Source organism: Mastacembelus armatus, chromosome 9 (genome assembly GCF_900324485.2).
Source record: "Mastacembelus armatus chromosome 9, fMasArm1.2, whole genome shotgun sequence".
NCBI lineage: Eukaryota > Metazoa > Chordata > Actinopteri > Synbranchiformes > Mastacembelidae > Mastacembelus > Mastacembelus armatus.
The window spans coordinates 6,439,186-6,579,374 of NC_046641.1; the positions used below are offsets into that span (position 1 = coordinate 6,439,186).

General features: G+C 41.4%; 11 protein-coding genes across 24 annotated transcripts; 7 read left to right on the plus strand and 4 right to left on the minus strand.

The window, feature by feature from the left end:
- Positions 1–520: 520 nt before the first annotated feature.
- cabin1 (calcineurin binding protein 1) lies at positions 521–36,031 on the plus strand. 7 transcript variants are annotated; one of them, XM_026320869.1, is made up of 40 exons: positions 521–686; positions 1,146–1,204; positions 1,343–1,435; positions 1,532–1,645; positions 2,169–2,303; positions 2,452–2,632; positions 2,736–2,865; positions 2,971–3,120; positions 3,434–3,741; positions 3,840–4,017; positions 4,102–4,235; positions 4,325–4,542; positions 4,830–4,902; positions 5,218–5,405; positions 5,503–5,640; positions 5,893–6,081; positions 6,166–6,408; positions 6,524–6,677; positions 6,775–6,890; positions 7,042–7,203; positions 8,134–8,343; positions 8,489–8,634; positions 8,842–9,103; positions 9,333–9,503; positions 10,534–10,623; positions 10,778–10,938; positions 11,026–11,234; positions 13,285–13,350; positions 14,053–14,232; positions 14,317–14,708; positions 15,959–16,072; positions 20,042–20,134; positions 23,192–23,355; positions 23,444–23,540; positions 23,655–24,332; positions 27,306–27,383; positions 31,592–31,853; positions 33,734–33,892; positions 34,041–34,243; positions 34,341–36,031. In XM_026320869.1, the coding sequence occupies exons 2-40, from the start codon at positions 1,202–1,204 to the stop codon at positions 34,482–34,484; spliced, it is 6,786 nt and encodes a 2,261-aa protein (XP_026176654.1). In that variant the 5' UTR covers positions 521–686; positions 1,146–1,201; the 3' UTR covers positions 34,485–36,031. The 7 variants fall into 7 exon arrangements, with proteins under 7 accessions (XP_026176654.1, XP_026176660.1, XP_026176656.1 ...); XM_026320875.1 differs by having other exon boundaries at positions 11,026–11,123; XM_026320871.1 differs by having other exon boundaries at positions 8,137–8,343.
- A 4,328-nt stretch (positions 36,032–40,359) lies between these two features.
- On the plus strand, positions 40,360–43,007 carry tbx16 (T-box transcription factor 16). Its single transcript, XM_026322039.1, has 9 exons — positions 40,360–40,493; positions 40,617–40,773; positions 40,887–40,989; positions 41,307–41,471; positions 41,673–41,819; positions 41,911–41,981; positions 42,093–42,181; positions 42,271–42,484; positions 42,566–43,007. The coding sequence occupies exons 1-9, from the start codon at positions 40,478–40,480 to the stop codon at positions 43,005–43,007; spliced, it is 1,404 nt and encodes a 467-aa protein (XP_026177824.1). The 5' UTR covers positions 40,360–40,477.
- A 3,705-nt stretch (positions 43,008–46,712) lies between these two features.
- klhl22 (kelch-like family member 22) lies at positions 46,713–52,741 on the minus strand. Of its 2 annotated transcripts, none has more exons than XM_026322205.2 (7): positions 52,025–52,741; positions 50,582–50,747; positions 50,202–50,501; positions 49,616–50,025; positions 48,983–49,175; positions 48,627–48,860; positions 46,713–48,447 (listed from the first exon to the last, which is right to left on the minus strand). In XM_026322205.2, exons 1-7 carry the CDS (start codon positions 52,243–52,245, stop codon positions 48,109–48,111), a joined length of 1,863 nt encoding a protein of 620 aa, XP_026177990.1. In that variant the 5' UTR covers positions 52,246–52,741; the 3' UTR covers positions 46,713–48,108. The 2 variants fall into 2 exon arrangements, with proteins under 2 accessions (XP_026177990.1, XP_026177989.1); XM_026322204.2 differs by having other exon boundaries at positions 50,190–50,501; positions 52,025–52,740.
- An 8,089-nt stretch (positions 52,742–60,830) lies between these two features.
- Positions 60,831–64,860, plus strand: npy8br (neuropeptide Y receptor Y8b). The gene is made up of 3 exons (XM_026321909.1): positions 60,831–60,951; positions 61,400–61,541; positions 63,023–64,860. The coding sequence occupies exon 3, from the start codon at positions 63,185–63,187 to the stop codon at positions 64,286–64,288; it is 1,104 nt and encodes a 367-aa protein (XP_026177694.1). The 5' UTR covers positions 60,831–60,951; positions 61,400–61,541; positions 63,023–63,184; the 3' UTR covers positions 64,289–64,860.
- Positions 64,861–70,561: 5,701 nt separating this feature from the next.
- On the minus strand, positions 70,562–71,115 carry LOC113138968 (progonadoliberin-1). The gene is made up of 3 exons (XM_026321880.1): positions 70,978–71,115; positions 70,723–70,821; positions 70,562–70,609 (listed from the first exon to the last, which is right to left on the minus strand). The coding sequence occupies exons 1-3, from the start codon at positions 71,113–71,115 to the stop codon at positions 70,562–70,564; spliced, it is 285 nt and encodes a 94-aa protein (XP_026177665.1).
- Positions 71,116–71,515: 400 nt separating this feature from the next.
- kctd9a (potassium channel tetramerization domain containing 9a) lies at positions 71,516–76,590 on the minus strand. Its single transcript, XM_026322249.1, has 12 exons — positions 76,429–76,590; positions 76,010–76,131; positions 75,888–75,931; positions 75,704–75,800; positions 75,514–75,572; positions 75,280–75,408; positions 75,079–75,146; positions 74,882–74,977; positions 74,644–74,793; positions 74,190–74,295; positions 73,762–73,895; positions 71,516–73,069 (listed from the first exon to the last, which is right to left on the minus strand). The coding sequence occupies exons 1-12, from the start codon at positions 76,474–76,476 to the stop codon at positions 72,953–72,955; spliced, it is 1,170 nt and encodes a 389-aa protein (XP_026178034.1). The 5' UTR covers positions 76,477–76,590; the 3' UTR covers positions 71,516–72,952.
- Positions 76,591–77,044: 454 nt separating this feature from the next.
- Positions 77,045–78,455, plus strand: ankrd39 (ankyrin repeat domain 39). The gene is made up of 4 exons (XM_026322250.1): positions 77,045–77,415; positions 77,625–77,728; positions 77,824–78,027; positions 78,115–78,455. Exons 1-4 carry the CDS (start codon positions 77,322–77,324, stop codon positions 78,259–78,261), a joined length of 549 nt encoding a protein of 182 aa, XP_026178035.1. The 5' UTR covers positions 77,045–77,321; the 3' UTR covers positions 78,262–78,455.
- An 8,078-nt stretch (positions 78,456–86,533) lies between these two features.
- fgfr1a (fibroblast growth factor receptor 1a) lies at positions 86,534–108,573 on the plus strand. Of its 5 annotated transcripts, none has more exons than XM_026321320.1 (18): positions 86,534–87,189; positions 90,913–91,087; positions 95,581–95,823; positions 96,033–96,122; positions 96,608–96,780; positions 98,720–98,843; positions 99,621–99,811; positions 100,114–100,264; positions 103,234–103,430; positions 103,799–103,944; positions 104,214–104,335; positions 104,852–104,962; positions 105,558–105,748; positions 105,923–106,045; positions 106,132–106,202; positions 106,307–106,444; positions 107,092–107,197; positions 107,290–108,573. In XM_026321320.1, exons 2-18 carry the CDS (start codon positions 90,940–90,942, stop codon positions 107,464–107,466), a joined length of 2,502 nt encoding a protein of 833 aa, XP_026177105.1. In that variant the 5' UTR covers positions 86,534–87,189; positions 90,913–90,939; the 3' UTR covers positions 107,467–108,573. The 5 variants fall into 5 exon arrangements, with proteins under 5 accessions (XP_026177105.1, XP_026177108.1, XP_026177107.1 ...); XM_026321323.1 differs by having other exon boundaries at positions 103,234–103,424; XM_026321322.1 differs by lacking the exon at positions 100,114–100,264 and adding an exon at positions 101,065–101,209.
- Positions 108,574–117,203: 8,630 nt separating this feature from the next.
- Positions 117,204–122,682, plus strand: lgi3 (leucine-rich repeat LGI family, member 3). The gene is made up of 9 exons (XM_026321813.1): positions 117,204–117,497; positions 118,353–118,424; positions 118,991–119,062; positions 120,140–120,211; positions 120,315–120,386; positions 120,671–120,840; positions 120,926–121,090; positions 121,178–121,268; positions 121,382–122,682. The coding sequence occupies exons 1-9, from the start codon at positions 117,274–117,276 to the stop codon at positions 122,109–122,111; spliced, it is 1,668 nt and encodes a 555-aa protein (XP_026177598.1). The 5' UTR covers positions 117,204–117,273; the 3' UTR covers positions 122,112–122,682.
- A 939-nt stretch (positions 122,683–123,621) lies between these two features.
- On the plus strand, positions 123,622–127,225 carry chmp7 (charged multivesicular body protein 7). Its single transcript, XM_026322633.2, has 10 exons — positions 123,622–124,215; positions 124,305–124,476; positions 124,788–124,973; positions 125,070–125,203; positions 125,467–125,515; positions 125,656–125,775; positions 125,880–125,978; positions 126,070–126,127; positions 126,227–126,454; positions 126,548–127,225. Exons 1-10 carry the CDS (start codon positions 123,953–123,955, stop codon positions 126,601–126,603), a joined length of 1,365 nt encoding a protein of 454 aa, XP_026178418.1. The 5' UTR covers positions 123,622–123,952; the 3' UTR covers positions 126,604–127,225.
- A 962-nt stretch (positions 127,226–128,187) lies between these two features.
- ccdc92 (coiled-coil domain containing 92) lies at positions 128,188–135,506 on the minus strand. 3 transcript variants are annotated; one of them, XM_026320718.1, is made up of 5 exons: positions 135,187–135,506; positions 134,852–135,014; positions 131,952–132,123; positions 131,337–131,378; positions 128,188–129,985 (listed from the first exon to the last, which is right to left on the minus strand). In XM_026320718.1, the coding sequence occupies exons 3-5, from the start codon at positions 132,097–132,099 to the stop codon at positions 129,177–129,179; spliced, it is 999 nt and encodes a 332-aa protein (XP_026176503.1). In that variant the 5' UTR covers positions 132,100–132,123; positions 134,852–135,014; positions 135,187–135,506; the 3' UTR covers positions 128,188–129,176. The 3 variants fall into 3 exon arrangements, with proteins under 3 accessions (XP_026176503.1, XP_026176501.1, XP_026176502.1); XM_026320716.1 differs by having other exon boundaries at positions 131,952–132,126; XM_026320717.1 differs by lacking the exons at positions 134,852–135,014; positions 135,187–135,506 and having other exon boundaries at positions 131,952–134,458.
- Positions 135,507–140,189: the final 4,683 nt, after the last annotated feature.

Genomic DNA, 140,189 nt, shown 5'->3' on the forward strand with positions numbered 1-140,189 from the left:
GAATGCACTGATGTACAAGAAATCATCTCTGAATACCCTATCTGGGTCCTGGATTTAAATATACAGACTGCATAATGGTTAGAGTAACTCATTAGGGCAGCACCACTGAACAGTGAATAGTGTCCTTTTTACTATAATAGCAATACTGATTGCCTTATATCTGACTTTACTTTTATACTACTTTTACTGTAACATAAAGTAATAAGGTGACTTTGCATGATTCAAACGTATATCCACGTTTAAAAACGCGTTTGAAATTTGGTATGATGACTCGTTTGCATAATTCCCTAATTATGTTAAAAAAAATACATTTAAAGTGTTAATTTACCAACCACTAATTCCAATAAGTAGCTACTTTTTATAAACACAACTGACAGCAGTTATGGTCCATGATATTTCAGTGCAGTGTGTGCTGATGCTGTGGGTTCATCCAGTATCCTCATGTTTGATTGGTCAAATGAATACTCCCCACAGCGTATCGACCAATGAGTTACGACTTTACTGCATGGCGGGAGGAAAATGTCATGCAGTGACGCAAACGCTCCTGCGGTTACCAACAACAACAAAAGGTGTTGAATAAATGAAGTTTACACCTGCTCTGAGCCTCAGGTGCATTCATGGCTGCTGTGCTGTGAGAGTTTGCTTTCTTGATATCAAAACACGGGCGGTTTCACCGGCAATGAGCGGTAAGTCACGGAGCTTTGCGAGGGATGAAACACTAGCTTACATTAGCTGTCTGCTAACACTAACTAGCCGGGCTGTATCCCGAGCTCGTTTGCTTTGGTAGCCCGTCTGGTAAATGTGAGTAAATATAGTCTGTGTGCTGGTTGTGTTGTGCACCAGAGGAGCCTTCAGGGAAAATGCAGAGATGCTGCCCCGCAGAGCTAATTTTTAAGGCACCAGAGTCCAGTAACAGTTTAGGTCCTGTCGATGGCAGAGATGAAACCATCGCCACTGTGGTCCTGCTGTTTTCTTTATCACCTTATGGGTTATTTAATCCGAGAACAGAAGCCCTCAAATACACTACACATTTAAGAAACTGAGTCAATAGATTGTTAAAGACGAGTGGCAGTGGTGTCTCTACATATAGCTGCTGAATTGTTGCCTTTTCTGCTTTCTCTGCATGTTTCCATCCGTTTCTCTAGGTGGAAATAAAAGCTACAGGCTGTGAGGGTGGAAGGACGGCTTTCCAAATATAAATATGGTAAAAAAAAAAAACCTTTTGTCATTGGCTGCAACCTCCGTAGCTGTTTCATACCTGTTCTTGTTCTGATGGTGCAGACTATTCTGCTCTTACAAGCTCTGCTGGTTGTTGAAGGGTTTTCAATGCTGCCTTCTACAGATTCGCATAGCAGCATTAAATGCTGCTGCGACAGCTGCAGATGAGTCTCAGGACGCACTGAGAAGTAACAAGAGTCAGACGAAAGAGGCCCAGGTACAGAGCATATAATGAGTCAGCAGTGTGCCGCATCTTCAGTGATGCTGTCATTTTCACCTGTGAAATTAAATGAGTCTTTAATTTTCGTTACAGGAAGCAGAGGCTTTTGCTTTATATCACAAAGCTTTAGATCTTCAAAAACATGACAGGTTTGAGGAGTCTGCCAAGGCTTATCATGAGCTTCTCAAAACTCCTCTGCTCAAAGAGGTAAAACATCATGCAATGTATAATTATGTCAAAGTTGTCAAAACAAATGTTTTGTGTTAATCGGGTTGCATAGAAAACCAACAATACTGCTCATCTGAGGCCTCACCTAATCGCAGCAATACACACCACTGCAGCAGTGCTTTGACTGGAAACTGGTGCTAAAGCGTTCATCACTTGTAAAGACACTTGTTAGTCTGACTGGCTGATTTGTTTATTCATCATCAGTTTAGAAGTCTTTCTAACTGTCTTTTGTAAAGTTTGTAATAGGTTACCTGTGCCAAATATGTGTTTCTCTTCACCAACAATGTTAGTCTAAAAATTCAGATTTGTTGCCAAAATCTAGCTTAGCTGATTAAATAAAATGTACAACACACTGCATACAAAATGGATTTCATTTTGCACAAAATCACCCCACTCACAGAAGCACTATGTATTTGTTCTCATTCATAATACTTGACAGCTGTAAATTGAATCTGCATTATACTGCAGATTCCAAATTTGATGTATCTACTTAATATTTTAGGCCATGCCCTCAGATGATCAGAGAGTGGGTCTCAAGCACCCTGGACTCATGCTGAAATATTCTACTTTTAAAAACCTGGCTAGTATGGCTGCATTGCGGGACGACCTGGAGACTGCTATGGGGTTTTATTTGGAGGTAAAATCAATAAAACCAGTCTGCACTAATCGTCTGTTATCATTCTTGGCATTGCACCACTGTGTGCAGCTGAATGTGTCTCTTAAATGCACATGAATAATTGCAGTGAATGCTCATACCATATTTTCTGCACTGTGTTTTTCCTTAGGCAGTTATGTTGGATTCCACTGATGTGAACATGTGGTACAAAATTGGTCAGGTGGCTGTGCGGCTGGTGCGCATTCCTCTGGCTCGACATGCCTTTGAGGAGGGATTGCACTGTAACCCGGACCACTGGCCCTGTCTGGACAACCTCATAACAATTCTCTACACACTCAGTGACTACACCTGTATGTAATACATCATCATAAGCTCTTTATCCTCACTGATTACCCTTTGTGTGAACTCAAGTACAGAATGAGAAGTAACTGTTATCTGCTTACACCGTTCCAGGCTGCTTGTACTTCATCGCCAAAGCCCTAGAGAAGGACCACTGTTACACTAAAGGCCTGGTGTTGAAGGAGAAAATCTTTGAGGAGCAGCCCTGTCTGAAGAAGGACACAATGCAGATGTTCATGAAATGGTGAAGCATCTTAATTTCTGTACCACTTTCTTTTTAGAACATGCTGCAGCTCTACACTTTCACATCACTAACAAACCTCTGTGCTTGGGCGTGGGTCATTTGCAGCGATATGTCTATTCACTATGTGGAAGTGGAGGAAGAGGAGCGCAAAGTCATTGTTGAAGAGGCACTGGAGATACGGAAGCGCAGACAGGCTCTTTCCCACTGTGAGCCAAAACCTGACCTTGTCCTGATTCAGCCCATCTGCTGCCTCTCGTGAGTGCTGTGCTGTCTCTGTGAAGTGTTTTGTTTTATTCCTTTTTGAGTGGTTTAGTTTAAAGTGGGTTGTCTCCTTTGGAAATAATTTGAATAAGAATAGCAACCAGGATTTGAGCATACGTTGTTGGGCTTTCTGAGGGTCGACTAATCTAAGTAAATTTTCTTGCAGGCCTAGAAAATGCAGAAATGTAATATAGTGTACTGAAATTCTTAGTTGTGCCTTAGTGACATTGTTTTCTTTTGTGTGTCTAATTTTAAGAAACTTTGAGCTACTATTAATGAATAGTGTTTTTTTTTCTTTTAAACTTAGATGGAAGCATGTGGGTGAAAGCCTTCTTGCAATGTACAAACATCAGACCACAGGTGAGCCACCACGCCCGAGTCTTGGCCACAGAATTGATTTGTCAGAGTACCGTGACCCAAATTTCCTCCAGAATCTCCCCCAGCCCAGCAGCCCCGTCAGTATGGCCCAGTCCACGGTGCTGAGCAGCAGCTCCAGCTCAACCCTGCTGCCGGTGGCCCTTCTCGAGCCAGCAGCGCTGGCCCAACCCAGCACTCAACCTCAAATTACCCCCAGCCAGACCATTGTGGAGATCACCACCTCTGCTCCCCCTGTTGGTTAGTTGATAGAGAGAAATTAATCTGCATTATCTGTTTAGGTAACTGTAAATGCAACTGTATAACCAATGTTTTGTAATGTCTGTTAATGCTCACAGCTACAGCAATGGAAGTTTCTCTGACAGATAAAGTGAAGAAAGCTCCAAAAAGGAAACGTGGAATTGAAGAGAGTGGAGAGACAGCCAAGCGGCGCTCAGCACGTGTTCGGAACACAAAATGCAAGAAAGAAGAGAAGATTGATTTTCAGGAGCTGCTTTTTAAATATCTACCTTCCAGGTAGTGTTCATCACACCTCAGATAGGGTACATAATACTGTAGCTCGTTCTATTTATTAAAAACTATTGTACTGGTTTGCCTTAGGCTGAAGAAATTTGATCCTGATAATGACGATGAGAGTCTGAGCAATATTGAGACTCGATGTGACGAGAAGGAGGACATACAGCCTCTACATGGCAGTGTCCTGCCTGTGGAGTCAGTTGAATACATGGAATCAGGTATGTAGTACTTGGAAAGGTATTTGCAATGCACTGCTCTCTGTCTCACAGTTCTGTCATATTAAGAAACTGTGGATTCTCTTCTGTAGAACAGCAGGATGTCCACAGCTTCCTCCTTAATAATATGGCCAATGGTGGCATCCTGGACCTGATGATGCGCTACCTGAAAGCATTGGGTCAGAAGTTCATGGAAGAATGGCCTCGAGGGCTAACCCCTGTGGTACTGGAGGTCTATCAGAACTGGAGAAAACACAGCAGTGGTCTTCCTAATCCTCTGCTTCGGGACTGCAGCAACCAACACATCCGGGTAAATACCAACAAATCTGATTTCTCATCTGGAGGACTTAAATTAGATGCAGATGTTCATGGTTTCAGCTGTAAGCCAGAGACAGAAAATATTAGTTACTGCAACTTGTAATTATGTAAAAATTCTTTAACTGTAATTATTTTAGCAAGGTTAAGTTTAGTGGTCTGTAGGTTTCTGTGTCAGAGGTTTAAATGTTCCTATATTGGAACAAAGAATGTAACTATCATTTTTTTTATTTTGCACCATCAACAACCTCTACTAAATGTTTATATCTATTACATGTACAGGAAATGCTGACAATGAGCTTAGCATGTATGGAATTGAAGTTGGAGCAATGGTTACACAACAAAGGAAAGACTGGTAAGTACCAGAGAGCTGGCCCTCAGCATTTCTATTTGGACTTGGATAAAATGTGGTTGATTTATGTATTATACTATATGCTGCAGTGCTTTATGTTATGTGGCCTGGGTGGGGGGTACTACATTGTCTGTCATTTTGTTCAGGTATCATATGATATATCTCAAGTGCAACTGACAAGATTTTAACTATCACATGTTTCATTTTGTCATTGTTGTGTTTTCAGCACTGAAGTTAAACATGGAAGACATATTGGTTAAATTTGTGGGGAATAAAGTATTTTTACCTACTAAATTATATATATATATTTTTTTTTAGTGTCTCCAAGACGAAGCTGCACTGGTTCCAGCAGTGATACAGCTGACTCAGAATTCCCTGGGCAGCACTTCCAGGGTGATCTGTTACTTCTGGCCTTGGGTTCATCCCAGAGAGACCTGTTTGAGGATGACTGGCTGGATGTCATGGTTCGTGTCTACTGGCTCAAGGCACGATTCTTGGCTTTGCAGGTAAAATCTATTATGTGATTTCTCAGTTTTGGTTATATGAATCCTTTCCAATCTGTTGTCATTTCTAAGTCTGTCTGTCTGTCTTATTTTTTATCAGGGAGACATGGAGTTGGCCCTGGAAAGTTATGATGTCTGCATAGGCCTGTTGCCAAGCAAACCAAAGAGCCCTGAAGGGAAACATTACACTATCAACCTGCCTAATCTACGTGTAGATGCAGCAATCTCTGTAGAGGAGGTCAGTGGGCTTGTTAAAAAAAAAAAAAAGTCCTTTATGAGGCCTTATTTCATGTATTTAACTCAGTTTCTAAAAATTAACCTTATTTTTTCATATCTTACAAAAAGAAGTTTTGGAGAAAATTTTGGAAAATTGTGTTCTTTTTGAACATTTTTAATAATAGAAAAACATTAGCAAATCCCTTTAAATAGCTTCTGGTCTAGGTGATTTGGCTGTGGAGTTCATTTTGGTTTTGTCTGTCCCCACACACAGATTGACAAGAGGCTGAAGTCTCTGGAGCGTTGTCAGACTTTGGAGGAGATCCAGCGTCTCTTCGAGGCTGCAGATTTTGAGTCTGTTGTGCGCCTGCTGCAGCCTACTCTCAATTACGGCAACAGGAGTAAATCTCTGGAGTTTGTGAGCTCAGCACCAGAGCGGCCTGCTCAGCTGATGCTACTGCAGGTCCGATATACCATGATAATATCAACTGAATTCGTATGGCTTTTGAAATGTGTGGTATTTGACATTCTTAACTGTGTTGTCCAGAACTCCCTATTGCAGCTGCAGGACTACCAGCAGTGTTTGGAGTACAGTGAGCTTACTCTGAATGAAGCCCTGCAGCAGCTCAACTCTGCTTCAAACAGTTCTCCACCTACTAAGGAAGAGTGGGTCAGCATCATTGGAAAGTTACTGGATGGCATTGAGGTCTGCTTCAACAAGGATCCAGAACTTTTAAGCAGTGTCCCCCATTTCCCCAGCATGGCTCGACTGGCTAACAACCTCATTCAGGTAATAAAAGTGATAGAAATATAATACTGGTTTTCCTAAAGAAACAGTTAAACTGATGTTCTAATACGTTAAGGCTTTGTGAACTTGTCATTTATTGTGTGGCTACTTTTTTCAGCTGATTGATCTCAGCATGAGCATTTCTGACGATCCCAAGGAGCCTTATTTCTTCTCAGTTCTGCCTTGGATTATTCTGTATCGCATTATCAAACACGAGGAGGCTGCCTTTGACTGTATGCTTCGACAGCATATGTCTGTAGGGGATGATGAAGGTTTGCTGGCTTCTTGTTTTCATGCCTTTAATTTCCCTTTGGTGGTCCTGCCATGGTAGTTGTTATGCTGACTAACCCTATCACATCTCATTTCTAGATGACTCAGACACTCCCATGCTGCCCTCCTCCCTGATGCTTCTGAACACAGCCCATGAGTATCTTGGCCGGCGCTCCTTATGCTGCAGCTCAGATGGTGCACTTCTCAAGTTCTTTGTACGTTTGCCTGTAGACCTTTCTGTTCAAACACTGTATCCCAACCATTTTGATATATTTTTTGTGCATTTTTGTTCTTAATTATTTATATGAAGAAGATGTAGACCTGACATGTTCCTTGATGCGTGTTTGTTCTTCTGTTTTGTTATAGGTTCAGGTTTTGGAAAAGGAGTTTGCTGCCTCTTCCAACAATGAGTCTCATCCCTACAAAGAGGAGTTGGAGACGGCCCTGGAACAGTGCTTTTTCTGCCTGTTTGCTTACCCCAGTAAGAAGAGCAAGGCTCGCTACCTGGAGGATCACTCATCTCCACAGGTCAGACTCAGTTCTAAGTCATAAATTTGAAGTGATGCCATCAGTCAGAAGTTATTTTAGTTACATACTTTAAAAATCACTCTCAGCTAAGCTTGCATCCCCTGTTTTTAGCCATAAGATTTGTTTGGAAATGTAAACCAAGTAACTGTGAATGTGGCCAAGCTGGAATTTAGATGATAGCCAAATGGCAGTGAGGAGGCAGTGAAAATGGCTCAGTTGCTTGACTAATTGGTATGATATCGCACGTATTGACAAACCTACATAAACAGCATGCCTGAATAGAACCAGACTGCTGATGATGCAAACATGTACCCTTGATGATCCTCACAACCCAGAGAAAGTCTGCTTTGTTCATTAATGTTGTTTTGGTGGCTTGCATATACATACATCTGGTTCCACTGAAATAAATAGACTGTGAAATAGAATTAGTGGCATAATAGCATTAATTTACTGTGTGAGAAACAGCATTCCTGCAAAATTCTGTGTTCCTCTCTCACTTCTATTTAATATTTTAATATTTTAATATGTTCTGTGGTTTCTGCCTTTTGGAGCCTTGCTGAAAACTCCTAAAATACAACAAAGCATGTGTAATCTATCTTGTTTACTTTAGTAGCTAACCTGACTCCTAACAAATAGCTACATCTGATCTAAATGTAATATCAGAGATGGTGTTTCAACTCATAGTGAGAATATAACCATTAGTGACACCTCAAACCTGGAGTCTTCCTGGCTACAGCCATTTGGTCACTTGTATTTTTGTAATGCATGTATCCAGCCACCAGGTGGGTGTCATTCCCATAGGAATGTGTGTGTTTAGATGATTGGCATTCTGACCTCATTAGCACTAATATGCTGTGGTGCTGTGTCTTACACTCTTAACACAATGTACACTATACTTTCATGTTTCCGCTGGAATAAATTTGTACTTAGCAGGTGGAGCTGCTATGGAGTGATGCCCTCTTCATGTTCCAGTATTTCAAACCAAAATCACTGCCTGAGTTCGACAGCTATAAGACAAGCACAGTATCTGCAGAGTTGGCCAATCTGCTGAGGAGGTTTGCTGGCATTGTCCCCCCAAGTGACGGTCCCATCCTCACCATGGATGAAGTGGCAGCCTATATTGAAGGCATGACAGAGAAGGTCAGTCAGCGGGCTAAACAGTACTTTCATTTCCATGGTATATTTGAAGTATTGGTCTACCTTGATGTCAGTCTTTGTTTTTTTTTGTCATTTGCATGTATGAATAGAGAATGATGACTAAAGAAGAAATTTTTATTTCTTTAAGGCCCCCTGCCATCCTGAGGGTAGTGCTCCTGCACCTCCAATCGTTAAGGAGCTGTACTACCTGCTGGCTGATTACCATTTCAAAAACAAGGAGCAGTCCAAAGCCATAAAGTTCTATATGCATGACATCTGTGTGTGTCCTAACAGGTAGCTCATTTCTCTACAGTTGTCTCAGTGCTTGTACACATTTCAAAGCATAATCCAACCTTTTTTTAAAGGTAATATATTACTCTGTGTACTCTCTACACTCTCTTTTGTTCTGAATGTTTTCAAATAATTGTGCATGCATAGGATGTATTTTACAATAATACTTTTAGTGCAGTAACTTTACTAGAAATATGTATCTTTATTCAGGTTTGACTCCTGGGCTGGTATGGCTTTAGCTAGGGCCAGCCGTATCCAGGAAAAGCTCAACTCCAATGAGCTAAAAAGTGATGTTCCTATATGGAAACACTCCCAGGCGGTGCTTAACTGCTTTAAGAGAGCTCTGGAGATAGACAGCTCCAACCTGTCTCTGTGGATTGAATATGGTACCATATCATATGCGCTGCATTCATTTGCTTCACGGCAGCTCAAGCAGTGGCGCAACGAGCTCCCTCCAGAGGTGGTTAAACAGGTGAGGCACGTGTTAACAGGAATGGATATCTGCTGCTCATCTGTATTTCCTGTCAGTTTATGTTAAGTCTGCATTTGTGTCAGACTTTTCATGTGTGAGCTGAACGGATGTCACATCCTGTCACTTTTTCTTGTTACGCATGTGAATTTGTTATAAATTGATCTGTCGCTTTTGAGCTGAATTACTCATGAAGGCTCCACTGTGTGTGGGGGCGTGTGTGTGGCCTCAGATGGAGGAAAGGAGAGACTCCATGTTGGAGACAGCGCTCCAGTGTTTTCAGGGTGCATCCCGTTGTGAAGGTGACAGTGATGAAGAGGAGTGGCTCATTCATTACATGCTGGGGAAGATAGCAGAGAAACGCAGGCTGCCTCCAGTGGAATATCTCCAGCTTTACAAAAAGGTAAACAACTGTGGAGACTTCAGACTGTGCTTTTTTTTTTTGCTTAATATTATCTAAGGAATCCAGTCAGTGAGATGTAATGCAGGTGTAATTCAGTGTGACCTGTCGCTTAATCTTAAGTAAAAAAAAAAAAAAATCCCTAATAGAAACAAATAATTTCATAGAACTACATTGTAATGGATTTTTTTAGAGGTCAATGAAGTAGAAATACTAAATATGCTGTAGTTTTTATGATGAAAACAAGCAAAATAACAACCTTAGTTGAAAATAATTGGTATAATCCTTCAATACTGATTTGATTGCAGACATTTTCTTGCTCTCCCAGAAGTTGTTTCGTAATCCACCCACAGAAAGAAAGAAGAAAGATCACTGCCCTTCCACCTTCACAAGATGTTTTGTTTCTTTCTGAGAACAATGTATGAAGTTAGTCATAACACCGTTGTTGGTAGATGAACCTGTATGAATCTTGATGTCAAGGAGGTCAGCAAACGACGAGGGGGGGGGGGTGGTGTGCATTCATTGAACCCTGATGTCAGCATACATAACTCTCTTCTCCTTATTGCACTCCTTTCCCCTTTTTACTAGTTTAAGAGTCAGTATTCAGTGGCTCCAGAAAATATTTAGGCACCTTTGTTTTTTGCACATTTTGTCTTGTACATTCAACTTTAAAAAATTAATAACATTTTAATTTTTGCCAAGTGTACACAATAACCTATAATAACAAGGTGAGAACATGCTTTTAAAAATCCAAAACTCAAACCTCTAATTGATAAAAGTATTCAGACATTCATATCAATTAAGTTTACCCATTTAAAATAAAATCTGCAAGACAGGAGTGTGTAAAACGTGAAGGGGTCCAAATACTTTTTAGGAACTGTATATTGCCATGTAAAACGTGAAGGGGTCCAAATACTTTTTAGGAACTGTATATTGCCATGTAAAACGTGAAGGGGTCCAAATACTTTTTAGGAACTGTATATTGCCAGACTCTTGTGTTGGGTTGTTGATTCACTTGTATTTGTGTTTATAGGCTGCACACTATCTGCACGAAGAAGCTGCCATGTACCCCCGGAAAATTCATTACCATAATCCTCCTGACCTGGCTATGGAGGCCCTGGAGGTAACCACCTGTGGCTGGTAGCTCAAATAATATCTAGTTGCTAGATGTCACATCAGTACCGTGTTCCTCAAGATAACTGTCTGTAACCATTTGTATTTAAAGACACTGGCCACATACCTATGGACCATTACACTTCTTTTTCTATTTCTTGTAGTTGCATTTTCGTTTAAGTGCCACCATCCTAAAGCTACTAGAGGCTGCTGACCTTGATCTGGACCATGAGCTCTTGTTTAATTTGCTGGTTGAAGCAGCTACTGGGCCATTTGCGAAGGGGGAAGAGAAGAGCATGCCAAGCATGCCGAGGTCCCATGAAAAGTATGCTTTATAGTTGTAAAGAGTTATGAAAAAGCATTTGATCGTAATGGCTGCATGCTGATTCTCAACATTTTTAATTCACTGCAGAGAGAAACCTCCCTCCATGATGGATGAGGACTTCAACTGCTCTTCAGTTTGCATGGGGAATGTTCTCAGCTCCGCCCTCCCATCAGTTACCACCCCAGGTCTGACATCCCCTCCTTACGTGGCCACGCCGTTTGACCACGATTACGCCAAACGCAAAACACTCCGACGGCAGCAGTGGCAGCAGCGGCATGAGGAGCAGCAGGCTGATGGTACAGTCCCAGTCCTAGACACTGTCTCTGGGGTTGGGCTCTTTCTGCACTGGGACAGGAAGCCCACTGGGGAGTGCTCAGATTGCTAATCACCATGCTTAATGGCTTCGGTTTCAGTTACAATGATCCCCATGATTGGGATGTGGTGAAATGGGCAATATGGCTACTGATTATTTGACTAATTTGCTCTGCCTGACAAAACAGCAATGTTGAAACAAGTAGATCTGAAGATTGAGTTTTGCAGAGTGCATTAAACCTTGTATGTGTGTGTATGTGTGCTGGAATAATATCCCTTGCAGGTTGCTGCTTTACGTCCGATCTTATTTTCTTTTCTTACCAATCATCTTGCCTCCCCCAGTATATTTTAAATATTTTTTTTCTTTTAACTTCCTTAAGCATACAACAGAAACTTTACTGCAGGGTTGTGTGCTTTTGTGAGTCTCAGTCAGCTGCATCAAAAAAAAAACCCTGCAAATTCTCAATGTTCAGAGTGGTTTGTGTTGTTTTTACTTTCACTAGTTTGAATCTATCAGCAAGCACTTTTCTTATTATTATAACATTTATTTAATCATCTAATTAATTTAGATTTAGGTCTCTTGCAAGACACCCCCTGAGTGCAACAGAAGGAAACACAAACAGAGATAAGGCACAGAAAAGACCAATAAGCTAGCAACGCAAAACTACATATATTTATATAGGTTTAATACTAAAGGGATAAATTCATCAAAAGGTGAAGTGTCTGAAATTAGCTACATTTTCTTATACAGATAAGGGTCCCACTTTATGTGGTCAGAGCAGCTGGGGTGTACTCTACATGGCAGTTCAGATAAACAGGAAGAATTACGGGGCTATATGTCCAACAGCAGTGTGTATTTTTCTCTTGATGCTGGATGTAAAAGCAGAAAGTCTGTATTTGAAAGACTTGATAGTTGTGTGACATAATGCACATGTACCATTTTGATTCATGCATGTTAATCATCTTTTATGTAAGCTCTTCTCTTTGCAGTGTGGCAGTTGTTAGTGCAGTTTCAAAGAAGGCACTATGTATTAGCCTGGGTTTAAATTTTGAGAATTGAAGTAAATGCTTTCATTAGTTGTATCTCTCTGCAGGGTATTTCGAAGCAGAAGCTGAAGTGCTGTTTAGAGAAAATGCTCCTGGCATCAGTGACATCTGTTCACCCACCCCATGTGTCATGTTTAGCTTGATTGTGCAAATAACGCAGCCATATTGCCCATGTTGCCAGTTTTGTCACCCTTTCCAGATTCCTTCCTACCTACCTACCTACCTACCTACCTGCCTGCTACCTCTTTGCCTGCTTGCTTTTACCACCTGCTTTGCCATTTATATGCATGTAGTTCTAATGGGGTGAATGTCTTCACGACTGGACGAAGTTTGTTCTTTTATCACAATCCACTAATTGTCTGGTGTATCGTGTGGTCTCATTTGAGTTTCCTCTGTGGGTTTAAATTGACAAGTCAACTTCCCAGGAGATATTTTCAAATCTCGCCAGATTTATGTGTTTGCTGGTTTCCACTAATTGGATATAAATTCCACTTATGGCCAATTAGTGTGAAAATGCCACGTCAGGAAGAATGTGGCTGCCCTGTTATTGGCAGACAACTCTGAGACTGAAGTCAGAAAGTACCCCACCATGCACATGTTTGCTTGTAGGTGTCCAGTCTCTTTGGCTTGAGTCCTGCTTAAAGCACATAAAGGTGAGAAGACTGCAAGGCCTGATTCAGACATGCATTTATCAAATTACTATCAGAAAAATGCTCTTTTTATGATCTCCTGTTCCTCATTTAAGAAAAAAAAATTCTTCTTTGGATTTTCACCATGTATGTTTTTTTTATGTTGCTGCTTTATTCACAGTAGGTATTAAATGAGTGTCTGAAACAAGGTTCTACATTTTCAAGGGGACTGGCATTAAATCTGTACTCATTTGTCAAGAAAAGTTTTAAGGCAATTGCAGATTATAATTTTTATATAAATTTAGAGGTGCAGTGTGCTTGATAATATTTTAAAACCACCTCCGCATATCTTCAACAGCCTCACCAGAGTTTGACCATGATTACTGCCTGCCCAGGTCTCCAATGTGGCTGGCTTCCGTGAATGGTACTGCTCTTCAAACCTACCAAGCTCTTTAAGAGGCTATGTTTGCAATCCAAAATAAAGTGCATTCTTGTAGGAAGCACTGAATACACAATTTTCAGATTACACAAATATTACAGTACCATAGGAACTTTGCTCAACACTGAATGTTTTGAAATGTCCCATGTGTGCATATTTCTCTGAAATAGCAAGAGCTTGTTGCCCTCTTGATTCTGTTATTTACAGTTCCCTGCCAAGGACTGTTTATTTTTGCTGAGGCTGCACAACACAGCAATTAAGAGGAATGCTGGCATTTTGGTTTTGGACCACTTACAAAAACAAACTATTTCTCCTTTTGTAACAGTGAGTCATTAGTGCTGCACTAATAAGGATTTGACCTATTTTTGTTTCATAATTGTATTTTATTAATCTTCATCCCTACATTATAACAAGGAATGTTTGCCAATTTAAAACTAGTCACCAAGCCTACACGGCATGCTTTTAAAGTGTGCAATTACACATCCTTTATAACGATAATGGCAGTATAGATTCCAGTTTACTGACCACTGAAAGATTGTCCTACCTGATATTCCACTATAACCAAATTTTAATAGCAGATTAGTGTATTTATCCATGATATTACAGAGGCTAAAGTTATTTGTCTCTGTCTGCAGCCAGGCAACTGGCAGCATGACCTGTGATGTGTGTGTTTGTTTGTTTTGGCAGAACGCAGTCAGGACAGTGAGGTGGTGATGCTATCTGATTCCAACTCCACCCAGGATGCCTTCACAGATCCCACTAGCTCACAGGACAGCAGCCACAAACCTGCCTCCGGAAAAGTCAGTTCATCGTCATCAGAAAGTACAACCCCTGTGAAGGATGGCCAACCTGCATCTGAGGACACAGGTACATAGTGATTCAAATAATGTATCTTATTCCTGCACATGCAAAGCACACATCCCAAAGTGTTTGATGTAAATCCTACTTTAGCTTCACATGGAGAGCATACAGGCATCCAGCACGAAGAGAAGGTTATCCAGGAAGTGATGGATGCTGTGGTAGTGGCACTCCCTGAGGTTTCTGCCCCCAAAGTCTCTGCAGACCCTTGTCCTCATCTGCCTGTCCCAGCCACCCCACCAAAGCCAGCCTCCTCTCAACAGGCCGCTCCTCAGACCCCTGCAAGTGAAGGGAAGAGGAAACCAGAGCCTCCCACTGAGGTGATCGAGGTGCCCAAAGCCCTGCCGGCAGAGCGTGCTGACCAGAGACGAATGCTCGTAGAAATGTGCGTTCATGCTCTCTTCCTCTGCCTCAGCCGCTTCCCCCAGCATTACAAGAGTCTCTATCGCCTGGCCTTCTTCTACACCAACAGCAAGACACATCAGGTCAGTTCACCCCTGCTCACTGATGGCCATTTTCTTTGCATTTTAAGAGTCAAGTTATCCAGTTAACCTAGGTCATACACATACAGTCGATGTCCCCTGCCACTAATGATGAATTTTACAGAAGATGATTCTTACTATTCCTGCAATTTCCCCAAAACTCACATAAACCTTTTGCTTTTTTTTCTGAGTACATCAGAACTGTGATGACCATTTCCAATTGGTTTCTTGGATTTTCTTGTGAGCCTGTGAGCTCTGCAGTGATGCACAACTTGCAAAAACAGCTTGCGTTGGCTATAAGGCACTGTGGGCAGAGAGATGCGGGGGTGGGAGCGCAGTATTCTCTCAGCCAGTTTGGCACAGGGACATTGCATTGAGCTTTACTGTGGTGGCAGCCTTCTCTCAGCTCTCTGGTGAATCATATTAATAAAGCCTTTGTCTTAATAAAAGTCAATTGTGCATGGAATGGTCCTAGCTTTAGATTTTATGTTTTGTAATATGTTCATTTGAATTCACAGTACTGTTATGTGCAGTATCATGGTTTTATGACAGATTTGCAGAAAGTCTAAAGGAATATTTATTCAGTATTATACTCTATTAGTTCAATAAAGATCCTTCCTTTGAAGCTTAATTAAATGCAGACTAATTTTTAACCTTATAGAACTGGTAGGATTTCCCTCAGTTTTTGCCTCAGTTAAGCCTTTTCAGCAGCCCACATGATAGCAAATGCAGCCTGGTAGTCACTTGATGTGATGCCTTTGAGACAGGCCCTCTACCTGCCCTCAGAACCTGATGCATCCAGTGTTAAAAGCATCTGTGCCCCTTTTATATTCGGGTAAACTGCTCCACTTGTACTGACTTTTCATCTTTTTCCTTACTCTGTAGCCACAGGGAGAAGGAGCCTGTAATTTAATGCTATAGGCTACTAGAATTGTGCAAGATAACATGAAGTGGCATAAGCTTGCCATCTTTTTAGACGGGGCACTGATCATGTAGACACTGATTTATGAGTCATCACACTGTGAAAAGAGACCTGGTTTTTAGTGATTGCAAATCAGCATATATTTTTTTTTACTTTATAGCAGACACTAGATGTTAGGATACATCTGTTTGTATCACTTCCATCAATCTATTCTGATGTATGAGGGTTTTCCCCTTGACTTTCTCATTAGGTGTTTTTTAAGTACGTTAAAATGTACATTTGAATGTATGTGGGCTTTTCCGTTTATTTATTTATTTATTTCCTGAAACAGAACCTACAGTGGGCCCGAGATGTGTTGCTAGGAAGCAGTGTCCCATGGCAACAGCTGAAGCACATGCCAGCACAAGGACTTTTCTGTGAGAGAAACAAGACAAACCTGTTCAATGTAAGTCAGAGCTGACTACATCTGCATGTTTTCATTGCTTCCCTCCAAATGTCACTATGTCACCACATGTTGCTTATAGTGGAGTTATTGATATTCCATTGTAGTCAGACCTAAATTTTATTGACCTGTTCTAGAAAAAACAGAAAACATTTCACCTGACTGACTCCTCACATGAATGCAGTTGGTGGTGTTTAGTGTCTAGTGTTGAGTGAAAAAAAAACATGTCTGAGTGAATTTAGTGAAAAGTGCCACAGGTAATCTAATAAATGAACGCTTGCATTGCAGCACAGTGTGCTGTAGGCGTATTAACAGATAGAACCCGGTAGCTGACTTCGGAAAATGAAAAGATACACTGTTCTAGCACCTCTGCACTGTTTTACTTCCTGTGTGTCTGGAATACATTGGTGTTCTTTGTTTCCTCTCACAAAAATATTTGAATTTTTACTTGCCGCTGCACCAGATCAGTTGTATGGTTTCCTCAGGAACTATCCAGTAGCTATTACAAAGCTGTTCCCAACATAGGTCTTACCATACATATTTTTGTTTATTTGTGAGCTGGCTGCATTTGTCCTTTTCTTTCTTCTGATCTTTTGCTGAGAATCACTCTCATAGCATGATGGTGCCACTACAATGCTCCATCATAAGGGTGGTATCAGCCAGATGGTTCGCAGTCCCTGGTATTCACCACACACAACTGTGGAGTTCTGACTAGAAGGTTAAATTGTTGTCTTATTAGACCACAGAGTATCTCGTTAGAATCTAGTTTTGATTTTTTTTCTTTTTATAAGTTTGCAGACATTTCTAAAAATATATTTCACTGCTACTGGTTGTTTGCATGTCTCTGTCTGCACAATGTGCCAGTTGCTGCTGGCCAGTAGGCTCAGGTGGCTTCTGTTTACTTGTTGTTGGACCTTTCTTGTCCTCTTGCCGCCATGCCTGAAAAACAATCTAGGGAAAATGGTAACAAAAATGGTACTTTTAGCCAATTAAAATCAAATTTATAATGCAAGAAGTGTAGAAGTGAAGGGGTTTGAAAACCTCCTATCATGGCAGTGGACTGTGCTGGGGAAGGCTGTTTCTTTCACCACTGAGCTATGCTAGCTTCCATATGTAGAAAAAAAAGTGTTGATTTCAGCAGATTTAAAATAATTAACTTTTTTAAATTCCATCACTGAGAATGTTTGCAATATGTGGCAGGAAAACCCTGAAAAAAGTTACACAACAATAAATTATTTTAGGCTATTTTGTGTGAAGTTAATGCTTTTGCAAGAAGGATAATCAAACTGGTATTACCTTGAGATCAATGCACTATTGAAAATGTCTTAACTATAAGTTGTCCAGTCCTGCAGAATATGTGATTTTATGATCACAAAATTTGTTTATATATCATACATAACTTCATGGTAGCAGCTAATGTTGACTCCCATAAGAACTTTTGAGGCACTGAAATGTGTCCTCATGTTTGTTACAAATGATCTGTGTTTGCTGTGGGACAAAGAGGTTTACCCTTTTTCACAGATGCACACACTTTACCCGTCATATTATTCACATAATTCAATTGGAATCACAAAAATAGTCATTATTACAAGTCATTAGATCCAAGCACTGCTATACATGTAATCACACAATGGAAGATTGACTTATCTGCCTCTGACAAGTATAGGCCTCTGTTGGTTCCAGTAGAACAGATTCTGTCTGAATCTGTCATCTGTTCCGCATGTCAGCATGTTTATATCTTTTCATTTCAAAAAGAATATTATGTCTTTTTACTGCTCAGAATGTTTTCATTTGTTTCTGCATGATTCCTCAAAGCCTAAATGCTCTGACTTTTGTTATGGAGCAGATAATAGAAGCAAAATGTCACATCAAGTCAGCACCTCACGTCAGTCTGAGCATATTTCAATACTGCATGTTATTTTGGACGTGTAGCCTGTAAAGTCAAATGATAACTCCAAAAGGCTTCTACTAACAGACTGCAGAACCATGTGGCTGGGACTGTGCTGGAGGAGAGCTCTACAGCACTCTGGCTCCCACTGGGTTCTTACAGAGCCCCTTCTGTAGGCAAACCTGCCACCCTGGCACACCAACTGTTTCAGCTTTACTGTTCTCTGCAAACCAGGCGCTTTCTCTGTACCATAGGACAATGCAAACATGACTATTTTAAAACTGAAAGTTCAGGGCTTTTACTACGTTTACAAAAACTTCACTTTTTTGGCCTTCAGGCATGAGGAGAGCAACAGCAGATAAGAGCCTTCCTTCAGGGTTTTTTTGCCAGGTAGCTTTGATATGGACTGGAGTCCCTCAAGTCAGTTAGTTGACAGCTGTGTTTGAGCCTGACTAATCACTCACTGTCAGTTTGATAAATATATTGTTTGGATTTGAATCATCTCGTCAGTGTCAGAATGGCAAGATAAAGGCACAAGAGCTGCGCAAACTGACAGAGAGTGATGGTCTCGTCAATGATCACGATGATCATGGCAGTATGCATGGCACCTTGATGTCAAGGAGATGGTCAGCTGAGTGCACACCTCACTGAGCCTGGTGGTGAATACTGAGTCCCCAATGTAGGTCATGATGCCCCACTTTTCCTCATTGCTCTGGCGGGGTTATATTAGCTGGGGCTTGCACAAAGTAACCTATATTCTGCTGTTTACTGGTCCAAAAGAGTTTATGTTGCATAATTTATTGGTGTGTTTTTTTTTTTTTTTCCTAGGAAGGCCAGCTCACTTGTGTTACCTTTTACAACAAATACTTACGTAGTTGTAATGAAATGAAAAGCACAATGATACAGAATAAGTTTTTGTTGTCATATCCAGAGTCACAGACGTGGGATATACAATTCTTAATTAATATTATGTCACGGTATCATCTGTGGTGATACATTATTGATACTCTGACATCTGGATTGTGACAGAGGCTGAAGTGCTTCCTCCTTTCCCTGAAGACCTTTGGATTTTGACCTGTTCCACTTTGCCCCTTTATGGCTGTTTTAAATGATGTCACGTGTTTGTGATCCAGTGTGCACGTTAAGATGGCTCATACTCTCATTGCTCCTCTACTGCTTCAATTCCAGCTGCTTGTCTTCATTCTTTCTGTAATACAGCAAAGATATTCCACGACTCCTCCTTCTTGAATAAATATTATTTTGGGACTATATCTGACTCTTCAGTTAGACAGATAATATAAACAGACATTACAAACTATTGCAAATTGCCGAATCACCTTCTGTTCTAATGAAGTTATTGTAACAGTAATTCTCAGCTCTTCTAACACAAAATCCTGGCAGACTCTAATGACATTGATTCTAAAGTGCCCGTAACACCAGGCTCTCTATCTGCTCAGGACTACTGCTGAGTGATTGTGAGGAGTGCCTGTGTGATCACCCAGGCACGGCGTTACCTCCCTCCTCCCTCTGGCCAACACACGACAGAGTCTTGCTTACATATTCTTCCACCCATGCACCCACACACACTCTGCCCAGCTCCAGAAAGAATGGGTGTTCTTGTTGCTACATTTATGACAAACATTAATCCATCCCAGTCTTGAACTGATATTGTCTTTTCAGAACAAGCTTTCATGTTTGACTTTGACTGCTTGAATGTAAATTGCTTGAGGGGCCTTAGTGTCTTGTTGTATCAGGTTAGGAGAGTCTTCTGGGAAACTGTTACACTTGCATTACTTGTCTTGGTTTGATGTATGACTCAAACATTTGTGTGTTCAGCTGTCCAATGTGCTGTAGGTGGAGCTACACTCAGGAGGACCTATTTTGTGGGGGAGGAGTATTGGCCCAATGAATACATTTTGCTGAAGCTGATATTTTGATTTCCATGTTGCAGGGTTAAAATCTGGCTGCTCCTATGTTTTACTTTGCCACCTTTTCCTCTGTATTCGGTTGAGCTTGAGAGTGTTTTCTGTTTTTTTTTGTTTTGTTTTGTTTTATTTTTTTCTTCCCCCTGACTTACGCAACAGGAAGTGGGGAAAAACAAGGTGTGTTTGCTTGGTATGTTTATGTTGGCCAGCAAGAGAGACACGTCCAGAGTTGAAAGACAGGAAAAAAGGAAGGTGAGAGTTACTGGCTGAGGAAATACTGTGTGTGTGTGTCTGTGTGTGTGTCTGCGTGTGTGTGTGTGTGTGTGTGTGTGTGTGTGTGTGTGTGTGTGTGGGTGTGTGTGTGGGTGTGTGTGTGGACAGGGGCTTTTTTAAACACCTGCCCCCCCCCCCCCCGTTTAATGGTTCTATCTCACTATTGATGTGTCATCTTCAGTACCTTGACGCTGTAGCTCTGAGTTCATTTTTCAGCCAGTTTTTCTTTTCTCTTGCTCTTTTTCTGTTGCTGTCTTCAGGGTGATCACACTCTACCCCATCTACCTGGCTTTTATTCGCTCTACTCATCTCCTCTCTGTCGCACTCGTTCTGTTTCCTCATTGCTCTCACTCACTCACTCACTCCTCTGTTTGTGTGCGTGTTGTGTGGGTGTGCACAAATGGGCGGGAGATTCTCCACTTACCTCTGATTGGCTGGCAGAGAGGCCTACGAGGATTGGCTGTGCACTGTGTATAGTGTGAGAGAAGGCGGGGGAGTGGGGGGAGAACTCCAGCAGGCTGGGGTCAGGGGAGAGCGGAGATAGAGTGCGTGGGTGTTTTTGTTTTGAGATGGCTGGGTTTGAAAGAAGGAGAGGAACGAGTCAGCTTCTCTGTTAGTGGCACAGTGAGCTTATATAGGCCCTGACTCCAGTGCTTTTTCACCTCTTACCAAGGCAGCTGCCATTCCCCTCTTCTTCTATTCCTGCTTGGCTGTGTGCAGCTGTGCTTCCCTCTTCTCCGTTCCTGCAGCTCTCGCTGCCCTCGCACCCAAATGCAGCCCACCCTTTGCTCTCTGAGCGTGAGCCTCTTTCAGGGTGGAGGCACTGCCAGCGCTGCTGGTGCTGCTACTGCCATCAGGAAACTGTCCAAAAGAATAACACAGGCACCGTGGAGTAGCTTTCTTTGGTGATGGTGAGTCGCTTTCTCTCTGTTTCCTTCTGACTTTTGGAAAATCAAGCATGAGTTTGTGTTCATTTTTGTGTGATCAGAGTTCCGGTGTTGATTTGTGAGAGTTGCTGTTGTACATAGAGTGGGCTCTTTTTCATCTTTAGTGAGTGTACAGACCTGTAAAAGAAAAAAATCTTTGAACAGTCTTTATCAAACTTCTGATTACAGTATATCATCTGCACTGATGTGTAAAAACGCAGAAAGATATGTCATTGCACCACCCACCTGCCAGAATGCTGGTAGCACTAGCAGGTAACCAGCCATCTTGAATTTTTGAAAATCTCACAATCTGAAGTTGTAGTTTTATTGGCCAGTAAGCTGCACTAGTGACCACTGGTTGTTACATGATGCATTAACACTTTAATAAGTTTTAACACAGGTATAAAGTTGGGCCTGTGCTTTTCCTGTTACTAATGACGTGTTAGAACATGTGTAGATGAAGCAGATAACAGGTCTGTTTTTTTGTTGTGTGGGAGACAGTCAGCATTTAGTTTTTCTGCTCAATCAAAGAAGTAGGACAATGCTTCAACAGTTTGCCTTTTATGTTTCTGTTTGTAATACTTGAGTAAATAGCTAATTAGGATTACTTTCTGATGTGACATCTCCACTGCCTAACTTTTCTCCTCTTCCTCTACCAAAAAACTCTTCGGAGCCTAAAAGTGGATTGAGGAAACATCAGATTTTATTTGTCCCATATTTTTAAGTTTGCTTTGTTAGCTCTGTGTCTTAATCTCTGGTTCTTGACTTTTATATCAACCACATCTGTGTGAAAGCTGTCGCTCTAGATATTAAACACTGGTCATATTTTCTAACAAAAAGGGGAAAAAAGATGCTTCAAATCATTTGAGTTAAAGTCTTACAAATCTGCTTTAGCTCTTGTGCTACAGCATAATCTGCATAAAGCCATGGCGCTGTGTTCCCTAAACAGATTTGCTATGATGGGTGCTTCTCTGATGAAGAAAATTCTCCTCTATTAGAGATGGAGAGATGATTTTCTAAGTGAGCCCACTCACTCATCATACGTTTCCTGATCCAGTTGGAGGCTTTTGGTAATCTGTGCATTGAAAGGTTAAAACCTTTCCAAGCCCTTCCTGATTGTGTCATATAATAACAAACCTCATTTTCACATAGGTTTTGAAGGCTTCTTTGGAGTCACGGGGTTGTTCTGCCATCCTGTAACATCATAATTGAAATAATTAGTGACCAATATGAGCAGAACATATTTATGCCCAAATTAGTCTTAGAAAATTATCAGTCCCCAGGATGTAAAAATAAAATTTGCATCTTTGATTCAGGATGTAGGGGAATTACAGGCGAGCCATGGGTTTTTTTAGGATACATTTCTATATTACATTTTAGATTTTTGACATTTTGACTTTTTTTTTCTCTCTCTCTGAGCAGTTCATTGCCTGGAAAGTGTTTTGTTTTGGTTTATTTAGTCTTTTTTATTCTTTTGTTTCTTTCTGGTGTCTTTGAAAATGTCATCTGACAATCTGGAGGTGTCTGTTAATGAGGAGCACCAGCCTCCCCTGTGCCTTCAGCAGCTTATAGTGCTGTCTCCTTTGTTTTGTTCCTTTCTGACATGGTCATCTTTGTTTTGTCTCACACACACATTTACTGAAGGTCTAGCTGTACTCAGAGCCATGACTGTACACAGCCTAGGCCGCCATCTGCACTCCCATCAGTAGCTTCAGAGTGCAGAACCTCACCTCGTTTCACCCGCTGAGAGGACATGTGCTCACTGAAAAGGTAGACGCCATCAAAAAAAACAAAAAAAAAACACCTCATCTAGTAGGACTGTGCTTTCTGGCAGCCTTTCTGCTGGCTTGTTGCTTTGTTTGGACAGAGCTGAACACTAATGAGGCTGCCTATCATGTGTGCCCAGAGTGAAAGCCCATCCATCCTTCCCAACCCACCTCCCAGGCCAGTCCATAAGATCTTTCCTGCATCCTTTCCATCCCCTCATTAGGGCTTTCTTTTTGAATGCCATGTTTTTAAGTTGCCTTAATTCCTCTTGCCTTCTCCTCTACTTTTTTCCCCTTTAAGTTTTTCCATGTCTCTGATTCTGCTTCTCTCCCCCCATGTCCAGGGCATCTGGCGTATTCCAGTAGATGAGATTGATCGCCCAGGAAGTTTTGCATCTCATATGAACCGTTCTGTTGTTCTCTTGCTGGAGGTGCTGTCTCAGCTTAAGGATCACGACACTCTGCTGAAAGTCTCTTTCATGCTGCAGAGGACTCCTGACCAGGGAAAGTAAGGACCATCTTTGTAGGATACCACTCTTTCTGTTATGTGTTATGCATTTTTCCTGACCTCTCTCCTCTCTTTCTTTTACATGAAGGAAGTATTTACGGGATGTTGATCGCCAGGTTTTGGCCAAGAGAGCATTTTTTCTAACTGTAAAAGTCCTGGAGGATAATCTGAACAGTCTCACAGGGGTAAGGAAGCACAAGTGACTGTATATACACACACTAAGAGCTGAGAGCCGCTCAGTGTTTTAGACATCTGGCATGCACCCACTTCATGTTTTGACAGGTTCTGTTTTTTTTCAGGTGTCTGAGCAGCTTCCCAAAGTGCCTGCACCCTCCATGGGGGAGATGACCACAACGGACGTGTCCAGCAGGCCCAGTTCAGAGGACAGCAAACATGCACTGCCCAAGAAGCCTGGGCTCACAGAAGGAGCCTGTGTTACAGACTCAGAGCCTAGGGAAGCCCCCCAGGTGCAACTCACCCTGCCACCATCCACAGATAAAGACAGTAAAGTTCAAGAGAGCTACCCTGGGAAAGTGGAGACTGCTAGAAATGAAGGTCATGAAGCAGGGCCAGAGGAGCCCATGGAGCTGGACACTGGCCACTGGAGGAAGCCCTCCACCATTACAGATTCTCAGGGCAACCGAGCAGCAGCTGAGACCCCTCTGAGTGCAGTAGAGCCCCAACAGAAAGTGACTGACAGCAGCCGGACACCGGAGCTCTCTCTAGAGGAACTCAGTATCAGCTCCAGGCAGCAGCAACTCCAAGCCTCAGCACCCAAAGTGACTGTGACTGAGACCAAAGGGACTCCGTTACTACGGAGGCCAAGCAGGAAAAGGAAGCTTTTAGAGGATGTGGAGTCTGGAAAAACCCTACTGCTTGATGCCTACAGAGTGTGGCAGCAAGGCCAGAAAGTCATGACCTATGACCTGGCGCGCATTGAGAAGATCATGTCGGAGACTTATATGCTCATAAAGCAGGTATACCTCTTCACACCAGATACACATATACACAGACACATATATATATGGTAACTTTAACACACGTCATATATATGTGTGTGTGTGTGTGTGTGTGCGTGTTCTGTATCTTTTTTCTCATTACTTTGCAAAGTCACAGATACTTGGTAACCTCAAATGAGCTGTGCTTGGGAAACCCCTCTTCTGACTAAATTAGTAAACAACTCACTATAGAATAGGGACTTTCCCTCTTTTTTTTTTTCTTTTTTTTTCACTTTCAGCAAATCTTTGTTCTTTGTGCTGTTACTACTGAAATGGTATAGTGACTCTGAATGTAGCCTGTACTGGGTATTTTCAGGGTTTCCCTAACATGAAAAAGTAGCTGGGGAGCTGCATTGGATTAGTCATTGTTTTATTTATTTCACTGAAATATGTCAAATTGCTGCATTCCATCGCTGCAGTCTCACAGTTTATAAATTGCAGTGTCTGGCCCTGAGGCTGTATTCAACACAAGTACTGAATTGTTTTCTAGTATCCACACGAGCCTGTGTTAGAGAAGTAAGAGTTTTATTTGTATCTCTGCAGGGCAAATAGTCCTCAGCTGTTTAAAGTTAGTCTCACTTCAGTGCTTTGTATGGCCTAGATGATCTAGCTGCAAAACAGCAACATCAGACTCTACAGTCAGTTCTGGCCTTACACGAGTTGCCATTTCATTGGCTTTGGAATGTCAGGGAGCTGCAGCTGGAGTGAAAGGGCAGTAGGAGAGGGACAGTAGAGAAGGAGAAAGAAAAATCAGAGGAGATACATCAGCTTTAATAGCGTTTGTAGTGGTTGTTTCTTTTTCCTTGCTTGGTTTATAGCTAATCTGTTTTGTTTTTTTTCCCTGAGCTCTTTCAATGGCAGAAAACAAGTGTTTTCTCAGGAACAACCATAAGAGGAAAGTAGCCAGAAGCAGCCACGACATGTCACCAAAAGAGTTGCAATTAATATGACTGGATAGTATCCAGAAGCACATTCTGATTGTGCACCTACTTGCACAAACTGCAGATGCTTTGTGGTTTTATGGTCTGTTGCATTGCACAGCTGCACGCAGTCATACTTTAAGTCTGTAACGTGCATTATGTTCATTCTTGTTTGTTTTTTAATACTTGTTACTTAATACTTAATTTTTCGTTTTTCTCAGGTCATTATTAATGTGATAATATTCAGAGACATATTTAAATATGTGTTCTAGATGAACTCAGCATTTCCTGCCGTCAAAGTATTTTTACCTTGACAATGGACACATCAAAGCTGCTCATTTTGCCCATTAAGAGGCTCAGCTATACATCATGCCAGAAAGTCACATCCTAGATCATTGCTTCAAATGACTGCACTTCCTCATCTCTGAAAAGCCATGTTGGTCCTTATTAAAGCCATGTTGGTCCTCTGTTAAATTTGCAAATCATTTTACATTTGACTATTTGAACTTGCAATTTGAAAATGCATTGTGCCACTCAATATGCAAAGTGGCAATTGAATACTCACTTTCAATTTTAAATGACAGCTAAATCAATTGTATGTCATGTTGCCCTGGGTTTTTGGTCTCTTCATTCAATTTGCAATTCCTTTAGCAACTGGCTATTCAATGTGCAATTTCAATATGCAATTTGAAAATAGCTAAGCTGTCTGCAGGATAGTGCGCACACACCAACAGCTTGGTAAGATTCAGATATAAAGTTATTTGCAGATATAATGTTAGCAGTGCTGTTAATTTACAGAGGAGAACTGTAGGCTTTCAGGGTAGCTAATCTTAGCTAATAACCAGATATCTACCTAGTTAACGAGCTACCATTACTAAGATAACTTTAACACACGCCAGGCTAATTGACAGAGAAGTTGGGGCACTTGTCACTGCTCAAAGAATTACTCATCTTCTTACAGCCTGGGACTTGTTGCCTTGATTGGTCAAGCTTGTGGTTAGAGTTAGCAAATCGGAGACAGGGGTTGGTCATAGGAGATGCAGCATTGACCCGTCTTGATGAGAGGAGTGACAGTTTGCATTTCAATTTGAATTCTGACACCCAAAGAGTGTGGTGACAATGTAATGAAAAGTGCAACAGACTGGGGGTGCTGTGTCACTGGCACATTTGAATAAAGAGACCCATGGCGATATGACGTGTTTAAAACTTGATCCAAAATAAGTCAAAGGTAATTGAGTATTGAATTGCCACTTTGCACAATGAATTGCAATAGCAAAATGCATTTTCAATTTGAATCAAGAGATCAAGCAGTGTTAAAAGGTGATTAATGTGAATCATTTTATTTTTGAAAAATGTGAGAGATGTCAGATTGAAATTTGCCTCATTCTAACCGTTGTGGTATTGAGCAGGCATCAGTGTGTGTGGTTTGACAGGGAAGGTTTGCTGTGAACAAGACTTGAATTAAAAGCAGAGTGTGCTGTCTTCTCTGATGCACTGAAGCTTCACTCAGTCCATTTAACAACTGGCATAATTTGAGAATTGGAATGAGGTTGCTGTAAAATCCCTCCCTTTGGGGGTCTCTAAACTCCTGCATACAGCAGGCTGATATGCAGCTGGGTGAATGAGATGCCTGCTAAATGTACAATGTTGTGATGTAGCTGAACTCGCTAACTCCCACACATCCACTAGCTGAACTGGGCCTTAATGTGAGCCTTTCTTCGCTGGTGTTGTGATCAGAGGCAGAAGCCCAGAACAAATCCTAATGTCTGGGATGTAGAATGAGATTAATTTGTTGGTTGGTTTGGCATTAGTGTGGGGACTTAATGAGTAATTAACGTGGTATGTACACAGGCCATGCCACTTTAAAACATATGTTGAATTTGCAGTAGTACATTCTCTGCTTCAGTGCTGCATGAAGAATGTGTTTCACATGACGTGTGAAAAGATTTGACACTGTGGAATATAACCACGAGCATATGAAGATGTGTTGGTCTGCCCTAATGTCCTTGTTCTGCCTGTTTTCCTGTTTCAGGTTGATGAGAATGCAACTTTGGACCAGGCTGTGAAGTTCTGCCAATTACAGTTACAGGCCACTGCTCCCCAAAGACAGGTAAAACCATGTAACTCGGCACTCTGCCAACTTTCTGCTACTTTTACAGTTCCTCTCCCCAGCAATTAGACTTCTACATGTACATCTACATGTCTGTCCATTTAATCCAACTTGGTTCCGAATACATGCTTATTTTCCTACATAGAGTTGGGTCACCCTTAAGTGAAGCTTCCATAATGTAAGACTATATTTTTAAGACTTTACATGATAAAGCTGTAGGCTGTATTTTACTCACTTAATAGTTGCAGTGAGTTATATAATCAGTATGTTTTTAATTGCACAATGAACCGCTTTAACCAAGCAGATCATTTCTTAAAACCTGTCTCCATCTTGTTACTCAATTGACACACTCTAGAAAAATTAAAGTCTAGTCTTGAGCATGCTAAATTTACTTTAGAAGCCAAGCTAAACGTATCTGATGTATCCCGACCCACCCATCTGCCAGTCCAAGTGGGTTAGATGTTAATATTACTTGGCTCATAATAGCTATCTTAAGGGCAGATTTTCTGGCATTAGTTATACTCAAGTAACATGCAGCATCTGTAGTAAAATGTGCCAAACTGATGAGTAACCTGGTAATTCCCAGCCTTATTCAAGTCTCTCCTGCTCCAGTCTAATAGTACTGATAGTACCCTGAGTGTGATGTAGTACTCCCTTTTCCTTTAGCCATCATTTAGTTGCTAAAATTATCATCAGCTTCAACTGAGTATTGGTATGCATGTTGCATATTTGCATAGAAATGACAAAAATGTCTAAATACATTATTGTAGTTATTGTAGTACAACTAATGGGTTCAGCTAGAGCTTTGTCTTCAGCACTCGTGTTCCTCGTCGAATCATTAGTTGCTCTGCCTCATCCTGTGCTGGCGACTCCCCCTTCCTCACATCCCTCCTCCTGCCCACACAGTCATCAAGGATCTCTCTGCCCACATCCTGTTGTCACGGTGATGTTCTTCGAAACCTCAGGCTCATGAGATGTAGCTGTGGGCAAAACATACCTATGTGTTGTTTGTTCACCGATTGTGTCATCATATTTTATGCATGATTCTTTTTGTGTTTGTTCGTTTTTCTTTTCATTCGATGACAGTGCAGATGAGGCACAGAGCTCCAAGCTGCAATTTGGCATCTTATTAGAATCTGATTTCACTGCATAGATAGATAGATAGATAGATTGACTGAAGTACTTTATTCATCCCAAACTGGGAAATTCCACTGTTGCAGCAGCAAAATACAGGCACTCAACATAAACATAAATCTCACAAGGAAAAGAAAACAGTATAAGAAATTATTTTTAAAACGATAGAGGAATGTTGAAATTATATGCCAAAAACAATATACAATAAGTGAGCAGACAATATACAAGAGGTGTGCAGACAATTTCAAAGAGGGAACCTGTGTGCAAATATTGCCAGTTCAGACAGTCAGTCCAGGGTGTTATCTGACACACAGAGATGATGTGTTGTACAGAGTTATGGCATGAGGCAGGAAGGATTTCCTGTAGCGATCCTTAAGACAACGAAGCTGTCTGAGCATTTTGGAGAAGGTGCTCCGTTGTCTGTCCAGCACAGGATGGAGAGGGTGGTCAGGGTTGTCCATGATTGATAACAGTTTGTTTAGTGTCCTCCTCTCCATCACAGCCTCAGAAGTCTCCTGTCTGCAGCCAATGACAGAGCCAGCCTTCCTTATCAGCTTATTCAGTCTGTTAGAGTCACTGGCTGCAATGCTGCCCCCCCAGCAGACCACGGAGAACAAAGTACTGGCCACAACAGACTGGTAAAAGATTTCCAGCATCTTGCTGCACATGTTGAAGGACCTCAGCTTCCTCAAGAAGTAGAGTCAACAGCTGTGTGGTCACTTTAGAAATCACCTTACTGTTTTTCTTTTTCTTTTTTTTTTTTTTTTGTATAAATCTCCATAATATCTTGAATGTTTAATTTGCAACACCGGTTTTATTTTAAGTTATGTTTCAACTAACCTGAAAATAAATTCTAATGTGCTCACGTTCCAGTCACCTGGAAATAGAAAAATGGAAAAAAAAAAACTTAACTTACAAAAAGAGCCAATGAATTAAATTGAACTAGAAAAAAATCCTCCTCAGCTGAATAAAAAAAAATATCAGTGTAGTTTCCATAGTGACACACCAACTTCAGACTCATCCAAATCAAAACTTAAAGTTTAAATTGAAATATTTGTTTTTATTTCATTATGATCCTGATTGATGACTTGTAGTTAAAGTCATGTGTACTCAACCACATACATTCCTGTTACCTGACATCAGGTAAACAGATTGTTGTTACTAACAGGCATACATGCCATGATTATTGACTTCTTTTACATTGTGATAATTAGGCTGCATGTGGTGGTTTGTGTTCTCCTGTGCTGGTGATAGCAATAAGACAGGCTGTTTCTGGCTTTGACTGTAATTTGAATGCAGTCTAATATAACTGCTGTTTATGTGTAATTATTGTGCCACCAGCTCCTGTCATGGTTTGCATTTGCTTGCTTTTTTATATAAGATGGGAAATGTGAGTAGGCACCGTGGAGTTCACAGCTCCAGGACATGAAGAATTCTTGCCTGCATCTTCCAGTTTCACACATTCCTTGAAGCCCCATGAGCACAGAGCAAGTGTTGTGCTTTGTGCAGAATGCTCCCTCGGCTTGGTGCCGTATCAGGAGAAGAGCCCATCAAGACTAAATGACCTGTGCTCTCTACTACTGATATGTAGTAACTGTGTGATGTTTTCATAATCCTTTTCTGTTCTTTGGTGTCCTCTGCTTGCGGAGATGCTGCATTTTTGTGAGAGGCTTGTTGGCGGTATTTGATTAGAACACTCCACTCTCACTCTCCATATATCAGCAATCTTGGAAGAATATTAAGGGTTTTCTCATCAATAAATATGGACTTTAGCTTTATTAAGGAGCTCCAGCGTTGGTTCGATTTGGGCACACAATTAATTAAAATTGTCGGCTGGCCGGTCTTTTAATTGTGTTTGAAAGATGACCAAACCTGTACACGACATCTCTAGCTGCTGTAATCTGATTTAAAGCCCAATCCTGATAATTGGAAAGAACCATCTTTCATTTCTCATTTGGCTGGCAGCACTGGTGCCACACAGCAAACACTGAGGGAACCTACAGACTGGCTGCAGGCTATGTGCTGCAATTTTCTCAGGTACAGTGTTTTTCGAATGCACACAGTCCAGCTGACTTATTGGCGTCTTTGTTGGTGATGTTTAATTCATGAGATATGAATCATCAAAGCTGGCTTTGGAGCTGGTGCATGCTTGAAGCTGCTGTGCTGCTCTGTGTTGGGCTGAATGATTTGTTGCTCCCTGAGGTTTTGGAAGACTCTTCTGTTTGTTGATTTGCCTGTGCTCCTACAGGGAGCTTCATCATACACGATTCACAGCAAAATTTGACTTCAAGTCCCAGCTGAGAGTGTGAGAAAATGCTATGAGAGCTCTGTTACTATCATCTTATGCTAACATACGGAATCTGTCAGAAGCTGCATGTCATGATAGCAGTGTAATATGGCCTTAAAGGGTGCCTCTAGACTTTAGAAAACTAGTAGAGGCATTAATTAATTATTTTTCTTTATATAATTTGTGTAGTGCTATTATTATGGACCTTTTTGCTGCATACAAAATTCATTATTTCTTGAGCTTGCTGTATTTTATTCATATGTAACACTGATGAGCTGGCTTTAAAGCTAGTTTTCACTCAAGTTTTCATCCATTTTCAATAAATGGAAGAGGAGGTTTATTCATTTCTTCTAACTGTGCTCCTCTGTGTTGCCATGACAGTGGCTGTGGGAGCAGGGCCGCTGTTGTCACAGGTTGTTTGTGCAGCTCTTCTGTTTATAAGTGGTCCTCAAAAGGACACCCAGGAAAGTGGCTCAGAGAGATGTATTGAGGTGTAGAGCTGTGCTCCTCGCCAGCACCCAGCAACAAGCCCCTGAACCGGGGGACAGCATTATAACTCTGTAAAGGATATCATTACTTCTTATGTGAAAGGGCTGAGACTACTATTGCTGATGCGTGTTGTTTGAAAAGTTCATTCGGTATCGACTCTCTCTGCTTCTCTGGCACTGACGCTCACACCGGATTGTGTCTCCAGGGAAGAGGATCTGCACATCTCCTGAGCAGAGGAACGGTAACACTGCAGGTCAGTCGCCCCTTCTCACCGCCACTGCTCTGCTCTCTCCAACAGGCTCTAGGTGATGCCCCAACCACACCTAAGTACACGAAGGAGCAACGAGACATTGTCTTCCCTGCAACCTTGCCGACACAGGTGCTGCTCAACCACTCCGCGTGTCACCCGTTGTCCACCCAGGACAGCCAAGCCAAAGCGGTGTACGAGCCCCTGAGCAAGCTGTCCAGACCTCAAGCGCAGAGCTTCCACGATCAGCCGCAGCACAGGAGAGCAGCTAGCCACCCTGCTGCTGCAGCCATGGCCTTCCTGCCGCACACAGGTACAGTGGCCTCAACTCACACCCTCCCACCACCATATGGCTGTTTTACACATGCACCCTTGATGCTGGATAAGATGCTCTGTGTTAAAGTTGTACTGCTGCTGAGGTGAAGCTTTGCAGTTACCAGTTCTGTTTCTAAACATAAAGTGCTATAGTCTGAGTGACCAGCAGGGGACACCTGTGGACCTCCCCAGATCTGTTACATAACAGCACATTCTGGCCTGGTTGTATTTGGCCTTTTGGGTTTTATCAGTGCTCCAATAAGCATTTTAGAAATCATTGTCCTCCAGATTGTAAATCTCTTTCTGCCAGCTTGAGCTTCTCGAGGGCTTTGGTATAATCACTGCTAATCCTCATAATGAATTTTCTGGTGGATAAATACGCTGTTCATATCATGGTGTCTAAAGATGGCAAGTCCTATATCCTGTATGTTCAGCCTAAGTTCCCTTGATACTAATCCATAGCATTTGGTTGTGTATTCTTAACATTTGAACTGCTTCCTTGAAGTTATTAGATTTATAGCTCATCTGAGCAGTTCTGTCTCATGAGTTTAGGTTTACCACTTTGATATCTGAAGATATCTTACAGGAAACAAACCTGACACAGATGTTGCTTCTGAGATGTAAACACACTGACTTTATGCAGACTGTACCTTAAATTGAGCAACCACCACAAAGAAAAAGGCTCAGGTGCTGTACTAAAATATCAGCCCCCCAAATAAGGGAACAGATATGTTTACAATATATATTTAATTCAAATATAGACAAACATTACTGGTAAAAACAAAAAAATATCTTCCTTTTTTCCAACTGTGTATTGTATTTTTTTTTTTCTTTTATTTATTTATTTTATTTTATATTTTTTAATTTTATGTTTATATATCTTATAAAATGCGCATTTGAGAACAGAACCTGAAATACAGATGTTATTAAAATCTTAGAATATCCAGTGTTATGTAAGTCTTTAGTTTGACATTTTCCATTGTGACATTTTGCGGAAAATCTCAGAGAAAGATCATTTAATTAATTAGCTGTCAGGCAGGAGTCTTTGCATGTCGGCAGCATGCATCTTGTTTTTGTCCTTAATTGGAAACCCACATTGCTCCTTCACAGCACACTTGGCAGAGCTCAGTTTCATTGTTGAGAAAAACCCATTTTATCACCTATTACATCTACCCAGTGCTGAATTCACATGGACTCGCTAAAGATCTTATGACAAGCAGAAGCCTCTCACTGCTATGTCATCAGAAACAGAAAGCCACATTGCGCTGAAAATGTACGTTTTTTCCATCCGTAGACACTGATTACATCTATAACCTGAGTGTAATAAAAATAGAAAACACTGCCTGTACTTTATCAGTTTAGGTGGCTCTCTTGCATACACATATGTTTGCATGCACACACACACACAGGTTAGCATCCTGTAACACTGCAGCACTGTGTATTATGTAATAGTTTCCTAGGCAACATTAGTGGAGCAGCCTGACAGAGTATTAGATCACTTCTGTTTTCATTTGTGTCTGAACTGCAGAGGGAATTTTTACAGTTAGTTCACAGGCCGTCATTACAAACTGTTGTCTAATGAAGGGAGCTGTAAAGTCCCCATCAAATGGAAGTTGTCAGTGAACTTGACTTCTGCAGGTAATAAAGGCTGCTATGTGCACAATGTATTATGTTGCAGTATTTCCTTTAAAATACTGTAAAAGTTATGTCACAGAAACAGTCCATCTTCAGTGTTTATTTCTTATGTCATTGGGCACATAGTGATGGGGGGAAAAACAATAGGAATCACAAAAGCCAAGTAAGATAAAAGTGTTGTGTTATGATTCTTGCCAAATACTTGATGTTCCGTTTTACTATGCATTTTGTTGTTGCCCACAGAAGAGCGAGATGAGCCTTTAGAGGGACTTTCGTACCGACAGCAGGAGTCACACCTTTGTCAGCAGATGAAACTCGCCACTGTATCCCAAGGGCAAGAATCAGCAGCAGCCTGGTTCCAGGAGGAAACTGCCACATGTAGCACCACACAACCTTGCTCAGGTCAGAACCTTTGAACCAAAACTGAAACAGAAAAATGTTGCAGCAGGATGCATGATTTGAATTAATGATATTCGTCTACGGAACTTTTAGTGACTTCACATGCCCTGAAAATGTTATGATATTTAGAGGTGGTTTATTTTTCTCTCAGACCAGCAGCAGTATGCCAGCAATGAACAGTCAAAGCTTCCAGACCCAAGCCGGATCCGCTCCCGTGTCCCACCCAACATGCCAAAGCTTTTCATCCCTTCCACAGTTACCAAGTTCCCACCAGAAATCACAGTAACACCTCCGACACCAACTCTGCTCTCTCCCAAAGGCAGCATCTCAGAGGAAACCAAACAAAGACTAAAGGTATGCAGGCTTGTGGCTAAATCTAAATGTGTACACAACCATACTCAAAACTGTCTCAACTGTGGTCTAGTGACGCCTGCTGTCTGCTTCTGTACAGAACGTCATCCTGTCGTCTCAGTCTGCAGCCACAGTCAAAAAGGACACACTGAGCCAGCCTGCGCTGGAGGTGCAGGAGACGTCCAGCCAGGAGTCCTCTCTGGAGAGCGAGTCTGACGAGGAAGACGATTACATGGACATCTGAGCCCCTGAAAGCCTCGCATGCATGCTGAAACTGACCTCTTCTCATAACCTGGACTGACTCACAAACCCTTTACCCTAGTGTAAATGTCAGCTGTGTTTGCTGATATTATTGTTCCCCCATATGCATTACACAAAAAGCACTCCCAAAATGAAAAAATGCCGTATTGTCATGTGTCATGTTGCTGTGTTGCTCTGCTTGTCAGCAGCGGTGTGTTGTACGGCACATGGTGGCGGCTTTAGTCTCACAGCATGTCTGTAATGTGCCAGTTATGCATATCACACAACAGCTTATTGAGCTCCTCTGCACCCAACTGTACACTGGATCTGGCATTGAAGACTTTCAGCCTTTAAAGCCAACCAGTCCCTGTGTTTATGCATCTTTTTTATGTTGTGTGCTAAGTATCTTCAAGCTGCAGCTATATGCTTGAGAAATCACCAATCTGAGGTGCCTCAGTGTGGACTGACGCTCAGCAACATGTACCTACTGTCCTCCACTTTGATCATTTACTTTGGCATGAGATCTTTTGCAAAACACATTGCATCGGTACATGATATATTTCGCTGGACACAAAGGTGAAATAAAGACAATCAGCTGCATCCGAGGTTCATCTGTGGTGCCAACGGGCCACACAGCCTCACACCCTGTAGCAGATTGGAAATGTTTACACTTAACAATTGGGATGCTTTTCAGTTAGCATTTAACTTTGTGCTATTTTTGTACTCACTGTATTTCTTGTAATATTTTGTCGTATATATTTTTCTTTACTTTTGTTGTGCATTTGTAGCTATGAGGAACAGTTCTTACAAGGAAGGAGTCTGTCACCAGCACTGATCTGATTGATATTTAAAAAAAAGGTGTTCACTTGTTAGAAATTAGATTTTGTACATATCAGAATCCAAACATCTTTCCAATATGTTTGGCTTTAATAGGGTGAGGGTTAAGCTGGAGAGGTGTGTGTTGAAGGTGTAAACATTAAGGTGAGGGTCACTTCAGTTCCAGTCAGCCCAGGAAACGACTCACCTTATGTGGTCTTTTCCTGACATCAGTGGAATTGAAATGAAGGCTAAGGGAGACTTTGTAATACAGATGCCTTTCCACAGAAACCATTTTGGTAGATTTGTCACAATTCTAGCTTAACTCAGAGGAAGACAACAGAATGTTTTTTACAGATTGTTTTCTATAAAAAGAAAGATATTTAGTGATTATGTTTCTTGACAGCTGACTAAAATCATTTTTAAAAAGGACAAAAGTGATTAATTGTAAACTTTACCCTTGATTTTAAAAAAATCAAATTTATTTCATTATTTTTGTTCATTTTTTCTGGTGTATGATAGATTTTTGTTGTTCCGCTGAACTTCTGGGACCAGCACGGCCAAAGAGGAGACCAGGCTTTAGCTCAGCCTGGCCCCTCTGGCTCAGGCTGCTGGAGGGAAACTGTTCTCTGCATTATAGATGTCAAACCAAAAATATATTTGAGAAACACATATTTGCTCTGTGTGCTACTTAAAATGCCTCTCAAATGTGCATAAAGTCTTATCTGCATGGGTCTTTGTATTAGGTGGTTTTATTGTAATCTGACAGTTTAGGCCTCCAGGGCTTTAAACCAGTGAAAAGTACCTGAGGGGGCACTTTAACTATGTTTTATTATAAGACTAATGGAAGCAATTCATTCTGGTGTTGGAAATAAGTGTTTTCAAGTTATCTGTCAACGTAAAACACACAATACTTATAGAGAGACTGGGCTGACTGACAGGAACTGATACTGATTTATATTTTCTTTTTCTCCCCATGTCACTCAACATATCACTTCCCTAGTGGAGTACAATAATAATTCATTATTTTCCATTTATATTTCATATACTGTAAGTATTCATAATAATGATTAGTTGTATGCTGGCAATATATGGTGCCTCATTGGATTAGTTTACTCTCATTTACAACTTATCTCAGACAGTCTGATTGGTACACACACTAGTCACCTCTACAGTGGTTCAGGAATGTGAATGTGATACATGAGCAGACACTACATAGCGTTATAAGTACTTAATATGTTAAAAACTTATTCCATCTATTAATAATTTATACATGGTTGATATTTTACCAGCCATTTGCCTGCAGTTTGTTTGGTGTTACAATACGAGCATCAAAATGGCGGCTTTATACACAGCTTGAGCAGACTGTAGGCATAAAATATCATGGAAACCTTTTTCAACTATGATTTATGGTTTCCCAGAATCTGACAGCATTTCCCCAACAGTTCAGCAGTGTTATACTCTGGTAACAGCAAAACCAATGTGTATTCTGGATTCAATTCATTGTCCTTCTTTTGCTCCCACTGAGATGAAAATTGACTTAAAAATAGGCTTGGCCCGAGAGGGATGCATAAAAACATTACCGCGGTAAATACAATGCAAGAAACACAAATCGGCCAGGACAGTGTAAACGATGTTCAGTTAGAATGCACAGTCATTACTTATAAAAAGAAAAACTTCGATTATAAATCCCACTACAAAAAAAAAGGGGCGGGCTAATAATGTCTGGTGCATTTGTGTATTTGTGATGCGGGAGACAACAGCCATAGGAGGCTTCAGTAGTCTGATTAAAATCAAGTGGATGTCAGACTGAAGGCAAAATATGCAGGCGTTATTTTTGTCACCACAGACATTGCTGAACAACACATTCATATTTAATCCTTACAGTGAATATGGGTCAACTCCAAACTCCTTATTCTCACTCTGAGAGTTTGTATATTCTATCTGCCTTTTAAATTATTTTGAAATTTAAACAAAATGTCAGGAGTTTAAAAACAGCCTCTGGTTCCAGCAGCTGTGCTTCAGCTGAAGCTGTGGAGCCTCTGTCTCCTGTAACTGGCAGACCACCCAGCTGACCACGTTGACTTTGTGGTCAAAGGGCTTGTACAGGCTGGTGTGAAGTCACTGACACGAGGGAAGTCATTAGTCTTCATTAGCAACTTCCAGGAGTGTCTTATGAAGTGCTGTGAAGTTGTCATTTGCCCCCTTTGCCAGGCAAGCTAGATTTGGGTTTTGTTTTCTTATGTGGTGGGCCAAATGTGAGCTCACCCGGCCCCTACCTGCTGCACGTCAGATCACGCTCGCTCTGGATTTAGGAAAGAAAGACCACAGGCGATACTGATGCATCTCAAAGATTATAGAGTAACATTGTAATGGACCTGTTGTCAGGTAAAAGCCTTTCTCCTGCCATGACATCGTGTTGTTTCCAGCCATGGTGCTGCTATCTCAACAAACCCCTCAAAGTGGCCAATTAAGCATCAAAAGGGCATGCTGCATGGCTAATGTGAGCGAAAGGTGTGAGATTTCTCGTCAGTCCGCTCCAGGGGCTCTTTATTGGGCTGCTAGAGAGCCGTCTGATCCCCGGGCCCTGGCTGTATATTGGCAGCTGTTAACTGATGAGCACAAGGGGATCTGTGCAGTTAAAGCAAATGGCCACAGACCGACACCTGGAACATTGCTGCAGAAGGTGACCTAGGAGTAGATGCAGGGAGGAAATCCACAGTAGAATTGGGCTCAGTGTTTAACAGGGAGTATCATCTTGTCTCGGATCTGTCATTTTTTATTCAAAGAATTCTGCTGTTATCCTTGAACATTCATGTATGTTCAGTAGCTACATTCACACAACATATTTTGACCTGAATAAATCCAACCTGCTTTGCAGTCAGTCCAGCAGATGACCATCCTGATGTGTCATCCAGTCCAACCCCAGACTGGCTGTTACACAAGACAGCACTCTGTCATACCTCTCTGTCCGTGGCTTTTGTCCCCAGGCCATGCACTGAGGCCTTTACCAGTCACACCTGTCACCTCCAGACACAGTATGTAATGGGATTGACACTGATGCTGCTGAAATGTACACCTTGGCTCTTGTCACTGACACACACCCTGCCACTAGAGCTGGAGAGAATCTTTGGACAATTTATCTTGAAAATCTTTTCATTTCTCGAGGCATCTGGCTCCATAACACTGCCTGACCTCTCTGGCCCCCCTGTGAAAACGTTTAAAGGGGTCCCCCTTGCAGAGCCCGGAGGAGCACCAGGTGAGGAGAGCCACACTGAACCTGTGATTAATAACTCCTTGAAATCATGTAAGAACAATAAAAACGCATCGCACTACCAAATACCCTGATGCAGAGTATTTAATGTACTAAACTGAGACTACAGAGCTCTTTGCATCTTTAAGTGCATCCTTACAGCCCCAGTGTTATTACCCTTTTTATTCTACATCGACCCAGGACAAGAGCCTTAAAGAAGCTGGTCAATATTTTCACAGGGAAGGCTTTTTATCGCTAAACATCACTTTATGCACACTTAACTCATGATGCTACAGAGTGTTGTTGCTACGTTTAAAGTAAGTGAGACCATTTCAATGCTGCAAATGCTGCTTTACAATTTCCACCATGCGGGTTTGGTAACTGATCTGTTATCCATACAGTTGCACCAAACCAAAAAGATTCCTTTGCCCAAGGGTGTTAGAGAGCTGAGCTTAGAGAAGGACACTGTATGCGGCTCGAGAATACAATGAGAAATGGAAGTGGAAGTAGAAGTGGTGTGTCTGTGCTAGGAAAGAGGATGAATGAGATGTGAGAGTCACTTCAATTCAAATTTTGATGTCAGTGGAAAAGAGGGGGAACCTGTGGTTTGATTATTTTCCTCTATGCTAATGGCTGAAATATTTAGCATGTGTTTTGGCTGTGGTTACATGATACATGTGGAGACAGGCCTATGAATAGTGACACCCGTGGATTTTGCCTGGATGCGGATGGTGGGAGGACGACCGGATTGTGGTAGCAAGTCTTTATTCTCCGACCCCTCCTGTCCCATTCAAGGCTGACTTGGGCTTGTGGTGCTAACTGGCTGTTAATTGCCTGCCTATACACAGGGCCTATGCTGCATGCAGAAACTAGCTCCTTCAAGGGAAACTAGCCTAATGAGATTAACTATGAGAGCATGGGTCTGTCTAGACACCCCAATACACAACCCCTCACCCCCACCACACCACCTCTGCCTGAGTCCTGCATGCTTCAGAGAATAGCCCCAGGTAAAAGTTACCTGCATGTTATCATCACACCATTATAGGTTTACACACCTACTGCATGGTTTCTCTGATGGAGAAAGCTGAGAATGTAGAAAAGCATAAATTTCAAATTTATAATGTTTTATGTGCTATACATACATATATATATATGTGTGTGTGTATATGTATACAAACACACACACACACACACACACACATATATATAGTAATATACAGTATACAGTAATATATATATATATAGCTCAGCTCTTGTATAAATACTGTAAATACTGCTACTACCCAGATCCACACACACAAACCACAGTGGATTATTTCATTTAATGTACCGTCTACTGCATTTCTCTGTTGTGTCATACTTTTATACTGGGAATTTATCCCATTACACAAACACACTAAATAGTATTTTCTTGTGTGATTATGTCTGTGTGAACGATATTTACACAGATTCTGGTGCCGCTGTGAGGCCTGATTGGCAACGGGGAAGTCCGTCCATATTTGTTTTAAAGTCTCTTAGCAGTTAATAAAGATGCATTTCCTCCATCCCCCTTCCTGTGGGGACGGTATCAAGGCTCTGTTAAGTCTCTTTGATTTCCAGAAGCCTCCAATCACAGTGGGACACTGTCTCATCACTGTCACTTCAAAGCTTGGGAATGGCTCTCCTGACCCCACCCACTCCAGGGCTCCTCTTAAAAGTCATGGTCGCAGCACCCTCCAGGACCCAAGATCTCAGAAGGCTCTACTGCTGGAAGACTGACCACACTTCTGACTCCACTGCAGGATTTCTTTTGATTTGTTACACATGAGGCAGAAGACCAAGGAGGGAGCACTGGACTGAAGAAACACTTGGATATCACTGAACATTGGATTGCTTATTGGCATTCGGTGCATGAACTGTTTCAAGCTTGCTAGCCCTGAACCTGAACAATGCAGTCCATCAGAGGTGAGTGCTGACTCACTTTTTGGGATTTACACTGGGCTTTTAAAACAAAAACTCCAAATTTCTCAACTACTTACCAGATCAACCCAATCAGGCATTTCTCTAATGAATTTTAATATCTTCTAGACCTGAAGCCCAACTTCAGCGGACCTCCTCCTGCTTCCATGGCTGCTGGGCCAGATGCCTATCTCCAGGGCAACATCAGGATGACTTTAGAGGACACTGAACTCTGGAAGACCTTCCATGAAATAGGAACAGAGATGATCATCACCAAACCAGGACGGTAAGATGATAGAAAAGGAACATCTTATGCCAAATGTTTGAAAAGAAAGGAGTTCCCTTTTGTTGCTGTGTGTGCAGTTTTTTCTCACATATGTTTCCTTCTGTGATTTCCAGGCGGATGTTTCCTCACTGTAAAGTTAGACTGTTCGGCCTCCATCACTGCGCCAAGTACATCTTACTGGTTGACATGGTCCCTGAGGATGGTTTCAGGTATAAGGTAAGACAGCTTTTTTTTGTTCTTCACTTCTCAGACAGTTTCAGCTGAGAAAGTGTAGTCTTGGTTTAGACTAGTATCCCCAGACAACTCATCCCTCGTTTATCAGCCCCCTCTGCTGACATTGTACATCAAAGGGTGTTATCTCTTCCTGTTTTTCTATCCCCTGCTGGGAGTCCACTGTGTTACCCCCTATCTCTGTGGGAGGTATCAGGCAGCCATCACTCTCCTCTCTATCGTCGTCTTGCACTGTGGGAAAGGAACAATCTGTAAATCACCTTTCTCTATGAGACCGAGACTTACTATCCGTCTCCTTACAGTGGAATAAAGACAAATGGGAAGTGGCAGGAAAAGCGGAGCCTCAGCCTCCCTGCAGGACCTACCTCCACCCTGACTCTCCAGCCCCGGGGAGCCACTGGATAAAGCAGCCCGTCTCCTTCCTCAAGCTCAAGCTTACCAACAATACACTGGACCAGCACGGCCATGTGAGTCACAGCATTCAAAACTGGCTGCTTAAGAACAACTTCCCATTTCCAAATGAGGTGCACAGCTGGAAGTTCTTGGGTGACAAACCAGTAGCACTTACAGACAGGATGCTTTGGTAGCAACTGCACATTGAAGTGCTTAAAAACATTTTTAAAAAAGTGGGGGTTGCTTAGTATTAATCAGTTTCTTTCTACCTGCAGATCATTTTGCACTCCATGCATCGCTACCACCCACGCTTCCACATCGTACAGGCAGACGACCTGTTCAGTGTCCGCTGGAGTGTTTTCCAGACCTTCACCTTCCCTGAGACTTCCTTCACAGCAGTCACTGCGTACCAGAACACCAAGGTCAGTCTCTAGCACTGTTAGTTGAGATAACAACAAACCTCTGGTGACCATAACACACACTGACGGACCTGATGTTCCCCCTATTCTACAGATAACAAAGCTGAAGATCAACCACAACCCCTTTGCAAAAGGTTTTCGTGATGAAGGCACTAATAAAAAAAGGTGGGTGTTAGCCAATTTGTTTTATTTGAAAGATGACTATACCCACGCACTAAACTTCAATCAAATAAATGTATGTAATATTATTTTAATGAACATGATGTTTCACCATAGGCGTGCAAATAAAAACCCAGGCAGTCTGGAGAAGCGACCAAAGATGTCTGACATTTTGAAAAGGGACTCAGAGGAGGACAGTCCACCAGGTACAGATTGAAAACTCTCCAGCCTCCAGATGCTATTTTCACCGTTTTGCCCCGTGCTCCGTAAAACTATCTAATTTATGTCTTCTCAGATTTTTGCCAGTCATCATACGAGGGGTACGCCAGAGAGGACGGAGACCTGGCCAAAAGCAAAGAGGTGGATGCTGTCAAAGTGGAGCGTTACTCCCCCTGGGTTGCTGAGAGGGAGCACAGTGTGAGGACTGACTCTCCTGCTGGGGCAGACACAAGGGACATGTATAACGCAGAGCAACTTGTTCCGGCTCCAGCTTCCTACCAGCCCTACAGGTGAATACTGTTTGGCAACAAATATGTACACAATGTTGTTGTGATAAACAGAGAACTGACCAACTTCCTTTTACTCTTCAGGGTCCATGAGTATGGAAAGTCTCCCTCTCCCTCCTCCAGCATCGGCAGCAGCAGCAACGGTGGATCGGGCCGTAGCAGCTTTGAGTCCAGAGTCCCTGATGTCGCCACCGTCCCTGATCATGACTCTTCAAAGCCTCGTGCACATGAGATTGGCCCTACTCCTTGCGGCCCCCAGCATCTCCCTGGCCCTCAGGACTACACCGGGGTCCTCAACATGACCATGGCCCAGGCCAGCAAACCGGGGGTGATCGGTCACCACATCTACAACCCCTACAGTGCCGAGCAGCCCCTGGGCCAGTGGAGCAGCCCCACTCCCACCCAGTATCCCCCTCCCCACCATCTGACCACCGACTACACCACGCAAGCTGTGCACCACGGCTATCACCATGGCAACATGGCCGAGTGGAGCCAGTACCCACTGTTCTCTTACTCCTGCTGGTGAAGGGAGCTTCGGTTTTAACTGACTGAGTGACGTTTGCTCATGCTGATGCGCCATCTTGCCAGACTGCTGATCCCGGGGCTCACAGCCATGAGAATGCATGACGAGGCTCAGGGCCAGAGGCCTGTGGCCAGAGCAGGAAAACTGAAAGATAAAAAGAAGTGTCGCTATGTGCCGTTAAGACTGGCAGGATTCAGACTCCTGTTATGCTGACTGAAACTTAAATGTGCTACACCACGCTGGTTGGTTGTTTTATTAATTGTCTATTTATTTTGTATTGTAACTCATCTGCAAGTGTAAATATTATTTTTGTAAAAAAAAATGGAAAAAGAAATAATACAACATATGTGTGCAATTTATGTCTATCCAAATTGTGATGTGATCTGGAAATAAAGCCTAAAAGTGTAAAAGTAAAACTATGTGTTATCTTGTGTTTATATTTATATTTGATCATATATATATTTCTATCTTTTTGAATTTTGAATTAAGATTCAAGTTCAATGAAAGCTGCATGATATGGAGTACAAAGTATAAAACACACAGCACAAGTTAAAAACAGCACAAATTACTTAAACATCAGCAGAACCGCCCACTAGAAGACATCTGATACACAACTAATAATCCTACTGTCATAATAAAATGTATTGGCATATAGATTGGTAGTGTAAAAAAGTATTTTTTCTATGACTCATTATGCTTATATTAAAATAAAATGTCAACAGTTATCATGAAAAAACGTCTGACTGGAAATTCTGCCTTTACTGGCCATGGAGTCACAGATACTGTGGCCTGCCTGTGGTGTTGGTTTTCCTACAGTCCGTGTTCTGCATCCAGCAATTTTACTGAATGACTGTGACTGAGTGTATTGTAAAGGTGCCTTTGTCTCCAGGTGCACGCCTGTGTGGTCTGTACCTGACGACCTCAGATAAGCAGCACGTCCTTTACTGGGATTTGTTTGTATTTCCTCTTTGTTGATCTAATGAGGACCATGCTGTAGTTTCAACAGGCCCAGCATGCATTAAAGACATTGTATTACTGTGACTTCAGCTCACCTGCTGAGGTTTACTCACCAGTATCATAAAGCATTGCACGGCTCTCGTTCTCCATCTCAATGAGCCTTAAAAAGCATGAAAATGGGGGGCTGTTGGCTCCTTTTCACAACTGAAAAACACAGGCTGGGCCCATCTCCTCCACCCTGGATGGATATGAGCTGCTAATGGCTGTTGTAAAGGCCAGGGGGGAGGGGTGGTTGGTTGATGGTGGTGGGGGGGCATCCTACAGGAACAGTCCTGTAGTGGTGTGGATTTAGTTTAGGACAATTCATTATCTCAGCCGCTTCTTGAACCAATATGCCCAACCTCTGACTTCCCCAGTGTTATGATGCACACAGTTCATTTACTCATTTTAATGAGGATAAGAATAGAGACGGATGTACGTGCTGCTGGGCGAGGAGGTCAGACGGATGAAGTTAGAGTTTAGAGAGGAAAGAAATCAGCTTTTTGGTTTATTCCAATTTAAGAAAATAAATCATAGTGTGATTTACGTGTTGTAAGACATTAAGACTGTCATGTCACGGGAATATTTAGGTGCTATGGTTTTATATATCAACAGGATATTGTTACTGCAGCTAGTTCATGTCCTAATGGGTTGGTGTATCTGAAAACCCAAGTGGGAAAAACGTCTGGCCTTGTTCTTGGGCTTCTCCTTAAATACTACCCAACTAAAGCCTTTATTCTGAAATGTAAAATGAATACCAGTGCTGACGGATCAGATGTGTTTCTTCTGACACTGGAACATTTTTGCCTGATGGTGTGGACTTTAGTTTTTGTTGTCCCTTTAAAATGTTTTTTGGATATTTTTTATTGTAGCTTTGAGCAAATATTTTCACATTATTTTGAGTTTCTAATCATGAAATGTAACATAAGTATATTTATTGTGTTTTTTTGATCTGTATTGTGTTTGTAATATTTCATGATAATATTGTTTTGATCCCCTGAAGCTGCAGAGAAGTACAATACAATGTGAAATGTTTTATTAAAAAGGACTGCTGGTAGAAACTGCAGAGATTTCTGATATAAAACTGTGATTTAATGAGGATTTATAAACTTTATTCTTTTTGATGGGAATTTATTATAGCTTGGGTCCAGAGCTCTGATTTGTTGACTACATCTCAGATTCATTCAGCAATTCAAGTGTCCATGAATAAATGAAACCAAATGGCAGATTTACCTCAGTTAGAGGTTACGTTTGAGTAAACCATGACATTTCCTACAGGTACCAGCCAGCAGCTGCACTAAATGGAAATTAATATGATTGAAGTGCAGTCAGCCTCCTCCATTGATGACCAAGGTGAGTCCAGCTCTGCATCCAAAAGTGACTCTTGTTCTCTGTTTACTTACTGCCTGCCTCTGCCTGACTTTGGAGCCACTCCTCTCCTACACAGAAGGCCAAACAAGAAAGTGAGCACTTAGTAAAAGTCCCTTGACAGACACACACAGCTCCACTGGGTTTAATCTGCATATCTCTACATAAGTGGGTAATTTGGGTCTTTTAATTGCTCTGATAATGGTCCAGCAAAGAGCATCATATCGACCTGCACTCAGATGCCTGTAAAGGCTGCTGATGAGGTTAAGTGCATGACATATGTCTTAAGTATCCCCCTGGTGGTCCTAAGGCTTTAAAATGAAAAGACTGATGCATAAACGCAGCAGATTGTTGATCCTGGATGTCCAGTGATGGTGTCAGCAGATCCCACCAGACAACTTGGTGGGGGTTGGCACAATAGTGTGAAACAGAGAGGGGGTGGGGGCATTCACTTAGGGCTGGTGGGGGGTAACAGATGCAGATGAAACAGCCTCAGAGGGGAAAGCGGCAGTCAGCCTTCATAAAGGTGATGGAGTGGAGGGCCAAATGGAGAGGAACTAGAAGAGACTGGTGGAATAAAGGACGCCAGCCAACAGGCTAGACAAGGACATCATCTGTGGAGATTTTACACTACGTATTTGAAAAATACATTAAAAGACAGTGATATGAGCTTTCATATAGAGTGAAGACACAAATTCTTTCCTTTCTTTACTAAAGAGTAGCCACATTTCAAATTTTAATCCCCATAGTTTCTGAAAACCCAATTTCTCCCCAAATGCTGCACATGACCTTCCACAGCTGTGGTCCACAACAAACATGCAGGTATGACAGTAGCCATGTGTGATTCATTTTTATTAAAAATCAATACTTATTTCAACAATAGGATTCTGGCCTTGCATATCATGTGTCACAATGTGTTCCAATACACTGTATTATTTCCTATGACATACACTACTACCCATCCATCCATCCATCATCTATACCCGCTTATTCCCTAACCAGAGTCACAGGGATCTGCTGGAGCCTATCCCAGCTCTCTTTGGGTGAAAGGCAGGGGTCCACCCTGGACAGGTCCCCAGTCCATCACAGGGCCACATAGAGACAAACAACCTCACACACTCACACTCACTCCTATGGGCAATTTAGAGTCACCAATCAACCTGACATACATGTTTTTGGACTGTGGGAGGAAACCAGAGTACCTGGGGAAAACCCACACAAGCACAGGGAGAACATGAAGACTCCACACAGAAAGGCTGGGTTACACTACTACCCATTACTTGAAAAAGAAAAGTGAAATAAACTTGTTCCTTGAGCTTTTCAATGACAGAAATAAAAGATGGATATTGATAGAGGTGTCATTTAATGCTTCATCTGCCTGTACCAGCAAGTGTAATCATTGGAGCGTGGAGCAAAGCTCGACTTGGCAAAGAGAAATATTCTAACAGGATATTCTAGTTGCTCTTTAGCTCATAAAGGGCATACAGCTATGCAGCAATTTCCACCCTATGAAAAATTAATGAAAGCATAAAGTACCACAATTGGTTGGTTTTCATTGCACATATATCAAGACTCAGAATTCTTTGACAAACATTGCAACACATTGTGAGTTAAGGATTAACCTATAGCACTAGTGCCTCATCATTCAGGTACAAATTATTTCAACAAAAACACAAAAGTTTTGATATCAGAGGCACAACGACTCCAAAGGCTCCCCTCCATCAATATACACGGAAAAACAGAAAAACTCAGGTTCAGGATGTAGCCACAAAAATAAGGCACAGTGTCAGAGTTCATATTGTATTTTCAGGACTATAAGTCGCTTTTAGCAAAAACAGCCTTGTTGAACAGAAAAAAAACATATATAAGTCGCTTTGGTGTATAAGTCGCATTTCTAATTATACTAATTATAGTCTAAATTAGCCTATGAAGAAAGTAGACTAGGTATAACAACAAGCAGAAGTGCATTATGAAATTCAGTCACTTGTGTCAAGTAACGTCAAACAACTGCACCAACTTCAGGGTTGAGGGGAGAGGAAGCAGCGTGTCCTCCTTCTCTCCTGGGTGCCACTTATAGTCCGGAAAATACTTATGAATTATTCAGTAGTTTGGGCATGATGACAACTCCATTGTAGTAACTACAATCCTTGGGTGGGCACCATGGCTAAATTATAAAAATAAAGTCAACAAAGGGTCTCTTCATACTTGAACCTGGTCATGCCCAGTCAGGACTGCGTTGGGGGGCATCCAGTGTCAGGGCTGTTTAGTACTTGGACGGGGGACCAGTTGTTGTAAGGGTTGGGTGGCAGGCTAGCAACCAGTCTATGCAAAAATCCTGTGCTGCAGGACATCAGAGACAGGTTGCTTTAACAGCCTTGGTCTCATCAGAAAATGTGTTCAATAAAGACATGACAGATTAGAACTGCTTCTGTGTTATCAGCTTAAGATCAGATCACATTTTATGGCAAATCAATGCAGAAAACCAATTCATTCCAAGGGGTTCACATATTTTACTTGCCACTGTATCTTCATGATTGATGATCAGAGTGCTCATTGTTCATTGTTTCTAAGATTTTATCCAAGAAGTAACAAAAAGTGTGTGAAGGTTCAGAGTGACACTTTGGCCTAGAGACACTGGAAGTGGTCAACATGCTGCCCTAACGACTGCCACAAAGAATAGTCAACGAGATGAAAATGATCTGTATATCTGTGATCACAGATACAGTTGAACACAGGTGCTTCAGTCCTCACTAAAGTCCTCTGAGTTGTCCATGTCCTCGTCTTCCCATGCCTTGGTGCGCTGCTCCCAGCTCTTGGCTTGGGCGAGCACAGTGGGTGGCATGAGTGCTACACATGCAGCCAGGCCAGAGGTGCGCTCCTTTAACTCTTCCTCACTCTCCCACTCATCGGTGTCTGTGTCGTAAACGTGAACATACTTCATTCTGTTGCCTTTGTCATGAGAGCGTCCTCCCAGGATGTAGATGCGACTGTGAATCACAGCTACACCAGGTTCTCCATGTCCACTGGGGAGAGGGCTTATTAAAGACCAAGAGTTGGCTGTGGGGTTGAAACATGCCACCTGAAGGAAAAAAGCACAACAAAATTAAATACAAATATGTCATAATGCATGAACATCTAAACATAAAAAAGAGGGGTACGTAAGTCAACATTGCCAACAGCATGAAACTACTGTTTAGTAGTGTCAACACAGCCTTTATTGTGCAGCATAAACACCACTGATGACTTGGGATATTAAACCTTCAGGACATCACGCCGATATCCACGCTCATCATTGCTTCCCCCGATAACATAGATGTGTCTGTTAACAGCAGCCATGCAGTGCCATGCCCGCTCCACTGGTCCTTCTGCACATGCTGTCCACTGGTTGGCTGCAGGGTCAAAACAGTAGGTCTCTCTGAGATACGCTGCTCCTCGACGCCCACATGTTATATAAATTTTACCATCCTCCACCGCTCCAGCATGGGCGTAAACCTGTGTAGAAAAGGTGTAAAGCAGGAAAAGTCCAATTAATGACATACAGATGAGTATGTAGCACCCCCGTGTGCCTGACAGCAGCATTACATGCATTTGTTTCCGGCTTTTGATTTTCATACCTCCCGCTTTAGGGGTGATACAAACTCCCACATGTTGGAGTGTGGGTCATAGCGCTCCACTGAGTCCAGCTCATTGCTGTAGTCTCGCCCTCCGATGGCATAAATATATCCGCCCACCACACATACACAGTGGTCAGCATGCTGCTGCTGCAGAGGCTGGATGGCACACCAGCTGTTGTGGCGAGGATCGTATCTGCGTAAATGAAAAGTATCAAATCAGTTAGGAAGAAATACGACTCTGGAAATTCAGTTTTTATTATGACATGTTTCACTGCAAGGTCTATTTAGTAACTGGTCTTGACTTATGGCTGTATCACGAGCTTCATCAGTAGATTAAGCTGATTATGTTCAAACTGACTTTTGTTTTCAGAGCACTTTTTAATCTGCTAGTAAAGGTAACGTCACATGATCAAAAGCTCATGAACAGCTATGAAATGGACTGTTTCCTCAACTGCTGTCTCCAGAGTCAGAGGTGAACTTTGAACCTCAGCCTTATGCCAAAATGTGTTAAGAAAAAATGGAAACTTGAAGATCTATATTTCCATAAAAACTACATCTGCTGTTGAATATCATGTAATGCAATCAAAACATCTACTAAATGCACTTTGTTTTCATTTAAACTTTGATTCTCACCTCCAGCAACGGTTCTCTGCTCGAAATTCACTGGTGTTTTTGTCTCCCCCAATTAGATAGACAAAGTTGTTGAGCACAGCAATGCCCTGGTTGGACATTTTGGGGGTGTGAACTGAATTGATAGTCCTCCACTCTCCCCAGGTTGGATGAAATACATGAAACAAGTGCTCGGTGTCTCTGAAGGAGCTGGGGGTGAACATTCCCCCAAAGCCCAAGATACAATTAAAGATGGACCGTGGCTGGGTGAGAGGATCCTGCAGCACGGGCTGCCAGACCTCCATCTCGTGGTATCTCAAGGCGGCTGACACAGTGTCCTTCAGCGGACACTGATCCAGTCGGCCATGCAGCCTCTGCAACACTTCTTTGTCAATCAGGCAGAATCGCACAGCAGCAAGCATCTTGAGATTGTCCTGCAGGTGAAACAGAGTAAAAAAAAAAGTAAATGAAGCAGATAAAGTTTAGACAAAGTGTGAGTAAAAGCACAGTCAAATTAAGCAGTTATTATGTCTTACTCAGCAGAGAGTGTACATATGACAGAGCTGAAGAGAAAATGCAGACACAGCTTGGGACTGACCTGCAAGTTCACCTGGTCATTTTCCACCTGCTCAGGACTATAGTGGTAATGCAGCGCAGCCTCGTAAACCTCGTTCTCACTTTTCACCTGAAGCTCGTCACTGCCCAGTGCCCTGAAGACTTCATCTTGGGGTAGCTGTCGGTACACGTCGGTTCGAGACAAAGTCTGAATGTTCCTGATGATATAGGAGTGGATCTTGGCATTTAGTTGCTCCAGCCCGTACAGGTCAGCTAGATGACAAACCTCCAAAATGTTGCTCTCGTCCAGCCAGCAGAAGAGAAAATCACAGCAGAAGCTAATGACATTCTCGATCTTCAAACACAAAAGGACAAAGGTTAGTGAAAAACAAATTAAAATAATTCACCTGATGTAGTTAAAAGGTACAAGCCTACCTGTACCAGTGTGGCAGCTATGAGAACTTCCTGAACACACTCCAGGTCTAACTCAATCTCTGAAGTGTAGATATAGTCCAGTATTTTTTTCATAGCCATATAGGATATTCCATGTATTGGAATTTCCTTTTGCTGCGTCTCTCGAAGGCCTCCAGCAAACATTCCCCTGGAGGAGGATGGTGGCATACTGTTATACTAGATTAACCTGATGGCCCGATGATAAGATGCATAACATATTTCCACACTGAGCTCAGTCTGAATTCTCACCTCTCACTATTCTTGAACACCTGACTATAATCTTATTGCTACTGTATGGAAAACCAAAATTCCCAAGACCGGTCCAAAAATTATAACAATAAATTGGACAAATATAGTGTAGATGTTAAAATGCTAACTGGTTAAAAATATGTGAAACAAGATGCAGAAGAAGCATTGGATGTTAATGGGATTCAATGATTGTCATGCACCATTAAAGACATTTACTGGCAGCGATGGCAAAGCCCCATCGTTGGTTGCAGACAACATATAATGGAAAAGGATCATGCAAAATTAAAAGCAATTTCATCTGGACTACAATCTGCCTGGCAAATAAATAGAAAATCAATGCTAAATAACACAAAAAGAAAAACAGAAAAAGAACATATGGAACAAAATATGATACTAAACAGCTGGGGGATACTTTTATTCAGTTATTGAGAAGATAAAGTTTATTCCATGTCATTTAGAACCTGGTGGAGTATTTCAGACCCAAAGAGCTTCAAGAGAAAATGTGTATTTTAATGGTTTTTACTCAGAAATTCAATGTTAAAACTGAAGTGCGTCAAGGAAGCTGTCTTGGGCTGCTCCTGTATAGTTTTCACTCATGTTTAGGGCGTGTGTTGATGTACACTGATGATCCCATAATATATTTGGTGGCCACCACCACTACAATGCCCAATTAAAGAGGGAACTGAAATTAGATCAGCTGGATCTGTAGTAAATAATAATAATAATAATAATAAAAATTACACACTAACTAGGTTAAATGTGGAACATGTGGAACAAATTGAGTTGAAATTCAAAGTTTGATCTGGACCTTACTTCTATATTATATTTGAACAATAAAAATACAATGCTTTAAAATGTGCCAAAGGAAAACTAGTTAGAAAGAAACTTGACCAAAGAAAGTATGTGGTAGGACTGCTATGATATTTATGGCTATGTCTAACTCTAATCTAACTCAGGAGAGACTGAGTTAGTGCTTGTTTGTATTGTTCTTGTTAGTTCTGTATCATGATGCCTTTATGCCACTGTACTGAATGTGTATTTTGTATTGTATATTTGTTTTAGTTTGGGTAGATGGACGGATCATACAAGTATTATAGTATTAGTGTTAGAAGTGTTAGTAAAGTGAAAGTGAAAGAGTAAAGACAATAAGTGCAAAGAGACTTGATGGGTTTTTACCTAAAATAATCACAAGAGGCTGCTAGAAGTAATCGGTGGGCTTGAAGGGGTCGACCCTCCACCAGCAGCACCACATCAAACAAGATGCCCCTGTGTCTGAGGGACAGCAGGCCGTCCAGCAGGCTGCAGAAATGGGTCGCACTCTTGTAGCTCTGTCGGCTCGGGCGGCCCAACGAGCCGGCGGGTCCTCTCGGTGGACTCAGCTCTTTGTGCTCCGCCATAGCGAGGTCCTGGTGTTCCGGCTTTTGTGGTTTTATTGGTCTATGCTAAGGTTTTCATCGTGAGGAGCAGCCTGGGCAGCTAGCGGAGACAGGTGGCTAACGTTACCCCTCCAACGCTTTATGTCTCAGATCTGTCGCCGACACGTCGTGTAGCTACACGTCAGCAGTTAAATCCGCAGAGCCGATGAGGTTTAATTAAACTACATAGTCACATGTGGTCGACCAAGCTGCTGGCTAAGCCCTGAGCTGGCTAATGTCGACTATAAACACTGAAGCTAGCTTTAACAAGGCATCAGCTAATTGGCGTTAAGCGGCGTGTTTCTGACATGAAACACTACATGAACAGCAAACTACACGACTGCAGGACGGTATAGCCGTGCTCCTCAAGAACAAAGCGATCAGTGTCAGCTGTCAGATCACACTGACAAACACAGTTTCCTCATAGTTTGACAGCTCGAAAACAAGTCTGTTTACAAGTCTGTGTTTGTCTGTGAGCTCGAACACCATTGGTCGATGCCGCCGTGTTGTCCCGCCCATCGTCTAAAGACGGACCAATCAGAGGCGTTTGTCACGTTGCTAAGTAATAACAATTTTAGTTGGTTTTTAAAAATAAAAGTCGTGTTTATATACAGATCAGTTTTATCCACGACTTATTTTCAGGCTATTTACTTTGATAAAGGAAACTTTTAGTTAAACACATTTTAGACACTATAATTCTTCTGTCAAACACAAGAGGATGCTGTTTACTGCTCAAATGTCTTCAGGCTCTTTGTATGTCAAGTGTGTACTGGCAGTACGGGTTCTAAGTAGTCCAAGTCATTTACAGTACTTTGAACTTATATACAGCTTTGAGGTACTAGATCTTTACAGGTGTATTTAAACCTAATTTCCACTGCATTTTAAAGGTAAATAATGCAGTACTTCATTACATTTGTGGCCTCCGTTACTAATTAGTACACAGCCTGACTAACTTCACATTAAAATACATCAATAATAATGCATATATAACTGAATATTTTAAAAGGGTCCTTTCTTTGCCATTATTGCCTTTGCTTCAGAAACTCTAATATATTTAACTATAGCACTTTAATATAATAAAATTTAAGCTTCCATATTGCTTTTACAATCTAATTCATCTTCTGCAGAGATTTAAATTTGCATATATCATTTCCCAACACGAAGAGGAGAGATTTTCTCCACTTGCAAAAACACTGTTGGAATAATCCATCACTTGATTTATAATCCAATCTGATATACACTGCAGGGAAGGGCACAGGGAGAATTGAAGGGGGAGGAATCTCCTCTGGCCTTTCATCTTGGGTGCAAAAATGCCCTTTTCAAATAGCAAATTATGAATAATTTGGCCCTGACACCTGTGTGTGTCATCTGTCAAAAATGCCACCTTCGGCTTTAGGATATCATGATGAGTATTATTTTATTATTGTCTTAAAAAATCTTAAAAATCTTAAAATCTTAAAAAATATATATATATCACTCAGACAATAAAGGTAATGCTGAGAGTGATATTAATTTGTATTTGTCCTTCTTTTTACCATAAAACACATTTTATTTGTGTATGAAAGTGTCTAAGCAGTGATTATCTACATAATTCACATGTTTGAGCATTAATTTAAAGTAATTGTTGCATTTTACTTGCTAATTGGCCTGGTATAGTCCACCTACACCCACTTTGCATGTTTGTCCATTATAAATTGTCATCATAACCTGAGGTGTGGGTAAGTAGGGCCCTGCTCTGCCTACTCTGCTCGGTAGGATGTTTATCACATACTGGACCTTTGTCATCATAATTACAGTAACAATCATGGAGTATAGCTGGTTTGGGCAGAAAAACCACTTGGTTTTGGGTTAAAGAAAAACTTTCCTGATGTAATAACAGTGATGATCAGATTGAAATGCAAAACAAGGCACAACAGGTTCTAAAGTCCACCTTTATTCTACTCCTGCCACAATTAGTTTATTATGGCCAGAGGTGACCTAATTATAACACATATTTGTCAGAACTTCCTGGAGGCCATAGGGCACTTGGTTTTACTCTTACTGAGACTAGATCATGCAGCGGACCGTCTCCTCTAATCAGGCAAGAGGGTGTAGCGCCACAAGCCGGAGGAAGACATGACCAATGAAAACAAAGTGAGCTGCATTTAAAGAATTAAATGTCAATCTAAGCCACAAATAGACTTTAAAAGAAGATTTTGACTACAGCATTTATCAAGACCTGAAATAGTCCATGACCTTGGGCTTCTATAAATATGCCTGTTACACTAATCCTGCAATAGTTAAAATGCTTACCCTTCACAAAACTATGGAAATCGACCATTTTATGGTGCCATTACTGGCTATGATGAGGAGCTTGAGCAGTAAGGAGGAATGGGCCCATGTGTGCTACAGGTAGAATGGGCCCCAATAAGAATTAGAGCTGCAGGATGCTGGAAATAAGTGACTGTACCAGCCATGTGCCACTGCATGGCTCCTGTATGTTACATCTGATAAGAGACGAAACTGGCAGACCCTAGGACAATACAATTGATTAGTTTGGGACAGCAGAGCTCCAGTGGTGCCATTCATTCTGCTCACATCCCCTCTAAGGTGGTTTCCATGCCAACTACCTACCACTTTTAGTGTTGCACAGAAGGTGTATGCATTTTACTGTACAAACATGAAAAGACTGAATCTGCAGAGTTTAAAGAGTGTGTGTCAAAACTCAAAGCTGGACAGTTCATAAAGCAGCAGGAGCAGTGTGAAATGAATTATATCTACTGTATTACACATACTCCCTGCTACGTGATTTATAAGTGAATGGATGGTTGTAAAGTGACTAAGGTGCCGCCCTGGCAGATGCAATTTTGCTGTGACTGCTCTGTGATTGTGAAGTGAGCAATCAATTTCCCTCTGTACCAAAATCCTGTAACACAACAACGCGTAGTACTGCAGTTTGATAAAGCCTGCCAACCATCCTAAGATGGCAGCCACTGGGTGATACATAATTTTCTTCCAATCATAAACAGTGGGGGATCGTTTACATTGGCAGAGGATTTGGGCAGATCTGCTTCAGTATATTTAGTTGTCATTTTTGGGAGAAATTGGAACGGCTCTCCACAGGGAGATTGTATGAAAAAATGCAATTGTTAGTCTAAACGCAGTAAGAATTCACAACGATTAAAATTAAATGACATTTATTGTTCACTATAATGGCAACTCCCAAGTCAGTCTGTGTCCTACTATGGTGCATCTTTCACAGTGGTCAGAGGCATCTTTGGAAAAGCCTGGGAGATTTCCGTGTCTCACTGAGGAAAACAAACTAATGCCCTGGATATTTAAGGCTTCCAACATGTGCACTGCTCCTCAGGATGCAAGGATTATTAATTATTGTTGACATAAACAAGAAGACGTGACGTAAAACCCACAAGCTCGTCCGTCACTGTTTGTTTAAAGATTGTAAAAGGCTGGACACAACTTCAGAGCTTCTTGAAAGACAGAGGGTGGATTCTTTTTTCTCACATGGCCAACACATGGCAGGAAACTGGCATTTCCCTGTGGAAAGTATTACAAAACAACAAGCAGAGACTTGATAGCACCAGATAGCTGTGCTCTGCTGTGCTGTGCTGCAGCTGCTCTCATAGGGGAGGTTTGGTCTATGTCATGTGCAGTTGGTCTACACTGATAATTAAATATCAGAGGTGATGGAATAGCCTTAAGTCTTTACACTGACATGAAATTATACATTGACATCATCCTCATGAAATCAGTATTTTCTAAGTAAGTATCTCAGAAACAGAGCCACGTGCAGTAACCTTGGTAACTGCCTCTTCAACACTTGATTAAGGCCAAGTAGAACTGATGATGGATCAACTTTTAATTGCCAACAACCTGAGTGGGTGGTTCTGCCATGTGTCCATAGCTCAGGTTTCATTTTGAACAGGGCTTGTGGGGATCAATAGCAACTTGCTGCCTCTGAATTCAGTTTTCACATTTTGCTATTGGGATGAGGGCTATTTTGGGGGTACGGCTCCCGCCATCTTATTTGTTGTGACAATGATAGTGTAAATTCTGAATCATAGGCTGACATGGAGAAACACTAAGGAAACAGAGAGGCAGTAAAAGAATTGCGTGTGCTGCACACAGATGTGACTGGAGCTGGGTAGAATACTTATGTGGCTCTAGAAAGCAGGAAGGACATGCAGAACATTTATATGAATTAAAGGAGGAGGATGGTCAGCAGGTCTAATGCATACTGGATTGATTCTACCTTTCAGTCTGCAAATGCAATTGTATTTTAATAAACCTCAATCTCAGGCTCCTCTCTGGTCTATTTCTCTTTCTTCTCTATGTATTACTCCTCTCTCTTTTCCTGACTCAAATCACATTATTTCACTATACTAAATATAATTCTTGATGTAGCATGTACTAAAAAGACATCAGTTTATTTTTCTAGCTTTGTTTCATTTCATACTTGACTGCCTTTATGATCCAAAACTGTATCATTAAGTTTCAATTTTGGTTGTGAATTGGAAACCTTTTAGGAAAGAATGTGAACAAATTCAGCGACAAAAGCGACTTTAAAGAAATAGTCTGACCTTTTGGGAAATATGTATAATTATTCCAGCCATAGTTAGGTAAGAATAGAGCTACAGTCCAGAGCTAATTTAGCAGCTTAGTGGTGTACTTTTGAAGAAAACCATTTCCACTCTATAAACTAAGCTACACAAACCAACAGGTAGCAAAATTACTCCCTGGGCCAACGTATGTGCTTCTTCAGGTGCAGTATTTGTCCTGACCTGAATTTGACCTATTTTCAGATGTTACTTCCGCCTCCTGGTGCCGGCAGTAATGAGGCTGATGGGAGTGGTGAGACTAAAACAGTAAAGAGGCTGTAAAACCACTGCAATGGAAAAGAAAAGAGTCAGCTGATTGGCACCTATGTCATCAAGAGTGACACCTTTCACACAGAAGTAGTTATGTGACCCACAGTTTTTACAAATATATAGATTAGTGCCAAATTTAGCTATAATTAGTGACTATTTAAGTATTTGCAGTGAATTAGACACTCCAAGACATCTCATATGAATTGGCTACTAAAGGAACATTATTTTTTTAAGAAAAGCAAAACTTTACAGTAAAATTGCTTAAGTTTATTTAAAGTATATGATTTTTTTCTTTCTTATTCTGCAGTATGTGCTGTTCTCAGAAGGCATATTTCAACAGAAGAGCAGAAAGTTGAACTTGCATGTCAGATGTGCAGGTGATGGGGGCTGTTTGTCATCTATGAATACCTGAGGCACTGTGGAATTTGTTCTTGACTGAGGTTATTTGAAGCCTGCAGGGATTTATAGGACTGTTTTGCAGTGATAGTGTCAAGGATCACTTCAGCTTGGTTCACTTAAAGGCCTGTAATATTGCTGGGCAGCTTGTCCTTTGCTTTGAGAAGGCAATGCATATGGATTTAGGCCCACAGCGAGGGAGGACGGGAAAGAGTATTAAGCCACTTCATCAGTATTTTCACAATTCAGTGTTTAATTGTAATGAACTCTGAATTTAGCTTTATTCATAGTTTGTATATTTTGATATGTATATTTTGTGTTTTACTTTATTTGGGCTAATTAGCTATTTGCTTTTCTTTCTTTCTTTCTTTCTTTTTTCTATCCTATTTGCCTTACTTTGCCTATTATTCCATATTTTACATTTATCAACACTGTGAGCTACCAAACATGCTTGAACCCCAGTTTCTGGTGAATGTTCAGTAGGGGTGTGAAACAGGTCTGTTCTTCCTTCTAGTTTTAAAACTATGATCCCCTTAATTAACAATAACCCTTAAATCATGTTCACTCCAACCAGGTTGAATCTTTTGATTTGTTTGATTAGTTCTTATGCTATTGGAGATGCTCTCACCATGATAAATATATTTCACAATAGGGTTATATGCACAACAAACAGTGGTTCTCTTATATGTTGCGGTTTTACTGTTTGGTGTAAAGCTCTCTCTCTCTCTCTCTCTCTCTCTCTCTCTCTCTCTCTCTCTCTCTCTCTCTCTCTCTCTCTCTCTCTCTCTCTCTCTCTCAGTTTTTTTTCCTTTAATCTCAACTGAACAAAGTAGGACAAAGAACATAGAAGTTCCTGCATCTTTCTTGGTTTTGCATGACTGGAGTTAAAATCTATTTTCAAGCGTCACTGCTCAGCAGAAGATATTAAAAGTTTCTTAAAGTGAGCATTTTTGTTAAGCCAAATAAATCCCAGAAATCAGGCTCTGCACTTAAAAAAACACCGGAATAACTGCTCCCCAACTACAATTAAAGTGGGTATGGGGAGCTACAGCAGGAGAACAGTTCATTGTTAATGGGGCAGAGTACTTTTTTGATTTACACAGGCAGTGACACATAAAACTATTAACAATTTTCCCAGAAGAACCACTTAAACAAGTGCCTTACATAATCTGAGTCTCTCTGTGAATCCAAATATGGCCATATTTGAATCAAGGTACATTGCGTGTTGCATAAATGGACATAAGACAGGAGTCTAAACAGTTGATAGAGTGTACCAAATACAAGAAGTGATCAAAGCACACTTACATTTTTCAGTGACAGAAAGACAATGTTGGAAAATCTTTGGAAGATGTTATGTGTCCCTGTTCTACCTTGTCACATGAGAAAACTCATCTGCTTTGTGTTTAAGTGCAAATATTAGTTTAAGAAATCATGCTCCCTTTTTCATTTTGAGATGTATTCTTCCTTTCCAGATTGCGCAAACATCTCTGGCCACACTTTATTGGTCCAAAAAGTCACACTGTCAAAAAAAAACAATTTCATGTCACCAGTGCTCAGTTGTCCAAACATTTAAGACTTTAAGAAATGTTTTCCTCTCTCCTTCTGTCAAAACATAATGAAAGAAAGCTCGATGTGTGAGTGACAGTAGTGGGGAATACACAAAGGCAGAGGTAGCCTACAATGGCCCCTCCAAGTCTCAGTATAACAGAATCGCAGTCAGAATCAGAACCAGTTCCAGTGACCAAGTACGTTTGATGCACAAGGAATTTGGGCTTTGAGGTGACCAATATATACAAACAGAGAAACATGATTAATTGTTGATAAGTCAGATGGCACATGGAACGATCCTGTCCTTGTGTCTGCTTGTTGAGGTGTACAGTGTTCTGTAGCGCTGATGAGAAGGGAGGAGTTCAGCCAGTTTGTGTCAAGGATGTAAGGGGTCTGTAGAAATCTTCTCTGCCCTCCTCTTGACCTGTGAGGTGTACAGGTCGACGATAAGGGGAAGTTTGGCAGTGATTAGTGTTTTAAGAGCCTGAAAGTTTGGCTGCTGACCCAAGCCACATTTGCTCATTAGAGCAAAATGATCAAGCCTTGTACTACTGTTCACTCAGCCTTTTTCAGCATCCGTGCTTTTCTCTGAAAAATATGTGCATAGATTAATCATCTTGAGTGACTTGACACCTGCGTCTCTGTGTCAAGTAAACACCCACAGAGCTGTTGCGGTTGGTGGCAAGTCATTTTACCATTCTGCGTCTGAGAGAAACAGCTATTACTGTTCTCTCAAGCAGCCTCCGCTTGAAACAGGAGTGTGTGGGGACGGTGTGAAGTAGCAGTTAACAATGTGGTGCACAAGCAGGAGAGGTGCAAAGAAAGGGTTTAAAATAGTTCTATGTGTCAGCTGCAGAGGGATCTGGACAGAGATGCTAATGTAATGTTACAGTCAATTAGGATGTGGAAAATTAAAGGATATGTACCGTAGTGTTCTCTACAGTAGAGAGAACAGGGCACCTGTGTGGTTGGTTTGGGTATGAACTGCAGCAGAGCAATCAATCTGAAGCATTTCACATCTGTCACAAGACAAGGTTAATGGGCGTATTGGCCTTTTTGGGATGCCAGTTTATTGTCTTGCTAGAATACATGCAATCAGTCAACTCACATCAATATAACCTCGGACTATATTATTAAATACTGAGGGCAGAAAATGATTTTGGATTGTTCAAGATAGTTGTGTCTTAAATACAGAAACACAGGATGATGTGATGTCTTTAAGTCTTCTGTAATAAATGCTCAAACGCAAGACTCATGAATACTTTGCACCCCCACCCAAAGGACATGAAACAAGAGTCTGTCCACTTGCTGTGGCTGAATTTCTCTGCCCAGCATTGTTTCTCTTTATTCACATTCACACGCTGTTGTAAGTGTGACACGAATAAAACAATAAAGGCAAATATTTCACAGGCTTCACACAGTGAAGGCTTAAGACTGTGCAGCAACAGCAGAAACCACCACACTTTAACCAATGCACTGCACTGCCCTGCAATAAATGAATATATGAAACGTGACTCATTTATGTGAAGGTTTATTTTGCATGTGACTTTACAGGACACATCTTCTGACCTGGCTCACTGAAGCTTTCCTGGGCTTCAGGTGGTTGAAGCAAACCATGTGCACACATTTCAAAAAACTCCATTTCCCCATTGGCCCTCGTGTGTGCGCGGGCGCTCGTGCGTACGTGCGTGCAAGCGACGGAGAATTTATTATGTAACATGTTCCCAATCACATCCCTGCCTGAGTCTGAGGCATAAGGTCGCTTTAAGAAATATCTCAGCTCAGATCAGTGATCCACCTTCCAGCTTCTCCTCGACCAGACTCTCTGTCTCACGTGATGCAAAGCAGCGCTCAAAGTCCCAGGGAAAAGAATATTTGGGTAAGAAACTATTGTTTGCCGATTATTATAGGCTGTAACTCTTTTTTCTTTTGGGGGTGGGGGGTTACCTCAAAGTAAGAAATAAGATGTGTCGAATAAGACACATCTTAAGATGTATCAGTATTTTTTTTTAATTTATGGCATAGTACGACAAAGCTATAATGACTTTGAAATTCAGTCTAATGTTTGTTTGTTTTTTTATTTTTTTATTTCATTTAATTATTATTAATTTTTTGCGTATGATGAGTTTTAATCATGTAATCTCATGTTGAATGTCCGGTGCGGTCAGGTTCTAATAGCCATTCTGATGGGATTTAGAGTTTTCCTCTTACTTGCCACTGGCTGGACTGCTTTCATTGTATGAAATGCTAAAAAGTGTAAGTGGCGCTGTTTAGGGCACATTCACGTCTGAAGGTAGAAATGGGTGATGCGTCTCCCCCTCGGACAGGAGAGCTGCGAGCACAAACGCTGGTCCAGTGGAGGACAGAGGAATCAACTCCACCTGTCCGGAGCGGAGGAAGCCCGCACAGCGCGAGCAGACGCACAGCTGCAGACAGACAGTGAATCCAGGACGGCTGCAGACACCGAGGGTAGGACACACATGCCGTAACCACTCTTCCACTCCGCATCCCTGCGTGTCTTTTTCATCCGTCTGTGCGTGATGTCTTAAATAATTGTTGCATGAACGACTTGTGGCTGTTTGTGTCATGATTGCAAAGTGGTTTAGTGAAGTGGCTGCATGGGCTGGATGATATGAGACAATCTGCTAACACTCCACAGTTCCTCTCATATATTATGTTTCTAATGTTTCTTTGGGCTATTACTATGTGTGCAATCTGTAGATGAGAGTTTTCAGTATTTATTAATGTCCTTGGTAATTGTCCTTCTCCTATTGTTCTCACTGTCTGCTACCAAACCCACAACACAAAGCAATGGATCACTTTAATTGTCCAAAGTCTGCCACAAATATCCAGCTTCAAGGCTGCATCTTGGGCATGATATGTGGGCCACATGTCCAGAAATTCAGCCAGGTTTAGTCAGGTTGTCACTCAGGCGGGTGCACAAAGTACACAAAACAGTATTAGTATACTTTGTTCCATGTAGTAAATGTTTCTTCCTTATAAATACTCTGTCTGGGTTTGTAATCATCATAAATGCAATAGCACATTATTAGGTGATCACTGTTTATAAAGGAATCAGCCTCCAGGTGTGTCCCACCTGTCAATCTTTATCATAGTAAAGGAGTCATCAATTAAAATAAAAAAAATCATTTCACCCCTGTAGATGTCAGTCTATCAGCAGAGCTGTGGTGTCAAACTCATTTTTGGGGACCTGAGCCATCTCGGTTCATCAGTACTGTTTTCACTGCTGCGTGTGCACACATGTAAATTTGCAAGTATGCTCAGTGACAACGAGAGATGTCGCTTTCTTTATGGACAGAAACGGAACAAATTGGTGCTGTCAAGCGGGTACCAAACAGTGAGCGGCAACGATTGTCTTCAAAGGAGCCGTCATTATCACCATTATTGCGATGGAAATTTAAATCAGCATGCCACTATAGCAATGTCACAAAGTCTGGATCTGCGCTGCTTTCTTGATGATATGCCATCAGAACGTCATTTATTCTTATAGCCTGTAGCTGAGGAGATGTGCGTTCTGCCAGCAGCCCCGTGGTATCCGCATACCAATGTTAATTATTCCTCTTGTATAGTCTGTTTTTGTAAAATTGAAAGCACTGCCAGTGTGCACAAAGGTGAAATTGGACCACTAAATACATCTGAGAACCAAAAGACATTTGTGGTATTACATCTGGGAGAGCCGTGAATTTAAACTCTTACCCTGCAGCAGTAGAGCCTCTTTCTGCCACACACATCCGCATTTAAAAGAAGCAACAGACTAATGATTAAATTAGCTTTTTCAGCAAGACAGGGTCAATTTCTTTTCACACTGCAGCTTTCATGGGAGCTCCATTTCACCTCTTTAAATATCTGAAGAGTTTCTAACTGTAAAAATAAACTTTTTAGGACTAGAAGTTTGTTTAAGGTTAATTGTTTATTTTCCTTTTTTCCAGAGAGAAAATGAAGACTGCTGTAAAGACTGAGAAAAAGTAAGGATGAGGGAAAGCTGTAAAAAAATGCAAATGTTATTCATAAAGTAATCATAACACGTGTGACACAACAACACATTAGTTCATTTAGTTTCCAGATTTTGAAGTGAAGGCAGGAAAGCCATCATGGAGCTGCAGCACAACACCTATCACAACCAAGCCCTGTGGAAAGAGATACCATGGGATTTCACAGAGGACTGCTCACTGTCAGTGGGTGGCACCACTTTTCTCATCGTTGCGTACAGTGCGGTTATGGCAGTGGGTCTCATTGGGAACTCTTGCCTAGTGTTTGTAATCACACGGCACAAGGAGATGCGCAACGTCACCAACATCTTCATTGTCAACCTGTCCTGTTCTGACATCCTCATGTGCATTGTCTGCCTGCCGGTCACCATTATTTACACTCTGATGGACCACTGGATCCTGGGAAATGCCCTCTGTAAGCTCACGCCCTTCATCCAGTGCATATCAGTTACTGTTTCCATCTTTTCGCTTGTCCTCATCGCTATGGAGCGCTACCAGCTCATTGTTCATCCTACTGGATGGAAACCTTTGGTGGGCCAGTCCTACATGGCCGTGGCTATCACCTGGATCGTGGCCTGCCTAATCTCAGTGCCTTTTCTCTCATACACCATACTGAGCTTGCCTTTCCAGAACCTGAGCATTCCCTTCCCAGTCAATGATCACCTTGTTTGCATGGAGCAGTGGCCATCGCTTCAAGAACGGCAAGCCTACACCACCTCGCTCCTCATCTTCCAGTACTTTCTTCCTCTCATCCTTATCATGGTCTGCTACCTGCACATCTACCTCCGCCTAAGGAGGAGAAAGGACATGGTGGAGCGCGGCAGGAATGCCACTCAACAGAAGAACAAGGGCTCCATGAGGATCAACACCATGTTAATCACCATAGTGGTGACATTCGCACTCTTCTGGCTCCCTCTCAACATCTTCAACACAGTGTTTGACTGGGACCACGAGGCTATCCCATCCTGTAGCCATGACATCATTTTCTCATTCTGCCACCTCACAGCCATGGCCTCCACCTGCATCAACCCGATCATCTATGGTTTCCTTAACAGCAATTTCCAGAAACAGCTCAAATCCACCCTGCTGCACTGTCGCTGCTGGGGGGTGGCAGAGAGGTACGAGAGTGTCCCGCTCTCCACAGTCAGCACAGAGGTTACCAAGGGGTCAGTCTTGAGCAATGGATCTATCAGCATCAATTCTTAAATCTAACCCTTTTCATTGAAAGACAAAGAAACTACTGAAGCCTCTCCTGCCCCCATTGTATCATCCTTTAGAGATCGTCCTGCGTCATTGTGTTGAAAAGCAGGAATGACATTTAAAAAATCTCACAAAGGCAGTCCAGAGGGATCAGAGTGAAGACACTTAACCAGCATGGCACGCTCCCACGTGAGAGGAGTAGATAACAAAATGATGGTGCAAAGGTGGGACAAGTTTAAGTAATTTAGGGCGACTGAAGACGCTTTACATGAGCAGTTTTACAGCTGCAGTCTCTATAGTCTATTCCACGTGCTGTGAAGAGACAGCATCTAATGTGCTATAAAAACGTCTTGTTTGCTTTCTCCAACACTGGGATCTAAAATGAATGTCTGGGATGTTCGGGATTTGCTTCTCACACATTTACATGCTGTACATTTGAGCAATGGAAGCACCAGAAAGCAGTGAGAGGACAAAGGGTTTGGGGATCTTTTCAATATTGCCATATCATATAAATATTATGGATAAAAACCTTAAGGGATTGTGAACTGTGATGTGTTAATGATTGATGACAGAGTAGCTTATTGCACAACCGAAAGAAAGAACATTAGTGCATTAAGTTTGGCTGCAGGCATTCATTCAACTTACTAGCATCCTCTTAATGCATTTCGTATTACCTAAAATCACTATAAACAATGTAACGATCTCTTTTATAAAGAACTTTGGCAAGAGCTATATAATGTACATTTCTTCCAAGGTTTGGGTTCCAGTGTATTGTGCATGTGGGACAACATTTCTCGTAAACTGTGCCATATAACAACCATGTATCAAGTGCAATAAAGAAGATGAAAATGAAAGTGAAGGACTTTGAGCAGGGTTTTGCTGTATATAATTTTACTAAATACATGTATGGCCTGTAAAAGATGTGACACAGCTAAAGTTTATGGTGTAGTCGGCAATAAAGAGCACTGTGTAGCATAGCAGCCATCTCCTAGGAAACCTGTTGTTGGTCACTTCTCTTCATGGTATTAAACTGAATTTAAAAATATACTGTTACCTTAAATTAAAATAATATTTGGCTTGACTGTTTGTCTTCCAGTTCTTGTGCTGCATTTTTGATTTGGCTTTCTGAGTGTGTGTAAAAAACACAGAATTGATTTTTCACTGCCACCTTGTTGGTCAGTTCATGCACATCATGCTCAGCTTTTAATCAACAATTGATTGGTCCTGAGTCTCCTATTAAAGGAAAAACAGCCCCTTGAGACCAGAGCAACATTTCCACTTTAGGAACCAGCAGGAGCGTGGGATCATAATTGTGCCTAATTGAACACTGAGTTCTGATTTGTTTAAACATTAGCTAATCCACATTTGCATGACATGTCAGTGTTCTAGTGTGACATGCACAAAATACATAGAAACATCCAATGCTGCCTCTGTGTGCTTTATTCAGGGACAAGTCTGAGATTACAACACATTTAGATTGTGCTGTTGAATAAACCAGTGTTGTGTTTGGTGCCGTAGATGTTAAACAGCACAGGGAGGAAAAAACAGCATGACAGAGCAGTGGGAATTATGCCAAATAGCCATGCTGAGGGAATGTACGTTAACAGACATACTGTCTGAAATAAGAAGAATATCAATCAAGCAGGAGGGAAAAGATGTGATTTTTGCTGTGATGGGCCTTTTAGTTTTGACGTTAGGAATTCAGGTGTAGGATGTTTTTATACTTCACAGACAGTCAGAGCTGTTTTGGACTCTTGAAAACAGTTTTTCAAAGACCCTGAAGAGACCTCTCAGAGGTCCTTGTCAGCATAATTGACTGTGTGCATTTGATGCCTTGGCCTGAGCTGACCTTTTTTTTCGACTGTCAGTGCCCACTTTCCTTCCTCTCACCTGTCTGATGAAGCAACTGCATTCACTTAGTTTGGAATAAATGTTCCAGGATGCCAGAGGTGCTGACGTTCTCCAGCGACACAATGAGTGGAACTTAAATGATGCTGTTTAACATTGTTACCCAAGTAAGTGTTTTGGGACATTAATGTGCTATGAAATGAAGCTCGGCTGGAGACAAACACTTAATGAGCCCACAGATCCAGACTCCTTGTCAGTGGAGCAGTTCCAGAAAGATTAGCATCTTGGCTCTCTGCATTTTAATTTAGAGACTTTCTCGTATAAGCAAGCTTTTCAGATCACAGGAACAACATGCACTACATAGCTGGCCAGAGATCTCCACAAGCTGTTGTTTTGAAAACTGAATTCTCCTCAGTTGCATATTTTGTCTGTCTGTATCACTGTGAGAACAGGGCATCATTATTCCTGCTTTGCCTGGATCAGAAATTAGGGCTAACAACAACAGCTTTCAATGCTTAATGACCCTTTGAAGAAGACAGTCTTTTCTCTGATGTGTGAAACCTCCCAAGTCAAAGCTTGTAAAGATCAGGAGGGTGCAAGATTCACCAAATACACGATCTACAGTACTTTATAATGTGAATCTGAAGAGCCCATATGCAGAAATTAATAGAAATGCTTGTTCAGTCTTGCACACACTGATTTCAGACAAAGACATTGTGCCTTTTGTGCTTCTTTGATACTGTCTGAGAAATAAAAGATCTTTTTGTGTTATCAGATGATTAGGTTAGAAGGAATCAGACCGCTGCCTCTGAAATCATAATTACAATATTAAGCATACTAACATCAGTGACACACACTGATTCACACTCATCTAAGAGTCAATCATATACAACAGCTCAGTTGATAATTCATTGTTCATCTTTTGATTGAATTGACCTATAATCAGTCCACCTTGTATCAGGCACTTCCTGTTTTATCAGATCTGTGAACGAGGGTTTATTTCAGGGCGCGTTCCCTGATTTTTCTTATTTATTACTTTGTATATTGTAACAGTATAAACGTTGTGTATGCCTGTTTCTGTGCCAGACCTGGGTTATGCACAGAAATCCTCCAAGATGATTTAAAGGCAAAATAGCCAATATACTGTAAATAAATAAATAAATGTAAAATGCTCATCATATGCCGTAAAATATTTCTGGGCTTCAGTTTCTTTTGTGTCTTTTATATCTATAGTATTAATAAGAGACACAGTTTTGTCTTGCATAACATAAGCTGAGTTGACAAGGAATAGCAAGCCTGATTGGTGATGGCCAGCTTTCAGACAGACAGACAGACAGACAGACAGACAGACGGACGGACGGACGGACGGACGGACAGACAGACAGCATTGCAACAATTTCCTTCAACTCTGTCATAGTGCCCTGACAATTTTGGACTTGGCCTCTGCGTTTGACCTTCCGTTTCTTTGATCAGCCAGAAAAGAGATAGACCACAGCCTGCTTTAGTTGCCTGGTTACAACTTCCTCAGGGGTCTCAATGGGCTTCCTTCAATCTGACACAGAGCACCAAGCTATTAAAGGTACTTTATTAAACACAGGTGGAGGGGTTACGCCAAGCAGCAGCAGTTTTACTGAAACAAGTTCAGTCAAAGGAAGGGGCAACTAAAGAAAGTGAGATGTAAAATTTATTGCTAGGGATGCTAGGGATTCACTTGCATTGACGTCTCACAGTGGAATAATTGAAATCACAGCAATGGGGCTTTTCCCCCAGCAGACATTTTGACATGTAATAGCAGGGGAAGCATAGATGTAATTAAAAACTTTGATGGTGGCTTTATAATGAGGACCATTGTACTGTGCTGCACTGTGTGCAACTTGTGAGAAAGGAATTGATAACGGAGTAGTTCAACATGTATCACTGGTTTTCTTGCTGTGATGTAGCTCTACAGTAAACACGTAGCCTGGGGATGTTTATCTTGGCATCAAGACTGGGAACAAGGAAATAGTTGTCATTTTTACATTTTGCTTTCTGATTAGGGATTAAAAAAATGTTATATATTGATTTTGGTACTTGCAGAGAGAACTACACTAGCTGTTTGTTTCCAGTCTGTATGTGGAGCCAAGCTAAGAGCCAGTAGCTTCATGTATTGTGCAAACAATGAGACTGATACTGAACAGAAGAGTTTGATATTTTCAGTAATGTGCTAACTCACTTTGTTGCAGTTACATGAACATTACCTGTAGGCTACATGACAGAAAGCAGCTACTTAGCCCAGTTTAGCCTAACAACTGGAAACAGGGCCAGCTGCTTTCTCCTTTTTCCAGTCTTTAGGCTAACTGGCATTACATTATTATTTATTGTGCAGTGATAAAGTATCAGTCTATTAACTCAGATATCAAGCAAATAATCTTATTTCTAATGGAGAACAATCATTAATGTTTCTTACAAATGATCTTTTCCTGCTGCTCCAAGTGTCTGCTGATATTAAGGCACGTTGTTGATTCACTCTGACAGGTTTAAGAGCCGGAGTCTGAGTCTGCAAGATTTAAACACAAGGCATTTCTTCAAACTGCACCTGAGATTCTGTCCTGATGTTTTCTTCTATTACTTCAATCTGTTTCAGCCTGGTCTCAGTCAGACTAATTACGAGTAACATGGTGAACCTTGCAGATGTGAGAACACAGGCTCAGCAGGGTCTGCGGCTCCAACAAGTGTTTTGATTATAGTGTTGTTTGAAATCACCGAATGCACTCTTGTCTAAATCTGTTGTGCTAACTCGAGTTAGGGCTGCTTTGATGTTTCCACTTTTAAAAATGCAAATAATGCTTCTTGCTGCACATAAAGATATTTCTGAAATAATGTCTTTGATTTTAAACTGGAGAGTAGAGCACACTGAGAGTTATTGTTCACCTACTGATCTTGAGTAAATATTTTATGTCCTACTGTGCTGTTGCGTTTTGCGTTATGTTTATCTCTAATCAAATCACTTTCAGTAAAGGACAATACTTGACCCATATGGTGTCAAGGTGTATGTTCACTGAAAGTAGCTGCAATCTCATCAACAAGATGAAACCCATGGAAGTGATTATCTTTCATGTGTGTTTGCTGAGCAACAGTAGAGTGACAGATTGAACTACTTTGAAAAACACACTTTCCGCCATAAGATAAGAGCATGGCCACCAGATATCCCTGTCAGCAGGATATTACAGATTGCTGTCAAATCTCCATGATGAATGCACCTCGATTTGTTATTCAGTTTGTTTAAATTCTTTACACTATTGGCAAACACACACACATACGCGTGTCGCCTGGCCAGATCATTTTTTATGTTGCTTATCCATCCATTAATAAGCACTTTTATAATCCAAAGGAGATTGTGGAGTATGCATGAAACATGAAAGCCAAGCAAGCAATGACCTATTACAATACAATAAATTGAACAAACACAATAAAGCACAGTAAATTACAATAAATTACAGTGTTGACAGGTATAAACCAGTTTTATTAAAAATACTGCAGACGAAATCTCAGCAGGAGCCTGAGAGATGGTCAAGAAGTTTAGATATTACGCAGATTATTTTACCAATCAGACGGGGACTAAATTACTAAAACAACACTGGACTAGATGTTAGACTAGATGTTTCATGTTGTTTTCCAGTGCCCTCTGGTGGCACTGGTCAATTACAGTATGTGCAGTTTAGATCAAATTTGAACATTAATTAAACTATATTTATTTAATATAATATTACAGCACCATTTAATTCTCAGTGAAACTATATTATTGAAAAAGAAAAAGAAGAAGAAGAAGTACTTTATAAATCCCCAATGGGAAATTCAATATTTGTAATTTTGTTAATTATGTTAATGTTAATGTTTATGTTAATTAATCAATAATATTGTCAATATTTAAAATCCAAATTCAAAAAGGTCTCAGGTCTTCTTTATTAATGTATAAATAAAACACATCTTTCTTCTGCAGTGCACAGCTTGTAGTTATTGTATTGCGTTCACCTTTGCAATTTCTGACACTGCAGACTGGATCTTCCACCCAATCAAAAAAAAAAAAAAAAAAAATATATATATATATATATATATAGCTGAATCAAAGACAACTAATGGGATCTTTTGAGGCATGCTGTGCAAAAAATCACTGGTACACATCTTCTGTATTCAATGCCATCAGGAAATTTCACACTGTTGGGACATACACTGAAATATTATAGGAATTGAAATTTTCCAAGATTTCTTTTTGAATAAATCAGCGTTATTGCATAAAATAGCACAGCAAGATATAGAAGAGAAGCAGGAAATGTATCGTAATGTGGAAGAGTCTGGCTCTTGTATGTCTGGTTTGTTTATAATAATGCGACACAATAACCACAGCAACTATTACATGCTCATATTATAGTTTATTGCAGAATCACATTAAAATCATTTTTTATATGTCCCATGCCCATTTTCCCTGTCAGTGACACTGTCCTAAAATAGAACAAGAGATTAAATTTGTGAGAATAAATGAAAGCTTTAGCAGAATCTTGGCAGTCTTGGCAAATGCATAGCTAAACACAAAATTACAAATAAGCAAAACTTACAAGAAATCCTTTCATTCTGTAAATTCTGGCAAAAGGCGATTCCTCTGCACAGCGCAACACACTGCAGGGAGTGTCCACATGTGGAAATCCCTCAACCATCTATTAAGGAAAGAAACAATGAGGATGGTGTAACTAAATCATACTTTGACCATAACTAAAGGACATTAAAAAACAATGCAATGAGCATGTGGACAAGAAACAGGATTATCAAATGCTTAGGAAAAGTGAGGAGCCATGAGTTGGATGAAAACTTACATTGCCCAGTGAGTCTACAAGGCTGTCCAGTCCCCTCTTCCCTCCTGGGCTCAGCCCGTATGACCAGTGCTGACAGCCGTGCTGTTGCACTAACGTCCCCACAAGCAACATCCACAGTGCCAAGGTTTTCACAGCCATTCTGGAGGGAAAAACACATTATGCACGTATATGCATGCCAATATTTTTTTTTAATTTCTTAATTTTCTCTTCAAGTATCTAGGGCACTACTGATTTACTTACCTTCTGTGAACAATGCTGGCAGCTTTCCTGATTTATTGCAGTCCTTAGTGAATGCGCCTGTATACTGTTTCCGAGATTTATATAAACCTGTGATGCTTTCTTTCCTTTTAGCCCAACATCTCACTACAGGAGGTCACAGAGTGGGATTAAGCAACACTTACTGGGAACATGCAGAGCTGATTAAAAGCTTAAATTTGGTGTATGATTTCTGCCCTTCCACAAAAAGAACAAGTTACATGTGACATGTTTTGGTGACAAATCAACAAAAACACAATGAATCCTTAAAGATAACAAGACATTTTCTTCTTCTTCATAGCAGTTTATTTATAACAGTCATTTAAGGAAATATATTTCCAGGGTCGAGTGCAATAACCATAGACAGGGAGACATACATCCCTCCCTGTCTCACAACACAAACCAACTTTTCCCCAAAATTGCATTCAGTGAGATGTATTAAAATAAATAACCATAGCTCTTTTATTCATTTTTCACACTTGGGGTGAAACATACAATATGATTGCCTTCATCATTCATTCTCACAGGCTGGGTACCTATTGAACGGAGTGAGTAGTATTGCATTGGAGCAGCTTTAGGCTACAACTAGAGAAATGTCACCAGGTGAAAGAGGACTATAAGTTCTTCACACATGCAAACAGACGCTGTCTAGAAAGAAGTGACATGAGATCCTTGACCAAACCACACAACAGCTCACACAAGTTGAATGGGCGTTGGAAGCACTGGATTTGATTTACATATGATTACAAGCACCAAACATTTAGGTGAAAAGATACAACATGTTACAAGTTAACATGAACTTGTGCAAAGAAGTTCAAAGCATGATTAAGTGAGATATCAATACATGGAGCATATTTCCAGACAACCCCACTCTGATAGCATGAACATGAAAATGACTTTCTGTTCTACTGAATGACATACGTAAGCATTACATCAAGCACTGTCACAGTGATTTGCATGCAAATTGTGGGTCACTCATTCACCGGTTAAAAAAAGAGGTAGATTCACAGAGCACAAAACAAGGGAAAGCTTTGTGAGAACACAATATAATATATAGGTAGGAAAGAGAAAACCTCACAGCTGTAAATCATGTATTGCATACCCAAGCTGTGTTTAAAACTAGCCTACCGCATAGTTTCACGGTGCACTATCAGCACTTTGTAGACTGTGCTATAGTATGGCTTTGGCTTACATTGTTTCTTATATAATACACTGAATCCAGCAAAATGAAGTAACATACTTAAAGGGGAATACATATCAACACGGGTATTAAGTGACCACTTCCACTTCTGCTACAGCAGCAATCAGTACACAGTATTCTGTGCACAGATAGTCTGATTTTAACTCCCATTAACATGTCAAGTAATATGACCAGAATATAACTTATATAAAGCATTAACTGAGCATAGTTGTTGGACTGCATCCAGACACATCTACATATACTAGGAACATGTCTTTTTTTGGTGATAAATGCAGCTGAACATTAAAAAAAAACTTCCTACCATACAACCATACATGAACAACCCTGGATAAATTCTAGTGCAAGAAATTTAAAGCTAAAATAATATTGGTGGAATGCCAGGGAAGTGCATACAACTACCTGTCCCACAGACAGGCAAAGAAAGACTGATAGTACGGTAGGAAAAGAGATGCTGACTAGAGGAAAAGAGCATCAAAAGGTCAGCTGTAGCCTACGCTGGACTTGCAGGCATGTACTAAGTTATCTGACACTTTGCGACATGTGCAGAGGGGTCAGCATCTCTTCAAAAATGGCTCCTTTCACATTAGACCCTCTCAGGTTGGCTTCCTGGAGATCACAGCCAGACAGGTCACAGTTCTGTGAATAAACAGCAGAGACATTAAGGCAGGACGATTAAACGGATTTGAAAAACATTCACATTTGATGGCAATTTCATTCCTGCACAAGTGCTACATGAGACTGAAATAAACAAAGATTTTTTTATTTTTCTTTCTTGTTTTTCATAAAATTGTTAAAAATGTATCAGAGCTCAGGCTGATATTTTCAGATTGCTTGTTCTGACCATCAGTCACTAAACAAAGATATTATGTTTACAATCACACACTAAACAAAAGGAAAATAGCAAATATTCACTTCTGAAATTTGATAACAGAAACTGATGACATAGACTTTGTCAGAAAGTCCTTTATTTAAACACAAGGTAAAGTCAACAAGCATAATGAACTAACATCTCCAGTTAGACACACTTTCATAGTCATGCTAAAGATAAAAAGATTGAATTCAGTACGTCCATTGTGTTAACAGCTTAAATATTTACAGGAATGTTCACTATTTTGTTAGTTTGAGAATGTGAGGCTAAGCTATCAGTGATCAAATCACTGTTGTAAAAGATCAGGATTGTACCCCACAAAGTTATAATATATTTAAAAGTATCTCTAATACAGTTTATTATGATCTGCACTATTTGATCCCTTTTACCCAGACAAAGTCGGCAGCTGAGTCAAAGTGAGCGTTTTTAGACATAATCTCTTCTGAGAGCCTTAACGTACCTCAAGATCGGTCCCTGCTAAAGTGGCTCCCCGCAGGTTACAGTTCTTCAGCTTTGCATTTTTCAAGGTGGCCACACGCAGGTTGATACCAGTCATTTGGCTTCCTTCCATGTCAACTCCTTTCAGGTTTGCACCTGATTACAAAAACATTTGGTTAAAATGTGACAACAAATGTGTGGCCATATCTTGCCTTTAATGTAGTCATGGTGATTGTTAGTGACATTCCTTCTTAGTCCTCAATTAAAAGCCACGTTGAGTGAGCCAGACAGCATGCAGGAACATCTGCATGCTTTTTTGTTCTCTCATAACAAAATACTCTATAAAATACAAACTGTAATGATGTATGAATTTCTACAACTAAATGATTTTAACTTATTAATCATTTAGAGTCTTTTTAACATTATGTCTCTAACAGTGGTGGAGATTACCTTCCAGGTTGGCCTTCAGTCCAGATGGATCTTCAAAATTGCATCCTTTGAGAGAGGCTCCCTCAGCATTTGAACAGAGCATCTTCACTCCTTGTAAGTTAGCGCCCTTCAAAAGACAATGCAAAGATGAAAAATTACACTTGCAGGAACTTACCTGACTGTGGAAATAACAGTCTGCTAGTTATCTTTTTAATAAGGTGAATGTAAGAGTAGGTTGGTGCCATTGGCAAACATGTATAAGAAGAGAATGTGCCTTCTTCCACACAATTGCGGGGGCAGCAGGTGTGAAGCTGCCAGCAATTTACTGGCCAGTAATTAAAAATACCAATTACTAAGACAATGGACAAAGGAAATGTTCACTCACCCACTGTGGAAAAAAGTCTGAGTGCATGTGTCTCCTGTAACTCTATATGCACGTGAATCATACTGTGCCAAAAAGAGTTCTCAGACTTACATCTAGGTTGGCTCCAGAAAGATCAGCCCGCTCCAGATTGGAACAGCAAAGGTTGGCATGCGTCAGATTGCAGCGGCTTAGATTAGCCATTTTGAAATTGATGTAGCGCAGATCAAGTCGGGAAAGATCGGCGCCACTGAAATTAAGTCCCTAAAAACAGTGCGAGGAATAGTGTTTAAAAATGTGCTTGATAGGGTGAAATGATGGGGTAAATAAAACCAGTTTCCTGTAGCTATACCTGACAGCGGAGCTCTGATTTGGTGGGTGTTGCCAAGAGAAAACGAACAAACTCCTTCCGGGAAATGGGGGAGTGGTCATCAGGTGGCTGCGAGTTCTGTTTTGAAAATAAGCGTGTGGCTTGTTAGTATGCAATGACATAAGTGATCACATTTGTTAATGCAATCCACAGCATTTACCCTCCACTCTTCATTTTACCTTGATTGCTACTTCCAGCTGTTCAGCAAGCTGCTCAATGCCAAAGAACCGGGCCTCCTCAAGGACACCTAGAAGACATTTAGGACAATACTTCCAATGCACCCTTACTTTCAACTTTTCAGGAAACTGCTGTGGGAGTTTCATTTAATGAGCCTCTTCGGACTGATTTACGTAGACGTGATTATTTAGGATTTGCCTTACCTCGTATATTTATGCCTTCATTTATAATGAGTTGACCATGTCTCAGGTAATTGAGAATAGGCTCAAAGTACTCAGGGCTTCGGTCGATCAGGTAAGCCCCATGCTCATCCTGCTTGTTGCCCCACACGTCTGGTGCAAACACAGAGTTTGACAAAACCCTTTAAAATTAATGGCTCGCATAAAGCGTCAGAAATGTTTTCTGAGTGGCTAGTGCACTTTGTAGCTGTAACTTACCTTTCTCTCGAAACATGTGAGCAAGCATACTATCAGGCTCTTTGCTGACCAGGGTGCTCCTAAACACAAAACAGCCACGTTCGGTGAAGAAGACAGTTAAAGTGCAAACAAACCCAAATACACACTGTATAATAATCTCTGAAGTTTGTGAGTGAACCACCAACGAACACAACATGAAAACCAGTGATACCTAGTGGTGGTAAAGAGACGTCCACCAATATTAAGGGTGAGCCAGTCGGTGTGTGCTCCATGCAGACCAGATGCGACCCTGGCTTCATTTTGAGGATCTGTGATATGAAAAAGAAGAACACAGCCTTGTTTAAACCAAGAGTCTACTTTCAATGACAGTGGGTCAGATTCATTACAGCACTCACCAATGAATGGATCTCCTTCTGACACATACAGGACATCGTCATCTCTGTTAGAAAGTTAACACAAAGAGGTGAATAGTCTACTTTGCTTCAGGAAAATGTCTATTATTATCATGGGAGCCTACCTTATAAGGGCGATATCATCTATAAGACCACCCTTTCCATTGTATAAACAGGAGGCTTTGATTCCTAACTTATTGCTTGCTACGGACAGTAAGTCGGTCAAGGTCCCGTACACTGCTACAACCTAGAAAACACCAGATTTCAACGCAGTGATTTGATGGAGATTTAAGTCAGAGACAAAATGGGCCACTCCTGTCTAATACAAGAGTCAAAGTGAGTGATGCTGGGCTAACACGTAGACATATTGCCATGAAGTCTCACTTTTACTTTGACTTCATGTGACTACACTGGCTGAAACACAGCAGCTTTACATTTCTTTAACCTTAAGCTATAATGAAACACGTCACCTAAGGTTCAGTGGAAAAAGCCAGTCATTCTGCGGCCCAAGCTCCCACACTGAGCAGCCAGAGATATTACCCACCTTGCCATTTTTAGATGTCCCGTTAACAAATAATGTAACTCTTCTCATTATTTACACTTTGGTTGTAAGTACTTTGTTATAATTTCAACAAAAACGTAGCTACTTGTTTGCCAATTGAAGCTGGCTAGCTAGCTGCATCAGACAACAACACGAGACAAAAGATGCTTTCACACGCTGTGGGAAAAATGCCTTCAAGAGACAGAGAGACAACTGTAAATACTGATCAGAGGCGGGTGTAGGCTATGAATGTCTAACTCTCATCTTGGGAGTATTGTATATGTTTAACATTACATTCATTATGAGTTAAATACATACATTTCGTGTATGTCAAAGCGGGAATTAAACGTTGTGGAAATTTGGGGTATATTATTATATCACTACTAATGAAAGTGATGCGCACGTTTTTGATACTATACAAGTACGTTGTATGATCAGTTGTATCAACGCATTATCGCACCTTTCATCATCTTTATGTCGCCACAGTCCAAATTATATCCCGCCGCTTGTTTTCCTAAACAAAGCTGGGAAAAACCCGACCGATTCAGAGGGTACGTGAAGGGTGCCTTCTGACCGCAGCTCTGCAATTGGTCGAAGTGTTTGCACGTGGGCCCGCTGGGCTCGTGTTGGGGGTCCGGTGAACGGTAAACTAGCCTGTGTGTTTTCGGTAAACATAACAAAGCACTATAATTAGCGGCTTTTGGTTTTGTCAGTCGCATAAACATCCTCTGACGTCTTAACGCGAGTTTGGACAGATGTGCGGTGCGACGCTGGTCCTCCTGGTGGTGGTAATGCACCACACCGCTGCCGAGCTTTGGAGGTAGAAGAAGAAACGGGGAGCTGTGGAACAACATGTAGTTGTGTTGTTGTACTGTGCCGAAACACAACCAAGCACAATGTCGTCTGACAGAAAACACTGCTCGTGTTGTGTCCACCCAGTCTCATCTTCCGGTGTTTACCAGACGCTCAATGAAATGGACTTTGAACGAGGTTTGTGTTCATGAGCCAACCTGAGGTGGCTTGGTTCTACCATGCTACTGATAGAGCTGTAATAGAAAATACCAGTGACTTTATTTTACTGCAGTAAAGGGGACCTGTTACATATTTTACCTTTCTGTAAACGAGCATTGTTCTCATGTCTAACTTGAGTGATCTGTCATAGAAGAGTAGTGTTGACATGAGTGTTGTCTTCTGTGCAGGTATCTGGTCTGCTGCAATGGATGGGGACTTGCAGAGGGTTAAGTCTTTGGTCCAGAAAGGCACAGACCCTAACCTGAGAGACTCATCTGGGTACACAGCTCTGGTGAGGCTGCTGGAAAGCTGTTTGTACATAAGTGCTTTATTGTCCGGTGTTTCTCAGATGAAACTCTTGACTTGTTTTTGTGTCTTTTGTCTCAGCACTATGCAAGTCGTAGTGGTCAGCTGACTGTATGCAGGTTTCTTCTTGACAATGGGGCTTGTGCATCTGCCCAAACACCAGGAGGTGCCACACCACTGCATCGCTCGGCTTACTGCGGCCATCTGGATGTGGTTAGACTCTTTCTGCACCACAGGGCTGATCCAATGCTCTGTGATGACGATGGTGCATCCCCTTTACATAAGGTATAAAAGTACCAGCAAAAACACGATCAAACAATTCCACGGACACAGTTTGATAATCACTTTACTCTATGTTAAATGCATGAGCAGGCTGCGGAGATGGGTCACAAAGAGGTGTGCCAGCTGCTTGTTGAGCTGTGTCCAGCACTCTGCAGCCAGGTGAACAAGAGGTTGCAGCTACCTTACCAGCTGGCGCAGCAGGGACCCCTGCAGGAGCTCTTAAAACCATCTCGGTGACAACGGACTCACTGATTCTGGGGCATGCTAGTTTCTAATTTTGGACATTTGATATAAGCTCAGACCATACTAGGTGAGGTACAGCTTAGGTCAGGATCATGTTGATGAATTTGCTACATTTGTTAGCTTTTTTTCACCTAAATATCAACAAAGACCTACTGAATAAAAACAGGCTGAACGCAACTTTACATTTTCTAGTTTAAAACCATCAACATTCATCTGTTTTTCATTTCTAGTTTCCTGCTTGTGTGATAAATTGAACTCCTAAGCTACAGAAACCTGTAAAACCTGCAAATAACCTGTAAGTGTTTGGTGTCTGTTACTGCTGCACTAAGTGGGATTTTGCTAACATCAATTTGTTCTTCTAGTCTAGAAGTTCAATACAGGTGCAGGGCATGTATGCATGTTACTTGCTTTCAGTACATCTTTTTATGAGTACTTATGTTAACTGCTTAAAATGGCTGCACCTAAATATAGCACATATAATTTGAGAAAGCAGCACATACAGAAATAATCCCATGATGACTATCATTTTGTCCCTGTTGACTTGTTTGTTAAACTTTGTCAAATTTATATGAAGTAATGTGTCTGGCCTATTAAAATATCTGCCAGCAGGGGGCGTTGTTGTCGTACAAAAAAACAAGCATTTTTCCTAGTGCACCATTTGAATTAGCTGGCAGCTTACACACAGTGACCTCATTCGATTCTCCCAGCACACTGTTGAAAACTAAATGAAGTAACATTAGAAAAACAGAAAGGCATCAGTGGAGCTGTTACATCTGACAGGAAAGCGACATGGGTGGACAACCTGTGTTCAGCCAGGTTCTCTTTATACCACAGTGCTGGCATATCACCCGTGTGTTATTAAAGTTATCAATTACAGTCAATTTTTAAAATGTTTTCCTGAACTGCAGGAAATTCCATATTACTCTGACTTGACGGTAAATCTGACATCGTTACACATATTTTGTTAGTAACATGTCTCCACTGCTTATTCTGTAAAAGTATTACATCTCTGTTTATGTTAGCAAATGCTTACTGCATCTGCTGTAAACGTTTACACGGCGAACAGATGTTGATAGTTGATAGTCTGTGTTTTTGGTGAAGTAATGACCTCAAACCACATAATTGCCCAACCAAGTTGGTATTATGGCTCCTAATTTGTTTACCTGTGGTTTCTGATAACTTTTTGTCCCCCCTCGTGACCTGCGACGGCAGATTAAGAAAACTAAACAACTACTTCTATGTTCAGTTATTATTAACTTTGTCTTGGCAGTCTCACTGAGATGACTCCGTCCTTTCTTGAGTTAACAAAGGCAGGACACATTACTGAGTGTTTTTTATTCAGTATTCATATGCAAAGGAAACGAAAGATGGAAGCCTGGGGCTGCATAAAGGATGCTGATATTTCCATCTACTGATGGAAATACTTTCAACTATTGTCTGACATACTTACTTATTCAAAGCATGTTCAATAAGTAACACATGTACATACAAGAGGCAAAGCCTTCCACAGACGTGCAGAGCAGTACTTCAGAAATCCTAACCCGTGATGGGAAGCTCTCGCTGCAGTCTGAGGAACTTTCATTGGATCCACCAGTGGGTGGTGTTTTCAAACTACCTTCAAACCACATCCAGTGCTGTGACTGGAGGGGTGCCAGGCCACATCTGGAGCTCATTGCAGCTGACGCCAAACAGCACAAGGAGATGGGGTGTCGGGGGGTAGGTGGGGTGGGATGGGAGTATTTTAGCTCAGAAAACTAAGCCAAGAGAGCTGTTTACGCTCAGTGACAAGTTCTTCCTTCCACACAGCTGAGAAGTTGTTTCCAGGATCACCCGACTTGAATGCCACATGTCAGGAATGAGATTTTACTCAGCCTTTTGTTCGCTAGTCACTAAGGACATTGGATATTGGATAGAAGATATCCATGCTTTTTTATTGAATGGCACAACAAGCACATTATGTTATTTGAATTAAACCAGTAATTTTAACTGGCACACAGGCTATCACCCCCGCCCACTGCACCCACTGATTGTTCCTTTGCCAGGTTCTATGTAGCATAATCAGAGTGGATGTCTTCGATTTGCTAGCAGTGAGCGAGGTAATGAAAACCCTCTGTGTCTCGACGAAGCCAGAGGAATGTTAATGTTATAGGGCCTCATTCGTTTTTTTTTATAATATTTCATGAGCTGGTTTGAATTTGAGGCTGCTTTGCCCCTTTATGTGGAAACAATCAGAAACTGGTCTGTGTTGGGTTTAAATCAGGAGCCTTGTCGCAAAAAACACATTTTCACAGTGTCTAAACTTTCTTCTAAGCAAATGTGTCCCTTAATGTCTGTAGTTGTGTCAGTGCACATGCTGCTACAAGTGAAGGATAAGGTGTGATTTTTATGTCTAGGTTTTTAGAGCTGAGGACTCTGCAAGATGAGGGATTTGGATTACAGCTCTGTTTAGTAAGATTTATTTGGAAGGCAGTGAAACTTCCTGGCCCTGGAACCCACTTCCACCGTAATGAGTCCAAGTTAAACCAGGGCTGGATGTTATTTTCCTCAGAAATAGATGGTGGTCTGTGTGCCATGCTTGTATGGAGCATTAGAAATTTTGTTTTGAACAGCACTTTAGCTGTGGAAGGTGAGCACAGGCTATATTTAACCAGCTCTAAGGTTATGTTTTAGGGTGTAAAATTGGTTGTTTTTTGTGTGTGTGTGGCTAAAAACTTTTTAATTCAAGGCTAAACAAAATTATAAATCACACTTTTCCATTGTACCATATTTCAAGTTTCTCTATTGTGGTGATATCTGGGTGCTTGTTTCCAAAGATAAAAGCGTAATCTGTTCTTTATCTTTTCCTGTGTCCACCTGTACAGTGCCATTATCTGGCCTCGCAGCTGCCCTGGCAGAGTCGGACCTGTCTGAGATGTCCCAGAGTAATCAGGTAAATAGCTGGCAGATGGGCACACAACAGATGTAGGGTACCAGATTCTGGTATGGAGGACCAACCCTACATTATCTTATCTGCATCAGGAAGGTACAGTAGCGTGGCTGTTGGGTGAGGCGAAGTGTATGATCAAATCTACAGGAGCTGCTCTTAAAAGATGCATAATCCAATTTAGGTCCAGTCCCACTTCAAAGCAGCATGTTGTCTGCTGGTTGAAGTGATATTGCAGATCTGAAGCTCCCACTTTTCCAGGTCAGCGGGTGATGAGAGCCATGAGTCCAGAGGGCAGCAGCTCTGCTCTTCCAGACCAATCAGTGTTGTGCCTGTGAGAAATGCCAGGCTTATCAGGTGATCCAAACAAACACAAATACCACACCATGTGATGCATGTTTTATGTAGGTGCAATGGCCATACTTCTTTTCAACCTCATTACCGACAGTTAAGCCATTATAATATTGGAAATGGAATACATGTCGGTGGAATTTGAGTTCCCACAGCCACACTTGGACACAACAAACACATCTGGATAATGTCCCTATTGGCAATCATGATTATGAAAACGTTTCCCCAGGAAATTGTGCTCAGTGAGTATGCAGTTCATTTTTTGTGTTACTGTGAGTAAATCTGAGGGTGGAAGTTTATTTTCCCATGTGTTTTATCTTACACTATGGTGGAGGGTTAAGATTTTTTTTTATTGATTATGGAGATTTAATCTTCTCAAAAGCATGGCCAGGCAAACAACCCATAAGCTTTACCATATGAGTCAGAGGACAATTAATGAAGTTTTTGGGATCATATATCTAGGTCCCATCATCCCAGACTGTTGTTGCAAATCATCTTATTATGTATCACCTCCCTAATCTGCACAAGAGCTCTGCAGATCTACTACATATAATCCTGGTTCAGTGCAGTTGGGTTTGTCCAGCATACATGTGCACAGGTTTATTTGTTGTTCACCCTGTGGAGTTTCCATGTGTGCACCTTTGTATCTATGGCACAGAGTTCATATTACAGTTAATGTACATGCAAGTATTTAGACAATATATTCGACAGGCCCATATTTATTTCTTTTCCTTTTTTGTCACCACAGAATGAGAAGAAATCAAAAATATTGTAGTTTAAATGCCAAACTTTTACTTATTTTTACAGAGTGATTTTGCTATTTTTACTTAACCAAATTATCTGAATCATTTAATAGACTATATAAAAAAATAAATGATCAGGAAAACTAAAATTCAATTCTCAAAAACGTTTAAAGACAAGAAAAAGAGGAATTACACCCAGAATCTTTGATATATCAGTCTTATTCATGTGTTTTCAGTAATTCAAACCAAAGCTCTCATTTTATAGACATCAGATCAGAGAAGTCTGATTTCTCACTCAGTAATCAAGGAGAACATGGCTGGAGCACAGTAACAAAATAACTGTATTTGCAACCAAAACAATGTTGCACAGCTGGCACCTCAGTCGTCAAAAACTCCTTTACAATACTTTACTGCTGCGGCACGTGTAATTGAACAAGATGGTTACGCTGATGAACTAAGATTCACAGAGGCATGACGTCCCTATGTCAGCAGGTGCCTGGCACACACTAGCCCATTCATATGCGCATTCCTGTCTCTCCACTCGCAACCCAGCAGGTTCCTCCCAGGCCACTCAGGACAAGGGCTGACGCACACAATGGGTCTTCAATCTACCTCAGACAACAGCCAGGATAAAGGCCCGGAAAGCCACAACAGCGTTATGTCAGCAGGCTGGGGGTGGTGAGCGGAGCTTGGGGGGCCCTGTGTAGAACGGGGGCATTGATGATAGATGGATGAAGGGTGGGCTCAGCCAATGTAGTGGAAGCCATGTCTGAAGTTTTTGTGTGTAAAGGAGGATATTTGTACTTGCCCAGTAACAATGGAATGCAAACACGAAATGCGAGGACAATAAAACACCACTGTGGGGCGATGAAGAAGCTGCTAGGGAAATCATCATGCAAAGCATCCCTGGAGCAGATATTGTTCACTCTGAGGATTGCATGACTGTGTTTGTTCTCATGCTAATATGTGGCTTAGCCTGCCTTCAGTTTGCTTTTGCATAAGGTATTCCTGGCTTTAACAGTGTCCGGCACATTTCCTTATGCTGAAAGGACATGAGGAGTGATCAGAAATGCCCCACCTCATCTTAAAACAGATTGTGTTTAGACTGAGCTTTTGTCAGCCACATCTAAGCAAAGGTTCAACTGACTTTATAGTCTACATAGTCCTGGCCCTATCTCAGAAAATGTATGATGACTAATTTACATTATTTGGTCCTTTGTAGACAACCCATGAATATATTTAGCATTTCCAGGCAGGTGAAAAATAACTGCACTGTATAATTATTAATAAAAATCATAAACCTTCATTTTATAATCTTTTAGTTAAGTCCTTTTAGTGATCTCTCTAAATCCTGAGCTGTCAATACGCATCACAAGGAAGTGTTAATGATCAATGATTGAAGGTCTTTCAATTAACCCCAGATTATACAAACTTTCATTATCTTATGGGTGTCAAAGAGCTAATACAGAAATATAGACAGCAAGCCTACCCTGTGCTGCTATAGCAAATTTTACCACCCTGCATTGTCTGGTCCAGCTGGGTTGGCGATTTCTAGAGTTTGATGTATCACTCACCTCCTTTAATCAGAGGAAAACAATAAGCAACCATGTGAATATACAGTCAGCATATGTAATGACTTTTTCCCAGGCTTTCATGTGATGTGTACAATTTGTTATATAATTAACAGCTTGATGCATCTCACTGCATAACTCACTGTATTTTCTACAAGCCATCTCTCTCTCTCTCTCTCTCTCTCTCTCTATATATATATATATATGTGTGTGTGTGTGTGTGTGTGTGTGTGTCTGGCCTCTGTGTATGATCAGTTGTGAGTTTATTTTTGTTTGTTTATATTACTTAGTGATTTTTTAATCTCCTATAAAGTCCCACAGATAGTGTTTATGAACGTCTCTAACATTTCAAAAAGTTGACATTACATGGAGATGACTGACTAACACATGCTTGAACACAAATCTGTTTCTTTGTCATCCCATTCTTTAATCCAACTACCAAGCCGTCCTTCATGTGTCTCTGCAGCCTCGGTCGTCTAGAGAACTCTTTATCAGTGGCATAATATAAAAAATATCTCATTTCGAACTGCTGTTGCATCAAAGATCTTCTCAGTCGTGTTTTGATGCTCTGGAATTGTAAGATGTGGCTGACTGCAGCATATGCACATCTTACTCTCACTGTTATTTACTCTAATAAACATGCTTGGTTTTTCTCTGGTATGCATGCGGTTGTCTGATTCACACTCCAGATGCCTCATTGTTAGCCACTTTTGAAGTTCATTTGGGCTCAAACTGCATTTGACAAAAAAATATTCTGTTTATAAATGTTAAAAGCAAAATGTACCACAATCTTAAATCATAACATCAAAGGAGTTTTTGAATTAAGCATATTGGGAAATATGCCCTTGGCAATGTGGCAGCAGGTGAGACACATCTCAGAAGCCACAGTGCAGCATCAAGTGTAAATATCTATGGACAACCTCAAGGAAGTCACTGCACCCAGATACAAACTATTCCAGCAGCCAACATAATAGTCCCTGTAACAACACACAAACTATTTCCACTTTGTGCTGAGCAGGAGGTAGAATTATACATATAAAACTTCTCATTCAACCATTTAGTCAACCCATTTATTACTTTCTAGTGATTTTTTAATCTCCCATAAAGTCCCGCAGATAGAGTTTTCATGAATGTCTCTAACATCTCAAAAAGTTGACATTACATTGAAGATGACTGACTAACACATGCTTGAACACAAATCTGTTTCTTTGTCATCCCATTCTTTAATCCAACTATCAAGCTGGCTTTCATGTGTCTCTGCAGCTTCGGTCGTCAATCATTTGTCAACTGTGACATGAAATCAAAGGCCATATGAGCTCTTCAGAGTTAACTATGTGTTTGATCAGGCAGAGGAAATTTGGGTTCGTGCTGAGCTGGCAGATACATTTGAAATTCTGATGCCCTTTGAAATGTTGCCAAAGCATATGATCTTTACACCAGCACAATAAAGCTATTTTATACTTGCTTTACAGGATGTTGTGCTTATTTTCTGTAAGAAATGATCTAAGAATCCTTCCAATTAAACTGATTTCAGCAAAATTAGACCCTGTTCGATCAGCCGTAAATGCCTCTTTACACATCTCTTTAAACTCATAAATCACTGCCTTCTCACTTTTACCACTGATTTCTGCTTTTGAATGTACATTATACTTTTTAAACTTTAGCTTTTAACTTTTATTAATAGATTCAATTCTTTAAAAATGCACCACACGTTATTTTTATCTTATGTGTATGTAGAAGTATTATCAGTGATCCTGAATTAAAAATGTCTTTTGTTGTGTTTCAGTTGTGGTCAGTTCTGAGTTTGTAGTGTGTGTATGTAGTTTTAACCATACTGGGAGCTGCAGTTAAAGCTGTAGGCTGATTATTTATAAATCAAGGTATTTGTGTGTGTTGTGTTGTACTAAAATCCCACAATGCAAAGATCGTGGTGTGGAGATCTAAGGGAGGCGGAGGCAGGTTTCTACCAGAAGACACGGACCGGAGTCAAACTGGGAAATAACAGGCGCCAGAAACCTCCCTGTTTGACTTTCAGAATAAAAGGCGCAAAACCTGTTAAATCAGGTTTCATGTGGAACAATAAAAACGAAACAATGTAACTGCAGGGAATATGTAGTCAACTTACTGTGTAAAAAATATTCACGTGGTAATGTAAGAGGTGAGATAAACAATTTTATTTTTCATTAAATAATTCATGGAAACAAAATAATGTCAGAACTTTAAAGAAAAACAAAACATTTCATACGAGAACAGTTTTCCTGGAAATGGGAGATGTTTGCTTTTCATTTTGGTTGAACAGTAGTCTAATTTTCTGATATAGGGGAGCTAAATAACAACCAGTACTTTACTGCTCACACTGAACAAACAATATTTACACATTAACACTCTGCATTAACACTGTCCCTTTAGTCTTGCAAAACCATCCAGTGTCTACAGAGTCATTTCTACCTTAAGCACAGTCAGAATGTGAGCTGTAGAAATAAATAAATATTCAGCTGAGTAAGGTTTTTAACCAGCTCTTCTCACTGTAGTCGCATGAAGGTACCAGATAAATGCACTTCTTGAGGCCGGCCGTGTGGAGCCCCTGGTTTCGCTGAAGCTGCTCATTGGGGCTTTTATTTTTACGGATAGAGACCGGAGGTGGTCTGTGCTGCGGCCTCTGTCTTGACTGTGGTCCGGAGGATGCGCATAGTCTCAGATTTAAGGGGGGAGGTTTGGAGCAGCCTGGACTCTCGTTGTTTAAGAGCATTTCTCCGCCAGGGACGGTCACAGATGCGCTCTGGGATCCATTTACGGGCCGCTCTTTTGTGAGGACACAGGCCGAGGCACAAAGGCCGTCGGGTGTGTAGTTAGAGTGAGCTGACCAACTTTTTCTGACGTGAGGACATTTGAGTTCGTGGCGAGCGAAGCGTTTCGGGATAAAGGGACTAACGTTACCAAAAGCCGCCGCACAGGCTGCTCTCGGCTCCTTTCTTCGGCTGTGTGGCCCAGCTGGTGAGGTAGAGGACGTGTGAGAGGAAACGCGGACTCAAGCGCGACGTAAGAGTTGAAACACACTCAGCAGCGTTTGGGAAGTTTGCTCCGTGTGTGTGTGTGTGTGTGTGTGTGTGTGTGGCTGTGGCTGGCGGAGGGCGGCACGCACGTTCCTCTGTCGCACAAGTTTGGGGGAAAATGTGCAAACCTGTGCGCTAAACGTCGATACTTTGGAGTAACTCGTTAAGGGGCAACGCATTTAAGTGTGGATATACATTTTCCTGGAGGTTTTCAGCATCCAGCCTCAGCCCGGGGTCTCCTCCGACCAACGCTGGCTGTTTCGCAGCCCCCCGCCACTGAGGTGAGTTGGCGTCTTTTATCCCGTTAGGCTTTGATTTGGCTTCACGTTACGTCGTGTTTACGTGCCTGGAGCAAGGTCTGACTTCACTGACCAAACTCTTGTCCCACAGCAGGCACAGTTCACCTGATGTGGCGTTTAAATTGAGAAGCAGGTATATAGTTTCTGACTTTGTTTTGTTGTTTAGAAAATTGATTTAGCTCCCTTGAAACGTGTAAAACAGGTAAACTGTGTGTTGGCTCCACCATGGTTCACAATGAGAGGACTAAACAGAAGAGCACAGGGCCCAAACGCTGCCTGCAGTCCAGCTACAACTGATTTATCTTCTGTGTAAAGTCACAGCAGGCGCCTTTAATCAGATTAGATCACTGACTTGAATAAATACTGCCCACATCAAGAGTGAAGCCTGGAAAGTAGCTAAAGGTTAACTTGCATGTGATGTGTTGTTCTCTTTAGGCGATCGAGTTGGGTTTATTGGATAAATGCCTCTTTCTGTGGTCTCGTAAGATTCATTGTTTTGTGTCTTGTTACCTTACACATCCTTGGTCATGTCCTTTGCTGTGTCACAGGTTCAGACTAAACTACCAGACATAACCAAGAGAGCTCAGTCATTGCTCAGTCAACAGCATTTGTTTCTTTCCAATCTTGGGGCAAAGCACTTCTTCAGAAAAGCAGTGAAGTGAGGTACATCTTACAGTCTCAGAGGACGCCATCATTACTACATCTGTCATGAAGTCTGGGTGTGCACGGGCCAGTCTGGTGTCATGCAAAGCTCTAAATGTTATGTTATAATGGGAGAGGGAGACGATGGATGGTTTAGGAAAGCAGCAGGTCCACAGGGACTTTACCAGGGAGAAAAAAGTAATTTTTTTCCCCAGCCATGTAATGAGAAGTGAGGGATTGTCCTGCCCTCTAATTTATTGCCTGCTCCCCTGACACTGAATTATTGTCACTTGAGCTGTAGGATTGTATTTACTATAGCTAAATCAAGAAATGTGGTCTGCGTGAGTGTGAGAATCACGTCCAGGTGTAGAGTTTGGTTTCATGATTTCATGTGTCTAGGAAAACATACCTGCAGATCACATCTGATTGTGCTTTGGATTTAGGAGCCAACCAAATGGCTTGGTGTCAGTTGGCTTGTCATTAATTGTCCTCACATTTAAGTGTAATGTCAGGACAGCTGATCTCCCCCTATGGCAGACCAGTGATTCAGATTGTGAGGCTGTAAAGAAAAAAACAGAAGTGTCTGTTTTTGTGAAAACAGTAGCCTTAGGAAAATGGTCTGATGCTCCTATGTCCACTGAAGTGCAGCCATGTGCAGACTGGCCTGTTGTGGCTGGACGCACAGACCTAACAGGGAAGGGGGTCTACAGAATTTGGGAACTGAGGAATTTTATGCATGAATGGCAGTGAACAGCAATTATGATCCAGGCAATGTTATGGTTTAGGCTTCTACAAGCCTTCGTGTTTGTATAACGAGAGAAGCCAAATGTTGTTGCATGTTCTTATCTGCTCATTTTGCCATATTTTCACAGTTTCTTATCACCACATAAAATAAGTGTCATTTTACCAATCATGTGATCCTGCACAGCTTTCATAAGGCAGAAAAATATTAAATTTATCCTTTTCAAATGGGAACTTTAAAGTTAGAGGTTTTATTGTCTGAGCTGTTTGTTGATTTTCTTAAATGAGTTTTGTTTCATACGATTGTTTCTGCTATTTATAAGAAAAAGCACGTTGCCTCTCCATCAATTTTACCAAAAGTATTAGTAATAAAATTAATGAAAGATCTCAATAAAGATGTTTTTAAAGGGGGTAAGTTGAGCACACATTATAACACTTGATATTAGCTCAGATGTTCTTGGTATTTCATTTTGATGCTACAGCTTATTGGGGGTAAGTATATCCGTATAGATCATTTGCTGTTTCATGAAAATGTCGTAGTATCACCCACATATCTGTGATAAGCTAATATTAGCTTATACATCAATTTATTGTTTTAGTTTTTAGCTCTAATAGTAAGTAGAAGTAAAAACTGCGGTGAAGAAAATAGGACTACTACTACAATTTATTTATTTATTTATTTTTCTTTCGGGACTATGAAATCTTTGGCGGGCTGACACTGTTTGCTGCTAATGTTAAAGCCAACGTGTGAGTCAGTCTCTATTGAGATCTGCTCATAAGTTCAAGATGAGTGTGCTCTGTGTGGATAGTAAGACTGTAATACTGCAAGTTTAACTCACACTCCTGTGGGAGTGGAGTATGACAAAGCGTTGTGTCATACTTTAAAGAAGCTACTTCCTCCTCTTTCAATTATTGGCGGTTGTCGTAGTGACGAGGGCCCAGGGAACGTGGTCGGCTGCTCTTTGCGGTTCCTTGTCTGGCAGCAGCAGCACTTTCTTGGATCCCTCCCAAACACTGACTCACTGCTTACAGAGCGGCGATGACCACGCTTCTTCGTCCCCCTTGAACCCCCCTGGTCCGGCTCAGCTGCTGGAACACTAGACCATTCTTGGAAAGTGAAATTGAATTGGTTTTGAGGAGAACACAATGACTGTTTCAGTGATGAATGCTCACACAAGCGATTGGCTCTTAAAGAAACCACAGCTGCATCTGAACATGACTGTGTGTGAAAACATAAACCAAGCTGGGTTTTCTTCGACACAGGCGCGATGCTCATGTTGCCGTTGTCGTATAGAATAAACTTTGCTATTTCGGATTCAAATTGAAAATCTTCACTGATCCAGCCTGTGTTCTCAGGAAAAAGAAAAGACTCTTAAAAAGCAGCATTTGTTTGAGAAACTCCTGGCAACTCATGGAAGCAAATGGTTTTGGGGGTGGGGGTCATTTTGGACAAAACCAACTGTTAGGTGATAGATCTCTCAGCGTGGAAATGATGACACGGCGGCCTCTCTACAAGAGTGTCACATAACAGGCCGCAGGGTTTTTTTTGGCCTTAAACAAATTCCTCCAGGGAGGTTATGGGGGGTTGAGGGTGAGTGTTAATCTCTGGGTCCAGATGCGGCAGAGGTGATGATGCAAGCAGATGTGTATATGTGACGGTCACCCGCTGAACTATGGCCCATTTTGAAGGATACTGTCCATCCTTTCCCTCCGACAGTACTCCCACAGCACAAACCGCTAACTTGACATGGCATCATCTGACTGATGACAGTGTTCATGAGTTTAGGCTCCAGTCGCTACTTTGAAGTTTTGAAAAACAACATTTCATTCCTAAGAAATGAGCAAGACATACCCATTGTTTGTTTGTTCAAGCTATCAGACCAAGCCTGGTGCTCTGCAGTTTCTTATCAGTGTTTTTGTACAAACAGGCCTAAAAGCTGAAGTACCTACCTTGACCCTTGCAGACATACAGAATCTTCTCTTCTTTTTTAACCAATGAGTAATTTATTTGTCATCAAAAATATCTACTAACATTTGTTTAAAAATACATTAGATTTTTTTTTTCTGGTATGTTTCCGATTTATGGTGCAAAGGAGCGGTTGCTTTGAGATCTTAACTGGCCTGGTTTCATTGTTGCATGTTACATTTTATCTTCTGTCTAGTGCACTTCAAGCGGATGTTTCCTACTAACTTGTACCTTGTATTGATTTTGAGGTATTGTATTTTTTCCCCCTCTGATAACAGGATCATGAAGGAATGAGGCATTTTCATGTGATCATGGATTCATTTGTTTTTGTTCACTTGTGCTATTCTATTTTCTAGCTGAGCACCGTGAATGACCTGCTGCTGATGCCCCAAAAGTCTGAATGGAGTTACAGAAAAGCCAACAGTTGTAGCTCCCTCAGCAGGATGCTGATGAGGCAAAGTATACTTCTGTTTCTGGCTTTGTGCGCCCCGATTTTAAGGACCGAATGCCGGCCTGCCAACACCGATGATGGTAAGATGGCTTCATTAGTTAAAGCTACTCACACTTCATTTGCGCAGTGCTTTTTTTCTAGTTCTGGTTGCAGTGTTATTAAATACCAAGTAACTGCTTCCAAACTTATTAAGTCTGATCTTGACTCTTGCCTTGAGGAAAAAGTGCATTGTTAATCAAAGCTTTGTTCTTTGTACAGGAACGTAATCTTAACACACACCAGGCTTTGGTAAAGTCCTTTGTGGCGTCAGTGTTCCTCCACCGCCCCCATTTCTGATGTCGTTTGAGTGCACTTTACTGAGGCAGATGTGGCACATCTGTGTTTCTGACAATTAGTAACACCTTTTAACCAACTTTTAACTAAACCAGTTCATACTACTGTGCTTATTAGAAAATGGTTCCCGTTTAATATGAATGGTCCATAAGTTTGTTTTGTTGTTAAACTGGACGGTGCAACATATTTATTGTGAAATAGTCTGGCTGTTACACAAGTTCAACTCTGAAGAGGGGAAAGAGGCACTGAAATTGAATCCTTAAAAATGTGTCTCTTGGATACAGTCCAGCAATATAATAGCTGCCTGGACTTGTGGGTAGATGAGTTTAGATGTTTACACTCTGCAGTCGGAAGTGGAGAGCAGCAAAAGAATATGATGAAGCTTAGAGTTATAATTAGAATAATTAACCAAGAGGGTCTCTCTTGGGCTGTAAGCCCTAAAATAAACGTTGTGTGGCTGTGTTTAAGTCTGCGTTGGGACAGGGAGGAGTAAATGACTCCCATCTGTAGCCCAAGGGCAGCCCCACTACCTAGCAGTCCCTGCTTTTCTCCTCCTTTTGTAATGAAAAGGTATTTGTTGTCACCGAGAGAGGAGTTAACTGCCAGGGAAACTATAAATTAGCCTGTTTTTTGAAAAAAAGAAAGAAGATGCTACTTTGAGCCCTCCCTTATTTTCGAGGATAAAGTTTCTGAGGAGAAGGTTTATCTTCTAAGGTGAGCTATAAATTTCCACTGGGGTGGGGAAGTCTGATGCATTTACACTCCACCCAGCTTCTAATCACCAAATGGCCAGGTACTATCTCTGCGCCTCTGTGCTTTTGCTTCTGCTCCCCCACAGACTTTAGCTTGGGAATGCTTCACTTTCCCCCCGCTTCCCTGCTGGGTGACGGATGGCTTCAGCTGTCGACAAACAATCACAGCAGAAGCATTTGGTTGCATTCCTTTTGTCTAGGGGTTGGGGAAACAAAATAGTTATATGGAAATGGTCATGTTTTATGCGTGCTTCATTGTTTGTCTTGGGGTTTTTGTTTTGTGTGGATCACATAAGAAGAGAATATTCCCTCAGCAAATTCAGCTTCATTGAATTTCTTTAGGGGCCACATGAACAGCCATTCAGATTTTTACAGGCCTTTAAATCATTTCTGAATGTGATCATTCTGCAAAACGTCCTTTTAGTTTAAAATCATCTTGATGCATGTCATAACAGTGAATGTAAGTTTTTTTGTGTTGTTTCGAGTGGTTTTCTTTGACTCTGTGCTCTCTTCTCACTCTGACACCAAATGAAACAAGTGCACCTAAAGGATTAACACCAGGTTTGTTGAGTATTTGTCCTGTTACCATTAACTATTACTCAAGCATCCGTCATTTTGATACAGACTCAGTTCTGCTTCTCATTAACATAGCATCTCAGCTTACATATTTAATCTTTTAGCTAAAACTCTGATGGGAAGAAGCTTCTGAAATAGCAATAGGGCAAGTCATGTCATAAATATTCATGATTCATTGAGGCACAAAACTCCCTTTTGTTGAAGCTACTTTAACCTGATAATTAAATATGGGAAAGGATAGTGTTGTGTATGTGCTTTTTATTGGAGTTTTTCAGACTGTCTGAATCTTTGCAGTGGAGCAAACAGAAGTTTTCTTCATTTAAGAGGTCCTGGTTTTACTGTGTTTGTCCATTAAAGACATAATGTAATGTTAAATGTAGCTGCACTCATTTAAATGACACTGGAACTACTTTGCACTGCACAGTGATTCTCGTAGCTCCCAAGTGCTAATCACACTGATTGTCAGTGGCTCATTTAGGAATGAAAAGCTCCTCCACTGCAGTGCTTTCAGTAGGGACGCTACCTCGGTGGATCTTTTTTTTGGTGGGGGGGGGTTGGGGTGAGCTTGCTAATAGGCATTGTCCTATTCTTTTCCTTCCTGCTGGTCCTGCCTTTTGTCTCTTATCAATCCCCTCTATGTGTCACCCACCCCTTCACTCTGGTGTGGTCAAATCAGTAGAGTAGGAAACTTGTCGTAGCCATTTTCTCTGTGTGCCACCTTAGCGCCTCAGCCAGCCGGACTCTACTGCATTCATCCATGACTGCAGTGAGTACAGGAAATCCCAGAAGTCATTCACGCGGCATATTGCTTCCTATCTTGTAGCCAGAGAAGGTTCCATAGACTGGCGCCAACTCTTCCTTTTAGTTGATCGTGAATTTACAGACTACTGAGTTTAAGATTTTATTTTTTTTTCTCTCTTTAAAACCTCTCAGTGCTTTCTTCTTCAGCAAAACTCCTTTCATGATTTATGTAATTAGGCTGATTTCAAATGATGTCAATCAATTTTTCCAATTGCTTGGAGGAACACGGGAGAACCCATTTTAGATGGGCTGCTTTCTGAAAATACATTCCTTAATCCATTTTAATCCGATCAGGATTATTTGAGATGAAACATCCTCAGACTCGAGGGAAATGTTGGAAACTTGGCACTTACCTCCCTGTGAAGGCTTGTAAATAAATTTACTGTGAGCGAGACAAGTCTGTTGCTGTATGTGTTCTACATTGAGTTGGTCAGAAAATGTTGTGTCTTTTTGTTAGGCTGTGGTTAAGTTGATTTAACTGCTGTGTGTTGTATCCAACCTCAGTTTTAAGAAAGTTGTCACAGATGGTCTTGATTGGTCTCTGAAAACGCACAGCACAAAATTTACAGCTTTTATGGGCGTTTTATGATGTCTGCAGTCAGATTAACAGCTAGGATGTTGACACAGTTTTATCAGTGTGATCTCTATTTAGAAAGCAGGGACAGGACCACAGTGGTCAGCCCTCACACGCAGCATGGAGACCTTGTGGTTAAGGCTGCGTCCAGGTTCGGTAGCTGCAGCCCATCACTAAATGCCTTTTCTGCTTTCCCCCTTTGGTTTTGTTTTTGAGGAGAAAGTTGATCCTACCCCCTGGCCCCTTTTCCTGCTGGGATTAAGGGCCTGTCAGACATATGTGATCCAGGAAATACCTTTACTAGGCCCAAGTGGGGTCACCATAGCAACTGGCACTAGAACCTGCCGCTGCAGGCCCTCTCTCGCTCGCTCCTGTGCACATGCTCAGTGGCTCACTCTCCCTGCTCCCTCTCCTCCTTTATTGTTAGAGGCCTTTGTTGTAATGGTGGGAGGGATTAGTCAGGTTTGCTGATGTTGTCCTGAGGTTATGTTATTTAGATGTGCTTCCTTTTGTGTGACAGTGTGTTTACAATCTCACAGCATGTTTTGAGAACAATTCAGAATAATCGTATTTTGAGGGATTGCTCATCACTATTGCATTCGATTAGCTTGTTTTTTGTTTTTATAATGCTGAAGGGACAGCAGGACATGGGAGAGGAGGACAAGCAAAATGAAAGTGATTCTACATTGTAGTGCTACACTGTGGAGATGTCACTTGGCTACAACGAAATAACGTGGAACAAATCTGAAACAATAAATTAATCAGTCGGTTCACATAAAATGAATCAGCAGCTATTTTAAGAATCAGTTAATGTTTTGATTAATTTAAGCAGAACGCCAGCATTTTGGAGTCATGTCCACAACATCATGGTATTATGTGATGTAGTCAGAGCAGCGTATCGTGTGATTCTATAACAAGAATGTCAAAAAAGTTGGCTGCTGACAATCTTTACCTTTGTAACGAGACAAACACCACCATTGTGATGGACAGTGTGTAAGCATAATTGGGTTACCCCCTCCTCCTTGTGGACTATGTAGTTATTTACAACGGGGGGCTCAGGTGTCCAGCTCTGTGACGCCTCCCCTTTCTTCATTCCTCTAATTAAATTTCACCATCCTTTCCCATGTAGCTCCATGCCTTCCTGATGATAGGCCCTTGACTCATTTAGGATTCAATTTAATTTGTGGTAGAGGTTAGACGGGCACTGTGCTGGTAGGAAATTGGGGAAGGACTTTCCTGCTGTCTTTTGGACCCTGTTTCATGATTAAAGTACTTTTTGATCTGTTTACAGTACATATAGAGCCCTGTTCTGTATGAGAGCACTCTGAACATTTTAGACACACTGCACCCCTCTCAGTTCATATTTATTCAACCTACGATGTGGTGCAGTTTTTTCAGTAATCCTGGTGGTTATCCTGGCGAATGTGTCAGCGTTTGTCCCAAATATATAAACTTGTGTGTGTTCATAGGGTGTTGATGATTGCATGCAGTGTTAAATGGCCTGCTGAAATAGATTTATGTCCTGTGTTTTCTTCAGTGTCTGCAGAAAGGCAAGCAGAGCTGTACACACTCAATCTTGGTGATCGTCTGGATCTGAGTTGCTCTGCCAAGGACTCTCTTCATGCTGTCAACTGGACGAAAGACCATGTCATCATCGTGGATGGAGAACACACACGCATCCGCAACGGCCAGCTGGAGATCGAGACTGTGGAGCTGACTGACTCTGGACTGTACGCATGCATCACTTTTGGCAACCACAGCAGCTTCTTCAACGTCACAGGTATAGTAATGGCAGCAGTGCATATATAAATAAGCAGCCGATGTAGTTTTTCTGTAAAATTCTTTTATTGAATAAATATCAGATGAAATAGTATAGCTATATATTGACCTTTTGCTTTTCTTATATATGAAGAACATACACCTTTGTTTCTGATGTACATTAAGAAAGAAATTAGTCTGAAATCTCACAGTTGCTTTGTGTCTCAATAGTTGATACCCTGGCCTCATCTGAAGATGATGATGAAGATGAAGAGTCTTCATCAGAGGAAGCCAAACTGTTGGGTAGTCAGAAAATGCTGCGTAAGTTTTCTGATCTAATGCAACTGCAACAGATGAGCATTATTCGCTCACCCAAAGTCACGGGATTATGAGTGACTGTCAGGAATGGTTGGTGATTTGAGTTGTATGATTCAGTTGTGGGTCGACCATGTGTGTGTGTGGGTCACATCTGAGGGAATGATTTCACTCTGAATCAGAGGGTTTTCACTACCTTGGTGACAGCTTTCACATGAGGAATGTCCCTGTGGTGACTAAACATGGTTAACCTTAAATCTCTTCCAATTTGTATGTAGGGTAGTTAAGACACAGGCATCATCATCTGGCTACTACTGCCCAACTACCCACAAGAATCCAGTGGCTGCCAAGTATGGCATGCACGCCGACCTACAAGTCTCACTCTGAGCACTGTGTCCTGCTGAGATTTATAGAACACATGTATTTGTTATTCTATACTAACTGATTTATTTATTTATTTTTTTTCCTTTTTTTTGTGTCTTGTTCTTTAGCGATGGCCCCGCAATGGGCACATCCAGAAAAAATGGAGAAAAAGCTTCACGCTGTCCCAGCCAGTAAGACTGTAAAGTTCCGATGCCAGGCCAACGGCAACCCAACTCCTACTCTGAAATGGTACAAGAATGGCAAGGAGTTCAAGAGAGACCATCGTATTGGAGGCTTCAAGGTTAATAAGACAAATATTTTAAAAACGCGTTCTCCTCAGCTCATTGTGACCCTCCTTAGCATTTTTGCATTTGCATTGCTTCGACCTTGGTCCCTATGACTGGAGATGTGGCAGTGATCTCATTTCCACATTAGATCACCACCCCTTCCCCTCGAGTAAGAACAGCTTTCTTCAAGTGAAAAGCAGAGACAGGTTTCACGTTTGACCTGAGAAACAATGCAAGATGAAACCCTATGCCACAAAAAGGAACGTTGTGCCATAGTAATTATACCTCCAGGTGGGCAATCCTAGCTGTTCATTTGGATGAAGGATAACACTGGCTGTCCTCATTCTGGGTATCAGTGCGTCGTCTTTTCTGTAATTACATCCACGCAGTAGTAACTTTACCATGATACCTGCCTGTTTAGTGATATATATGATATGTGGTGTGTTTACTCCTTTTTGTTAAATCTTCCCATTTCCAGGCAGACAGCATTCAAATGTGATGCTAACTGCTGATAAACTGTGAGTTTATAATAGTTGATAAGAAAGTTTACACCAGTCTCTATATTTACTTGTAGGTGTGGCAGGACAGCAGTGTAGAATGGACCTGTCATATACCGGATTTACTTCAAATGGCATGAAACCTTTAGAGAATGACCGAATTAAACCGTTTTTAATATTTGGTTTGAGCTCTAATGTAATCAGTTGTTTCCTTTTGAGCACAAGTAAGTTATGAAAGCCAGCTATTGTAGTAATCCACGGCCTTATGAGCCATCATATAATTGATTATGTATTAGGGGGTATTAGGTGTTCACAGAGGATAAGAAACAACTCTTCTCCTTCCCTGCATCTGCTCTTATCATCAAGGTGTAAGCTGGTCCAGCCTTGCCTTCTCCATCCCCAGCCGGGACACATTTAGGGGTTTCCTCTTAGCTTCCTCTCACTTTGTCCCCTCTGAGCCCACCATCCAGCCAGGCAGCACATTTAACCATCTGGCTGCTGTTTTTTCAGTTGAGGTGCAAAGGTCTGCAGCAGTGACCGCGGACGTCTCTCATCCCTCCCACACTCCTGCTTTTATGGCCAGATTTCTATTGTTCATGTCGTCTGCATGGAGACGTGCAGGAGGGAGGGAATAATGTAAACCACATGTATATGAAGCCAAGCACAACACATCTGGCAGCAGGCAGACATTTTTAGCTAAATGAGGGAAACTCTATGGCTCGGCCTGTGTATATGCATGTTTGATGTTACCATTGCCTTAGAGGTTTGTTGGTTAATCACACACTGCCGGTCTTCGCAGATTTATGGAAGAAAAATTATAACATGTCTTGGGAAAAAAAGTGCCAGACATCAGTTGGTGCTAATAAGAAAGGCTGGGCCAGCTGTATATTACACATGTACCCATTTTCCATGGTCTTTGTTAGGTAGACAAAGAGCCACTGTTTAAAACATTGGGTGGTGTTTCAAGAAGAGGAAGTTGTTATTTTGTTCTCACATCACACATCATCGAATGTGTTAGATGTTCCTTTCAATTGAACATATTTTGATTTACAACGGTTCATACTGAGAGAATGCAGAAAAAAAATTCTTTCATGTTTTTGGTGTTAAACACAGAATTGAACTTTAGCTCTAGCTCTCATTGGCATTACTCACTACTGGCCTCATTTATTTGAATTCAATTAAAATAAAAATTAGATTCATGAACAGTATAGTTGGCTTCAATTGTTTGTTCTTTCCATTTCTGTTGTGATCAGGAACTAAAATTACCTGCAGGGATTTCTTTTGTTGGTGAAGAATCTGTGCAAACAGCTGGAAGTTGCCAGCTCTGTTTAATAAATAAGCTCTATAACTATTAATACCCATTAATCTGTCTGGACTGTATAACTTCTATTATTGCTGTCTAGTTCTTCTATACATTAGCCACAGTAACCTTATCCCCCTCCTCCCAAACATTTAGGTCCGGGACCACATGTGGACCATCATCATGGAATCTGTGGTTCCCTCTGATGAGGGAAGCTATACCTGTGTGGTGGAAAACCAGTATGGCAGCATCAATCACACCTACCAGCTAGATGTGGTTGGTAAGTATCTGTTTTAATAACCTGTTGAATATTGAATATTCATGGTCCTCTGTTCTGTTGGATCTGTTTCATAAATGTCTTACCCCAGTACACCTGATTAATCGATCAATCTTGTCCCAGAATTAAAGGGAACGATCTTGTAGTGTTGTGGGATTATTTGGTCTTTTTTTTTTTTTTTTTGGCCTTTTGATAAATTAAGCCTGTTTACTTGTCCTTAAGTGATGACTCCATGCTGAAGAGAGAAGTGATGACTCCTCTAGGACCTGTTCTGTGGCCCATTCTTACACCATTGGTCCTGTAAATCACAGTCCAACTTCCTCTGTCACTGTTGTCCCATGGGGTCTGCCTGACCTCAGAAGTCTAGAGTCTGATAAGCAGTGAGATCGCTTCAGTAAGCGAAAAGTTTTGGCACAAGTGCTCACTAAGTCCCAGTGGATGTCCTGGTTGAAACTCAGCCAGATTGTGTTTACTTTGAGGAGTTATTGGCCATCCAAATGAGCTGCAAGAACATTTCATTTCACAGTAACGGCTCCAGATGAGACACTTAACTCATCATACATGGGGAAATAGTTTACTTCTCTAAATGAGCAATTCCAGTCTGTAGTTTACCAAATAACAGAAATGACCTTGTTTGCCATCAGTCCAGGCTGTTTCCAGTAAATGGCCTGGACATAAGAAGTATCATTTGTACGGTTCAATATTTGCGCATGTGTTTGTCTTTTAATATTGCACATTTGTTTCACTCCTTGAAAACAAACATTTGTGTGTGTGTTTCAGAGCGGTCTCCACACAGACCTATCCTGCAGGCTGGCCTGCCAGCTAATCGCACTGCAGTGGTGGGTAGTGACGTGGAGTTTGAGTGCAAGGTGTTCAGCGACCCCCAGCCTCACATCCAGTGGCTAAAGCATATCGAGGTCAACGGTAGCCGCTTTGGCCCCGATGGTTTACCATATGTCCGTATCCTAAAGGTAGGAGCTTACACTGACCAGTCCTGCTACAACAAGCCTGACTCTACAGTAGTTTGAGTAATACCGAGGAGAAGCCGAATACTTTGCTTTTGAGGCATTCCTATTAGTTTATTTTTCTTTATTGCTATGTTAGTTCTTTTCCAGATGTGTCTATGAAAGGAGTCCAAAGTCCATCCTGTAAATATTTCAAACCTGATTTTGCTTTTCAAACTCTGAAATAAGCCACATGAATTTACTCAAACATCCAGTGTCAGTGTTTTTTTTTAATTTCTGTGTTGCACATGACTTGTCTTTATTTCCAGCATTCTGGGGTCAATAGCTCGGACGCTCAGGTGCTGACCCTCTACAATGTGACTGAGGAGGAGAGCGGAGAGTATATATGTAAAGTGTCCAATTATATAGGAGAGGCCAATCAGTCGGCCTGGCTGACTGTCATCAAATATGAGCCCACAGGTAACCACCACGCAGCAGTACAGGGATGACAGTGGAGACGCTTCTAAGACCACCTGGAAAAACTAGGACTGTTTAACTCAAGACAACCTCAGCTGTTTCTCTCCTCCCTCTGTTTCTCCCTCCCTCTCCTCTGCCTCAGTGCTCCTGACCGTAAATGACGCTATGGAAAATTCCCAGCAGAACAGTTGAAAGTGTTTTGTCTTAGGTTTATGTTGGATCCATTCTCATTCCTGCCCCATGCCTGTGCTGTGCCCTCCTAATAAGGGCCTTTCTTGCCATCTCCTTCTATTACTCTCGCTCACCTGCCCTTCAAAATCCTCCATGCATAGCTCACATGCACTCTTTCTCCTTTGTTTTTGTTTTGTTTTTTTTTTTGGTTTGTTTGGTTATTTTCCAGCTGTCCTCCTTTGCTTACCGATGTTTCACAAACCCCGTTTGTTTGTCTAAGGCTCAAATAGTTGACAGAAGTGTGTGTCTGAGTGTGTCCTGTTCTGCTGTGGAGTTTTCCATGTTGCCCATCTCGTGCATGTAGAGATGAGACTGAGGTATTTGATGTGGTGATAGGGTGGCCCTATGTGGGTATCAGCAGTGCAGACTCAACCTAACCAGTTCCTCCACTAACAGATACTGGAGGGCTCTTCCTGACAGAGTCCTCTGCAGGGGCTCTTGGTGGTACTTTTTGGGCAGATGGTGCTGGATTGATGAGGAGAACGCTCCTCCATCCTCTTTCTCTTTCAAAATCCTTTACTCATGATTCCCCTCTTGGGCCTCTTGTTGGGTCTTCCTGTATTATTTTCTAGACCGCTGGCCTTAACACCACGGACAAGGAAATGGAAGTCCTCCAACTGAGAAATGTCTCTTTTGATGACGCTGGGGAGTATACCTGCTTGGCGGGCAATTCTATCGGGTTCTCTCATCACTCTGCATGGTTGACCGTTTTTGAAGGTATCTGGTTCTGTCGCTCTTTCTATTTCTTTGCTTTCCCTTTTCCAACTTTAGCCTGGCTGTCCACCTTCACATTGACCAGAACAAGGTATCATGTGACCTTCGTTCTATTAAAAATGTGAGAGGAGGTGGCTCAGTGCATTTTACTAAGTACTAAACCTTCTTCTCTGTGCATGGCTGCTGCTCCATCTACACTCTCTAGATGGAAACATATGGGCCATGCTCCATTGTGTCTTAATTTGAATCACAGAAAGCCAAACAACCAAAAACTTGTCTGCTATGTAGTTTACCATGTCAAAGCAATTAAGCTTTAAAACAGGCCAGTAGTATTTTAAAGACAAGAAACATACTATAGAAACATACTTGAACCTCATTTTTATAGAAGGGTTGTTTGGCAGCTCTGATCAGATTTCACTTTGAACTCTCTCTACCTCTGCTCTGTAATTGGTGTTTTCATCTGATTCGGCATAAAGCTGATTTCTCTGACAGGCTCTACAAATGACATGTATTCCTGATGTCATTTCCTGCTGTGAGCACAGCAGCTGGCTTTGATAATTGGCTCGCTGCAGTGGATGTGTCTCATTCCTGAGGGTGGGAATGGACATTTGTTCAATTATCAAGCTGCCTGTCAGTCATCCTTTTCACACAAGTGCAGCTCACTTGTGTTGCTGGTGTTGGGTTGGGGTGTAATGGTACATTTCAGTTCATAGGGCTCCCTTGGTTTGGGATGCGTTGTTCTACATGTAATACTTCCAGCACAGTTGTAGCGGATAATCTCCCACTAACATAAGGAAACAAAATGCCATAACAATATTTTCAGTGGTGATACTGTAATTGGAGATTCATTATGAGTGCATATGTACATCTAAAATGTAAATACAAGCATGTTAGTCAAGTTAGGACAAAGCACATGGGTGACTACACAGTTACTGGTGGTTAACAACTAACATAGCCAAGTAAAGCTTTCTTGTGCATTAAAAAGTCATTTGAGTTGAGGTGTGCACATATAAGCAATCATTTCAAAATGGGCTAAGCACCACACCAGACAGGAATATGTGCTATTATATGGATCAACAAGTTACTGTTCAACATAACTGCAAGAATGACGGTAACACCAAGTACAATTAAACTGCGTCAAAAGGATTTTAATGCCACAGGAATGTTTTTGTTTGAACAAAAACACACTCAGAACTGGTATTTGTAAGACCTAGATCCTGTGCACAAAGCCACATCCCAAGCCAAGGCATGTCCTAGTTTTTATTTTTTTTGACTAAAATGTCTGTTACATCCCCTGTATTGGTATTAACAAAAGTTGGTGTTTTCACTACATGGGAGGAAAAAAACAAGATCTGCAGTTTTTTTTTTTTTTTTTTTTAATGATTTTTGCAACTTGGCTCATAAATCCTTTTTTTTTTTTTTTTTTTTTTTTTTTATAAAACGAGACATTTTGTTTTACCAGCACCAACACACAACTTGTTTAAAAAAACAAAAAACATTGCCAAATGAGAAAGAATTGGTCATATCAAAATTGACTTCTGTGTTAAGCTCATGCTGTTTCACACCTGTAATTAGCTTGTAATGGTTTGCAGTGTTGAACATTGTGTGTGAATTGTTGACGCTGTGTGAAAGTCAGATCCTTTGCACACCGACGGGTATATACAAGTGTAATAACAAAACATATTTCCTGTAGAACGCCTGACTGCTCTGACTATAACAACTTTGCACATTGAAGAATGTTGTGCTTAGGGAGTTTGCATCCCATCTGTCTGTGTCAAAGGCTCTGGCTTTTAGACTTTTAGACATAATAGCTGTGTGTGCGTGTGCTTAGGCAGGCTGTGTGTGTGCGTGTGCTTAGGCAGGCTGTGTGTGTGCGTGTGCTTAGGTAGGCTGTGTGTGTGTGTGTGTGTGTGCACGCGTGCGTGTGTGCAAGCATTGGTGTGTGTCTGTACAATCAGTTCATCCATGACAGCTGACCCCACCCCTCCCTACCCCCTGTCACTCTGCATCCCTCCCCTTCAATCCAGCTGTCCCACATTACCCTCCGGCCAACCACACCTACCTGGAGGTGGTAATCTACTGTGTAGGTTTCTTCTTCATCGCTGTCATGATTGCCATCGCAGTTATCGTCAAGACTCGTACCTCCTCGAAGAAGAGTGACTTCAACAGCCAGCTGGCCGTGCACAAACTGGCCAAAAGCATCCCCCTGCGCAGACAGGTAACAGAAAGTAGATAGGGGGTTTGGAATATTTGTACATTCCTTCTCTTCTTTTTCCATGGGTTCAATGTTTTTTTTTTTAACTTAAAGCTTTACAATATATTTGACTAAGACCTGTGTATAGTTTCACTTTTGATGAATAAGATAACACTAAAAACATCCTAGAGCTTTCAGGTTTTTGTAGATCTTTGAGGTCTTGAATATCAGGTGAGTGCTTAAGCTCCATGAGCATAGTAAACCTGAGTGGTTTGTTTAGGGCTTTTAGCAGCTGCTCTATAATCTTCATTATTCTGTGGTCACTGTTGATTAAATAAGGTAATATACAGATGTCTGCTCCACTATGAGGGGAGTAATGTCAGGCTTCTTTACCTCAGGTGTCTGTGGACTCGAGCTCCTCCATCCACTCTGGAGTGATGCTGGTCCGTCCTTCCCGCCTCTCTTCCAGCGGCTCTCCAATGCTGTCAGGGGTGTCTGAGTACGAACTGCCCCAGGATCCACGCTGGGAGCTTCCCCGGGACAGGTATGTTCTGGACAAAACCTTTAACCGTAAAAATGCCCTAGAAGCCAAGGGAGCCATATGAACTAAAGGTTAGTCTACTGATAGAAGGTTTATCTTGCTTTGGCAGCATAACTCCCATAATAGTATGACAACTGAGTGTATAAAATGTAGCAAAACATAATTTTGAAATCAATGTAAAGAGTAATAAAGACCAGGCCCTACACACATACTGGCTTTCAGGTAACCTCTGTATGTTACTGATTGATCTTTGTTTCTTCTCCCCTTTGCAGACTTGTTCTCGGGAAGCCACTGGGTGAAGGCTGCTTTGGTCAGGTGGTGATGGGAGAGGCACTGGGTCTTGACAAAGAGAAACCAAACCGTGTGACCAAAGTCGCAGTCAAAATGTTGAAATGTAAGTTAGCTGTTCTTTTTAAATGTTCTCAGATGTGCGGGGTACACAGTAGGTTTGGGTACTAAAACTAACAGTATCAGCAGTAATAAGTCATGTATTTGCAAAGAGGAAAACTGGTCAGTGTATGGGAATAAATTTAACAGAACCCTTGAGTCCAGACTCTTAACACCAAAGCTGTGAGGAACAGATTCTAAGAGACATCTGCTATTGGATCCCAGCCATTGTGGAAATGGGGGAGTGGAGTAAAAATTTATGAGAACCCTTGACATCCCATATAAATGGTGTTCATTAAACTGCACAGAGGAGTGAGGATGTAGGGAAAGTAGCATTTATTGTTTCGTACTTAAAGTGTCTTCCCCCTGGGAGCGTTCTCCAAGACAAACACCAGCCTAACTATGCAAGAGCTGCAGTGTTGGTGTACTTCGCAAGGTGATTATTGTGAGGCCTTTTTGGGCTTTTTCACCAGCAGAACACTGACCAATTACCCTAACATGATTTATTTTCTTTTCCCTCCAGCTGACGCCACAGAGAAAGACCTGTCTGATCTGATTTCAGAGATGGAGATGATGAAGATCATTGGGAAACACAAGAACATCATTAATCTACTGGGAGCCTGCACACAGGACGGTACGACCAGACAGACAGAGGCCTGCTACTGACCTACCCTGGTCTGCTCAGGCCAACACACATCCTGTTGTCCCTCAGACAACAGTGTTTGCTGTGAACAATACTTTGTGAGATGTGTAGAACAGCATGAATAAATGATTCTGACACCAGCTTCCAGTCTCACAGTTTGAGTTGACCACAGCTACTGCCGTTTCTCTCTAATCATGCCTGGTGAAAAACTACAGGAAAACGGTGCCCTAATGACCCTGTGCTGCACATCTCTGTTGCTGAAACACAAAGCTCAGTGTTCTCTCCACTTTGTTTCCCAGCTGTTAGAACTTTCTAACAGGATCTATTTGCCTGTGACCCTAGGATTTAAACTAAATTATTAACTAAATCTAATTTCCCATTTATAGTGATCAGCTTGTGACTTTTCTGGTGTATAGTAAATGCACATTACTTTGAGTGCATAACTATGCTCCTGCAGGGAAGATTTTGGATCTTCTGGTTAGCCTTTCTCTGGTGCTGTCGTCATATCTGATGTCTCCATTTAGAGCATCACACTGCGTCATGGTGATGAAATTATTCATCCTTACTTTTTCCCCACTGTTTCCAGGTCCTCTGTATGTGATAGTAGAATATGCATCCAAGGGCAACTTGCGGGAGTACTTGCGAGCTCGACGCCCGCCAGGCATGGAGTACTGCTATAACCCAGACCAGGTTCCCGTGGAGAACATGTCCATCAAAGACCTGGTGTCCTGTGCTTACCAAGTGGCCCGAGGCATGGAGTATTTGGCTTCCAAGAAGGTAACCATAAAATACAACCAGCCAATTTCAACCTTCCATCTTAAATACACAGAATCAGCCAGAGCAGCAGCTCTGTTTGAGAAATTGACGTGAATTTGGGCAGCAAATATTTTCAACAGATTGAGTCTCTGGATAAAGGTTCTGTTTTAGTAATGTCCGTTTTTATTTTTGTAGTGCATCCACAGAGACCTTGCTGCTCGCAATGTTTTGGTAACGGAGGACAACGTGATGAAAATTGCTGACTTTGGCTTGGCAAGAGATATCCACCACATTGATTACTATAAGAAGACCACCAATGTAAGTCCTCTTCTCCTTGATTTAATGTTTTTCACAAACATAAAAATATACTGTAGATAACCATATCATGCACATCTTTCCCACAGGGTCGTTTACCAGTGAAATGGATGGCTCCCGAGGCTCTGTTTGACCGGATATACACACACCAGAGTGATGTGTAAGTATCAGGTGTCATTACTTTTCCAATTCATTCTTGATGGAATGTGGAAAGGGTTTAGTCGTGCAGAAAATGTAGAAGCGGCCGTCTGTTTCTGTCTGCAGTTGGTCATTTGGGGTGCTGCTATGGGAGATCTTCACCCTGGGAGGCTCTCCCTATCCTGGCGTCCCAGTGGAAGAGCTGTTCAAGCTGCTGAAGGAAGGTCACCGCATGGACAAGCCCTCAACATGCACCCATGAGCTGTAAGGAAACACTAGATGCCTAAAATTAAACATTTTGCTTGTTTCTCAGACTTTTATATTTAATGAAGGTTTACTAAATGACTTTGCACTGTCAAAACTGATGGATCTTTAGAAAAAATGTTCAAATCTACTAAAGGAAGTCAAAAGCCTCTAACTTCAGTTCAGTTTGTGTGTTTGTATTTAGCCTATACACTATAACTCTAGGGAAAAAATGAAATGACTAAAAATAGTTTTGCTGTACTTGTACTTCTCAAGTCGCAGCTGTGTCTTGTGTATCCCAACAGTTTGTAGTAATATTTACATTACCCATGTTGTTGCATGCCAGAAAAATCCCAGGTGCTTGGCAACGACATCATGAATCCCCACCTTTGTTTGAGTGATGACCCATAAAACAAATTGCTCAGAGGTTGAGTGGGCTCTGAATGGAACACAGCTTTGTATTTAACACGTTCACCTTAGAGCTACAGGCAGACAGGAGATTCACCTACTCCTGACAAGAATCAACATTCTTTAACATACACCTTATTTATTTATTTAATATAGTTCTTTTTTTTTCTTTTTTCTTTTTTTTTTTTTGGAATGAACGCTCAGATATTAAAGGCAAGATAATCTTCACTGCTTGATTTGGACTTTGTTGGCCTGTGCAGGTATATGATGATGAGGGACTGCTGGCATGCTGTGCCCTCTCAGAGACCCACTTTCAAACAGCTGGTAGAGGACCTGGATCGCTGCCTGGCCATGACATCCAACCAGGTCAGTCCTTCTCTCATTGTACAAAGAAGAATCAGAAATTGCTATTGTGGAAGTGAAAGGTGACTTTTCTTCTTTTTCTTTTGCACCTGAAGGAGTATTTGGATCTCTCAATGCCTCTGGACCAATATTCTCCCAACTACCCTGACACCCGCAGCTCCACCTGCTCCTCCGGCGAGGACTCGGTCTTCTCCCACGATGCCGGAGCTGAGGAGCCCTGCCTGCCAAAGTTTCCTCCCCACTCTAACGGGGCAGCCATTAAGAAACGCTGATACCTCATCTCCATTCAGACAAACATTGACATTTCCTCCACTCCCTGCCTCATGGGGTTGGATTCTTCCCCACATTCCCAGAGATGAAGCTAAAAAAAAAAACAAAAAAAAAAAACTGGTGCTCTGTGAGAAAGGAGCTTGGAGACACCTTGTAGAACTCGTTGGATCACGTGGACTGAAGAGTGCAGCTGTTTTCCAGTTCTTGGCAGTGACGATGTTTATGGGGCACTTTGTATTAACGGGAGTGGCAGTTTGTCACAGTGTCACAAAAGAGCAGATTCTTCTTTCCACTTCGGGTATTCCACGGTTCAGGAGAATTGAAAGGACTGACTGTGATTCTGTCAGCTTTTTTTGTTTTCCCCTCCATGATCATTTCATCAGTAGTGAAGGACTAAATTCTGCTTTTCAGACCAAAACACTACCAAGGGACATACAGCACTGTGGTCCACTGCATAATTCATGCTGTTTTTGTAAATACAGTTAGATAATTATAAATATGATATATATTTACACTGTACCCTTATTTTTCTTAACATAATTGATTTATTTTGTACAAGGATGCTTTTGTTTGATCCATTTTTGAACATAGTCACTAGGGGCAGTTGTTACATGAGAATATCTTCAAATTGCTCAAATTAAATGGCCAGTTTTTTGCTGCATCACAGCTTTGATTTCCCCTGAATTTACTGCATAATCACCATGGGAAAAAAAAAAAATTCTATATATATTGGGTTTTCTGTGTAACTCGGTGTTTGGGGTTTCTCTCCAGCAGAAAAAAAAATAGATTTATGAACAGTTCTGTGTGCGTGTCTGCGTGGGGCAGATTTTATCTTGTCACTTTCAAGATTGTTCATTTCCTTCAAGGATGGTGACAACTATAATTATTCATGGTTGTACGCCGGGCTTGTTAGAACCAAGAGTAATTTGCTTCATTCAACATCATGCACTTCCACTGTGCATGCCTTCCATGTGATGAATGTATCTTCTATTGTAAATGCTTTAACAGGAGTCACATTTGCTGCCATATAACTTCTGTCAAACGGTTGCAGAACACGTATGTCATCGTGAAATGGATTACATTAAATAAAATTTTATCGAAAAACAAAACACCAAAGCTTTCAGAGTTTGAACTCAACTTCATAAATGGGTCTATAAATATCAAGACATTCATGTTTGTGATGTAAATCATGTTTACAGAGATGGAATGATGGCCACTTCTTCTCCCATCCATTTCCCATAGGTTGCCGATGGCTGATTAGAAATGATAATGCACTGCTGACATCAGAGAAAGGCGCAGAGGGGACAAAGAGCTACAGCCGGCCGTAAACATGTGATTTACAGCTGTGTTGAATGGCTTGGCAAGTGCTGGTGCTTCACTTCCATCCATCACCTGTACCAACCTTGATACCAGTGTCTGGCGCTGGCTTGCTGCCATTGGCTGATGCATCACCTGGATTGCAGTCTCCATGCAATAGTGTAAAATCAGCCGCACAACCCAACTTGCTCTCGACCCTTTTTAAAAGCCAGCCCTTACAGCTCGGGTCAGTGCAGCCAGCCTTGTGTCCGTACTGTGTTACAGCTGAACAGTTTTTTAAATCCCTGTCACCTTTACAGCAATAGTTACATGAATTCAAGATACTGAGATTCAAAATTTCCAAATGAACTCCAACATACTTCTCAACAATTCATGCCATGACTTTTGGGGATAAAAGGTCTCACAGACCCCAGTTTCACCATGAACAGCCACCTCCAGATTATTGTTTTTGGGAGAAATGTCTGCCACTCCTGTAAACAGGCAGTAATAAGTTTCATCTGTGTGCCATGACTGGTCTGCTGATGAAGAGCTCTGTTCAGGAGCTGATGTGCTGATGGTGCGGCACAAGGAGCAGAGGTGCCATTAGGTGGAAGGGTTTTATCACATCTAGCGGGTGGCACAGGAAGAGTTTAGTGGGGGAAATGTCTTCTGCCTTCCTCAAGCACAACAAGCAACAACAGTTGAATTGTCAGCACTCTGGTGTGATTTATGAACTCACTGAGTGTGTGCTCAGGCAGTGACACACAGCAGAAGGTGTTTATTGTGAGCAGTTATTATGGGAAAATTTGACATCATGTAATTAAATGATTTCTAATCTCTGAAATGAAAGAAGAAAGGGCTGACTGCTATGTCCTGTTTTTGTCTTCTCAGAGAAATGACTGATGGGGGAATGTAAATTGATTTGGGAATACTGGAATTTCAGCCAGCTGTAATTGGTATGTTAAAGCACCGGCAACATCCGTGCTCATTTCTGGCCAGCTTGAATATGCATACTCCATTATACCAGCTGCGTATTTTTTTGTGTGAGTGATAACGTAAAAAGTGATCATTAACTCTGTCAGCGGTTCCTAATTACGAGCTGCACGTTCACAAAGTAAAGCTGTTCTTTCCAGCAATGATTTAAAAACACTGAAGGAAAAAAAAGCTTCGCTCTGAAAAAACTATTTATTACTCGCTTTCTGTTCAACCCCACAAAAAAACAGGACAAATTATTGGTTTACAAAACTTACTACTGGAGTATACACCTATGTGTTAGGCTACTTACAACAAATAGACATATCATAGACAAACATGTATTCCTGGAGAGCTGTATTATTTTTAAGTAACCAAAAAAATATATATTTTGTTCTCTGTCTAAAAAGTAGAATCGAAAGAATTTCTAATTATAAATCCATCATATCACATCAAATCCATTATATAATAAACAGTGATGATATGATGAAACATGTTGTATTTTGTGTTATTGTTATTACCACTGTGTATATATCTGTAATATAGATTTTAATCAGGTCAGTTAATGTTTAAAAAAACACTGATTTGTTAGTATAGATTGTTTTTCTTGGCTATATTTTAGTTTGACCACCCGACTGATGTCCAACAAACATGACAGGAAGTTGCTGGAGTAAACCTTTAAATGTGAAGTGCGATTAATTTTACGTTTAAGCAGAACGTCGTGTGTTACCTTATTTTTGGCGGATGTGTCTTCTCAATCGTTTTTACAGGTGTTCATTTAAATATTTCACTTAACTGTATGCAGTTACATGAACTGGTTTCCTGTCGTGAGTACGAAGGCACTGTTGCATCTTGAAGATATAAATTACTTAAAATTAACATATCATCTGCAAACTATAACTCTTCTGAGAGTTAGTAATATAAGCAAGATGAGTCGCATGCATGTTTCACTGGTGGTCTTTTAGATCAATTGCTTTGTGCTCTTGTTTACCAGACACGGTTTGATTTATTCCAGTTTAGGATTATCATCTCCAGGTCTACAGAAAAACCTGAGCCCCTTCATTAATCTCCACCGTGTGTATTTCCTGTCAGGTGGACAGATGACCTGCCCTTCAACTCTGTGCCACCCTGTGGAGGAGACATGTCGTCAATCAGGGACCATTTTACTGCTGGTGGTGGCACCGGTGTGTGTGTGTGTGTGTGTTATGTGAGTCTCTGGAGCAGATGAGCAGTGTCATCAGCGTGTTGCTGTGTACCTCTGTGTCCTCAATGAAATGACTATTTATGGCAAACAGGGGAAGAGTTTAGTGGTGCTGTCAATGCACATGAGGAGACAGAGACAAGCGTTTACAGCAGAACAGTCCTGGAACTGGTGAATAGCTTCCTGGCCAGCGTCCATGTGCAAGGTGAAGGAGACTTGTCTCTTGTCCTGGTATTCCTCCCTGTGCCAAGTCCATAAAAAAAGAGTCCTCAGACGGTGCAGACATTAAGTGTGTGGGCAACCGCAGCAGACAGGCTTAGCTCCAGTGCACCATAGATTGATTTCAAAACAGAAGAGGAATTTTAATTTTGTGTTGTTTGCCTCGTTAACAATGGTTACAATGATGAACAGCTCTTTTGTGTCTATATGAGGCCACTGTGGTTTAGGGTGTAGTTCACTTTTTAAGGACATATTTTGTAGCAGAATAAAATATGTAATACTTTTAATGATTATAATTATTTTGTCACTGGACGCAGAGGTTGTGGTACTGAACCCTCTGTGAAGTAGAAGTGACAGCTGAAGGCAGCCTATATCCTCGCCTCAACTCTGCTCTTTTGGTTGTTGATGTTTCTAGCTCTGCACAGGACTCCGGGACCTGTCTATATGACAGGTCCCCAGTGCCCAGGCTGCTCTCTGGGACAGATATGACAGAAGGGGTGAGCCTGGGGCATGGCCTGTCATTCACTGCATGTCTTGCTATTGTCTTTGAGCCACTGCCCCGTTCCTTCTTTTGCCCACATCACAAAAACCAGAAACAAGAAAACTGTGCATTCCCTATGCTAAAAGTAATATGTTACGCCCAACTATCCAACTGAACACAATCCTACACTGTGCCATAAATACTTCAGACAACCAGAAAATTATTGGTGTATAATTGTTTAGTAATGACTAGAAATTACACTTTTCACATCAGTCCATCTATTAGCTATACTGTCCATCCTGAGGAATGTGTGGGGCAAATATCATGACATTACATACAACAGTTGTTGAGATAGTTTATTGAAAACCAGCACTGCCACCCCTGAAGCAAAGTGTCTGGTCAAAAACAAAGAAATCCCTTCAAATATCAACATATGTTGTTGTATGCAATATGTTGTTACCCCCCTGCCCATCATAATTAATACAAATACCCAGTAAGTACGTTGTCGGTATCATATGTACAAAATATTCACAGTGTCCAAATGGGTGAAAAGAAAACCTTTCAAGGCAAATGTTTCTGCACTGCCTCATAGCTAACTTTCTAATTGACAGGATTCGTGGATAGAGTATTTATGTTGTCTGGAGGCGCGGGTGTGGTCAGGTAAATGAGACGGGTGAGGATGTTTGTTTGGTGTCGAACTAGCACTGGGGTGGGGAGGGGGTAGTGGTGGTGGTGTCTGCCCGACGAGGCGTGTGTTGGCGTCCATACAAAAATGGACGCCTACAGGCATGGCCCCGCCTCTTTCCCACCAGATCGACTTTCTTCAGTGCAGGAATGAGACACAGACACCTCCTCCAGGCTGAGACATATAATCTGGGCCTGTCAGGGCCTTTATCAAACAGGATCAAGTGCTGCACTGGGCCTTTCTCCCCAGTCCCCACAGGCAGTGAGATACCTACACACACATTCCTTCGACACATCCCTGTCCCAAGAGGCGTATCACCTGTCTTTTGTGGCAGCTCAGTGCGAGGGTGTGGAGAGGGCTAGAGTACAGTTGCTTCACTGCATTGTCCTCATTGAAAGCTAAGAGAGCAGCGTGGCCTACGGTTTGGAAGATGTTTTCTAATCCCTTGAGTCTCAAAGTGTCAGAATGCTGATTGTTAGAAAACCCCTGATTTTGTGTTTTTGGCTGCGGTCAGCTTTCACTGTAAATATAATGACAGTATGACCTGTTGATTATGGGAGATTAGTTCAGCAGGCTGTTTTTAGCCTAGTGAGGATGCTGCAGCCCACCTTAGGAAGCCCTCCTTTGCTCTGTTGTCTCAGCTCAAAGGCCCCATCGCTGTGAGCGACCAGATAAAGAGGTTATGAACCAAAGCAGCAGCATCACTGTGCTCAGGGCTCTAATCATATCAGTCTGAGCCATATGTCTTTGTACTCTCTCTAATTGAATTGAGCCTGAGATGAGATTGGCTGACATACCACCCACTGACTTAGCCACACTTAGGGTGAGGCAGGGAATAAGAGCAATTTGGGATTGCTGTTTCCTTGGCACAGTTTGATTTGTAATCATAAAGGTATCCCACACCCTGTATGCTGCAGTTTCATTTCGCTGTTTTCATTGCTGCCAGTAGATTTGTTTTAAGGCCTCGACAATTGTTGTCCAATATAAAATAATTTTGACTGTTATTCTACAGACTCATCAAATACGAAAGATTTGCACTCAGCAAGGCCTGCTGGGACACTTACTTTATTGAATTTCTCGGTCATGTGTCAATGCATTATCTGCTCCTGTCCTGTCCATTAACAAGTTGAACTGAATTACTGGCATCTCTCAGCTAGTGGCCTCATCAAGACACATGAAGATTATGTTAATGATGCAGTGCCTCCGAATTAACAGTTTATTTACGTACATGTCCCCCTCTGTTAATTACCGTGTGTGAAGAACTGCAGAAGAGGTGCAGGCGTGTTGCTTTTATGTCAACGACAGCACAGTGTCTGCAGTATAGAAACCCCATAGCGTGTGCGTACATGTCTGAGTGCTGTCTCGACACCTCATTGAGTCCTGTATGAAGCACATTGCCTTGAGCAGCTGGGGTTTTCCCTGAAAAGAACTGAGGTGAAACATATTTCTTCTTTCTTCCTATTTGGTTTTTCCTGTTTCCTGTGCAGCCATAAGGCCAAACTGTGAAAACCAGACAGAAATGGAAACAGACAGACAGAGAGGTCTTTTCAGGCCCCTTGGCCCATAACCAGAATAGGATGTGGGTTTGAAGCCGAAGTGAACAGAGTGAGTGTTACATGTGGCTGTGACGTGGAGTTAAAGTTGTCCAAACGCGGCTGGCCGATGGAATGGAGAGGTGAAAAGCTCTCGTTTTAGGTGTGATGAGAAGTTGAGAGTCTGGCACAGAGAACAGGAGCATTTTATGATGTTCGATGACTACGTTTTGCCAAACGCGGCCTGACCAAGCACTCCTAATGTTCAGCTATCTGACTGAGTGGTGACTTCGCTGACCTTTGAAAAATTAATATGAAAGAAGGCAGCTGAAGAGACGCAAGTGTTAATGCTGCACTGTGTTTGACTGAAATATGTCCTGAGGCTGCACTAACTGAGGAAACACACAGAATCCTCGCAGTTTGTGCTCAAAATGTCTGTAAGTAGTTTCAAATAATTTAGAATAAAATGTAACATTTTAGTTGAACTTTTCTAGAGGAAACGGGACCTCTCTATACCGAGCACAACGTCATTATATTATTGCTTAGCTAAAAAAATAAAAACATTGTGTTGCCTTGGCTAACTTATGTGAATAGTTTTCTAACAGGTTCATCATATAACTTCCCATGTGATGATATGCCAATAATGATAAGGTAACTCAATATATATTATAGCTTTAAGGCTTCAATAGTTAAAAATACTTGTTTCAGAAGATGAAATTGTGCAAACTCTGATGTAATAACTGATTTGTTTCACACAGGACTTCATCCAAAACAGTATTTCAGACTGGAACCGTTGATTTAGTAAGTATACTTGTATAGTTGGAGAATTTTGTGGAGTAATCTCAGCAGCATTTCAGATCCCTCTGCCTCACACAGAGCATGTTAGGGCTTCCAGCTGCTGTTTCATGCTCTCTTCTCTATGCCATGCAATTATACTGGTTCCCACCGGAGGTTTGGATTGGGTGGAGCTCTGCAAAGAGTAAGCTCGGGCATTAACTGCTCCTCACAGAGCATGACTTACATAAATCCTCAAATACAGTTTGAAAAAAAAAAAAGAAGCTAAGATACACACAAGATGCATGGAAACATGGTGCATGAAAGCACAAAAGAAGATAAAAGAAAATAAAAATAGCTGCTGGGCAGGAAGTGGCATTCCCTGAGTGGATAAGGCACAAAGAGACACCACCCATAATTTTGTAACCGATTTTGCTCTCTGTAAAACTGTGTGCCACATCAAGTTTGCACAGATTTAAGTGATTTTTTTTTTTTTCAAAAACACTGGAGGTTTTTGAAACAGTTTCACTGATAGACATAAGACTGTCCAAAGGCTAAGAATAAAGTCTGATTTTAACGAAGCCCCTAAAGACCATCAGCATAATGCTTTTTACTTCATTTCATAGATTACAGTGGGTTTACATGCAGAGACCATGGGGGACTGTGAGTGAAAGGAAGAAAGAAAGAAAGAAAGAAAGTAACTTACTGAGTATTGTCAGTACATTTATAACTTGTCAGAACAAATTGGGTCAGATACTGAAAACAACATATGCTGCCTGTCTGGGTTGGGACTGCAAATGCTGAGATGCTGAGACCTGGGGCAGTGAGTTGCAGGGTCTCTGTGTTGACTCTCTGTGACAACAGAGTCCTTGTGTGGGAAGGCTGGTAACGCCTGGCACTGAGGCTGCAGTCCTGCCGCTGAATATTCAGCCAGCCTCTGCACAGTCACCTGCCCTAAACCAAATATATTTTATGGTCAGCAGTGCCCTCTGGTGTCATCACTCAGTAATGACAGACAGTTACTGGACAGGAACGTTTTCATTAGTCTGTGTAATGTCTGTGTTATAAAAGGTTGGTTACCGTGCATTTATTACTTGTTATTGTTGTCTAGCTAAAGCTATGTCTGTACCAAACTTGGAGATAGCTACACTTAGAGATAAACACAAATTGGAATATCACTAAATTGCATCATCAATAACAAAAAACAAATGGTGCAATATCATTGCAGGGGGCAGCAAATACACTGAAATTTCATCTAGCAAAGGACATGTTCCAGTCGGTCTGCATCTGACAGCCATACAGTTTACTGAGGTGGACCTAAAGGTGCCAAAGCAAAGGTTCTAGACATTTCTTTAATTCTGAAACAATGAGTCAATCAAAAGATTTAATAACTGACCAATGATTTGAGTAACATTTCAAGTAAAAATGGTAAACAGCATTCACTGGTTTCTCATATTCTTTGTTTTTTATTTGGGGCTATGTTCTTTCTTGGATTTATATAAAAACATACCTCAATACAATCAACACAACACAATTCATGTGTTCACATGTTAACAACAATCAAACACAGACATACCAAGACTCACAGCCATTGCATTACAATGACATGATGATTTACATACATTAAATTATTACATAAGACATTTTAATAGTAATACTATAATAATACTGCTATAATGATCGTTACTGTCATAATAATGCACGTCATTTCACTTAATCTGAAGTCTCTTACAGAAACTTATTTCATGATAACTATGATAATCATATACAAACCTCTTTGGATTATTTACCAGACAAAAGACATCTAAAGCTGTCATCCCAGGCTCTGTCAGCTTGTCATGGCTGTTTTTCACTATTTGATAAGAACAACCAGCGATTAGACGGTTAAGTTATTGGTAAATTATCCGATGATGATAATCCTTAGTGGCTATTTTAGCAGTAATGTTTATTAAATAGATTTTATGTTTTTTTTTCTCTGTTCTCTGAACATTCATACACTGTGTGTTGTGCGTTGTGTGGGTATTCAGACTGACCTCACCAATAACTAGTGTTTATTTTTTTCTTCTTGACTGAGGTGTCTATACCTTCATGCTTTCAGAAAACCTCAGCACTGGTTTCTGTTTAGAAACTACCAGAATATAAGCACCCTCCCACCCACACACAGCCACTGGCACATTCATACATGCGTGCACATTTTCCTTGATGCCTGCTTGTCTGCTCTTGTGACTGCAGCAGCTTGACAGGACTTCACAGCTGATAAGGCGTCCACAGAACATGCAGGCTCTGCCATCTCCCCTCTCCCTGCTGCTCTTTTTTTAAGGTTTTCTGCATGTGCAATAGTGAATAATTAATTGTCAGCGATGCTGCCTACAGGTGCAAGTGCAGAGAGAAGGCACTCGTTCCCCCTCACTCCTGCAGTGTGCATGCTGGACTGCACAGATCCAGGGGAGCTGCAGAGCACCCACACCCACTGAGGATACACAGGACTACCTTTACTCCCTCTCCTCCCTCCCTTCCTTACTCTCTCATGCTGTGCCTCTCAACTCTGCGCTCGGTATTATCAGAAGTGCTCGGGTTGGAAACAGGCTGACCGTCTCCTCTCGACAAGCCACCTGCCACTTGAGGACAAACTTCAAGAACCTCAATCACATGGCTGCCCATTACTCCTGCCAGAGGATTCTGGAGCTCGGACAGAGATGGATGATCTGTTTGTTGGTTCTGTGTCTGTGTGTCTGCCTGTCAGGAGAATCAAATGCCAGGAAAGCCCCCAAGATCCCCCGCTGTCCTGCGACCTGCTCCTGCACCAAAGACAGTGCCTTCTGCGTGGATACCAAGGCTATCCCCAAGAGCTTCCCCCCTGGAATCATCTCTCTGTGAGTCCAAAATTCATCTGCGTGTCTTTCACTCACCAGAATCTTCTTTTCATAAACTGTATGAAGTCTCAGCAGTGTGCAGGCTGGTACAGATGGCTACATCACTGATGTCACCCTCCATTATGTAATGATGCATTAAAACACACTGCTTGTCATAAAGTGGATATTGCTCTGTTTCCTGCTGATGTTTTCTTGATGCTGTGTGTTTTTGCACTGACAAAAGGAGCTGTATGTCAGACAGCTATTCAAAATAATAACAATAATAATATGCCCCTTTACTGTACCATGATGAACTTAGTTGAGGGAGCAGAGCAGTAAAATCCTGTTGAGCTCCACGGAGGAATACTAACAATAGATTGCCTATCTCGCTGCAGGAGATCTGCTTCTCCTCTGAGAGACTGAATCTTGAGGATATACGCTCAGTAAATGGAGCAAATACAATGAAATGAAAAGCTTAAAACTGGGTGGGAGATGGAGGGATGGGTTTGTTATTTTGCTGAGATGGTTAGGTGCTCCTGTCATGTGCTATTGATCACCCATCGATTGAATATTGAGTTTTCACTGTTGAGAGAATTCAAGAGCAAAGGCTGATGCCCTCATTTTACAACAGCCAAGAAGTAAAGAAGGTAAGAAGGAAGTTATGTGTCCTAGTTTTTAAAAGATGTATTCCTCTTTGAAACTAACAATGCAGGGACAAACATGTTTGGAAAGAAGAAGGGTTTTAGAAGGAATAAAAATGACATGATGAGTAATGTGAGGAAATCATAAAACATGTGGTGCCACACTGCTAAGCTTTGGCAATTCCTACATAATAAAGACTCACGGGATGATAACGTATGTTTTTTGTCTGAACAGGACGATGGTGAACGCAGCATTTACCACAATCCCAGAGGGGGCTTTCTCACACCTTCACCTGCTGCAGTTCCTGTGAGTGCTCCGACCTACAGCAGAGCATGAACACATCAGTCAAAGATCCTAAACTTTTGATTTGATCTCTCTCTCACAATCCTTTCTCTTTATAAAAACACAGTCACAAAACACTAGATCACAGGTATGTGTGCACACAGCTGATATTGTACCGCACGCAGACATCTTTTGTTTTGCAGTGACAATGAAAGGACTTCAGCTACTAGAAATGAATGGCTATTGGAAACAGTGGTGACATAGCAGTAATAAGAGTAAAGTGGCTCTGTATCAGTGTCATTGCCAATGACTGACTCCCTTCAGTTGTGCTGTGCTGGACAAAGAGCTGATTATATCCTCAGATGCAGTCATGAGCCTGTGCTCATATGTGTGTCTGTGCATAGCTCTGCATGTGTTTGTGTACATTTGAAATGTATTTACTGTATTTTATTGTTCAGACCTTTAGGCCTATAGTTGTCTTCATGTATTCTGAATGTTTTACAAGTGTTTTAGATACTGGAAGTCAGACACTTAGGTGTTTCCCTCGGGCTTTATAATTTGATCATCACTGCCTCCTTTTGAATTTACAGGCTCCTGAACTCCAACACATTCACAACAATTGCTGACGATGCATTTGCTGGTCTGTCTCACCTGCAGTACCTGTGAGTGCCTCACTTTATGCTACAAAAATGCAAGATGCTGCTACTATACAATACGGTTTACTGAATCCCATCTTCAATCTTTAATAAGTTGAGTGTTGCGTTGCATCTAATTTTTGAAAATATCAAAATCAGCTGTAGTACTGTGTCCTAGCTTGGTCTGGTAGGACAAATTGGTGGCAAACTTTAAATAGATATTACTGTGTAGCTGACATTACTGAGTCAATTTGCTTTAATTAAGGCTGCATTGGAAGAATTCAGGATTGGACTCTGCGGTTCTTTGGAAGTTTGGCAAAGAATGCCAAAAAGTAAAACTAAAAATAAATCTTCCTACGACAGCAAGCACAGAGCCTCTGTAGTGTGATAAAGCTGAATATGCTATTCTATGAATTGATGGGCTAGAAAGTAGTTAGCTGGAGTGCTTTCTGTGATGACCCTGCCTCAGGCTGTTAACTGTGACTGGCTCTGGCTGCAGCCCAGCCAACAGGCCTCAATGTATCACAGCTACTACTGCCATTACCCATTGTGAATGCTAATAAGTTATATTTTCATATCCAGCCACCTCCAGAGAGTCTGTACATACTGTATGTCCCAGACTATCAGTACACAAAGCAGACAGGATCTAATGATGCTGACTGGGAGACCTTTGTAATACTTGCTGCCCTCAGTGTTTCATTTTTATCACATTAATCACAGCTATAAAATCAGATTTTAAGGATTTTTAAACACTGTTTTCATTACAGTTATTTACATTAGTAATAGGCTTGATTAAATAGAAAATAAAAGATTATATTGTCATCATGGGTGGAAACAGACAGATGGACAGGTCCACCAGGGCCCACCATGATTCCAAAGAGATGATGATGAGATGCAAACTTTCACCCTAGGAGCTGTAACACGGCTGCAAAGCAACACAAAATGACAACAAGCTCACAAAACAAGCACAAAGTTGTGTCATTTGTAGTCGTTTGTAGCTCTCGGTCTGGGGGCTGTGTACAGGAGGGGTAGGAAGCCTTTTACCTGTGTGTGCCCAGTGGCTCACTTTTTCCTAACTTTGTCATCACTTTGTTCTCTTGTCAGGTTCATTGAGAATAATGACATCCAGGCTCTGTCTAAGTACACCTTCAGAGGACTCAAATCCCTGACTCATCTGTAAGTATTTTGCTGAGTTATGAATTTGGTGATCGGCTTTATTTAATAAATATGTTCTACAGAAGAACAATAAAATAATGTTCTCCAAATGGATTTTTTTCAGATCTCTATCAAACAACAACCTGCAGCAGCTGCCAAGAGATATCTTCAAACATCTAGACATCCTCACAGATTTGTAAGTGTCCACTAAAATCAGAACAGTGTCTTGACATCCAGAGAGCCTTGACCCTACAATAGGTCACTACAAAACACTGAGGTTCCCTCTGGGTTTAGTGGTCTACCACACATCTGCAAAACTGTCTGGTTAAACTGTGCGGTTTCCTTCTAATACAAACCATGCAATGTTTTTTTTTTTCTTATCTTATTTCTGCTCCATACCAAGAGAGTTGGAAGTTTTATCTTTGAGAATTTAAGAGATTTAACGTGACATATTTTTTCCATTCCCTGTCTGTTCCTCAGAGACCTGCGTGGAAACTCTTTCCGCTGTGACTGTAAAATCAAGTGGCTGGTAGACTGGATGGAGAAGACCAACACTTCTGTTCCTGCCATCTACTGTGCCAGCCCCTTTGAATTCCAGGGACGCAGAATCCACGATCTTGCCCCACGAGACTTCAATTGCATCAGTGCAGGTTTCACTTCAGACCTGTCTCTTTGCAAAACTCGATATCATGCCATAACTTTTTGGTTTCACACTCACTGTTTGTCTTCTCATAGATTTTGCTGTTTATGAAAACTTCCCATTCCACTCTGTGTCAGTGGAGTCCTATGAGTTTAATGGAGACCAGTTTGTTGCCTTTGCTCAACCTGACTCAGGGTTCTGCACCCTCTATGTGTGGGATCATGTGGAGATGGTCTTCAGAAGGTTTCACAACATTACCTGTAAGTTACAGTCTATGAAAGCATAAGAATTGGACGTGTGTGTGTGTGTGTTTGTTTATTTGGCTTCTGTGTGTCTTTCTCTTACAGCCCGCTCTGCTGTGTACTGCAAACCAGTGGTGATAGACAACACACTTTATATGGTTGTGGCTCAACTTTTTGGAGGATCTCACATCTACAAGTGAGACTTTAATATTGCATTGAGAAGTTGATATTTTGGTAATTGGTGACCAAGCTTATCTAATTGTCTGCATGAAAGCAGCTTATACTACAATAATGTTTTTGTTTTCACAGGTGGGAGGAGGATCCACAGCGCTTTATAAAGATCCAAGACATAGACACCACTCGAGTGAGAAAACCCAACTTCGTGGAGACCTTCCAGCTGGATGGAGAGTGGTACTTTGTAGTAGCAGACAGCTCCAAGGCAGGGTCCACTAGCATTTATCGCTGGAACAGCAATGGCTTCTACTCCCACCAGTCCCTCCATCCCTGGCATAGGGACACCCACGTTGAGTTCCTTGATGCTGGGGGAAAACCTCACCTCATCCTCTCCAGCGCTTCTCAGCCTCCAGTGGTTTACCAGTGGAACCGAAGCCAGAAGCAGTTTGCTTTTTTTTTCCAAATCACAGAGCTGGCAGATGTGCAGATGGTTAAGCATTTTTGGGTGAGGAAAGTTCTTTACCTTTGCCTGACGCGCTTCATTGGTGACTCCAAGATTCTCCGCTGGGAAGGGCAGCGTTTCACAGAGATCCAGACTCTTCCCTCTCGGGGCTCAATGGCAGTGTATCCTTTCACAGTGGGTCTCCGCCAGTACCTCATTCTTGGAAGTGATTTCTCCTTCTCCAGAGTATATCTGTGGGATGACCTCACTCAGCGCTTTCAGCCCTTCCAGGAGCTCAACATGAGGGCCCCGCGTGCGTTCAGCTTGATATCCGTCGACAACAAGGACATACTGCTGGCTGCCAGCTTCAAAGGCAACACCCTGGCCTACCAGCACCTGGTGGTGGATCTCAGTGCCAAGTAGACGCTGAGAGAGGCAGGCGTCTCTGAGCCTATATGTACATGTGCCAAATAAAAGAAAGACTGAAAAATGTTGCGGGTTTTGAAGCGCAGACTAAAGGTCTGCTGTTTCGCCTGATGTTTTAAGCAAGGCCACTAATGAAAAGGTTACTCTATTTTTGTGCACTATCCCTTAACATCTGATGTGATAACATACAGCAACAGTAACATGCCAACCTAAGTGTCACGTCAGTGTCGCATCACTGCGTCTGTTCTGCCAACAATATGTCTAACCAATTACTTTTTGGAATGATTATGTTGCATATTGTGCTTTACTAACAGTGATGTGCATGTATATCTGTTGAATTATTCACTGGATGAGACTGGATATTGTAAAGTTTTATAGGTTACATGGTATGGTTTAAAACTGTTAATAGGGTTTTGCATGACACTGTACAAATAAAATATGTAAAATGAGCAATACTTAGCATTGCAAACTTGATCATTTTTATCTTTGTACATAAAATATCATTGAATTTGTTCTTCAGTAACACTATCGGATTAGAGCCGACCTGAGGCATGAGAAAACTAAATAATGGGCCCCAAAATGAACTGAAAATGTCCACTTGCTTAAAGTATCGCTGTGTTTCTTTATAACTATATGTATTTTGAGCTGTATTCCTTGATTTTGCAGGCAGCTAATGCAGTTCATGACTGAAGTGTTTCAGGAATAGGATCAATGAGAAAATGTATATAAAGTTACAAAAGGTTCAAATTCTATCACGTTTTTTTTTAATGTACAGTAAAGGCTGTAGCTATTTGATTCTTGCTGTATGCATTTGCACATGAAAAGTGTGTGTGACAGAGGGGTATGATTAAATCACGTTTATGGCTCACAAAAAGTCCTGCGTCCATTGTCCTATATAGATACCATTGCTTTTCAAAAAACAGGCCCTGGTGTCATTGTTAGTTTTCATAGGCTACTACGAATGACATCCGGACCAAACCCATGAAGACCAAGAAGGCTACTGCAGAAACAACATTGCGTAATGTCATGACACACCTTTATACAGACGCCTTGTTATCCTGGGTTAGATGTTTAATAACAGATTAAACATTTATTTGTTGTTAATTTATTTGATTAAACATTTATTTGTTTTCATCATTCTCATGTTTATTTCACCTGCTAATGGCCCGTACCTGTTCATGAATATAAACTAAATATTTTTATCATCATTTTTGCGGGTGACCCTGTTTTGTAGTTAAATCCGGATGACGGTCTATGAGTCCTGTATTGTAAACTATACCGATGCCTAATAACTACAGCATTTACATGTAGAGCACAATAAGTAAGCCATGACCACATGAAGCGCACACATGGCAAAGAGACATGGACAGAAGAGAGTCTGCGCTTCAAAACCCGCAAACAGTATTTGTGAGCTGTTTGTAGGTGCGCTTGTTTCGTCTGACACGGTCTCTGCGTGGGCGGGGTTATGTAGCTCTACGTGGGTGCGGTTATCACCGCTTCCCCGCGCTGTGCTGACTTATAAAACGCGTGCTCCCACATGTTGTTATGTGACACTTTAGCTCGGGTTAGCCACATTTCACTGCATCATGGTGAAGTGAGGGTTTGTTTTGGCACTAGGCAGGGACGTGCGTGTATGACGTTTCCTCAACAGACGGACCTGAGCTTACATTAAAGGTCCGGGGCGGGTTTGGTCTCCGGTAGGACAGAGGGCCGGTGGTGGGTCCTGCTAGCGTTAGCCCGGCTCTAAGCTAACGTTAACCCCTTAGCCCTGCCCTAGCTGCCTGCTCGGTGTACCTAGCACGGCGGGTTTAGCCGAAGTTCAGTCCTGGGCATTACAGATGTCTAAGTCCGCCGACATGAGTCCACCGCCTGAGTGGGACGACGACGAGCGGATGAATTTCCTGTTCTCTGACTTCAAGGAGAACCGAGACGTCAACACGACGGACTGGGACAGTAAGATGGACTTCTGGACGGGGGTGATCGTGAAGAGCTGCAAGGACCGGGGCATCGTGTGTGTCAGTCTGCAGGACCTGAACCAGACCTTCAGGAGGAAAGAGAAATCCCCGCTGGGCCTGGCGACTGTCATCCAGTGCATGTCCAGGTAACTGCTGTGTCAGCTCTGTCACCGCCGCCTGTCTCCTCCAGTCTCCTTCAGTCTGGTTACACTGCCTGTACTTTGACTTGTGCCAGATGTGGGAAGATACAGAGGGAGTCCGAGTTTGCTGCCAATGTGGACTGCGGCTGGCTGTCCTGGGGAGTAGGCCTGCTGCTGGTGAAGCCTCTGAAATGGACTTTCTCCACTCTCCTGGGAAGCAGAGGGGTGCCTTTGGAGGAGTCTTTTGTTGTCATTGAACTAGTGAAGGTTTGTCTGTGTGTACCAGAATAAATGTGGTTGTACCTGAACCACCGGGATGTTTGTAATCCAGGTGCCATGACACGACACTTGTCTGGATGTGCCTTGTTTTAATGTGTCTCCAGTTTGTATTGCTGCACATATGGTTTACAGCATAGTGATACAAATTACTCAGATAAATTAAATGTGGTGTGCATCTGAACAAAAACTGAAACATCTATACAAATGTCTACTACTAATACTACTAGTACTATTACTGTAAGACCGCAGGCATTTTGAATAAGTTAGTGCTATATTCAAAGTTGTTTTTTGTTTTCCAGGAGAAAGCAACAGAATTACTGAGAGTGTACCGGAGCAGCGACTTTGCAAGCTGCTCCATCCTGTCATTTCAAGAACTCTGTGCCCTCTCCTCTGATGTCTGCGCCGACGAGAGCACCCTGTGCATGGCTCTGCTTCAGCTGCAGAGGGACAAGCAAGTGACGGTTTCATTGCACGAAGGCGAGAAGGTAAATGGTAACCTGCCAGCCGTTCTGCCCACGCACAGACTTTTAAAGGTGTGCTTTTCACTGTAGTCAGCCTTTCTTTCTGTGCTTCAATCACAGATTGTTAAGTTCTGTCAGCTCGGTCAGGACCGCGTCTCTCCAGTCAGTGATGTGGATATTGGGATCTACCAGCTGCAGCGCAGTGAGAAGCTGCTGGGAGAGCGGGTGGAGAAACTGGGCCTGGAGGCTGACAAGTACATCAGCTTAATTAACTTTGAAGTCGAATATTTAGTACTGATCGATGATAGTTTGCTAGAGATTTGTAACCACAGCAGTGATGGCTTCTTTCTTTTTCTTGTAAAACGTTAAATCAAGTCTGGATTCATCACATTATTTTAGAGAATGACATTTGGTTTTTGAGATTTAGTTCGAGTTGAAATGTTCCAGTTGTGAAATAACCACAGCTCAACATACACTGTGATGCTTGCTGAAGTCGCTTTGCATTTACTTTGTGCAGGTGCAAAGAGGAAGCTAGAACTCTGCTGCGGGAAGGGAAAAAATCACAGGTTGTTTTTTATTTTTTTATTTGACCTTTATTTAACCAGGTTAAATTAATTACAGTCTTACTGAACAGCTATTTTATTACTCCTAACCAAATATGCCCTAACAGTGGATTCAGTGGTAATATTCTTGGTGTATCCCACAGGCACTGAGGTGTTTGAGAGGACGCAAGAGGGTAGAAAAGAGAGCAGACAACTTGTTTGCCAAATTGGAGTCCATCAGAGGAATCCTGGACAGAATAGCCCAGTCACAGACTGATAAGATGGTAAGAAGGAGAATAAACCTCGTTCTGTCGAGGCCCTTCCTGGACACTTATCTGTAACCAAGTCTGTTGTCGGTGCTTTAAGCGTTTGGTGAACATGTCCGTAGGTAATACAGGCTTATCAGGCTGGAATGTCCGCCCTGAGACTCTCGCTTAAGGATGTGACTGTGGAACGTGCTGAGAGTCTTGTGGATCAAATCCAGGAGGTAGACCTTTATTTTAAGACCATGAAGTGTAATTTTATTAATTCACTGAATCTTAACCATCTTTAATATACCTTTTGTATTATTTAACCAGTTATGCGACACCCAAGATGAGGTCAACCAAACTATATCCAGTGGTGTGACTAGTGCAGGTATTCCATTGCTTTAGAGACAAACTTTAGTGTGTCTGTCTCTGCAGAATGCAAATCAGTGAGAATTAAGTTTATGTTTTTTTTTTTTTTTTTTCATAGATGAAGACATAGATGAGTTGGAGGAAGAACTGAAGTCTTTGTTGGAGGAGTCAAAGCCGGATTCAGGTTTACCTGAGGTCCCAGCAAACGCTCTGCGACTCCCCGGGGAGCCGAGCCTCCCAGGTAGTGGCCTGCTCAACTCTCTGCCTGCTGTTCCTCGCAGCCAGCTGTGTGTTACCGCTGAACAGCTGGAGGCAGACCTGAATCAGTTAACCCTTACAGATGCAGGTTTGGACTTTTTAACATTTCTTTCTTTTTTTCTAATCTGTCCTACTGCAATATACATGGATTGAAGTAACATGCGATCACCTCTGTGTCCAGGCTTTCAGCAGAAGAAGATGACCTTGCCAACCAAGGGATTAGAGTCTGCACAGTGATCACATAGGCAGAGTATGGCAGGTTTGAAGTCCTGCATCAACATATCAACACATACATTTATCTCTGCGTTTCTCACAAATTTTGTATGAGCCAGAGTTCATGAAAGAAAAATAACATGCCTAAACACTAAATCAGCAATTGCTGAATTATAATCAGAGATGATATAAAATAAATATCAGCACTTTCCTTCATTTAATGACAAATTGCCTTTACTGTGGTGGCATGCCAAAAAGGATTTAAAAAATGTTTCTCTCATAAATGAACCTTTGCGTTGTTAGCAGTATCTGAGGAATCTTCTGTCAAAAGTCATATGCTCTTTGGTATGCCACCACCAGGAGGGCTTTTAAAGGAGTGCAGTTTTTGACAAGAACAAGAGAAAAAGTGTATTTGTGGGTTATTGTGTGTTTATTGATGTCTGTATGTGTCCATCATTGCTAGTCCGGTAAAGTGAATTAAGTGGCCTTCTGAACTGTAAATATGAAACTTTAATCAGAGTATTATGCCAAATGTATTACAACCATAAATAAGTGTCTTTAGTCTCATACCTGTGGGAACTGAGAAACCTATTTTAAGTGAGTTTAATCAAATATGTTCCTCAAAATAAAATTTATTTTAATCAGTTGTCTTTAGTGGTATTTTTGCATACCAACACTAGGCAGTGTTTGAAGCAAAGACCAAACTAAGGAGAAAATACACACTTTCTACATTCATTACAAGCTTTGAGTTAGAATTAATCCAGATGAGCATCACTGAACAGCTATGATTGGTTTGCACAGTTGTGACTTGAAATTTATGATTTATTTATTCCAGTGATGACACCACATCTCAGAAAGTTGGAGCTGAAATCAGGGCGATTTGTGGGCCTAACATGTACTAACATTTGAATAGGTGGTTAATTACACATGAATAGTTTTAAATAGTTTTCCAGCATATTTGATTACAGAAATATCCTTTTTCCTAAATTGGTTTTATAATAAAGCTTAACTATATAAATATATACAGTGATTTGCCACCAGGGGTCACTCATTCATGATTCAAACTAATCACTTTCTCTGTTTGCAATAAAATAAAGCAGCTTTGCTCACGGCTTCAAAGACAGCCTCTATATTTTTTACACGTGTTGCATGATGGAGACACAAACTATTAATACACACAGTGTTACAATTTTGCTCTGGTACGGCCCATTTTTCCATTAACGTCCTCTGATTGAAGGAGGACACCTGGTGGCCAAGTGCAACCAACTACATGCACATTTGTGTAAACGTACACTACAGATTCCTTTCATTAACATTACTCTTCAGTCAGTGTGTTATTAACTTGTTGTTGCTGACCATGAATCATTAACCAGATGTATTGACATAGGCATCATCAATAAATTACATTTGGGATGAAAGGTGTCCAATATACTTTGAGAGACCTGTAAAATGTATGATAAGGAGTTTTTGGGAGCACTTTACACCAACACCTTACTAAGACACTTAATATTATTTTTTTATTTTAATTTATCGCCCGTGTGTGTATACAGAAGCCAAGTAAACAAACCAGAAAAGCATTGCTTTATTGAACTGATTTACTGTTTATACTTTAAGGACAAGTAGTGTTAATGTGAAAAGCAAGATATCAAGTGATTATAATTACTGTCATGTTGGTGGTGGTACAGTAACTACTGTCGATATCTGAGGTTCTTTTGTGTTTTCTATTAAACAATAAATTAACAAAAAAGAATTAATTACAAATGTACAGGCTTTATAAAGAACAGTTAATAATATCACAAAATCCTACAGCAGTGTTTGCAAAAAATGCCCTTATATCACAAATAACATCAGTTTATATTGTTTAAGCGAAAACTCGGGGTCTTCACAGTCCCTCCCTAACACTCTTTTCTCTCACACACACAAATACACGCCCTGTTCGCTATCGCTTCATACTGCATTCAAACATGTACACTGCTGCTGTTTTGCTAGTCAGCATAACAACAGTGAAATTACAGCTCTTTCACCTTGAGAACCAGCAATTTGCACATTATGGAGCTCGTACCTACGGTAACATTACTATACTGATGTCACAAGAAGATGAAAGACATTTGGGGAGTATTAGTTTAATTATTTTAAGTCTATCCTATGAAGCTGCAGACATCCTGTTATATAGATTGCTGATATGTCCAGACTGTTGTTGAGAAGATGGAGACACGTAAAGGTAACTATTAGGCATGACTACACTACACAGCTTGATTATGGTTGAATAGGTTGAGCAGGCACTGATGCAGATATTTGGCTGAGAGATTTTTATATGCACCACGACAGAAAGTAAAGTCTAAGCAAAAAATGAACGTGTATAATACAAGATGTCATAAGGTTGTAAATTAGAAACATTTGGCATGCTTTAGAGTAGTCCTTTTGTGTCAAAAGTCTTTATGGAATACCATAACAAAATGATCATTTAGTTATTTTTATATTGCAGTGTTGCGTAAAAAGCAGACTACACAGTGTGCCAGGCTCCTTCCCGCTCTTGCAGTGTAGAGTGTATACAGTAGATGTGCATGTGCGTTTATGGACATGTTAGCATTGCACTGTTAAACTGTCCTATCGGCTCCCGAGCGCTTCCGCACAACCTTCTCCTCATTGACCTGGTCTACTGCCAGTGTCTCCAGCTCTGCTTGCGGTGGGGCCAGGGAAGGGCTGCCGTGTGGGATGCGGTGCGCCACGCCCACATGAGCCCTGTACTGACGGTCCCGTGCGGGGCTGTGACGAGGACTGGCTGTAGCTCCCAGGGGGGGGACAGGGGAGCGCTCAGAGGCTATAGGAGGGATAACCGCAGGCCTTTCGCGCACTACTTGTGGTTCAGGAGACTCTCTCCCCGCCTGCAGGAAGGGTGTGGGGTCTGGCATGGCGTCGACCGGCTCCCGGAGAATCAGCCGTCTACCGTCTGGGCCAAGCCGGTACACCTCTGTCAACTCTGGGTGAAGAGGCTGGGAGAGACTCTTCTTCATACGGCGACGTGGGGTTTCAGGCTGCCTGTCCTTGGTGGGTGGAGGTGTGGGCTTGTATGAGGTGACTGGGCTGACATTGGGGCTGGCCTCAGAGGAGCTGCCAGCTAACAGCTTCTTCTTAGTGGCATGAAGTTGTGAGGTAAGGTAAGCAATGGTGCTGGCTCTCTGTTCCAGCTCTCCAGACAAAACAGCCAACTTGTGACTCTTCATCTTTAGCTCCTCCAGATATTTCTTCTCCCTCTCTTTGATGGTGTTTTCCAGCACTGAAATCATGGCGTTCTTCTGCTCCAGGTCCCTGAGCAGCTCTGTGTTCTCCTCCTCCTTTTTCTTCAGCTGCGCCTCCAGCTCTTCACACCTCCTTTGCAGCTCTCTACATCGGACCTCACTGCTGTCTGCACACAATAAACAGCAGCTCTGTCATATATACATGTAATACACAGCAAATATAAGTAAATAGTGAAAAATAAAATAAATACGTTAACAGAAGAAATACACACCTACAGGCACACACACATCACCCAACCAATCATTTGTAACTTTATTGACAGGATGATCCTATGGAGACTAATCTGCAGTGAGTAGAGAGCTCCAGTCTCATATTACAGCTCTGGTGACAGTAAGAGCACTACTCCTCTGACCTTCAGCACTGCCCCCACCCTGCCCTGCCCCACCCAGTTACAGCCTGTACAGCCACTGGTATATGTGCAAAAACAATGACTAAAATACAACAGTGTATTATAGATATAAATAGGTGTGTAAGTGCAAGTTGTTTACATTAAACTCACATACTGGCATAAAGAGGCAGTTCCAGAATTGCCTTCTGTTCACTGGCGCATTGGTAAAGTTTAAGCCCAGTTGGAGCAGCTGAGTCCTGCTGTGCTAATGCAGGTTCTGCATTAGCGCTGTCATGGATAATCTAATTTCCTGCACTCCTGATGTCCTACACTAACATGATAGTGTCTCTAACCAGAAGCCCTAACAACACTGCTCAGATCTGGGCCAGGCAACATGCTGAGACCCTGGTGAGAGGCACCGTGCTTCCTGTTCAGTTACACACATCAGTGGGCACTGTGCTGCACTTCATGCCAATATAAAGACAGTAGAGCTGGGTCTCAGACCTGTCTTGTGACTCCATGTCACAACCATGGTAATGTGGGGGAAGGGAAGCTGGTAATGAGCAGTGGGAGCTCTAATAAACAGTGGGGAATACCACAATGCAATGCTTCCTGGATGCAACTTTGTTACTAAGAAACAGACACAGCCCTCACCTCTCAGGCCTGTCCACTGACATAGACCATTTTTAGCTGAAAACACAGATTTATAGCCTTGACTGTCATTTGCCTTTAACACTTTTCTCAATCTGAACTACGTCTGCAACAAATAAAACAGTACTATCACACATTCCTAGAATGAATCTCATTATCTAACCGAGTGGCAAAAAATAACGACTTTATACAGGCGACTCAAGTGTTTCTATTCAGTCGAAAACAGTGTAACAGGTTCTAATCAGCATTCATGAATTAAACATCATACCCATATAAATGGTTATATGAGTTTCAGAGAACAGTAATTGTAGATGAACATACAAATGGAGGGATCACACTCCGACAAAAGCACAGTTGAGAACATTAACAGTAATTGCATTTCTGCAACACGTTAATACTGATGGTTGCAAATGATACTAGACGTTGATTGTCAGTGATTACACTAATGTGTGTGCCATACTTTATAATGGAGGCTTACCTGAGGGATCAGAGCTTCTCACTGTGAGCTCATATGTCAGGTCTGTGAAAAAAAAACAGGGTTACACACACGTGCTTCACAGGAAGCTATAAGACAGTATTTATTGAAAACCATGCTGCTCAAAGCCTAACTAGCAACGATGCATGTTTGGGGAAAACGTGTCAGTGATTTGGTGGATTATTTGATAAAATTAGCAGCAGTTCCACATCAGTTTTAATGAAAAACTGGACTAAAGGATTCACTGTCCTCTTTTCCTTTAAACTCAATGGCCACCTTACTTTCCTACACAGTACACTATATATCTAATACTAGTGGTACAGTATGATCGATACAGTTTGCTGTGCTCACTTCAGGGCAGGGTGTACTCACTAATGCTTGAGTGCATTTCCCATAAGTCATCATATTTTTCTAAAAGATTTAATAGTGGAGCCACAGAATCTTGCTGACTTTTGATCCCAAATATCCATTTAAGGCTGCACATCTGCCCCAGTGATGTAGCACCATTATTGGTATTTTTTCCTCTGTTATTTGATCTGTTCTTTTCAGATGTCATTTAAGCAGTTCTTAAATAGGACCATAAAGAGGAATGAGGTAGCTACTTGCTGTCGTGCTCACCTGTGCATTGCTGTTGTAATCTGCGGATCTCTTCATGTAGCCCCTTTAATGTGTTGGCATGGTCCTGCTGGAGGAAGAGCAGATTTTTCTGGGCGCTGTGCAGTTGATTCTCCAGTGTAACATTTGATGACGCCATGGCTGATGACATTCACACACACAGCAGCCTTGCAACCTACTAATAGAAAAGCGGGAGAGGCAGAGGCACAATAAACAAATATATGTACTCCTGGTCAGTAATAAAACGGAACAGCAACAATGTTAAAGAAGAAGTGAAAACATGTCTATCAATATGCAGAGAGGCTGTGTAGGCTGTCATTATTAATGGGGCTGGGTCAATGCTAGAATGACATCACAGCAAAGAAAGGCTAAGCAACTATGAGCAGACACCCTGTGTTTTTCTTGCTGTAATTACCAAGTAATCGCTGAAATAAATCCACTGATTTATAACCTCAGAGTGAGCAGTGTGGCCCTTCAAAAACAGACATCTGAAAGGTAACACTAATCTAATACACACTAATCCAATCTGCACTGTATATTGTAATTTTATTAGGACATCCATTGGAAATACTCTTTCTCAGCACAGAGGGTAGGTAGCAAAACCAAGCTTCTTTCTTACACTGGAACTGGCAAATTACGAAAGTCTAAAACAACAAAATAATAAATCAGCTACATATCCTGTAGCTGATCCCTATCCCTATCTTTTCACATCACATAAACAAATACAATAGAGGGCAGGAATTTTTTTCTACTACAAAATGTTTTCTGTCTTAGTGTCCAAACCATGGTAAATAACAACAGAAAACTACAACTACATACTGATAGGCGTCACATCGACACTGGGTGTGGCATGGATGCTGCCAGCCTTGAGCAGGCCTTTAATTTCCCTCCTTTGCCCCACCTTCATCTTCCCTCCCTTCGCTGCGTGTCCTTGCCTCCAGAGCTAAGCCAGGAAGAGAGAAACAATCTCTGTCCCAACAACTCCACCCTCTGCCAGACAGCTGTACAGGGCCGACAGCTGACGGCATATTGATCCCTTCTGGAGCACAGAGAAAGCCTCTCCCTACACGCATATGTGTGCTTCAGTAAAACAACACGGAGCTTCTCTCATATCTTCAGCACACAAACATTATAATATATATAATATATCCCATGACACCGCAGTGGACACACTCCCTGTTTAGAAAAGTTGTCTTTATGATTGTTTTTTTCATTGCTTACAAAGGAGAAAGAAAGTGTGTGATAACTAAAACACAGACTGGTAATCACAAATAGATCTAGTGGTGTGTCATAAGGGATGAAGAGATAATCTATTATTGATGAGTAGCGTGGAGTCCTTCCGGTAAACCCTATGCTTCAAGCACATCTCTCATCCCACCCTTTCCTAGAATAGCTTAGATATCTTTCCATTCGCAAAGACATGACCTCAGCCAAAGAAAACATGGCAACTCCATAGCAAAGAGGTGAAATTGAGAGTAAAACTTAAGTGAATTAATGAGAGGCCAGAAAGTTGATCTCTCTTTGTTCTACAGCAATAAAGGGGGGAAATGCAAATCTCTCTGTGACATCTGTTTTTAAAAGACAGAGACTAGTGTTAATCCAGTGTCCTTTGAGTTTCCACATCTTCCTTCTCCTAATACACAAACCAGCGTTTCCCCATACAGACAGCATAAATAATCAATGAACTGCAGCAACATGAAACATTCGCAAGTAGCTGCCATCCCCAGCCACACCATCTTAGCAGTCACCTGTCCACTCACAAACACACAATATACTTCATCTTTGGATTTGACATAGGAGCCACAGCCTTTCTTCGCATGTTTTCAACTGATTTGTTGCTGGTATTATAGGCGAAAAGACAAACGCTGGAATTTAACCACACGCTTATGTTTTCGAAAACTTAAACATCTTTTACCAACCACATCAATATCAGTCATTACCATCGGCAGACAGATAAACGACTAAAGGGTAAAGTGTGCAACCATCACAAACGCCGCCTACAGATGTGACGGGATTTATAGTACGAGTAAACCGGTATCAGAGACGCCTGATTCTGTTCACAGGATTTTCGATTTCAGCACCTGCATTGCGGACAGCACCCCAAACTTACATCTCAATTTAAACCGCTGCTGGTTACGGCACTGTCCGTCTGCCAGAGACTCGTTAATTTACTCTAAACAAACGCTACTGCAAAGCTTCAACCAGCGAGATCATTCAGGACATGACCTTCTTCGTCAAGCAGGACACTAGAGTCCGTCAACACGGGCCTGGTGAGCGGTACCTGCGAACGACTTCAAAACATCTCACTTTTCTGACCTGGAAGATGCCATCACTGCATTTCACCCCACAGCCTGTCCCTGCTCCTCATCCTGCTACTGTCCACTTTAAGGAGCCGCAGAAAAGCTAGTCCCACGCTATTATCTGTTCAATTGAAAAACGTCACACCAAACTCCCTTTACAATCCGACGCAAACTAACAGCAGCTGTACAACATGCCAGATGTGGAAAATTAATACTATTTCTTCGGTATCGTGAAGGTGCTCTGGTAAATTCGGCATACGATGAATCCACTAGGCAGGTCCTTTTTTCCAATAAAAGCCCAAGGTTTATCAACATTTGACTATATAATACCTCCTGCAAGAAGAGACAAACCCACTGTAAGAGTTAAAATGTCATTGAAGTGAACCTGCTTGGATGGATCCCGAATTTAAAGAAAAATGAAAGGTAAAACACGAAACACATAAATCTCTAGTGCCTTTGCAAATATAAGCAAAGACTCACAAAATACTGGATTTTTAAAATGTCTGTAAATGAAACGCAGGTTAAGTACGTATGGGGATTTAATTATGCTAACCTAGCTGAGCAGCTAACGAGGCTACAGCACACGCCTAGCGGGGGGCTTACCTTAGAGCTAAAACCACGCAGCCGTCGAATATCTTGCAAAGGGCTGTAAAGTGTCGCTGAGATAATTAGCCACTCCGGCTAAGTGCTCTCCGCCATGCAGGTCATGTCGGGGATGCTGTGAGAGCGGAGGGTGGCTGTGTCAGTTTCCTATCATCTCCCTGAGCTACAACACAAAATAAAGCGATGCATCATGGGAGAAATGGGGAAACTCTATCTAGCATAAAGACATTCAGTCAGATTATTTCTAATCACTGCGATCAGCATTAGATTCAGATTAGATTTACAACCTGAATAAACAAAAATACAACACATGGCGAAATACTGGCTGTACTTACCTTATAAGACAAGGAGTGTCGTTAGATTTGAAGGCGCGGTTGACAGGGACGTGCTACGGTTTTTAGTGGACAGCGTCATCACCATAGCAACAGAATATGGTACCTGCTCAGTAGCGATGCATTTGCGCCATCCAGCGCCAGAACAGGGATACAGCGTTAGTCTGCAGCAATAAGTGAGACATCCCATAGCTTCCTAACGCTTACTGCACTGTATCTGGGTCTCAGGGTTACTGCCCTTCATGTGCCAAACCGCCGAGGCAAAGTAAACTCACAAACATAGTCAAAGGTTGTTGGACAGAGTACAGCCAGTGGACAGCAGAGGGGAGTGTTGCCCTTTAGTGGCAGTTATGGATACCGCTACCAGCAAAGCCTGCAGGGAGGACTATTACTGAGTGTGTAAGTTATTATTTCATATTTTTTACTGCAAATCTCACAGTGTTGCACAGTACCTTATCTTCACTCCTTTAATCATTTCATTGTGATCGTTCTTTATATTTGCATTTGTATATCCTTTTAACTTTAGAAACACATATACTTTGGACTCTCTTGTGGTCTCTTGTCAGTAAACAATGTGAAAAATGTCAAAAATAGGTCTGATCTAAACAAATTTGTTTTATACTAATATACTAAAATAGACATTTAGCAAATACATGGTATAGTGATTATCAAAAGTACGTTATGCAGTTTTCCTTTATATATGTTTTTCTCTCTGGACATTTTATGCATAGTGCTGCAGTGTAATTACAAGAGCTAATTTACATAATATTTAGGCCTATAGGTAGCTAGTTTTAGCAAATCGCTTAATAGCTCAAATAGACAGTAACAGACAGCAATTGTAATGGTTTAGAAGTAGTAGTGACTTTATGTCAGATGCCTGACTGCAAACAAGTGTTTATGTGAGCTTAGCTGTATTTATATATTTGAATAATATATATTTATTGAAATTCATTTTTTAGAAAATTGTATGCATTTTAAAGGTGAAACAAGGAAACAAACTATTGTTTAAAAAACCATTTGAGACCAGTCAGCGAGGAATAGCTGTGACTTCAGGTAATGTGTAAACAGGACTTAATAAATGAACAGAATTTATGGCCAGGTTTTAAGGTGGTGTTGCTTCCTTAGTGAGAGAAACATAGAAACAGCTCTACCGAGGATGTGAGATGTGTCTGTGTTATCGTAATGATAAACCCTAAATTCAAAATATTACCATTTTCACTTCTTATTATATGTTTGATGCAAGTGTATTATTGTTTATTTGTTTGTGATCACAACTTGAATGGTCCTCTTCAGCATCCTTTTCAGCAGCTGTTTCATAAAGGACACCTTTTTCTAGAGGAACAATTAACCTTATCCATTTTTAAGAGCTATCAGCACACGTGACTCAAGTTTCCTCACCTGAGGTATAAAAGCAGTAGCCTTCTCATACTGACCATAAATATTACCTTAAATTATTTTTGGCAAGAGAAATTCCTCAGTGGCATTGCTACTGCATTAAATAATACAAATCAAAAACAAGAGCATCAATTTAAATTCCCAATCTAAGAGGCTCACGTGTAAAAAGAAAATATCTGGTGGAATAAATGTAATATTTGTCCACATCCAGAAGTGTTAGTTTTCGGAAGTAGCCTTTAATCTCTCCTTGACTTTGGTATGTTTGTCAAAGGGATTAAATTCTTCTCATTTCTGTATTTTTAATGTTTCTGGCACACTTCCCAGCTGGCTGCAGAATGCAAGCAGTTGGAGAGAAGGTAAATTATCCTCACCTCCACACAGGAGAGGTGAAAAATAATTCCCCAACAGAGACCCTACCTTCCTTGCGATTTGTTTTACTTAGACCCTGCTAGAGATCTCCATATATCATAATAGGTAGTAAAGTAGTTCAGTGAAACAGACCAAGTAAATAAAACAAGCAGAAATGAGTTCAGACTCCTTCTGTGACTCTAGCAAGTTTATAGTTGCTTTTGTAGCCATTGTCTATGGGAGCCCCAGTGCTAGGCAGAATTCATCTTACAAATGTCCTTCACACAAGTTGGCCAAAGCTTCTCTGGCACCTGAAGTGTCCGCGATGGGATTTTCTTTAAGCATCTGGAAGGCCTCATGAATGTATCTGTGATTTACTGCCAAGTGTGTCTGCAGGCTGAGATTCTGTTTTTTAATAAGGAAAGTGAGAAAATACATGGTTTCAGACACATCCAAGCACTCATATAAAGTGGTTAAGGTGCTGTACATGGGCACAACACTGCTGGAAAATTAATCAGAGTGAACTATTGAGCTTTTGTTCCAACTTCTGGGCATCAGTATCAATACACAAATGTCCTTCTCAAATATGTCTCCTTGGTATAGTTGCAGGATTATGAACAGATAGTACAGGTCCTTGTCAAATTCAAGGAGTTAAATTAAAAGTAAGCACATGGCAACATCTCTAAAATGGTACTGGTTTATTGCCCCTGCTCTGACATGCTGCCAATACCAACATTTCTCAGGTTGTAATAGTTTTATAGTTATTATATTGAGTTTGGCAACCCATAATGTCTCTAAAAAGTCTGAAAACCTAATTTAATTTTCCAGGACCTTTTTTTTTATTTGTGTGTCCAAAGAAAGCCATAATCACATGACTGTTGAACTGAATGTGTCATTTATGTTAAAACTTCATTTATGTTAAAACTTCAAAGCAAGCCACAGCAATGGCAACAATCAGTTATTTAAAATTATAATAGCGCATTTCATAGAGTATAAAGTATCATAATGTGAAATATAATTGGGCAACATTTACTCATAGGTACCTTATGATCTCTAAAAAACTATAGGCAGTAAAGGTATATGCCTGTGTATTCTCATACTTACCATTATCACCCCGACATACAGACACAAGGGTATGGCCTTACTCACAGGTCTGCTCCTCATGTTTTAGCCAAATGTTAAGTGTATAACATTTGAATATTCTCCCTGTGACCTGGTAAATGGACCCAGAGATCTTTCTGTTTTGATTTGCTCTGTACTTGTGTGGTATGGAAAGTAAACATTCTTTCAAGTCCTTAGATAGAATCTACAGTATGAATGTATGTAGCATCTGGACTTGATATAAGCCCATACAAAAATTAAGAGGCCAGAATATTTGAAATAAGCACTTAAAGTAGAGGTTATTTCAACAGCAATCAGGTTTTCTGACACTGTTTTGTACCTTTCAATAAATCCATATCAAATTTACTAGCTGATAAAGCATAGTTGACCACAGAGAGGGAATTATAGCCAGCATATTGCATAGGACCCATATGGAAAGCGCCTGCTATGGATTCATTGTACCTCCACTGCTAAAATATCTCAGCCTTCACTCGAGTAATATCGGCAAACTGCAAGAGGCCAAGCTTTCTATGCAACCTTATTTTTTTCTTCTGCACTTTTTTACGGTTCAGGAGAGCAGTGCACTTGTGCTATTTAAAGTGACACTTTAATTACTAGTGGTTAATAGACCACAAACACCAGACTTTGAAGTGGCTGTAACTCGAGGTGCCCACACAGCCAGCCTCAGCAGGAAAACTGTGTGCTATGGTATAATCCTTCCACACTTACTGGCACAAGACGTGAAGTGATAAGACACATCACTGGCTTGAAATGAGCTAATCAAACAGAAAACTCAAGAGCTCACAGGATAAAACAAGATTTAAGTAACCAGTCTTGCTTTTCTTGCTAACAAAAATAACAGTTCAGAGAATTAATGGTTATTTTAAGGTCATTTTAAAGTGTATGCTTTAATGTATGCCATGTTAATTTTAGAAACTGATGTAAGTGATGTTTGCAAAGACACACTTCAATTTCATGTTATGTATAGTATATATAATGAAAATATAGATGCAGAATATTAAATGTGCCAAGATTACAGTCACTTGGTGGGTCATAATTATATAGAGAGAATACAGAACTGAAGAATAGAATGAAACAAACAATATAATACAGCAAGAAAACCTGTATTTAATTGTTCTTTACATTGAAGGTGTTAAAACATAGGCATAATTAATCAAACCGCAGTGTGATCCTTTCCACAGCAATTGTGGATCAGCTGTTTTATCATATGTGTATACAACAGTGTCATCAGTATGCAGTTACATGAAACTATCGTGGGAGATCATTCATATACAAACTAAACAGCAGAGGGCTTAACACTGACTCTTGAGGTATACCCAGTGTTTATTATGACTGGAAAGTACATTATTTAATGCACTTTATCGAGTTAGGAAAATATACAGGCCTCTATGTTAGTGTTTTACATGAAAAATTAACAGATAGTTTAGAAATTAAACCCCCGATGTGTCAAATCCATCCATCCATCATCTATACCTGCTTATACCTATTTAGGGTCACAGGGATCTGCTGGAGCCTATCCCAGCTCTCTCTGGGTGAAAGACAGGGGTACACCCTGGACAGGTCACCAGTCTGTCACAGCTGTATCAAATTCTTTATACAAATCTAAAAAATACCACACCAACTCCTCCAAATCCTAGGTTTTATTTTCTCACTTAAGTTTAGCTGTTTCAGCAAATTTTCAGTTTCATAGACTATGGGTAGAAGGGTATATAATATAGGTAGTATATTGTCGCTGCCAAATTTTGATTTCTTACATAGTTTAATGTAGAGTATACATTTGAAAAGGCCAGCTCTCCAGGTTAACCTGTGTTGCATGGCTATGTGCAAACTTTTTTTGTTTGTGGTGGACACACTCCTTTCTGATTATCTGAGTTTGGTTTACAACAGGGGGGAAGCAGACATGCCGTTACTGGATTCAGAGCTGTCATAAAATTCTCTAGGCTCCTATTTCAACCACTTCAGGCATCCACTCTGTACCACCATAATCACTGCTCTGAGATACAGCTCACAGATTCACTATTTTTCCAGACACATAAGAAAAGGCTTGTAGGTTTTTGGTGTTTTTAATAGAAATATTTCATCCTCATGTCTAATCACAATAAATGCAAGAATTCTGCTGACTTCTTCACTTCATGTGCCCA

Excerpts from the sequence above, each read along its gene's own strand:
- lgi3 (XM_026321813.1), top strand. The coding sequence starts at position 117,274 with ATGGCTGCCCATTACTCCTGCCAGAGGATTCTGGAGCTCGGACAGAGA. Across the intron at positions 119,063-120,139 it reads CTGTCTCACCTGCAGTACCT|GTTCATTGAGAATAATGACA; the intron begins GTGAGTGCCTCA and ends TTCTCTTGTCAG. Across the intron at positions 121,269-121,381 it reads GGAGGATCTCACATCTACAA|GTGGGAGGAGGATCCACAGC; the intron begins GTGAGACTTTAA and ends TTGTTTTCACAG.
- fgfr1a (XM_026321320.1), top strand. The coding sequence starts at position 90,940 with ATGCCCCAAAAGTCTGAATGGAGTTACAGAAAAGCCAACAGTTGTAGC. Across the intron at positions 96,123-96,607 it reads GGGTAGTCAGAAAATGCTGC|CGATGGCCCCGCAATGGGCA; the intron begins GTAAGTTTTCTG and ends CTTGTTCTTTAG. Across the intron at positions 104,336-104,851 it reads CGCAGTCAAAATGTTGAAAT|CTGACGCCACAGAGAAAGAC; the intron begins GTAAGTTAGCTG and ends TTTTCCCTCCAG.
- cabin1 (XM_026320869.1), top strand. Across the intron at positions 6,891-7,041 it reads GTGCACTTCTCAAGTTCTTT|GTTCAGGTTTTGGAAAAGGA; the intron begins GTACGTTTGCCT and ends GTTTTGTTATAG. Across the intron at positions 10,624-10,777 it reads TGGCTATGGAGGCCCTGGAG|TTGCATTTTCGTTTAAGTGC; the intron begins GTAACCACCTGT and ends TATTTCTTGTAG.
- tbx16 (XM_026322039.1), top strand. Across the intron at positions 40,990-41,306 it reads AGGATGGTTTCAGGTATAAG|TGGAATAAAGACAAATGGGA; the intron begins GTAAGACAGCTT and ends GTCTCCTTACAG. Across the intron at positions 41,472-41,672 it reads CACTGGACCAGCACGGCCAT|ATCATTTTGCACTCCATGCA; the intron begins GTGAGTCACAGC and ends TTCTACCTGCAG.
- npy8br (XM_026321909.1), top strand. The coding sequence starts at position 63,185 with ATGGAGCTGCAGCACAACACCTATCACAACCAAGCCCTGTGGAAAGAG.
- chmp7 (XM_026322633.2), top strand. The coding sequence starts at position 123,953 with ATGTCTAAGTCCGCCGACATGAGTCCACCGCCTGAGTGGGACGACGAC. Across the intron at positions 125,204-125,466 it reads CTGGGCCTGGAGGCTGACAA|GTGCAAAGAGGAAGCTAGAA; the intron begins GTACATCAGCTT and ends TACTTTGTGCAG. Across the intron at positions 125,516-125,655 it reads GGGAAGGGAAAAAATCACAG|GCACTGAGGTGTTTGAGAGG; the intron begins GTTGTTTTTTAT and ends TGTATCCCACAG.
- ccdc92 (XM_026320718.1), bottom strand. The coding sequence starts at position 132,099 with ATGTCATCAGCCATGGCGTCATCAAATGTTACACTGGAGAATCAACTG. Across the intron at positions 131,379-131,951 it reads ATTACAACAGCAATGCACAG|ACCTGACATATGAGCTCACA; the intron begins GTGAGCACGACA and ends TTTTTTTCACAG. Across the intron at positions 129,986-131,336 it reads GAGAAGCTCTGATCCCTCAG|ACAGCAGTGAGGTCCGATGT; the intron begins GTAAGCCTCCAT and ends TATTGTGTGCAG.
- LOC113138968 (XM_026321880.1), bottom strand. The coding sequence starts at position 71,115 with ATGGCTGTGAAAACCTTGGCACTGTGGATGTTGCTTGTGGGGACGTTA. Across the intron at positions 70,822-70,977 it reads TTGTAGACTCACTGGGCAAT|ATGGTTGAGGGATTTCCACA; the intron begins GTAAGTTTTCAT and ends TTTCCTTAATAG. Across the intron at positions 70,610-70,722 it reads ACAGAATGAAAGGATTTCTT|GACAGTGTCACTGACAGGGA; the intron begins GTAAGTTTTGCT and ends GTTCTATTTTAG.
- ankrd39 (XM_026322250.1), top strand. The coding sequence starts at position 77,322 with ATGTCGTCTGACAGAAAACACTGCTCGTGTTGTGTCCACCCAGTCTCA. Across the intron at positions 77,729-77,823 it reads CATCTGGGTACACAGCTCTG|CACTATGCAAGTCGTAGTGG; the intron begins GTGAGGCTGCTG and ends CTTTTGTCTCAG. Across the intron at positions 78,028-78,114 it reads GTGCATCCCCTTTACATAAG|GCTGCGGAGATGGGTCACAA; the intron begins GTATAAAAGTAC and ends ATGCATGAGCAG.
- kctd9a (XM_026322249.1), bottom strand. The coding sequence starts at position 76,476 with ATGAGAAGAGTTACATTATTTGTTAACGGGACATCTAAAAATGGCAAG. Across the intron at positions 74,794-74,881 it reads AATCAGAGCTCCGCTGTCAG|GGACTTAATTTCAGTGGCGC; the intron begins GTATAGCTACAG and ends CACTGTTTTTAG. Across the intron at positions 74,296-74,643 it reads TTTCTGGAGCCAACCTAGAT|GGCGCTAACTTACAAGGAGT; the intron begins GTAAGTCTGAGA and ends TGTCTTTTGAAG.
- klhl22 (XM_026322204.2), bottom strand. The coding sequence starts at position 52,245 with ATGGCGGAGCACAAAGAGCTGAGTCCACCGAGAGGACCCGCCGGCTCG. Across the intron at positions 50,502-50,581 it reads TAGCTGCCACACTGGTACAG|ATCGAGAATGTCATTAGCTT; the intron begins GTAGGCTTGTAC and ends TTGTGTTTGAAG. Across the intron at positions 50,026-50,189 it reads ATGACCAGGTGAACTTGCAG|GACAATCTCAAGATGCTTGC; the intron begins GTCAGTCCCAAG and ends TTTCACCTGCAG.